The 144,179-nt window shown below is 38.4% G+C and overlaps 2 protein-coding genes across 8 annotated transcripts; one reads left to right on the forward strand and one right to left on the reverse strand.

Moving 5' to 3' along the window:
• The first annotated feature begins 19,326 nt into the window (after nt 1-19,326).
• PFKP (phosphofructokinase, platelet) lies at nt 19,327-67,390 on the forward strand. 7 transcript variants are annotated; one of them, XM_074574198.1, is made up of 23 exons: nt 19,418-19,906; nt 28,681-28,754; nt 35,595-35,672; nt 37,867-38,056; nt 40,579-40,744; nt 41,449-41,493; nt 41,595-41,703; nt 42,141-42,236; nt 43,690-43,782; nt 44,155-44,280; nt 44,877-44,941; nt 45,644-45,713; nt 49,110-49,256; nt 50,113-50,183; nt 50,622-50,709; nt 51,663-51,815; nt 57,519-57,671; nt 61,443-61,607; nt 62,729-62,790; nt 63,812-63,923; nt 65,390-65,489; nt 66,153-66,258; nt 66,849-67,390. In XM_074574198.1, exons 1-23 carry the CDS (start codon nt 19,822-19,824, stop codon nt 67,000-67,002), a joined length of 2,508 nt encoding a protein of 835 aa, XP_074430299.1. In that variant the 5' UTR covers nt 19,418-19,821; the 3' UTR covers nt 67,003-67,390. The 7 variants fall into 7 exon arrangements, with proteins under 7 accessions (XP_074430292.1, XP_074430299.1, XP_074430293.1 ...); XM_074574191.1 differs by lacking the exon at nt 57,519-57,671 and having other exon boundaries at nt 19,327-19,906; XM_074574192.1 differs by lacking the exon at nt 51,663-51,815.
• A 640-nt stretch (nt 67,391-68,030) lies between these two features.
• PITRM1 (pitrilysin metallopeptidase 1) lies at nt 68,031-97,957 on the reverse strand. The gene is made up of 27 exons (XM_074574190.1): nt 97,834-97,957; nt 97,370-97,472; nt 96,429-96,535; nt 95,317-95,468; nt 94,767-94,881; nt 94,551-94,647; nt 93,981-94,141; nt 92,576-92,702; nt 91,757-91,845; nt 91,050-91,178; nt 89,187-89,300; nt 88,651-88,747; nt 83,620-83,754; nt 81,532-81,670; nt 80,281-80,397; nt 79,008-79,140; nt 78,024-78,144; nt 77,132-77,208; nt 76,655-76,820; nt 76,430-76,530; nt 75,363-75,483; nt 74,490-74,561; nt 73,086-73,198; nt 72,276-72,401; nt 70,826-70,971; nt 69,116-69,218; nt 68,031-68,515 (listed from the first exon to the last, which is right to left on the reverse strand). Exons 1-27 carry the CDS (start codon nt 97,878-97,880, stop codon nt 68,422-68,424), a joined length of 3,102 nt encoding a protein of 1,033 aa, XP_074430291.1. The 5' UTR covers nt 97,881-97,957; the 3' UTR covers nt 68,031-68,421.
• Nucleotides 97,958-144,179: the final 46,222 nt, after the last annotated feature.

Consider the following 144,179-nt stretch of genomic DNA (forward strand, 5'->3'; position numbering starts at 1 on the left):
AATGGCACCTAAAACATCTGTATGCAAGTAATGACCGGCATCTTTCAGCACTTTTACTGACTCGTATGATACAGGCAGTTTTAAACTCCCACATGTATATCTGTGAGCTTATTTTGAGATGTGATGCCTAAAAATGTGGCTAAAGCGAGTATTTAACTTGCTTCTCCTTAAAGACTGCACTAGTTCTATGAAGAAGTACTTAACTATTCTCCCTAAATATCAATTTCATGTGCTTTTCTTAAACTACTTATGAGATCTGTCAAGACAAGCTAACGTAAAGAATTAAATGCAAATTGTATGCAAAACACTTCAGGAAAATATTTAGATCTGCATTCAGCCTATTTCAGCTGAGTAAACTACTTAAATATATGCACAAACAGTTCATTCAGTTGGGGTAAGTTTAAGAACTATTCACAGAGGATGAAGCCTCTTTGATATATTCATTTCCTGATCTCTTTGTAGACATAGCAAGCGTGTGCTACACTACCTCTAACATTAACACATTCAGCAGGCTTGCATATGACAGAAGCATTACAATGCTCTCAGTCATGACCAGGCCTGGCAGAGAGTACTGTTTTACTGAGTCATGTTGAACTTCTATTTACTTCTCACTGTTCAAACTAAGTTTCTTTCCCATTAAAATAACAGCTGAAGCCCAGACTTAACATTATCCATGAATCTACAGTGAGAGACTGCTTCAAGAAAATGGATACATTAGTGGCCAGGGTAAGTAGACTGTTGCTTTACTTCCAGCTCGCTTTAATGAACTTTAAAGATACAGAAGAGCTTCTTACACAAGGAGTCCCACTGCTGATCAAAGCTGTACAAATCTGTGAGACTGTGCCACATAACCGAGAACTAAGGATTTTCACTCACACAAAATCTTTTGGCCCACAACCATTTCAAGGGCAATGTCTCATCACAGGCTTTTAAAAAACTTTTAATTTTAATTCAGCACCAAAACCCATAGCAGTCTGTGCCTTTTTAGAAACACTTTACATCACATGGGTCAGGATTAGCCATGCACCTGATGATATCTATTTCATCTGGAAAAGCAATGCTTTTATCTTAACTATTGAATCTTAACTAGACTTCCTAAAATTATTCTTTATTTTTTTCTTAAACTTCTTTTGAATAAATTATTATATGCTTGTTCTCAATTCACATTTTGCTAACACTTCTTAATAAACTTTTCTTCACAGTCCAATGATAGCTGCACTTGGCAAGAGATCCATGCACAATCCAGAGAGATACTACAAAGAATCGAAAACTACTCCTTCAAGAGAAGAGCAACACATTAGCAAAGTCCGTTTCCATCAAATACTTTGAGGATCTACTAACATGACAAGATAAATTATCCTATTTTTCTAAAAATTAAAGGATGTAGTATGCATATAGTTCCTATTTAAAACTATAAATTGCTTAACTTATTTTTGTCAAGATATTTTTTCTAAACTACTATAATAACTGTAGCCTTAATAAAAAGGATGCAAAAGAGCATGTAAATATATTTGTGTTTATTTGTTTTACAAAAAAAAGGGGACATTTTTCATAAAATAAGTATCATAGGTACGGCCCTCCAAATCTTGCGTTCAGGCTAAAAAGTGAGCATATCAATTACGCTACTTGATTTCACAGCACATTCATGAAGTTATGGGAATATGAACTTATGACAGCCTAATGCTTTTCCAATGCACATCTCATAGCACACATTTTCACTGCTGCCCTTTTACCACCGCAGTTAGAACGCCACCTAGCCATTCATGTGTGAAAAGATATGCCTGTTTCCACAATGCCATGCTGCCAGGCTTCCAGAATCATTCATGAAGAATTCTGAAATTTTGGTTTGATCATCCAGATGTAAATTTTATATATATAGATAGATAGATAGATATACAGATATAGATATAGATATAGATATAGATATAGATATGAGAAAAGCAACAACAAACCAACCAAGCAAAATCCTTTGCATTCCATGATATAGACAAGACCCTAAATAGCAAAACACCTTTAAATGCTCACATAGTATCTAATAGGCACTGGCAGAGCTGCATACTGCACATTTTTCCAAACAGCTCACTGATAATTTGAAAGCCTGTAAAAGAAGATAACATCTATGAAACTGACAGTTTTGAAAAAGAGAAAGGAAGGGCTACTGTGAATGAACAGTGTTTCATAACATCTTTTGGCAGTAAGATAAGCTTTATTCCTGTGGTTCCAGATTTCTAGGCACTGGTTTTCAACCTGCCTCTTCAGAGAAACACAGATGTTAAATCAGTAGACTTCGCTAAAGATTCTAATATTCATACTTACTTTAGATTGCACAAGGATGAATACAGTAAAAATATTTGTAATACCATATCTGTCTCATTTCCTTACCATTCTTGAACCTTTTTTGTCTTTTTAAAGCTGGTTCAAGTTTTCACCAGCAGCCTAGCACCTAACTTCAGTATGAGTTTCCCAAATCCCCAAGATCCCATCAGCTCTCCTTTCAAAAATGGCTTGGGAGAAAGACCTTACTTTTTACAAAATCACATAAGAGTAACCAGGTACTCAATACTAACCCTTAACAAACACAGTTTTGATGTTTTGATCGCCTTTCATGGCATATTCATTACACTGCCCGTTCATGCATCACCTGAATTGGAAGCTGTTCACTCAGCTGAAACCTGTGTCACAGATCATTGTGCAAAGAGAATGCGGTGTTCCAGCAGAAAAAATAGCCCCTTGAAGTCACACACTAATCAATACAAGAATCAAATTTCTTCAATGAATAAATTAAACTAAGACAAATAATAAATGAAAATAATGAACAAAATGCCCACATCTTTGAACTGAGGAGGTGCTTTTGCATCTACTGCATTCTAAAGCAGATGCTGATGTATGTCACAGAAGTTTGGATGTGGATCCCACCTTTCCATCATAAAAGGTATATTGCTTACAGCATGTTATGTATACTGATGGCATTAAATATCTAAAAACAAGTACACAAATTCCAAACATTGTCTTACCTTTACCTTTCCAATGTGCTCCCTTGAATATAGTTTAAAAAAAAATAAAAAATATATATAGTTTTATTCTTTAACATGTAGACATTTGTAAACTGAGTTAGGGTAGGATTATTATGCTAATACATCTGTCTGAGTATTTATTTTAACAACAGTCATAACCTATTTTAATCAGATTATAAAGGACACCAATTATTTAAAATATTCAATGCAGAAAATATAAGCACACAAAAACAACTTTGCAAAAATAACAGAGCAAAGAGATGCACTGGGCTTTAAAGTCTCAGCCAATGAATCATTTCATGAAGGCACTATTTTTACAATATCTATCCCTATATCCTACCATAGAGGAAGATACACTAGGATTAGGAAATCTTTAAGCATCTAGCAGTAATACTGTGCATTTCAAGTAGGAGCCAAAGACAGACGCTTTAATTCCTGCTGGAAAAGTTGGCAACTTCTAACCTTCTTACATGTCCACTGAATAAAACAACCTGTGTTCTCTTCATAGGAACATATTTTTCTGTGTATTCACAGATATGTGGGCAAGTTAAAGCAATATATGAAACTAAGAAGCCTCTATCTTCTATCTGGGGGAAAACAATCACACGCCATGGCCACAATACACTGTGTATGCCACATAGAGACAAGAAGTTTGGACTACAACGTATAGGGTCCCCATTAAGGACCATTCTGAGGACATCTCTCTACAGCACAGGGTAGTAAAAAAAATATCTGAGCTAGCTTGAAAACATTTGGCCATAGCATGATAAAAACTCAGGCTAGAGATAACAGCATCAGTTCTTTACTTTGTCAGTGAAGAGCAGATTGACAGCAATCCTGATTTTATACAGTAAAAACACAACATGAATCAAAAAAATGCCAATGCATAACTCACTATCATGAGTGGTTTATTTTATTTTTTTTCCTGAAAAACAGCATTAGAATTGCTAAAGGATTTTATGCTTTGGAAGAAAACAAAAGTTATTCAGCACCTTCTAAAACACTGATTGTGTACTGAGAAAAAAAGGGGGAGGTAGGAGAAGAAAGATTTTTAAAAGGGAAAGAAATAAAAATATGAAAGAATGATCATATTAAACAGTCTATACTTTGTCTCAGAAAGCTGTACATACAGGATTATATATACATTGTCTTATTTAGCATATCTTTACAAAGTATTTCAACATGAAAATATTCCAGAATATAAATAAAACAAGCAGACGGTATACACTATGAAACAGCACTTTTGGAATAGACTAGATTTATTTTTTCCTCCATTTGAAGTCACTAGTATGCACAAGCTTAGAAGTACTGTTTTCTATCACAGCCAGCAAACGTGATTTTATCTGCCAAGAGGAATTCATAATAGCAACATTTAAGAATAGTTTCTTGCACCAGTTGAGTATTCACACTCAAAATTTCACCTTAAAAGCATCTATGTAAAATCTCATTCTTATGAAGTAGCCATGATAAATATAAGAAGCGTGTACATTCTCAGATGTAGTAAACACAATCTTTTAGACAAAGAACGTATTTCAAGGGACAATATTGAGTCACAAGTTATATTAAATAACATTTTTACTGAGACTAAATTTATTAATGAGTCTTCAATTCCAACCTGTAGAAGAGACAAGAGAGCTGTCACTCCAATATGCATGTAGGTCCACAATGACTTTGAAGATTTGTATGCCTGTGTTCTTATTATTGTTCTCCATTCTAAATCAGATAACCAACACAACATTAAAAGCCTAGCGATACCCTCCTTATAGCCTGAACTAATTAATTTAATGAAGCACATTACATCATTGGGTTTGTCACTCAGATTCAGCGTGTATATTTTAGTGGATCCAATATACTAAGAGCTCGTAGCTGTCCTTGACCTAGCTATTACTCAGGAGAAAAGGACCTGGTGGCATACAGGAATAGCAACAATAGCAGGCACAAGTGAAAATGGAGACATTTATGTTATTATTATGACAAACAAAAGATACACTACTTATTTGAAGTTTTCAAACATTCCATTTGCACAGTGGCATTCCAAGAGAGATGTGGAAGAACAGTATGAGACAAAGTCATGAATGGGAGGCTTTTTCCTACTGGTGATTTTACCCAGCTACAGCAACTGAGCTGTTTAGGCAATATTAGGAAAACAGTAGTATATCAGCTTTTTAACATGAACATACATCTGAAAACAAGGAGAAATGAGCACTGTACACCAGTTTCTATAACATAATGAGAATACATGGCTTTCAGTTTAAAGACCTATGTGGTGCTATAAGCATCCTGAGCTAATCACAGCATCAGAAGAAAGAAGCCCTGCACTGCCATTTTATGTGATCTTTACTCTGAGACATACACACAAGAGGAAAAAAACCTGGTATAGCAAGGACTCTCACAAACTAGGGAAGCTATTTGTAGCTAACAAGAAAAAAATAGCTGCTCTGAATTATACTTCAGGGAACCTTCCTTCTCTGCTGATCATAATAGAGAGCTTGCCATTTAGCTTAAGGAGCTTAAGCTTGTATGAGTCAGAATCCCCGTTGTGTATCAAAACTCTATGGTGCTTTGATGAAGGGATAATTTCGTATTGTTTTATTGGACTTCATTAACCATACACGTTTCATGTGACAACCTTATTGCCATAATCGTCCTAAAACAAGGTGTTTAATTTACTTTAGATAATTCTAAAACATATAGAGACAATTCTGAAACATGTTGCTCCTTCCAATTTACTTTTACTACTTCACTCACTGTGATACTACAACAATATTAAATTTCTACTTCTTGAAACACCGCTCAAGTTCAGTACAAGTTAATAGCCCCATTGTCTGTAGCTAGTTTGGAATATCGGTTTCTTTATAATGAAAACTGTTCATAGACAACGCCATTTCTGACAAACTGATTAGCAGTTCTGCAGTAAAGAGGCTGTACTTTATCGTAAAAGCTCTTTCCTGTCTGGTTGTATTTTTATGTTCTCACTCCATCTTTCTTCCTGCTTCACATGTATTTTCCCTGCATATACTACAACTGTATATCAGAAAAACTTAGAAAAGTCTGGCTTAGATACCAAATCCTTTTCCAAGTAAGACTTCTCTTGTAGCACGGAGTCTTGAAAAAAATTCTATCATCTGAGTTCATAAGACAGTTTGACCAGAAATACTGAGTTTACCTGGAACTCCAGCCTTCCCCTCTAGAATGGTGGGGTCTAACACAGAAGACCACTTTAGCTTTTGTCCAGCACAGCAGATTCCAGAAACTTTCTAGACTAAGCCTTGAAACTCTCATGGTAATAGGACACCTGGCTCTCAATGTCTATACTGCTAAAATCACAAAGATATGACTTTCTTTTGTCATAGAGCTGTTAATGTGGCTGGCTAGAATGAAAGCATTACCTCAGATACTCCTCACAATGTTTAACCACTGTCCATGTTTTTGTTTTGTGGGTCGCTGCTGCCTCTTAAGAAACAATATAGATAATCCAGGTAAAATTGCCAGTGAATATTATACATTAAAGATAAATAATGGAAATACTAATTATTTACACTCTTAATATAAGCAACAGCCTGCTCTAAATTTCTAGTAGGTTAACATTCAAATATAGACCTGTAAATGTGAAGAGAAGGAAAAGTTTAATTGTGTTCAATGTCTCCATTATTTGAATAAGCAAACTTAGCTCCAAAATGTGAATTATTCATAAAAACAAAACACTGTACAACTTTTTTTTTTTTTTTACTGCACTGTCATATGATACCTTCTCACATCTGAATTCTTGATTTCTGGTCAAAGAAATTTTCTTCCTAAACTCTCAAGTCCTTGAAAGAGAAAATCAAGTGCAGTTTTTATTTTTAAGTATAGTGTCTACATGGCAAAATTATTTACATTTAATTTGGAAACTATTTCATGCCCATCTGTTAAAGCTGTGGCATACAGAAATTTTAGAACATGTATGTGCATGTCATGGATTATTACCGGAAAGGGCAGTCACAATCAGAACACAGAAGGCAAAGCAAATAAAACTTGTCAATGTGATACTATTATCCTATTTCCATCATGTTTACATTTATATCTTACAAAGGAAGTAGTGTACTTTTTGTCACACTTCATATACAATCAACACTACAAATGAACAAGATGACTTGAAAATGAACCCATCGGAGTGATTACACAGGGTCAAGAACATGGACGGTGGTCCATGTCACTAACACAAAAATTATAGAACAGTGGTGGACAAGTGTACTAAAAATAGTGCTTAAAATGCTTAAGGAGCTTCCAGTGAAAGAGTAATGAAGACTGAAGACAGCTGAATCTTTTAGATGAATATAAATGATTTTATAGCTTTAGATCCAAGAAGAAGTAAGCATCAGTAACACAGAACCTAAACTTACATATTCAAGTCACTGAGAAAAACAGCCTTTCTTTAAAAACAATAATTTTTAAAAAGGCCCAGCTACCAGCTACTTAGCACTGGTTAACAGCACTGTTACTATTCACGCACATCTCAAAGTAACAGTAACTGTGGGGATGCAAGATTACTATCAGTCAGTTTTAACAGTTATGTTTGTTAATGAAATACTAAGTTACTAGAAAGTAAAGTATGGAAAATAATTTTGTAGCATGGTATCAGATAGGTTGCTTAGCCAACTGTTTCTACCTCAAACTTCTATGATCTTATTTAAACTGCACTTCCATTAGGAGTGGCGTAGGGAAAAAGGAAATGAGAAATATTTCGTAACTTCCAAGTAACTGTCTGTTATCTCAGGCAAATGAAGTTAAACTTGAAGACCTAACCCACACCAGAGCGGAGCCTGTGCCACAAACATGACCATGCCAACTCATTACAAGGCTGGAATGGCTGTAAAACTGAATTAGCTCCATTATAAAGGAACAGAGTACAAATTTCCCCACCACCACCACCACCACATGTCCCCTTAGTGTGATCTTTGTGCTGGACAGGTGCTCAGCTGTCACTCCCAACACCCATACTATGTCTTTCCCGTTAAGGGCAGTTCTTACACTTTGCCCAAGTGTTGCCAACTGACAGCTGCTCATGTAAGGCACCGCTGCTCCAGACTTGGCTGCCTACTGTCAGACCGACTCAAAAGTTATCTTCACTTTCATTTTCACTACTGCCCTGACTCCATAGCAACATCGCATAACCTGATCACATCATCTACAGCAGCACAGACTGTGGCCTCTTGCCAGTGTGCACAGCCTTCAGGGAAATTTTGGCCCTAACAATTACAAAGAAAATGCCTGCAATTTCATTTATTTTGGCCTCTCAATGCTTCTAACAATTCTTTACCCTAGACATCTAGGTACCCCACTGGGTTTTACGCTCTTCAAACTATAAAATTCTCCCTCATTAATCACAATCTTACACTGACTCACGCTACTCACCCTGTTGGGTGCACAGTAGGAGTTCCCCCTCAAGATACCAAGTTTCTAAAAATACAGTGGTTCTTTCTTAAAACAAAAATATTTTCAGAGCAGCTGCAACTTGGCTGTCAATCTAATCATGTGTGTAACCTCCTTCAGGTGTTTTTAGCCTGTAATTGACACTCTTCCCTTCATGCAAGACAGTATACCATACCCCAAAGTACTGCCACATCCTACACTGGGACACAGGGGAAGATGTCAGTCACATGGACTTTCCAATTCCCTGGGGGAAAAAAAAAAAAAAAAAAAAAAAAGTTGAAGGTGGATACACCATAACACTTGCGAAAGCAATCTTGTGAGAGTTGTGCCAACCTTCCCTCATCAGAAAAAAATTTAAAAGAAATCAGAGCTTCACTACCCCAAATCTCTGACACTGGTAGGGGAGCAACCTCCTTCTGTGTTGTCCTAGAGGAGGTTTCTCTGTGCTACAGGGTTGTGGCACAGAACCTGATCCATGGCACTGGACATTACTGTTAAGGAAGTACTAGAACCATGTTTTCAACTTTTACAGACAGAAAGCAGTACTTAATCATCCTGCGTATAGGACCAGGGACTTTATTTATTTGCCTCTGACAATAAATTTCCATTTATTTTTTACTGTGAAAGCACTGAGTCCAGTGACAGTTACAGACTGAAGTCCAGTGAAACAATAATAAAACTATTTTCTGAGGGAAAGTACAAATGACAAGAAGCATAAAGAATACAACTATGAGCAGTAGTTTTCTGGTTGTTTCGGAAAAAATTTTCTGCACCACTGTTTTTTACAGCTACTTCTTCATACTAGCACTTAGATATAATGAACTTCGGAAACAAGAAGAAAACAATAGCTTCTTCAGAAGTCTTGAAAAATTCTGAACACTTTTATTAATCAAAGCTTTTATCTTTCTAATTATTTGTAAATGCTCACGAAGATACATGAATACTTGCCTTCTAATCCATACAACTAAAAAGCTATTACACACTTTCATCCTCTTAGTAATTTACAAGTAAAATTTGGGTTTTTATGAGTAAAATTTAGAATTACAGAATCATCAAATAATTTATGTTGAAAAGGACCTCACAAGACCTAAATTCAACCTCCTGCTCAAAGCAGGGTCAATGCTGAATTCTGGGCTTTGTCTAGTCAAGTCTTGAAAAATTCCAAGGTAGAAGTTGTAAGAAAAGTGAATATTCCTCATAGCTGTTCACATTATTTTGTAATTCTTGATAAATTATTTTTATTGGTGGTAATATGAAGGTTAAGAAGGCATTAAAATGTTTTCCCTATCAGACATTATCTCTCCTGTCTTTGTTCCTGTCATACTTACCCTTATGTGATTAATTTTGTCCTCTGTTCTGCTTATTTAACTTTCAGTAATCCACCCTAGTCTGGCCCTACATACTGGAAAGTACCAGGGTTACCTAAGACAGCCACTTGCTTTATTTATATGGTACATCCTCAAGGACTTGTGGATCCCAAGATAAGGACAATGGCATTGCAGCAGAATTGTTTCAGGAATAGGATGGGAATTCCTATCCCTCTCAGCAACCTAGCAAAACGGAAGCGCTTTCCCACAGGCATCTGGTTTGGGCTTGGTAAGCATCACCTTGTGCCACTAAAATGGAATAAAGCTTCACAGGAGCCCATCTTGACCTCATGGAGAAATTTGACTGGCTATGGACAAGTGTATCAGACAGAAAGACTTGAAGATCTAGACCAAGACCATAGCTTCCCAGAAGTAGCTAAAATACTACTAACTCTTTGTGTGGCTCATCCTGCCCTGGAATTCAGTTGATCCCCTTCTAGTCCACCACACATTATTTCCCAAACTCCCACTGACCTCTCCTTCTCCTGTCTACTCCTTTAGAATCCATTACAGCATGCCACAAAACTGAGCGAGCTAGCTGCTACTGCAACCTAACTTGCCTTTTTGGTTTTGATAGTAAAATTTAATTTGATCAAGTTCTGAACTCACAAAAGCAATAATGAAGAGTAAATATCATGACAGATAACCTATCATGTTAATTAATGAGGCAATTTTTCATCTATGTAGAATATTAATTTTTCTTTGCAGTAAGGGTTTTCTTTTTAATGCCTCCAGTGAGCTGTTGTTATTGTGCCTGTTCTTTCAGCACTTGTTTACTTTTTTTTTTTTAAAAAAAGCAATTCTTTAATATACATCATTCACATTTTAAGGACAAGACATTGTGTGAGACATGCAGTCTCAGCAGCAGATAGAGACACTGCTTTCCTGGAAGGGAAGGGAAGGGAAATTACGAGCCTAAGATAACTGATGGTAAACATTAAACATACTCCACCTATATCTGATGACAACAGTCATCATTCAATTTACTCATAATATACTAATTATTTCCACATAATGATCCTAATGGTATTATTCAAACATATCATAAAAGGACTTTGGTCACTTGCATAAACAATCAAAGAAATCAATTTTTTCTTTATTAGAATTCTAAGGAATTCCAAGGAATCGTAAGATAAGTAAAAAAAAAAAAAAAAAAAAAAAAAAGAAGCCATACTCTTAAATGCTACACTCCATGCTCCATGTAAGTTTACAACATTATTAACTTTGTAAATAAAAGGAAAAACAATCTTTGTAAATAAAAGAAAAAACAATCTGGTTTTTTTCTCAGCTCTGTTCCACAGATTAAACATACTACTTAACTTCTCAGCTATGCCTGTCAAAGTATTTCTTAACTGTAGGTTCTGGTATATGCAATGTGGTTTTTGTTTGAGTTTGGTTGGGAGGGAGGGGGTTGTGCTACAGAATGTGAGATGAGACTTTTTCTGGTGTCACTCTGAGTAAAAGATGCATACAAATGCATTTTTAGAAGAAATTAATATAAAATACATCTCTGCTATTTAAATTTCACAGACAAGGAGCAATGAGAAGATGTTATTAATTCCCTTCACAGGAAGAAAACTGACCAGGTTGCATAAGGCATCCAGACTGGCATCCTGCAAATGAAAATGACTCTGCTAGTCATTAAAGGCTATTTTTTTTTATTCCACAAATGGAAACATTACATACTTTTCATCATCACTTATGATCCCAAATCAGTGTCATAAAAAATATTTAGAAGCAAGAATATGAAATTTTCACCAGTTAACTACTATACTAAAACTATCAACAGCAGTGAAAAAACTCCTGATATTCTTCCTATCTTCAGTGTTAAGAAGAAAGGAAGAAAGAGATAGAAAGAAAGTTGCAAGCAGTGAAAGCAAGGAGGAACAAAGGAAAATAGATGGTAGAAAAATAAATGAAAGGAAGAAAAGGAAGGCTGGAGCGGGGAGCAGAAAGAGTGACAGAGGACGCACATGCTAGGAAATAAGAGGTATTGGCTGACCAGGAAACAGCATACGTAAAAATAAATATGTCCTCTTGAAGAAACAATCCTTGCTGTTATATATTATTCACAACACCATAACAGAATAAAACAACAACAAAAAAAACAAAGGTAAAGATTGCTTCTTGAAGTGCAAATTATTCAGACCAAATACCTAACTTTATTGCTTTCTCTAAATACTTGTAATCTCTCTCAGAAACTGCTGGCTGCTAACACACAAACTCTAATGATGGCCCCACTATCTGCTTTACTACTGAAATTGCTTTTCTAGTCTCTTCAGTCCTGCAGAAAGACAACTTTGTGGCACTGTACACCCCCCAGATAGTTTGTGGAGGAGACAATGATGGCCTGTACATGCTGGAATACATTCCATTTTGACCAGTTATGCTCTCCCCCATCTCACAATCCCCAAAATTAATGTTTCCATTAGGTTCAGGCATTTTGAATACTGAACCCACTTTCAATCCAATAGTAACACACGACACAATAACAAGAGCCTTTGAAGGACGAGGGTCATAGCAGCTACAATAAAAGGTGCAGCCATATATCTTTCTATCTGAGCACTCTCTCGCTAATGGCTGCCTGAAGTCTCCACAACCACCTAGATTATTTTAAACCTTGCTGGAGCTTTCACTGTCAGGCAAGCCACAAAACTGCAAAGAAAAAATGCATAACCTCTATTGTAAAGGGTGAAATCTATCTTCAAAGGGAAAAAAATTCCATGAGAAGTATATATCAAATCCATTGTTGATCAGTACTAATAAAATTAATATAAATACCATATATTATGCAAAAAAATACAGTAACTAGGAAGTTGAGTATTTACAATGTAACAGAGAACAAGTTCACTTGTTTATTTTTCATGTATTATAAAACATAAATATGGCAAATCATAAACCACAGTTTCAACCAGTTTAATTTTAGATAAACTAAAATCCTCCAGTATCGTGTGAACTTCTGCATATTTGGGGGAACTGCTGCACATACAAATATTGGGGGGACTGCATTTCATCTTATCAGTAACTGTGTAATTTCATTTATGTTACTTATACAGTCATGTTAATTTTGGATTACAAAATTCAAGTCTTTGTGGAAGGGAACAACCACTATGATGTCTGTAGAACATCGGAGCTTACATTAAGAAATGAAGTTACACTTTACCAAACCAATTGAATTATATTAGAATAGATCATTAGTAACGGTACCATTTCTTGAAGTATAATTAAGGGTACGCAATTTTAAGTAGAAAAACATTTCTGTGTTTTTTTAGTTGTTTTTCTTTTTGACATAGAAATGATCCCCAAGGTCATAAAATAGAGGACGAGGTTACTCTTTCCTTAAGCAACCCTAAGTTACACAAATCTTATGAATTTTTCTTTATCTTTCCTTGTTCTTTCAGATTTTTTCCCTTGCAGTTATTTCCATCAGTTCTGCTGAGGGAAGAAATCAGAGAGAGCTTCAGGCCAAATTGTTCATTTGGCCCAAATCCATAGAAGCACTTAGTTGATGTGTCCTGTATTTGTGCCTTTTTGGAAACAAAAGACTAAGCATTATTCCAACCAGACTGTGCTGAGGAATATGATATAAGAAATCTTCAGAGAACTCCTTAATATCATCCACTCTGTAACAGAAGTGACCTGCACATAAAACTCCCCAGTGCTCACCTTTTATATAACATAGCCTAACAATTACAGCATATAACCAGAAAGTGACGCTCCTGAGATCAGTTTTGCCTCCCTCCCATTGAAGCCTCCCTCCACAACTTGCTCTATCAGTCAGGAGGACATTTTTCTGGATGAGGACACACCAACTCTCCTGCTGAAGCTGTTACAAGGATTCACCAATCCAGAAGCAGTGTACAAAGGATAATACCATCTAATAGCCAAGTAGTTAGGGCACTCAACTACAAGAAAGAAGTTCTGCATTCTAGACAATGTTCTAAGGTTAGTGTTCATGCTTTTATGTTGAGCATTAAACAAACATGTAATTCACATCCCATAAATAGTAAGAATTCTCCTCAAAACCTTGAGATCATTTCCACTACTTAAGAGAAAGCTGCAGAAGTACCACATTCTGAGAATATCATGATTAGTCTATATCCTTTAACAAGCACTATGAACATGTATACTTGGCTCTACCCATTTCCCAAACAGACATAAACCTTTTGTGGATCATAGTAGGGCAAGCTTACAAATTATCCTGTGGCGCCAAATGATGGCTCACTCTGGAAGTTTTCTAGGTGAGAATGAAAGGCTTAAATATTCTTTTCCCTCAAACCAGGAGAAATAACTTAGTCAATTGTATGATTCATTAACCATTTAATTAGCACAGTGTTTCCTTTTAATTAAGTGTCTTAGGCAGTTTTTTTCTGTTTCTGAGCTTTTTAAACCTCTGAGCAATTACGATACACGTATGACTAGAATGGCTCAATTATTCCAAACCTAGTGTATCTGACACAACATATCTTTCACAATAACACAAATCCTCTTTGATCTGCAGTATTTTTGGGTGGTGCTCAGTCATGAACTTTTCTACCCAATAAAACAAGAAAAATATACTTTTAAATTAAGAAGTGGACTCCAGGTCATGTCAAACCACAAAAAGACGCATTTTTAGGGGCTTAGAACTTATTTTTTTTCAAGAATCAAAGTTTGAAAGTTAGACAATTCAGAAATGGATAGCATCTTAATAATATTTGTTTGATGGTGGAACGGAACAGTGAATTTAGCAGCTGACAGCAGGAGGAAGAAAAAACAATGCCACATAATAAACCTGCTGAGCACAAATTAGAAATTTTAGTACACGTCATTTAAGAAAAAATACATGAGTTTACCATGGAATGTGTGGCATTTTGTGACACATTTTCCATATGACTATTTATAGAACATTTTTCATAAAAAAAATGGAGGCTTCAAAGCTAGTAAGAGCTGAACAATACTTCTTGGTTTTGAAGTTACATAACATTCCCCGTCAAAATAATTTTGATAGGAATTAAAGTGCTACTGCTTTATCATGATTTACATTTAGATTCTGAGATAAACAAAAACATCGTGGAGGAGATAACTTCTAGAAAAATACTGCTCAATCATTGTCTTTTTTTTTTAACAAACACCTATAGTTAAGTACACTTAAGAGATTAGATTTCTGCTCTTCTTTTGCAGATGGCCTGATTCAAGTACCATTAAAAAGTCTTGCCATTTGATTTCAGTGGGAATTTCATTGATGCCTTAGACGAGTATCTAAACTCTCAATTGAAGAGTCAGGTACAGCAAATTCAAAGCCACAGACATTTGACATCCAAGAAAAAGTTGTAGCTGACGTTCAGTAAGTGATTTTCTTTCATGATGAACATGGTGCCATTTTACACTATCATCCCTCACAGAATATAATAAAACATCCTTTATAGTTGACATATTTCCCTTTTCCCATGTCTCGCGCTGACTTGGGCAGTTTAAATAGCTTATACTTGCTATAGTACATTACTAAGTATTTTTGTCCCTGTGTAAAATGGGCATATTCATAGACTAGTGATACAACTCCCTCTCTTTTAAATGCCTATATTACAGTGACTCAGGATATTATCTATCTTTACAGTGAAAGTTATTTCGATGCATTTGATACAACTACTGGGAAGCAACAGATTAATATTCTGATTACCTTTTCCATAATGTCTGTATTGGTCAGAGTTTTAAATAAATTCCTGTTGAAGGCTGTGTTAATTGCTGCTCTGTCCTTAACAAAATCAGTACCAACTAGAGATAAGAACAAGAAAAATATATTAGAAAATCTTGTTTGAATATTTATTAAAAGACTTACCCATTCTGGATACAATCATGTTCCCGTCTCAAATCTGTATTAGCTTTCCATTGCCCTCATCTCCCTTCCTTCCTCATCCAACCCTAATAGTAAGTCCCTTCTTCAAATCTCTTGGATATTTTCCTATATCTCTTGTTTCATACTAGTTCTATGTTTCCTCTCATTTACACCCTATATTTCTAGCATAAAGAAAGCCTTGTGTACGTTAGTGTCACGAGGACTGTCACTATGAAAGAGAGAAATGAAAAAAGAAAACACAACCTAGAATCCAGCCCCTGTACTACAGAGTTTATACTGTTAGAATGACAGAATTGAAGGGTAAAAACAAATAGGAAAGAGACTAAGTAGTTCAAGAGTTTATATGCAACATGTAGGGTCAGGGAATATTGTAGTATTAATGGAAGAATGCAGTCAGTTCTCTTAAAGAAATCACTGTCACCATCTGCCCAGAAATGATACCTCGATGACATCCTCTTTCCTTCTTTTTGTGCTAATCTTTGCATTCCATGACCAGCTTGCTTCATTTTAAAATGCTGGAATTTCTGTAAATCCTTCAATCTCATTATCTGTTCTCAGCCTGTTTTTTAATTATATTAAAAATTTCAATATGCAAAAGTTAATTGTCTTTATGATTCATAAGTCTCATGAAAAAAACGACAGCTGGGCAGAAGAGACAGCTCCTATAAGCGCCTCAGACAAACTTGAAATGCGGGCTCATTTACCACTAGATGCCAGAGAATCCATACAGGAAAAAAAGGTCTAGCTGTAGAAAATGATTTCAGTTGGCTGGAAGTCCATTCATTCAGCTCTGTTACTCATGCAGTAGTCTGTTTCTTTTTGGACTTGACTTCTCTTTCCTAATTCAACTTAATTTCAATGGAAGATGTTGCACCAAATGAAGTACTGGATGCACCTATGATATGAACTGTTTTACAAAGGCAGCATGTGTAATGATACTGGCACAGTAAGCTGAGGTGGGTAGCACTCCAATGTATTTTTAAAGGGTCAATTTCTTAGGTATTGGTAAGATTTAAAGATGGGCAGATAGGCTTGATCTAGATGGCACAGGGAACAAAGAGGCAATGGGAAAAGGATGCAGCAGAGCATATGCAATGGTCAGCATCAGGGAAGAATCAAAAGCCACCTGTCCTCTCCCTATCCCATACAAACTGATTCTATTTAGTATTACAGTAAGAGGACAATTAGAGCACCTAATGTTGTGTGCAAATTACCTGCTGAGGTTTTATTCAGACACGCAGTTTCATTATTATCAGTTTGCATATCTCAAAAGAGCCTATTCTCTTAACGTCAGTATGATTTATACATGTGTACCTAGCTGCACTGCAACTATATCCCACAAGGTTAAATAAGACCTAAATAAGGTTGTTTCCCCCAACAATCTTCAATACTTAAGCCAAGAATTCACTCCTTTTAAGATTATAGGCAACTGTAGTGCTGGAAGATATTTAAGTGTATCAAGACAGCCTCAGGAACAAATAGTTCCACATCCTTTCCTCTCCTCCCACCTCAACTTTAATGACTTGACACAGACAAAATGCAATTCTTTCCCGAGAGCTTTGCTGAAGAACAATGAGTAGCTCTAATGATGAAAACAGTGAAATCATAAGCAGCTTCCCAGTTACACAAGGGAGGGAAAAATACATCACTTGTAAGTTCAGTATGTACCATAAGGCAATTGGAGAAAACACACTTTCAGAAAATCATAGCTCCTTAGCATCAAGGCTGTATTTGGAATCAAGAGGGACAAGTCTACTTTCAGAAAAAAACATGAATGCTTTAGCTATAGTGAATAAAACAAAGTAAGCCAGTTCTAAAGAATGTCTGACTATCTGCACCAAACCAAACCGAACTAATGCAAAGCTTCCTCAATGTGTTGTTCGCATGACAAACTATCACTGCTTCATGATCTTCAAGTAGTCATAATAGTTTACATAAGCCAAAGACCTTCCTACTGATTTTACAGGCTTTGGATCAAGCCCTGACTCACTCAAAGACCTCAATTTAACTTTTTGCAGAGCTACTCTCCAAGAAAGTAATGTGATTTCGACTTAAAGCAGAACCCTTTGAACAGAGTGGGACTTTATGGGGGTTTATATATTTCTATAACAGAAGTTCACCTTTATTATAATCAATGACTCAGAGCTCTCTTCAGATTCAGGAAAGAATATAGTAAATTCCCTGTAGAATCACTGTTGTTCATGGTATGCAAACTGTTTGGCAATGTGTCTTTTCCGTTGTCAAATCACATATTCATTTTAGCCTCTGAGTAAATTCGCAAACATGAGCTGCCCACATACTAGGTATAGGAATCTATTTGCAGGTATGGTTTCTTCAAACATTTATCTATGAGTAATTTTGACTGAACTACTCAAATGACTGTACTTCTGCATATGTCTGTGTGAAAGTTGACAGGATGAGCACATGTATTATTACAATGTGAGTTAAGTCTAAGATGTGATGAAGATGTTGAATAAAAACAGTAATTATTACAGCAATTAAAATATAAAACTTGAGTCAGCATTTTGATGCTGTTCCTGACTCTCCCTGACTTGCTTTATTATTTTGGGCAAATAACTTAGCCCCTGATTCTGCAAATACTTTTACTTAGCTATGTACCACAAAGACCTGTATATGGGATAACACAGCTTTATTTGCTTAAATTAACAAAATTGGGGTCTTAAGCTGTTACTGTGACTACACACATTGCTATGATCAACAGAATTGTTCTGTTGTACTCCAATGCGGCGTGTTACAATACAGTGAGTTTAGTACTCTACCAGTACTAAGCACTCAGTGCACAACAGAAGGGAAGGCAGAAAGACTGTGATTCCTACCTACAGTAATTTCTCCCAACTGCTTTACCTTTGTTGCTCCCTTAAACTCAACCTTTGTAACTTCCTTTTCCTACCTGCCCCTGAACATCTGGCATGGTTTTCGGATGCCACAGCAGCAAGATATATCCAGGAAGGGATGAGAGAAGCAAGAAGAGAATGAACTGAGCTCTAGGCCTTTGGGGTTCCCTGTCTGAGAAGGCAGACGTGGACCAGACCCTGTGACACAAACGTGCGAGACGATGGCAGAAGTAACTCTATTCGCTTATTCTGCATTCACAGACGGTGCTGCGTTTCTCACCCACTTCAGCCTTTTGAGCAACAGCTGAGCGTGACAGGGCAGGCCAAGCCGCCTTCCGAGAACCGGGCGGTGAGACACCGGCACCCTGGAGGCAGATTCCCCACTGCAGCCTCTGTCAGAGACGGGTGGGCGCTCCCACCCGCGCATGCCCAGCCCCCCGCCGGGCATGCGGCGGGGCTCACACGCGCCGGCCGGGCCGGGCGCCCCCTACCAGCGCAAGGCACACCCCGACTCACCCCGCAGAGACCAGCCCCGCAACGCGGGACCCTGCCGGTAGCCCCAGCAAGGCTCCGGCGGCCGGAGATCTCCCGCGGAAAGGGCTGACCGGGGCAACCGCAGCTGCACATGCGGTGTTACTCCGCCGCTACGGCGGATGAGTTAACTCTTCCCGGCAGAACTCCCTCCCCCCTCCGCTGCCGCCCAGCCGAGACGCCCGCCATGTTCCCCACATCGCCCCCGCCTCAGGCGCCGCCGGGGGCAGGGCGCCGAGGGGCCGCCCGCCCACTCAGCCTCGCGCCGCCTCGCCCCACCTCCCCCCGCCCCACCTGCCAACCGCCTCCGAACACAACCGCCCTGCCCGCCGCAACGGCCGCCGCTCGGGGCGGCAGCTCGCCTCCTCATTGGCCCTTCGGCCTGCCCGTCAGCCGCCGCTCGTGCAGGGGCGTTGGAGGGCGGCGCCGGGCGGTGCCGCGCAGCCCTGTCAGCGGGAGCGGGGAGAGGAAGCGGCGGCGGGGGGAGCGGCGCGGCGGGCGGTGATGTGAACACTGCATTTCTCCTCCGCTCTCTCCTCACCGTTTAATTTTTTTTTCCCGGGCTTTTTCACGCGGCCGCCCACTCCCCTCATTTTTTCTTTTCTTTCCTATAGAAATATACCCGTCTGTAAATACACGCCTACACCGGTTTGGGGTTTTTTTTCGAGTTCTTTTTTTTTTCCGCAGAGGCCAAATAGTCGATCCGGCGGAGCGCGTACCTCGAGTAGCCGGGCAGAGCCCCGCGGCCAGGGGCTCCCGCAGCCACCTCGCTCCGTCTCGCCCGCCGGTGCCGCCCCCACAACAGCATGGATCACCAACCCAAGTTCTTCGAGAACCTGTCGGGCACCGGGAAGGCCATCGGGGTGCTGACCAGCGGCGGCGATGCCCAAGGTAGCCGCTCACGCCGTTCCCTCCGGGAGCGTGTGGGGAGGAGGAGGAGGGGAAGGAGAGGCAGAAGATGAGGGAGTGTGTGGGGGGGAGGAAACTGCGGGCGCGGTGGGGAATGGGGACAGCGGAGAGGGAGGGTGAGGAGCCCCTCGGGGGATGGTATGAGGGAGGCAGGAGCTCGAAGGGCCTCCCAGGCGGGCAGGGCGCCCATGCTGGGGAAGGAGCCGGTGGGTGTAGCAGCGCCTGCCAGAAGGGAGCAGGAAGCATGGGCCGCCCCGGGGCGGCTGCGGGAAGCCGTGCCGGCACGGGGCACATGGTAGTGGAGAGAGGAGGGGTGTCTGGGAGTGGGGCACAGCACATCGCCGTGGTTCTCGGGATCCTCTTTCCGTGCTGGCCTTCGAGCTGCCTCTCTTACTATGATAATTTAAAAGAGAAATGATTTTTGCGCGGCCTGGGCGCCTGAGCTGCGAACATACCCTCATCCTCCTTCCCTGTCTCATCACACTTCCTCTCAGCCTGCCTTGGCAGGGAAGAGGGTAGAAACGCTCCAATAACTTTTTACCACCAAAATGTCTTCGCTCCTCGGGAGATGGTGGGGAGAGGCGAGTGAGGAGGGAGGGCGGATGGCAGCTGTGAGCGGGGGAGGAGGTCGTGCTGCCTTGCACGGCGGGTGGGAGGCTGGCTGCACTGCTGGGGCTCTGCTAGCCCTCGCCTCGTCTGCTTTTCGCTTCGTTTTGGCACCGGGAACGCTTTTGTGTTCCTACCCATGATTTAGAAAGCTCACATGGTAGTTTACTCCCTAGCTCCGTAGGAGTATGCTGGAAACGTGTTTCACCTCCTTAAGTCTCTTCAGCGTAGAGGGAGTCCTGGCTACCGGACAGAGTGAACAAAAGACCTATAGACATTAAGATTAGGAGGAAATAAAAGAGTTTTGATCGCGGGAGACTTAGTCGTGCAGTCATGTTTTCCTACACTTTTGTTTCCCCTTTTATACCAGAAAATCTCATATATATTAATAGCTGGAAGTTTCAGTTAATTAAGATTTCAAATATGCAATGCTCCATGCTATTTGAGTGGACTTTTGCTCTGCTTTTGCCAGGAGAGTTGTGTAGTGATGATTGATTTTAGCTCCTGCCCTTAAATTACGATTTATTTTTATTTTTTTTTTTTTGCCGTGAGTCTCTCTAAAGTACTATCACTTAAAGAAGAAACGGCACTCATTCGCTTTTGTGACGAGAATGCGGGGGGAAGCCCCTCTTCCGTGGTTGTACGGGCTCGGTAGTTTCATGACCATTTTCACCAGCTTTTTACGTGGGCCCCCACGGGTGGGGCGTTCCGCCCGGGGTGCGAGGGGGTGCCTGCGGCCGCCTCTCCCTCCTCCCCTGACTCTCCGTGGGGTGGCGGCGTGCGTGGACCGGTGTCTCCGCGCTCCCTCCCGCCGCCGCTGTGTACGTGATCCGCTGCGAGTCGCTGCAGATTCCGCCTCTTTGCGTCATCCGGGCCGGGAGAAGCATCCTCCCTCCGCCCGCTGGAATAACGGGGAGCCCCGGGGTTTACCTGGGATTATCTGAAACTCTTTCTAGTCAGGGGCGGGAGGGATTTGATACCAATCGGAGAGGAAAACGTTGCAGTTTCGGAGAAAATGCAAGTTGATGCCCGTAAATGGCTTATCTTTTTGCTTTTGGGTAGGGTTACACTTGTTCAAGTTTTATCTACAGTTTGCCCTCAGTGTCACCAGTTCCACTCTTAAGTGATCCTGGGAGGGACCGTGAATCAAGGCATCTCTGTTTTAATGGTCTCGGCGCCAAATAGCCATTTTAATTTTAAAGTGTGACAGGGCACTGCCTCAAGCGTGTTCAGCAAGAGGCTGAGCCCTGCTGCCCGCTTCCGCGTGGCTGGACATTATATAATGCCGCAGCAGATGTATCTCTTTTCATAAAGTATTAATCTGCTCTTGCCACTATGTGAATGAAAGCATTTAAAGGACTTGCAGTATCCACGGGCAACATCTAGACTTCATTATCTGTCAGACTGCAACTGCAGCATGTTTGCATGGAGGGATAAAAAGTAACAGCCTGTGAAGGTTGCTGTCTGAGGAGTGAGGTTGTCACAAAGACCAAACAAAGTAAACTGGATGCCTTCCAAGTCGTTTTGTAGGCAGCATTGTCCTAACTCAGAAGAACAAGGAAAAAAAAAGAAAAACACATTTTAGAACTTGATCGTTTCACCTGCATTACACAACACATTTGAGGTTCATAACCCTTACTATCTCGGTAACAGTATAGATGTGTAAAACATGCAACCTCAGGTCTGTTTGCATGTTAGCTTAGGAGTTAAACAAGGGACAGAATGAGTCATGCTCTGTCAAGGTCATTTGCCCTCTGTAGGGCAAATATGCGAGAGAAGTGAAGTTGTGAAGTATAAGCAGAAGGAAATATGCTATTACTGCAGAGCTGTTTGAAAATGTTCAAGCAAACTGTAAGTGAGGCAAAACTACTAACTCTGAAGTAGGCAAAAAAAAAAGTTATAGTCTCCTGTTTTGGTTTGGGGTTTTGTTTGTTTGGTATTGGGTTTGGTTGTTGTTTTTTTTCTATTTGATTAGTTAGATACTAAAAAACTTCAGAATATCTGTAATGCAAACTAAACTTAAAGGAAATTGAGTGGAAAGAACACCCATTAGTGCTCCAGTAAACATGGAATCTTTGTATCAATAGGTGCCTTGATTTAGATTGAGCTGTAAATCTTAGCCTACAACAAAGTATGCTTGAAATTACTTTAAAACAGTGCTTTTGCTCTTATTGTACTTTTTAATAATTTAGAAGTAGCATTATGTAAATTCTACAAGCCTTTCTATTTGTAGGACATACTAAGTTTTAAATTGCTTCCTCACAATTGTGGTATTTCCTTGCAAGGTTGGTTGGTTGTTTTTGTTATGTTTGTAGTTTTTCTTTTTTTTTTCCTTTTTACTACCTGTGCAATATTAAAGACTATAGAATGTGTGTATGTCAATACTGGAACTATTATGGTTTTAGTCACCATATTTTTAAGCACAGGTATATTCTTTTGTTTAGTGGAGTTAAAGAATTTATCAGTGATTTATTTCACAGGAGAAAATATTTATATTTTGTGCACTTAATGTATGTAGGTATTAAACTTGGCAGTCCATCCCTTTAGCTAGCCAGCTCTTAAATCGTTAAGTAAAACAAGCACTTTCCACCATAATCACAAGTACCTTGAGAAGCAAAAGAAGTTTTGACAATTGATTCTCAAGACTTACGGGTTAGCTCAGTTTCTGGACTATTTGTAAATTGTAGTGGTTGCAGCTCAGAAAGGTGGACTAAACAAATGGGTTTTAAGTCATGCTTCTGTCTGCACTTTGTGGGACTCTCTGGCCATGGTCTGCTTCAGGTAGTGAAATATGCTGATTATATTTTACGCTGGTTGCCAGTGGCTGCCACAGACAATTTTGGTTGCCGTAGGTCACTTATCTTCATACAGCCTCCAATCAGACTGCTTATTCTAGGACCATGATAGGTATGGCTCAACAGCAGGAACAATGTCATCTGAAAGCTTCTGACAGAAGACGATTGTGTACTGTTAGGGAACGATGTGTTTGTGGCTACTTCGAGCTGTTGCCCAATTTACTGGCTGAAGATTATTGTCTTTGAATGTGACAACATTATTTTTGAGATAAACTCAAAGATTTAGTGTTGTGGAAGACAGCATAAGTAAGGGACTTAGGAATTACATGGTAATAGTCTGGAATATCATAGTCCATGACTGATGAAGTAAAGATCTACATATCTCTACGTTTGAAACATTGCAGGCTTCCCAGCATTTCAAGGCATGTACTGCTCTTGTCCTGGTATCTTACACTGGAAGAAGAAATTTTGCTAACTGAACAAAAAAACCCCAACTTCGACAACTTGCAAATCAAGCAAATATTGATCTTGGAAATAGCTAAAAAGAACCGTATAGCCTTTTGGATTCAATAGTTTTGGAATACTACAGACCATGACTCTGTAAGCAAAGATCTACACACTTGTGATCTTCCTTGGAAGCATTACAGGCTTCTGAGGAACATCACAAGACGTATGTAATATGGTAGCACAGATGTACTGATCTTTTCCTGGTAGGGTATTATGAAAAAATAAATTTTGCCACTGAACGAACAAAATAAAATAAATAAATACCCCCCAAAAGACAGCCACCCACCCACCCCTCCAAAAAAAACCAACTAGCCCAAACCAAAACAACCCACACTCCTTTTATGTCATCCAAATTACAGTTTGTTAACTTTTATGTCATTTGCAGATCATCACAAGGAATTTTTGAGTTCTAGCCCTCCAAAAAGGCACCTTTTCTAGCCAATAATAGTGTTTATGTGTATAATCATGTATATAAAATACATATATAGGTGTCCATATATATATTATAATATAATTTGTATGTAAAATTAAGGAATGTAATTATTAATGAATGAGTGTAACTGTTTCAATGTATTTAATATTTTGGAGGAACTGCTTCTATAATTAGTGTATTCTATGATTGAAACTAGTCCCTTAAGATATTTTTTTAAATTTTGAAGGAGATATATACTTAGTCTAGATAGTGTAATATATTGTATACATTTGTGCAGTAGAATGTTCTGATCTAATAGTGTTACTGTTTAGAAAAATTGTATAGTATTTTCTTCAGTTATCTAGAATCATTATTGTGATTATATGCAATAAAATCTGTTATGTAACTAAAACTAAATGGAACAAACCCAAAATGTTTTCTTAATGATTTGGTCAGTTCTTGTATTTGACTGCTTCTCATCTTTCCTTTTGAAGATTGTATGCTCTTACATCATTACTGATATATCCATTTACATACTTGAATAAAGTCTTTCTGTTTGGTAATATTTAGACATTTTCCTTAGTTTGTGTGTCTTGTTATATAGTCTTTTAAGTCTGAATCTTTGTTCAGGGTAGCGCGTAAACATATCTGCTAAGTCATTAAGCATGCATTAAAGCCAATGTTTATCTTTAAAATTGGTGGTACTTAAGTATTTCTTGATGCTTGTCCAACATGCATAGTTTTGATTTTTTCTTTTATATGGTTAGCATTACAGTTATTTATTTAAAGGCCTGTCTAGCTGACTAATATGAGTAAAACTTGGCTTAAACACAAAGTAGAGTTTTAATTTTATTCAAACTCATCTGTTGTAGTGGTGCATAGTGGAACAGGATGTAGGCATGGGAGAGGAATACTATTTTGGGGAAGGGAGTGCCTTTAAAATAATTTAAAGATTTCTGCAGTACTGTTTGTAACCCTGATATGAAAATTATTGCTTTCAAAGACAATTGAATAGACAATATGAAGAAGGACAGTAAATTACCAACTCTTAAATTAATTTCAGACATTATGTAAAGCCATGTAAATAATTGCAAATTACTTAATCTTTGCTCAGTCCAAAAGCACAAAATATATCTTTTCCTCTGTCAAAGGCAAAAGGAAGTGGTAACTCAGAAAGATTTTAAATAATTCTTACATTATTAAAAAATACTGGTTTTACTCGTGGCTTTCTTTTGAAGCTGCTATTCTAATCCTATACGTTTATCAGGCTATATTTATTATTCAGGACTAAATCCACAGTTAACCTGGTAAATCTCTTTTTCAGTAATAAGCATATAATTACATTTCATAGTTATTATGGTAATTCACAAATACCATTGTAAGACTCCACAAAAAATCAAATACAACATTTTGTTAGACAAGTTCCACAGAGACTTCATGAAATTCTCTGTATTTACATACTTTAATCACTGCAAGCAGTGTAATGAGATTTAGATAGCCAACATGTATAAATCTAAAGCTTTAGTGTTTTAACTGTATTTTGTAGATATCAAATTATAACACCTTTCAGTCTTCAGCCCTTCTGAAAAGTAAGCCACTTCTTTGGGAGTTTGCCAATAAACACCCAAGTCCCTTTTCTATATTAAGAGATAAAATATACATCACTAAATAATAACAAAATGTATGTTGCATAAACTTATAAAGTTACAATAGTGGTATGGAGAAGGTGCTTTCTGTCTGTAATTTGTGGGGGTTTTCCTGGGCTTTTGCTCTTTCTTACAGGTAACTTATAAACTTTACCAATTTTTCATGTAAGACACATGGAAACTGGAAAGTATTCACTAAGAAAGTATGTGGCTGTAATATGAATATATTCACATGTAAAGAATTAATGGATTTGTCATTTTGATAAATAAATGCTGATATTTTACACTGGTTTAGAAGAAGTATGAACATTAAGCCAAATCAGCATTTGTAGGCTAATATATACATAACAAAGGTATGGCAGATCTGGAGAATTTGTAATGAGAGCAGAGTAACTACCCTCCTTTAAAATACATGGATGCATGACCAATAAAGCAGAAATCTGAGCAAGAAGCAGATAAGACAAGTATGTGTCTTTGGTGGACATACGGATGTTTATTTGTAATGTTTTCCTATTTTATTATATATTTATTTTTGCTAACAAAGTATTCTGCTTTAGCCTGTTTGGATCACAGATACTTCTTCTTTATTCTAATTAGATATTTGGAATACAGAGACCTAGTGCTGAATGAGACACCGGAGTCTTTATAACCGAACATATATTAGATCCCTGAAACAGTCTTTAGTGTTTTTTTCCTCAGGTGCCAAATGGGAGAGGTGACAAAGCTGAACTTCAAAAACAGAAGGTTCTTAAAAGGACAGTTCTGAGTAGTCCTCACCTGGTGAGGATGAACTTTTTCCCTTCAGAAAATGAACTTTTTAGCTGTTCTTCTAGAAATCCACAGCCAAATGGATAATATAAAAAATTGTTTTTATCTCTTTATTTTAGAGATAAAAACACAAACAAACTCTACAAACAATGACAACATCCCCCCCCAAAAACAAACCAAAACCCAAATTACCAAAAAACCTCTCTACCCTCCAACCAACAACGAAAAACCAACCCCCCCCCCACGTGTTGAGCATTAATAGAAGCAAGCTGTGGACTTTGATGAAAGGAGTAGCTTGTGCTTGTGTCTTCCCCGTTTAAGGACAATGGCAGTGCCGTGAAGAGCTGTCAGTTTTATAAAGTCAAAGGTCTTTGTCTCAGCTTTCCAGGGGATGATGTGTGGGAGGCTGGTGGGCGGGGGTGTTCTTTTTGTTATGAAAATCACTGTTTCGCTGAGGAGATAACTGTGTAGTAGATGTGTTTTAATCTGAGATTTAGCATGTTAACTTTCTTTTCAGTACAGCCTGTCAGATGAGAGCAGAGAAATCTCTCTTTGGCATCACCCCGTTCCAAAGCTGTGCTTTTAGCTGTCTTGGCATTTGAGAACTTTTTCCAGCTCTGCCACAAGGCAAGGCTGACTCTGGCTGAGAGAATTCTTGCTTTTATTTCCTAATACAGAACTGATGTGAAAACACTGTTACTCATAATTTAAACCTTAAGGCTAAGGGACATCTATACAAAAAACAAAGCAACTTTTGATTTTGTCAGACTTTAATTTTTTGTTTCGTGTTGGGCAATTTCAGGGACTTTCTGGTATGTTCCTAGTTAATAAATCTTTGAGAAGATTTGTTTAGTCTCATTCTTTATTCAGACAGGTAAGCTGTTATAGCTTAGTATTTTTTCCAGTAGTGGTGGATAGTGTAGAAATAGATCCTTATGGCTCACTGTGTTGTGGGTCTACTCACAAGTTACTGACTTTTTACATCTCAGGACAGGTAAACACTTAACTAGAATTATGTCAAACAGCAGAGCTGACACAGTACTTTGCTAGTTTGATATTAAGTGCAACAGATTTAAAGATTTGGTGCCCAATATTTTGTATCGTCATATTTCTGGCATCCTTTTTCAACTGATGTGCCGAGGCTATTTCTTTCAGCGTAGCCTAATAACTTTTTCTGTCCTCATGCTTTGCATAATCTCTTGTGACTGTTTAAGTGGTATGGAAGCAATTAGTTTATTACTTTTGGGAACTCCCCGAGTAATGAGTAAGGTAACACAGTATCTGAAGGAATGGGTTATAACAGAAATTCATTTGATCCATATAGAGGTGCCATTTGCTCAGGAGGTTAAGTGGTTGACCATTGGACTTAATTGTTAGATTTTACACTAGTATGAACTGTCAGATGTCTGTGAGCAGAGAATTCCAATGCGAGATTGCAATTCTGGGAAGCAAAGTGGCATTTAGGCACTCTTCTGTCAAATGAGTCCATGCAGCATTTCTTGTGTTAATTTACTGCTACTTCTATCTTTTTACGTGGGCATCCGTCCATGTCAGGAGCTTTGGCTGTGATCCCCACAAAATACTGTGTATACGTTACTGTGGAAAGCTCTAGAAAAAGAACTGTTACAGTATAATTTCTCCTTTGGAGAAGCTAAATTTTAACTGGCTGAATGTTTTACATTTCAAATAGAAAACTAAACATTGTTGTGAAATGAATTTACTTTCTGTTTTAGTGGCTGTTACTTTTACAATGCTGTTTTACAATCAGCAGCAATTTAATCTCTGCTTAACACACATACTGGCATCCACATAATTATTGTAGCAAAGCAAATAGTCTACACCCTTCATATTCATGGGCTGATTGCACTGTCATTAAGCAAATTTCTGTTTTAATAGATGCTAATCATTGTCTTTGTTTAGGAATGAATTCATGTTTCCTTTTTATTAAAGACACTGAAAATTTATAGTATACAAAAAATATTGGATAACCTATGACAACGTGACTTTGCTTTTTCTTCCCAGGTATGAATGCTGCTGTGCGCGCAGTAGTACGCATGGGGATCTATGTAAAAGCCAAAGTGTATTTTGTTTATGAGGTTAGTTTTTGTTTTATTCATTCTGTATTTGTCTTCTGACGATACTTGAGTTTTTGTGGAAACCTCATGTAGATTGAATAGTATAAATTAAAAAATGTTGTAGATGTCATTACCTTTCATCATATCAACGTTTTATTTCATATTTTTTGTTTTTGTGAAAAGTACTTTTTACCAGGTATGTGCTAAAACTATTTAATTTAAAAGTAATTGTTTTAATATATGGAATCCTTCATGTGAAGCTTGAAAGAAGCTTAAAAATACTGAGAAAACAAAACCAAAGGTGGTTGTCACCCTGCAGTGAGCTATGCATTTGTGTAGATGTTAGATTTTTGACCCAAAATATTGTACTTTATAAATACCTTCCTAAACCTAGTTAAATTACTAATTCTTAACCCTTTGACTTTCTCCCAGTTCATTTTCCTAGGGTATGATAAGGATGTGCCATTGTCCTCATATCACAGATCATCCAACTTGTTTTTGATAAGAGTACTGTCAGGCTGGTGCCAGCTTTCCTGGCTTATAGGTAGAAGGTTGTAAGCGAAAATACTCCAGTCAACAAACTTGTAAAAAAAGACCCCACCAAAAAAACTTTGTCATCAGTGGTGTGTCCAATGATCAGAATTTTGTGGTTGAAGCTTATGACTGCATGTGCATGAGGATTCTTAACTTCTGTAACAACTATTTGATATGAAAAAATGATGAGACAAGTTTAATGTAAATGCCAAAATAATACTATCTGTGTATGTCTTACTGGAAGATGAAGTTATATTTAGACTTCTGCCTGAAGGACAGTTTCCGTTTTTATAAGATTTGTGAATTAAACAATACAGTAAATATATTTATCAAGAAGTCATTCTGTTCACGCTGGAATTCCTGTACAACTCCTTAGAAGTTTCAGGTGATTACAAATCATAATAAGCATTTGATATGGGGCAAAGCTTGGTAGGCAATATTCCTAGCAAAATGTATTTTTAATATTTAATATAAAAATATGGAGTAGTAGAATTCATAGAAGTGCTAGGAAAGTACTTTGTTTTTAGTTTTGTGCATGCAAAATATACAGTTTAGCTTTGAAAGGTAGCTATTTATCTATTTTCTTTCTGTGTCTGCTTATTCCTATAGTTCATTTAGTAGAGAGATGCGAAGTACATTGAAATGCAAATAAGCAGAGCACTGTGCTCCAAAATTCTTTTGTACTACAGTGCTACAGCAAGTAGCTCTGAATACTTACTGTGTGCCAATTACATGGCCAATCTCTAGAATTCCTTCAGTGTTCAGCTGTTTTGCAGGCTTGCTGAAATGGGTCAGATACTTTTCTGGAAATAAGGAGGGGTTTTGGTCTGTCTTTAAAGGCCAGAACTTGGATTACTTTATTTTACTTTATTTTACTTTAATTTACTTTATTTTACTAATTATGTATAACTTAAGAATTACCATCTTTGTAGTTCATCTTACAGTATGTTTACTTTTGTCATATTTTAGAAGCTGTTTTATATCATAAAGTGTATTCAATGATAAATTTTCAGAGGAATTTGGATATTTCTGTTTTTCTGAACTAAGCAAAAATGCACTATTTAAGTTGTCATGTTCCTCTGTTAATTGCTAGTGTTCCTCTCTTAATTGCTAGTTTGCCATTGTGAAGTCACAGATATTTCTGAATGAAAATTGATTGTAAATATCAAGTCAGTGTTGGAGTTTTGAGTTTCCATTATGTATTGTCTTTCTATCTTCATTGTAACAGCGTAGTTTGAGAGAAAAATACTCATTTCACTGAAAGAATGGGTAATAGCTTTGAAAGAGATCTTTGCTTCTAGATTAGTCGGTACAGTTTTATGTTTCAGGAAGAACTGAATGCTAAACTTTTTTCCTCTCTGACTGTGTTAATTAAAATATGAAGTCACTTTTCTTTCACAATGCATGTAAGTACTTCAGAAAAACACTGTTGCAAGCCTTGAAATGAAGCTACTATTTAATTTCAGAACTTTGAAATAGGAAACAGATACAGGGACGAATGTCATGGAAGGTAAAAATCTTAGGATAAAGCTTGTCACTAATGATCCCTATTATGAGCCTCTGCATGATGTGTGCATAGGAGATGTATTTTTGTATATACTTGGAAGTTATTTTATTTAATACTTTTAATAAGGTCCTTCTAAATTAGAGATTATTAAATGCAGACTTCAGTGTGTTAAGCAATGAGAACAGTATATTTTTAGCCTTCATTTTGAGTAGGCATTTTAACTAGACACACGTATGTCAAGGTAAAGTGATACTTGTATTGAAGCGGCTCAGAAAAAGTGAAGAAAAAACCTGAAATGGCAATGTCTGAAAGGTGAAAAGCGTTTTCTTATTTGGAGCCAAAAATGGAGTTACAGGTCTCAGCCTTTTCAAGCCTACTTTGCTCTAATTGTCATATGCTCTTTTTCTCCTGTAACTTTCTCTGTCATAAGAACTTCTTTTGCACTGTAAAACCATCTGTCTTCTGCAGTTGTGGCCAAAAGTAGCTCCATATTCTAAGTAAAACAATAACTCTTATTTACCTTTTGTTTACTATCTCCATTATGCTTCATTTTGTGATGAGAGAGAGATTACCAAGATAAATAAATAAAGATCGACAACGAACTGTATATAAGTAATTTTCTAGACTTTTTTAAGTTAGGTTTGCCAAAGACCAAAGAATGAAACAGTTAGATATTGGAATTCATGGGCTATTTGGACATACTCTGTTTCCCAAAAGGGGGGGAGGGGGAAACAAATCCATCTGAAAACTAAATCTATGAAATAGTTTATATAAAACCTATAATTTATTATAGTTATATATTAATATAGACTTCATATATAAAACTAAATTCTATAGCTATAAAATTTAAAGAAAAACTTGTATCTTAATGCATTGAAATTAGCACATTTTAAAATTTTGCTATTAATCTTACTCTGTACAGTTGCCCATTTTCATATTTCATTCAGGTTAACATCTTTTGGTATTTAATTTTAGTATATAAACAGTCTGTAGTCACCCTCACTGACTAGCATCGCATTATTCCTCAGATCTACCCCAATCTGAATTAAAATTTGCATACTGGTGAATTTATTTCACTCATGCTGTGGAAATCTAGGAGATGGAAGTAAATGTAAAAGTACGAGGCTGCTCTATTTAGGAGGCTAGTTTAAATTTTTTCACTTATCAGAAGTGATTTAAGAGTTATTCTTCGTTTCAGGTTTTGGTTGTTTGTTTTTTGGGGTTTTTTTTTTTGTTTTTTTTTTTTAAATTGAGAATGAGAAGAAAAAGTGATGCCTGTCATTTATGGCAATTCATTTTAGAAACTGAGGACTTAAATAAAATATAATACAAATAACCTGCCCTTTTTCCAGGATTGAAGCACATAGTTCCCAGTGGATGCGTGCTCTTACTACTAAGCTATGGGACTTTTAGATTCTTCATCTTGATTAAGAATCTTTTTCTCAAGAGGCCAGCATTGGAAATGCAATGGTACGGCAGTCACGGATTTCTGTGAGGAAAACTTCATGTCTTTTATGTGGTGGTTTGTGCACTCAGTGATGCTAGTATTTTACACGGTTGAGCAATAGCTAAAAAACCTCAGTAAGTAAACTTAAATAACTGTTAAAGCCCCCAATGTCTCACATGTAACATACCAGAAGATGGCTTGTTCTTTTTTGAGAGCTTTTGTTTGTAGATTTAAGACTGGAAGCAACGTTTGCTGTCTCTGCCACTCCCTCCAGGAGTTACAGTGTATACGTATGTACCCTGTGAACATACGACCCGCAGAGATTTCCTCTTGTTCATCTTTGAAAATTCAGATTTTGGGTAGAGGAAGGAATAAGCACAAAATGGGGTTGATCTTCAAGTATAGTGCTTGCTGTATTTTTGACAATTTTCTTTTTTTCATTCTTCCCCTGTAGTTTTAGTAGCTTAGTACCCAAGCTGCTATTTTTAGAGTCTAAGTGAGATTTTCTTTTAAAATGTAAATTGACAGGTCCTCTTTTTTTAAGGAATGTATTCACATCTGCCAGTAATTTTCAGTAACCAAACGATTGTAACAGTGTTGAACTATTTGATAAAATATTTCAAGTTAACTTCCACCTTTAAAATGGATTGCTCAGTCTCCAAGTTAGAAGCAGTGTTTAAATAACTAAAATGATAAATGGAAATAATAATAATTATTAATACTTCAATTATAATCAGTCATCTTTTTTTCCCTATAGATGTCTAGAAAGCTATTTTAATTCTATGGCTTTTGTTTCTCTTAATGTTGTGGAAGACCAGCATGTAAATTTCAGCTACGTTTTTCGGAGCTAGCTTACATACATTACTTGGCAAGCAGAACTGAGTTAGGAAAAGCTAATGTAACAGCCAAAATGGATCAGGCCTGTTCCAAAAGCTCCTTGTCCTTACCTTGTAGTGGGAGGAGTCGTTAATATTCTCGCTTGTCTACACAGAGAAAGTAGAACCAATGTGGAGTCCTGACCTGAATGCATGAGTTCTTTCTGCTGTAAAGATGCAGGGTGCAGCGGTCTGTCATAGCTCATCCTTAGCCTAGCTGTAAGGTGTTTCAAATCTTACAATTTCAAATAGTAGTTCATCCATTTGCTATTCCCTGTGTTTTAGATTTGTTAATAAAATACAAATGGGGAATTTTCATCCATGAGTCTCACAATGCATATATAATTATGTATATATTTACTTTATATAATACTTTCTTGGATCCACTTTGTCTAGTTTTCTTCTCAAGTGAAAATGGAAGGTGAATGGTTGGAGCAAATATGTGAACTATGTATATTTTTGTCAGCTTGTGGTACAGCTTACTATAGGCAGTGTTACGAACTGAGTTAGGATGCAACATCACACTATTCTTTCAGGATTTGTTGCCTATCAATCTTGTGTTGTAGTTGCCAATAGGAACACCGATAGGAGAAGCTTTCAGTCTATTACTGAATGATACAAGGAACATCATCTTCTTTGCTTTAAAAACAAAAAAACAAGCAAAGTTGTGATAAGTGAAATTACTAATTTATTAGCTTTCATCAAGCTCAGTTGGATCCTCTGTAATGTTTCTGTCTAGAGGTTTGCACTTTATCTGAGAAATAATTTTTTTTTTTTTTTTTTATTTTAAGTTGATATGTAGATTAAGCATTATTTCTTTTCTAACTTGGTCTAATTTTGAATGCATTGTGCAAATAATGTCTTAGCTTCAAGTCATTATGTGTATACATTAGTATACAAGACAGTATATGCATACATTAGATAAATATCAAAGTCATCTAGAGAGTGTACATAATATTGAAAAGATCTGCTGAATGATAGAAATCAGAGACATAGGTTGTTTTCCACTTAGCTGTTTCTTTACTGTTACTTGATGATCTTATATGTAAATTCATTCACTGTGCAGAAACTGTTAAACTTTCCTCTTGGAATCTGTACTAGAATCCTAGAAAACTTAATCTGAGTAATTTGTATTCTTGCTGAGTCCAAGTATGATATAGCATTCATTTTAAGCCAGCGTAGGCCTAGTACATTTCCAAGTTATTGCTTACTGGATAAAATCTACATATAGTCTAGATTGTGCCAAAGTAGTGTCTCCAGCTTATAATGTCAGTTTAGCTGTCTTCTAAACTCTCTAATATTTCTAGTTCCACCTCATTTATGACTGAGAACTGTGAAACTAAATATGTGCAGTCTTGCAAGAACTGCATACAGAAGAAAGATGAACTAATTGTTCCTCACTATGATTATCCACATGTACACATAGTCTAAAAATGGAGACTTAACCATAGTCATGTTTATTTTTGTTCAGTGGTTTTTGATTTTTTTTTGGCTGGGTTTTGATTGTGGTGTTTTGTTTTGTTTTGTTTTTTCGTTAAACTAGCATGTTTTTTTCCCTTTGGATTTAAATAAATGTCAAAAAGTTGAATGGTAACTCCAGTTTTATTCTAGTGTCTGTATCAGTTAGGTTTTTGCAGGTGAGACATTTGCTGTATTTTCTTATTTTTTAAAAAATCGGTGTTCACCATATTACCTAATGGAAAAGAATCTGTAATTGTCACTACCTTTCTGCTAATGTTTATGCATAGAGTTAATGAAGCCGGGCATAACAAACCTGTTCAGCTGCTCATTGGGTAGTTTTCCTTCTTTCAACCAAGTGTAGTTCTTTATATACTACTGCATGCATAGCTTTCTGAAGACCATTTGAGTTAAGATTTTAAGCATTTCTTAAATGTATCACTAAAAGTTGTATTTTTCTACTAAATTTCTTTCATCTTTTATTGTGTAACTGCCTGCAAAAAAGAACAGAGATCATGTGACCTGATTTCTTCCTCCTTTATGAAAAATTTTTCATTGTTGCTCTTTGTTTTGTTTTGCTTATACCTACCTTGAGGGAAAAAGTGTACAAAGTGTTACAAAGTTAGATATTTTTCAAAGATCATGACCTCAGGCTGAGGTTATGTTTTTAGGAAGCACATTTTATAATGCTTTTCAAAGTTCTCCTGTCTTTGTAGTTTTTAAAAAATAACTGTATATTTATTCCAAGAAAGGAGGAATATGTTGCCATTGTAGTTTATAAGCTCTGTAATCCGTGTAAAGTATTACTTTATCTTGAAGTTGTCTTTGGAACTGATCTTTTAGGAAGAGGATTTGTTTGGCTTTTTTTTCCCCTGTTGTTATACCTGCCAGAATATTGTTTTATTTAAATCGAGTATTTTTGTTATTCGGTGTTTTTAATTACTTAAAGTTGCATTAAAATGTACATGGTGAGTATTACTGCAGTGGAAAAGTTACACAGCTTTTCAAATCAGACCTCTGAAATACTTTTTCTCTTTCAGGGTTACCAGGGAATGGTTGATGGAGGTGATAATATTGTAGAAGTTTCATGGGAAAGTGTTTCAAGTATCCTGCAAGTGGTAAGTGTTAGGGGGTGGGAGTGGGACCCAAACCCTCTCTCTTTAAACAGGGAAACAAAATTCTAGATTCAGGCAATTACTGTAATTATGCATTCAAATTCTGTGATGACTGAGTGACTGGCACAACCACTTTTAGCAGAGCTTGATTTCCACAGTATGGATGTTTGACACTTCCCAAAGATCTTTGTGTGGTCTTGTATTTGGTGAACAGAAATAATCTTGAAAACCTTTGTCCTCCATATTGACACGCCTATATTTAATAAAAAAGACATTATAGAGCCAAAATATGAAACAACCGTGTTTTGTAAGGCAAGTGTTTTCTTACGAAACCCTGTTGCTTCCTCTGTAAGTGGATTTAGAATTATAGTAATGGGTGTAATTACAGTATAGTTCTCCAGAGCTCAGATAATAGCAGTGACTTTGACTGTACGTTTATATTAGTGTGTTCTGCAAGGTGGCCATTTGGATCTCCTTATACTTTTCGTCAGCATGGTAATGTTGCCTCTTCCAGAGCAGATGCTATGTTTGGCGAAGAGGCCGTAGTGCTTGCCAAGCTTTCTGAAAACTACCTCCAGGTGAAGCGTGTGTTTCTTTGGAGCTTTCTGTGAAGCTAATATAATAGACATAAAGTAGTTAGCAGAGAGAAAAATAGATTATTTTTTTTTTTTAAACAAACAAATGCCCTGGAATACTGTGACGTAGTTTGTCCACATATGTTTTGATTTTTAGTTGTAATTTTCAATCCCCTGTCTTGTAGAATCTGTGATCTTATAATTAAGAGAAAATTGAGACATCATGGCCAAGCCACACAGGAGCATAGGCAGGAGCAGGAAGTAGGCATCCTATGTATGTATATGGCATACATTCTGTAAGAATAACACCATTCTCAGCCTGATTGATAGGAATTCAACAGACCAACAGTGAAGCTGAGGATGTGTCTTGAAGAATGTGTTTAGTTGTTTTGATAAAAGATTTTTCAGCCCGACCTATATTTCTGTTTAATCAGAACAAGTTGTAGTACATTGTCTCAAATACATAGTCCCTTTTCCACTTACAACTGTGTTTTTTTTTAAGTATGAAAATACATAGTTTAGATATGTTTTTTTAGTCACGATTGTTGTTTTTAGAACATCTCCATGTGTACACTTGTACTTTTTTGTCTGTGGAGAAAGCTGAACTGCTTCTGTTCCACTTCTTGTTTTTCTTCCACTGGCAGCTTTTGTGTAGTGTGACATAGACAGTAAAACAGTGCCTAGGACTGGCTTGAGAGCTGAAACACCTACTCATATGGCATATCATACCAGTACAGCCTCTACAGATTTGAGCTTAAAATTAGATTGGCATGACTGATATAAGTTGAAGTGAAGGAAATGTTTGTGCAAAAGTGAAGTAATCATCTCCAGATTTGTTTGCAGGAAAATAAAGTTTTTGCAGTCCTAATTAATTTAATTTTTTACTGTGACAATAAATAGGGCAAAATCTAGACTTTTCTGAACAACATAAACATAGAAGATTTATAAATAACTTTTTTTCAGCAAGTTGCCCAGCAACTTTCAGTGACACGGTGCTTCAGTCTTTTTTGAAAAGAATAACTTCCATTTTTGGAGGAAGGTCTTTAAATCATATTAATGAATACAGGAGAAAAAATAATAAAACAGAAAATTTAACATTAATCTGATCCATATGGCACTAAATGTGGATGCAGTTCTTTCCGCAATTTTGTGGAATAACAATAAATACTAATTTTAGGGTTTAGGGATACATTTTTCCGTTATTGTTTATATATTTCACGATATTAGGGGAAAAACATCATGCCTTGAAGCAAATTAATCTAAATTCTTAACTACTTAGTATCATATCACCTTTACTATTGTCATAACGTATAAATAATAATTAGATAATTAATTGGAATGCAACTGAAATTAATCCCAAATCATTAACATTTTCTTTCAAGAGTAGCCTCTATCAATCATTTTTGAGTGGTTTTTTTTCCCTTTTCCCTGGTGTGTGTATCCGCATCATTTTCTACAGGTTTGATAATTCTTTGTTTTTCATTACTTTTTACTCAGCGTAAAACTGAATATGGAGGTTATGCTGCGAAATAACCATTCATCATTAATCCATCTTAAAAAAAAAAAAAAAACACAGTAAAATACGGATTGTAAATTAAAACCGTTACACTTTCTTTTTCTAGGGAGGCACAGTTATTGGTAGTGCACGCTGCAAATCCTTTCGTACCCGGGAAGGCCGCCTGCAAGCAGCCTACAACTTGGTTCAGAGAGGAATCACTAATCTTTGTGTGATTGGCGGAGATGGTAGTTTAACTGGTGCCAATCTGTTCCGTGAGGAGTGGAGTGGACTTCTAGAAGAACTGGCACAGAAAGGTAAGTTTGCATTTAGACTCTCTAAACTTCTAGTCCAGTCTCCAGGGAAGTCATGTACCCTAACTATACATACACAAATTATATCTAGAGGATATTTCTTAAGTTCAAAAATCAAATGCATACATTCTAGGAAATTACATGGTTCTTCATAAAGTAATAGGTTTTGATTTCTGTTCGTCCTCTCTTTATATATCATAAAGGTTCAAAAAGGCCAAATAAGTTACTGGGTAACTGTCTGTGTGGCTTTTTTCCCCCCATTATGACTAATTTTCAGGGCCTGAACTTTGAACGTTCTGCTTGAAAAGCCCTTTGCCGTCAAATGCAAACTGAGATGGTAATTCCTTTCCTACAAGAAGCTACACACTTGGTTGTTAGTAAATCATGATGCTTTCCTGCCTATATATCACTGTTTAAGATCAGAACATTAAGTGGCTGTTGCTAAAAGTGCATCCAGCTCAGTAGTTATCTTTGATAGCATCCAAGAGAATGTATAGGGAAGAATAGAAGAACAGAACAAGCCTAAATAATGCTGTGTGGATGCTATATGTTATTCATAATATATAAATACTCTGATAGGTTCCATCCATTTCTGTCTTCAGGGCTTCCTGAACCAGATGCTGTTAGCAGTCCTTAATGAATTTCTCTTCCATGAATGTATACAGTCTCCTTGAAAGCATAAAGATTTTTGCTGAAAACATTGTGTAGCAAGGAGTTATACACCTTCACTGAATGATGAAGATCGTGAAGAATCTTGTTCTGTTTATTTTGATCCTGATGGCTTCTAGTTTCATTTGATGTCCTATAATTTTTGTGTTAGAATAGTGAATGGTCAATCCTGCTTCCTCTCTGCATGCCACTTGAGATTTTACAGCTGTCTTATTTTCCCTTCATCATCTCTTTTTTTCTAGATGGAAGAGTCCTAGTTTGCTTAGGTGTTCCTTGTATAAGTTCTGTACCTTTGATCATCTTTGTTGCCCTTCTCTGAACCTTTTCCAGTTCTACCATGTCCTTTTTGAGGTGGGGAGGACCACAACTGCGCCCAGTATTCAAGATGAGGGCAAACCATGGATCTACACAGTAGTATAATGAACTTTGTTTTGTTCTCTATTCTTTTCCTAATATTTTCTAATGTTTTGATTTTTTTTTTGACTGCTATCGAGCATTGAAGCTGATTGATTAATGAAAACAGCATTATTGTACTATTATGCTGAAAATAGCACTATTTTGTTTGTGATGTTAGGGTACATTTTTCATGTGTGTTGGTTTACGTTTATCTACAGTGAATTCCATCTGATACTTTACTGCTCACTGTGTCTTGCTAGTTGTCTTCATTTCTTCTCAGACACTCCACACCTTTAGAACGAAATAATTCAGTTTGATCAGTAAGCTCTGGCACCTTACTGCTCATTCCCTTTTCTAGGTTATTGCTGAGTATGTTGAACAGCGCAGATTCCTGTAGAACTCTATTGGTTACCTTCCTCAGATACAAGAACTTGCATTTACTACTGCCCTCTGTTTCGTATTTTTTATCCTCTGTTTCACATTATTTATTCTATGCAAAAGCCTTCTCTGTTATACTATGGCTACTTAGTTTCCTCAAAATCCTTTGAGGACAGACCTTGTCAATGGCTTTTTGGAAATCTAAGTAGAATATGCCAACCAGATATCCCTTATTCATGTGATTATTAAGTCACCTTTGGAACTCTAGAAAAGGTTTGTAATGCATGGTATACGTTCATAGAAAACATTTTCATTCTTCTTCAGAATGCTGTATTTATCTTTATGGACATTAGTTACGTTTTTCATTATGGTTTCTACTATTTTCTCTAGTATAGACATTAAACACACTGATACATAGTTCTTGAATCCCATATTAAAAATTTGGCATTATGTTTATTACCATCACATCCACAGATACTAAGGTAGTTTTAAGCACTTAAGTGCTAAGGTATTTCATCCTTGAGATCCTTTAGACCTCTTGGATGATTCAGTATTTTCACTGATGTCTTGGGAGACACAGACTAAGTCTTTGAATAGGAGCTTTTTCATTCTGTCTGCTTATTAATAATGAAATCAGAGCCTTTCAGTGTTGCAGAAAAGAAGTCTTCAAAAGTTTAATGCTGGTTGTTTGGTTGTTTACATGTGCCCATAAACACATCCAGTTTGCATCCTTTTACTTCTTCATTTCACGTCATACACTGGGACTACAGTTTGAATGCTATTACTTAAGTCCAAACCATCAATTTTAAGGTTGGTTATAAAACCTGATAATCTTTTGACACTGAAATGGACTGAAAAGCTCTTGTTTCCTTCCTTACTGTAAGGAGTTCTATGCAGGATTCTTCTGTTTGGTTGTTTGATTGGCTTTTGTTTGTAGTTTTGACTAACCTTGTTACCTAAAATATCTAAGCATAATTTAATTTTTGGATATGTTTAATTTACAAAAGTAGAGCACCGAAACAATATGTCTAAAATGTTTTTTAAAAAAAGAAAATCTTACTACTCTGGGTACTTCTTTACAGGAAAGATTGATGAAGATGCTGTTAAGAAATATGCTTACCTTAACATTGTGGGAATGGTTGGATCCATAGACAATGACTTCTGTGGCACTGATATGACCATAGGTACTGACTCAGCCTTGCACAGGATCATTGAAGTTGTGGATGCCATCATGACCACTGCTCAAAGGTAAATTGTGCATATTATAGAAAACTATAACAAATACATAGTTTTTAATGCTTCAAATCTTAAGTTTCCTATTGCCATACAATAGTGGAGGATATAAGTTAATTTTAAATAGAAGTTAGGTGGTAGTATTTCTAGAGTGAGAATAAAAGCTCTTTTTGGCTGCATCTTTCACATGTCTCGGTTTCTTTTTTTCTTTCATTCCTGTCATGGCTGCACTTCAAGCATCTGATTGTAGAGGCTGCATCAGCTTTACGGGCAGGCTTTGGCTTTTTAATATGTTTTTAGTCTTTCCCAGACATATTCACCTAAAGAAGATCCAGACACACTTTGAATAGTACAAAGTACCTTCTGTTTGTATATAAACTTTCCCTAGGTAAAATTTAAGTGATTAAATGATTTTTTAAATTATTTTTTTAATATAGCTGTATCATTACAATTCTTATCTCTGAGTCTGCATCATTTACATTTCTAGTAAATGTTCACCTCTTGTTTCCTAACTGCCCTTACATGTTTTAGAAGAATTATGGGTTGGAAGATACATAATTTTAAATATGTTGTTTAATATGGCCTTCTATTTTGCTAATGAAATCTGTGTTTGGTAAGCATGGAGAGCACAGGCTATTTCCTGATGCCACGTTCTTGTTTGAAGAATTTGGACTGGACTTTTGAGTTCCAGTGTTGAAGTTAATTTGTTTCTTTTACAGTCATCAGAGGACATTCGTTCTGGAGGTTATGGGGAGACACTGTGGGTATGTATGACACTTCAGCAGTTTATGTCTCAAACAGATATAATTACGAAAGATCAAAAAATCTGAACCATAAATGTCTAATCATTTGTTATGTTTATTAGGTATCTGGCTCTTGTTAGTGCCTTAGCCTGTGGTGCAGATTGGGTATTTATTCCTGAATACCCACCAGAAGAAGGATGGGAAGATTCAATGTGTGTTAAGCTTTCAGAGGTAATCTGTTACTATGTTTGGGATTTCTTGACATCTTTGCAGATGTTTGTTTGAAAACAGTGATTTAAACGTGTGATCAGGACTTTCAGCAAGTCTTTGCTTCTGGTGTCATAGATAAGACTATTTGATTTTAAACAATTATTTTCCTGCATTCTCTGATTGCTTTGAAGAAATGACTTACTCTAGGGATTAAATAAAACTATTCCTATATAAGCAGTGTGTGTACCTTTCCCCATTATTTTGATATAAAACATTTGACTTGATCAATAAAAAGACCTCTATGAAGATAAAATGCGTGAGAATTCTGAAGTGATCAAGTGTAATAAATATTTCCTCAAATCCTAGCAGGTTAATGTATGGTAATTGATTATAAAATCGTGCTGTAAATGTCTTTCATTTTTTCTTATTATTTGGATGTGCTTTTATTTTTATTATAGAATCGTGCACGAAAGAAAAGGCTGAATATTATTATTGTAGCTGAAGGAGCTATTGATTGCCATAACAAGCCTATAACGTCAGAGAAGGTTAAGGATGTAAGTGTCAATATCCTTATGATGCATTTTATGTTTTGTTCTTAAGATAGGGCTTTTTACTATCAATAACGTTTTTGTAAAGTAAATCTGTTCCTCTAAAGTAGCTTATCACACAGCTTGCCAGTTGTATTACATATTTGTGCTTTATTATCTGAATCCCTAGTCCACTTAAGGGGGAATGATTTCAGTGGCTGCTAATTAGAACCTTTTCTCCTTTTAAAATAACAGTTCAAAACACCTATTTCATGGGTAGAGAGTCTGAAATCAGCTCAAATCAGTAATTACAATCCTATTTTACTTTGTATTTCATGTAAAATTTTAATAATAGTCTGTCCCACAGTGAAATAATACTGTCTACTTTGGACAAAGTTTTGTCACTTTTTTCTTAATGGTTGCTTTGCCAAAAATTTCATTGGTGTCTAAGAAAAACTTTTGAGCTGAAATTATTCTGCTTTTCTTGGAAAGGGTTCCTTAAGAAGTTGAAAAATAGTCATTGGCAGGAAGGAACTATGACACTTTGACTTTATACCAGGGGTTTATCTGTGACTGTGAAGTTTTGTTTTCCATAGCTGTCAGTTTGAGAGTAATCTTTGACTCTTAATTCAGAATTGCACTTTTACTTTGCAAAATTTAGTGCCGAGTGGTGTTAAGCATACATACAGCAGATAGCTATTATGCATTTATGGAAGAAACATTATTTGCTTGCTACAAATTTCAGACAGTTAAAACATTCAAAAACTATAAATACCAGGGACAGAAGATTTTGTAAATACTAAAATTTTGTATAAACTAAGATTTTGTATATTTTTTTTTTTCCCCGCGTTACGGTATTCATTGCTTATTCCTAACCTTACGTGCTCACTGAAGCATGTAATTAATAAAATATGTCTTTCTGTGGCTTAATATTTGATACATAACGGAGGATACGGAAAGAAAGTCTGACTGAATTAAATACTTTTATTATTTTATTTTTTACTGCAAGTTTTAAAAGCCTCATCTATTAAAGCTAAAAGTCATCTTCACTAAAGTTTTGCTCAGAATCTTTTGGGATGCGTAATCCTGCACGTTGATGAAACACAGAGTGAATAAAACACTGTAATTGAATGTCTTTCAAGTATTCTAATTATAATGTTTAGACCTGTTTTTATAAGGCTGAGGACTGTGCATAATGAAGCCAGTATAACTGCAGTTAAAAGCATTGCAATCTGAGCCACTGTTTTGCCATTAATAACTAAAATGTTCCTTTGAATTAGGAACGTGGAGTTTAGTTCTAGTTCGGAATAAGCTGAAGACTGGCTTAACTTTTTGTAGTGTTTTCATTGCTATTGACATACTGATGTATAGTATGTGTAGAATTTTATTATTCCAATAGCATGTAAAGAAGAGTAATGCTAACACGTATATATAAAATAATGATGATGGTAAACCCACTGTATTTTGAAATTCTTTGCAGCTTGTGGTTCAGCGTCTCGGTTTTGACACCCGAGTAACTATCTTGGGTCATGTGCAAAGAGGAGGAACGCCTTCAGCTTTTGACAGAATTTTGGTGAGTGAACCTAAAGTAATCATTCGTGGCACACCATGGTACAAGTACATTTTGATTCTTTATTTGGGGGTGGAGTAGTTCTTTACCTGATTAACTTGACAAATCTAATTACTATCTCACATTAACTGCCTGAATAGCTGAAATTCAGAATAGTGAAGGACTTTGTGTAAAAGAATCTGTATTTGGAATAAAAAACAAAGCTGCAAGAACAATCGTCCATACTTAAGAGTATTAAACAGCCTGCGACATTTCCACCTACCAAGGAATAATTGGTTTTACCTTGATTTACAGAGAAATCACGGCCATTTCTGTAATGTGCAGCCTTGTGCTTTTAAGTGCTTGATGGAACATTCAAACAATGTCTATTTTCAGGCAAGTCGTATGGGTGTGGAAGCTGTGCTTGCCCTTTTAGAAGCTACTCCAGCTACCCCTGCCTGTGTCGTGTCCCTGTCTGGAAACCAGGCTGTCCGTCTGCCTTTGATGGAGTGTGTGCAGATGGTGAGTTTCTGGCAAAATGCCAATTTATAGTTATTCATTAACTACAACAGACCACTGTGTACAGTAATTGTCTGTTGTCATTAAAATACTAGTGGGAATGTGTGCAGAAATTTCCCACATTTGGGAATAATGAACTTCATGTGTGTTCTCTGGGTTTTATTACTTATTTGCTAACTACCAACAAAGAGGAAATACGTATATATTTTAATTTGTTTTAAAATTCATCTCAGATCTTCTCTTTTTATTGCTACAACAAATTCTTCAGATGCTTGCATACATTTACATGTTATTCACAACAGTCGGTTTTCTGCTGGAACACTGTTCAGCTTAAACTGAAAAAAGAAAGCACAAAATAGATACTTTGTTTGTTTGTTTGTTTTCCCAGGAAGGCTTTACATATCAGCTTCTACTTTGTTCTTCTCCTGTCCACTGTAATTTATGCTGTGATAAGAGGTAGCTCATAAATTAATGAAGTGTCAGTATTTCTTTTTTCACTTTGGAAAGCTATTTCAGAATGATGTATTTACTGGAATATATTCAATAATCAACTTCATGTGTTTTTTAAACATATTGAGTAATCGACTTGTTTTTTCAAGACTCAAGAAGTCCAGAAAGCCATGGATGAGGGAAGATTTGTTGAAGCTGTGAGGCTTCGTGGAAGGTATGGCCAATGACTTGTATCAGCTCTAGAAAAGCTGAATTGCTTTGCTGTTCTGCTGGCAATTGACGCTTTATTTTAAATAGTTTAATATCCATATAGGTTTATGTATTTGAGACTAATAGAGGAGACAGAAGAAGAGTTGCTTAAATAGAATAATTGAAATTCTTATCTGCATAAAAACATGCAAAGCAAAGAAAACTGTAGTTCAGTACTGTGTCAGGCTAGTGACTGATACTAGGATAACTAGTCATAAAGTTAAGAGCTGCTGTGTTGTATGAGCTGACTGGTAGCAACCATATGTTTGTTTATTAAAAATTTTAAGGCCAATCCTGTGAGCTTGTTTGTAAGTAGCTGGTAGTCTTCCAACAGTCACATTGGAGGGAGACATTCCGCACTCTTATGTGTCAACAGAGTATTTTCTGTTTTAAGTCATTTGATAATAAAATGCTTTATCACCAATCTGTGAAACTCACTTGGCAGTTATATAGTTATTTTATACTCTTTCACTATTATCTTACAGGATTGAGTATTTTCCAGTTCTCTTATTTCCAGTTTTTGTTATGTTTTGCATTTGTGATAATTTGGTTCCAAATATTACGTACCTGTTTCTGAAAAAGTCAAGTATTTCCTTAAAATAACTATGAGTTGAAAAACTTACATTTTTAATTTATCTTATTTATTTTATCTTACTTATTTATTTAGGAGCTTTGAAAACAACCTTAACACCTACAAATTACTGTCGCACAAAAAACCAGATGCCGAGCTTCCAAAGGTAGGGCGTTTTTTTGAGTGTGCAATGCATGTTTGCTTTTGGGGTATCTCAATAAGTAGTGGTTTTATTCTTCTCTCCCCCTCATGTCGCCTTAATGCTCTTTTTAAACCTATGCCATAGGATATTTTATAAAATTAGCTAAATATAATGGCAGAAAGATGCTTGCAACACACAACTTTAATAATACTTTTTTTTTTTTAAAGTGAAACACCATTCTAAGTAGAAAGTTTTGTGCTAGACAGTTTCTTTCTGTCTTGGATATATGTCTGGTCCCAATTGCTATAGTGTTTGTTCCTAATAGTTACTGTTATGCTCTCTGTTCCTTAACACGGAGAGAAGGAAAGGTGATGTAATCATGATTAAGAGTCTAAAAATCTTGGGATAAAGAAGGAAGATTCAATATAAAAGACTTCTGGCCCTTCCTTTTGAAGGCCAAAACTGCTCAAGAACATGGGTATCTAAGAATTCATGGGGTGGAATAGTGAAGACAGATAAATTACGTTTACCTGATCTAATAAGTCACTGTGCGTAAGACAGTGGTGGGCACTTAGTTCTTTTCTTTGTAGTTTGTAAGTTGTGTATAAGGAAATTTGGATTTATTAGGAAATAGACACTAAATGTTGTGTGCAAACAAATTTCAGACAGGATTTTTTTGTTCTCGTTAATGGTTTACTGAATGATTCTGGGTTTGACCATAGTTGGTGAGTATGTCATCGCACTGGTTAATTCCTTCCTCTTAATTGTGGTTTGTGATGATTTGTTACCTTATTTGCATGATTATGTTACTTTTATGGTTTGGGGAATTTTTTATTCCAATTAAATATTTGAATAACGATTAATAGTATCTTCTCAATATTATTAAGGAGTAAAATTGCATTGAAAATAGGAAGAGTTAATTTGAATAGATGACATCTGTTCAGAAATTCTGCGGATATAAAGTAACATAATCATAGCTTTCCATTTTAGTTGACAAAAATTACTGTGTAATGTGTCATGGAAATCTTCACAGAGTGAAGGAAACTTGGTTACAAATGAAAAGTCACAGTAGAAGCTTTCAACTAGACTATGATAAAATAACTCTAGTTTAAATTATGCTTTTACTTTAGCCTAAACATAAGTAAAAGTAAGTATATAGACCAAAGCTATTTCAAATATATCTGCCAAAAAGGTAAGTTTCTTCAAAAACAAAAAAAAAAAGGGGGGGACCTAAGTTTGACCTTCAAGAGATTAAAGAATTCAACATTTGCTTTGCCAGATCAGGGGTGTGTGTGTTTGTTTTTGTTTTTTTTTTTATATATATACCAATGCAAATTTAGCATTGTTGGCATTGGACTTCTGTATTTTGTTTTAAAAGAGCTTTGCCATAGCTTTTTGTGATGGATGACATTAGAAGGAAATGCAGGTCTCTTGTATTTATTAACTACTTGGATTTGACCACGCTAGCTAAATCTGTGTGCTTGAATAAAAGGGGTTGGATGGGAATTAAAAAGTAGATGAAATGTGCATGTCACAGGAATTTAGGAAAAGGCTAAGCTGATCAGATCAGTGGAGCCTTCCGAATGCTCTGCTTCAGCATTGTTGCTGCACACAGATATTTTGCTGCTTGTTTTGTGTTTTTGCATTTCTACAATCCTTTGATTGTACAAGAGCTAAAAACAACCCCACGTGTTCTGGTTTGGGTCTTTTTTTTTCTTTCTTTTTTTTTTTTAATTGAAAGGTTCTATGATCATTACCTAATTGTTACAATTAATTCTGTCGTGTCAATAGTTATAAACAATTTAAGGTCATCCAGCTGACCTAAAGCATGATGAATTTTAGTGTATAAGCTTAGGCTGTCAAGTTTTCTTGCATTTTGCTTACATAGTTTGCTATCGTTTAAATTCTATTTGCTAAATTCATACAGAGTGGTTAAACTTTCCCAAAGGTCAGGCATGTAAAGTTTTAATTATTTATATTTTGCTCTCACTATTAATTTCAAAGCTATAAAAATAAAACAAAATTAATAAATTGCAATGCCTTTGTCATTTTTTGGTAATGGATTATATTTTTATCTGTTGTAAATCAGCACTTATTGATGACAATGAAACTAGTGATTTATACTAGCTAACCGTTTCTTAATCAAAAACAGTGGCCTGTGATTTATCTGGAAACCAGCCTTCCATTTCAAGGAATATTTCATGTACAGAAGATCTGCATTTCATGCTTTGCAGTTAAAATTTAATCCAAAGGTGCTTACTAGCATTTTACACACAGTAGCATTCTTGCTTTGTTTACCCCTACAGTGCACATTTATGAGTAATTTTTCTGTTATATTTTTCTTTTTAATGCAAGTATTGAAGTTTTTTTCCTCTGTGGAAGAATCCATGATCTAAATGATTATCGGTATAAAGTAGTAATTCCATTGAAGAAAGCGTTCTTAGTTTGAACACTGTTGTGATTTTAGAGTTGGGTCTGTTGTAACAAGACAGATGTTTTTAATAGTATTTTGTAGCTAGATTGTGTGATTTTGGCCACTTGTGTTGTTCAGTCTGTAATTCTTACATCCATTTAGACGTAGTTGTTTTTTCTAGAGTACAATTGGTAACAAAGCAATATAAATGCTAAATGACTAAATGCATAGGTATGGAATACACATTATGTATTAATTTTTTTATTTTTTTTTTAAACAGAACATTCTCTTTTACATTGCCTGTGGTTTAAATTACAAATGTATATTTGATACCTCAGACTTTTCCATTTAAGTAGATTAGCCATTTACGTGGGATATGCATTACGCTTGGAGCAACACTGTATATAAGCACAGTTACTTTGAGTCATTAGGAGATGTTTTAAAAACTGCCATAATCTGAAAATGTATGGTATTGTGAAAGATGCTAAGTGCTCCTGTTTACTGCTATATTGCCAGCTGCTCTAAAAACCTGGCCGATACTTTTACTTAGAAGTTGTCATCTGTTCCACTTTGTGTGGTACTGATGATATACACCTAACTGCTATGGTGCTAGAATCAGTTCCTACTCTTTTCTTGGCTATTCTGGGTGGTTTTGCAAGCAACTACTGCTTTGATAACATGAAACTGGTTGAATAATGCAGGGTGTTTTACGTTTCTTGAATGTAGCTGAGCTAGAATATAAAACCCTGAATAACTTAACCTGCAAACCAAATGAAAATGTCATAAAGTCTTATTTAAAAACATGCTTTTTTAAAACTGTTTGTTTCCATGTGATATTCTGCAAATGGTGAAACATGTATGTATCTTTTAGTTAACTTTAAATTTTGGATGGATTTAGGGGCTTTGAAATTTCCTACATTCCAATATTTAGCAACTGTGTACAATGGACAAATTAACCATGGTGTAGAAATTAAAAGTGCTTATTAAATATTATTTTTCTCTTGCAGACTAATTTTAATGTGGCAGTTTTAAATGTTGGTGCTCCTGCAGCTGGAATGAATGCTGCAGTGAGGGCTGCAGTGAGAGTTGGCATAACTGAAGGCCATAAGATGTTTGCTGTCATTGATGGATTTGAAGGTTTTGCTAGAGGGAAGGTCAGTATTACACAGTAGTATGTACCCCATCCCACCACCCTTGTTTATGTTCTTAGAAGGTGTGTTCTGTCATAACTGTTGTGACAACCGATTCTATAAGTTCTTTTCTTTCTTAAAGATATATAAAACCCAAATTGTAACTGTATTTTTCAACTATTCAAGTCTATAGAATAATTTATCATAAGTATTGCTAATCACAAGCTCCAGAACTACAAAAGTAGGTCAGATGAATCCTACCTTCAAATTTTGGTCAATGTTTAACATATGGTAGGTTTTCCACAGAATGACAGAAGAATCACTGTTCCTGTGCAATGAGTTGTTGCATCTGTGCTCCTTTGCTAAAAGAAACTTTGCAGTGGTGCTTGTTGAGGGAGGTAGCTTTTTCCCCCCCCCTCCAGGTGAGTTAGATTCTTCTGTTACCCTGTTTTAAATGTTAAGCATCAGTTGGTATACTGAAGAGAAACTGGATACAAGACTTAATGATTTCTACGCCTAGCTGGAGCCATAGGTCCCAAAACTAATTTCAGAGATCTAGTTTTAGATTGTTGTGTTTCACGATTGAGTAGGAGAGGAAGTGAAAATAGGATCACGATGTGAAACAAGGAGGGGAGGGTTCGTCATGGTCTGGAGGAAGAAAAAACAAATAGATAGAATTGGATTGGTAAGAATTCAAGAGAAATTAAGTTAACTTCTTGATGCTGTTTTCTTTCCTTGCCAAATTCATTTTTCGTGCTGTCTGTGACAAACAACTTGTTCCAACAGCTTTACATTAAGTAATACCTGGTGTTTGCTGCATGTAAAGAGAAGTAATTGGGTAATTACTTAACAGAATCTCCTTTTTTACTTTTATTCAAAGATAAAGGAAATTAGCTGGGGATATGTTGGAGGCTGGACTGGTCAAGGAGGATCAATTCTTGGTACAAAACGGTAAAGTCAATATTTTGCCAATTGATATGATGAATTCTAGTGTTTTATATAACCAGTGTACTATTCCATGCTCTTTTCCTTCCATAGAATGTTTTAAGTCTTCAATTATTATTTTTTTAAAGAAATTGTTACGTTCCAACTTGAGTATTTTTATAGTACTGTACCAACTGTGAAGAGAGAATGAAAATGGTAGTCGGGACCTCAACTTAAAAATTTCCTGGGGTTCTTACACTTCTAAAAGGATTGCAAACCTGTAGTTTCTTTACAGTTAGACGTGATTCCTTACTGGTTGTCAGGAAGAACTGTTTGTATGGATAAATATGTAAATTAGAATATTGCATTGCCTCCTCAGTTTACTGTTTCAGCTTAGTAATTAGTTCTTATTGCTGCAGAGTCTGTAAATTGTTTTTATTTTTCTTTTGGTTTAATAATTTTTAGTACTCTTCCTGCAAAATATTTGGAGAAGATTGCTGACCAGATGCGCACTAACAACATTAACGCCCTTATGGTTATCGGTGGATTTGAGGTACACTGAAATGTCTAATTATGTCTACGTAGAGTAGAATTCCTAACAAAAGGAATAGACCGTTTTAATTTTTACCCAATCTTCATGTAAAGTGCCTTTGGTTGTAACCATATTTGATAGGATAACAACAAATAGTGTTTAGGAGCAGAAGTATTGTCAAGCACGGATTCTGTGGAAAGCTGACATTCAAGACAGTGACTAGTAACTGTGAAACAGGGATGTGCTAGATAGATAAATAAGGTGAGATAGTATGATAGTATTTTTGTGTTAAAAATATTAAAAAAATTATTTCATTGGTACAAGTTACAGTCTATACTGTATCAATACTTAGAACATGTGAGAAGCTCTTGACGTTTAATAATAATTGTACTGTGGTCCTTTATTTAAGTCACTCTTTCTCACACAGTGCATTTCAAAATCAGTAATTGATCTAGAAATATATTTTTCTTTTTTTTTTTTCTGTATTTGACATTCATTTCATTTTACTAAAATAATACATTTTTGAAATCTTGATTCAGGAAAGTATTTTGCCAGCTCTTCCCAGAGAAGAACATGCTTTCTGCTTCTTGATAAAGAATGAATCATCCATTATTTCCAACCTGTTAGGCATGGACATAGTTCAGGAATATTAAGATTTTAAATGAGGAGTAACACTACCTGAAGATTGGGGAACTAGTTTGCAGTATGTTTGTGTTGTACAAAGCACTTTGTTATGTCTAAATTATATGTTCCCTTGAAAAATGTTCTATTTATTGTTTGTTTTCAAACGTATTCCTGGTTTTAATCCTTTCTTTTTTTGTGTGTATTAGATTTTAGTGGTTCCTTAATGCTTTGACTTGCTGAAGTGTGCTGTGGTAGAAATGGCTCCCCCTGTGGCCCTTTCCATTTTATCGTTCCAATTTTGCCCTTATTTTATTCATCCTAACTTTTCACCCAATGCCTGTGCCCAACAGGCGTACCTCGGACTTCTGGAATTGTCAGCTGCCCGAGAGAAATATGACGAATTCTGTGTTCCAATGGTTATGGTTCCTGCAACTGTATCCAACAATGTACCGGGTTCAGATTTCAGCATTGGTGCAGATACTGCTCTGAACACTATAACTGATGTAAGTCTATTCTGGTGTGTGCGCTTACTAACAAAGCAGTTCTGGTTAAAACTGACTAAATTGGCTAGAACTGGATATTTTTATAGACCAGAACTTTGGAAATGTAATCTGGAAAATGATGAAGTTACTTGATATAGCCACATTCATGATACCTATTTAAAAAAGAGAAGGTTTAGGATCCCAAATGCTTCCATTAGGTTTCCTCTGAAAATACAATGACCTGTACATTTGTAAACTACAAAATAAGATGGCATATATCTATTGTATATGGAAGAAAGAAACCTGATGACCATTAGGTGCACTGTAGAGGAAAAAAAATCCCTGTTATATGTAGAGTATCAGTATACCTAGCTGTAACAAATGCTGAGAGAATGTCGTTCTGTTCAGAAAGAGATCCTTGTTTATGTAACATCTTTATTCCTGTAATAGAGATCTATATTTCTCTAATAGGGATTAAATGTAATCTACGAGTAACAGATTTAAGTAAAACAGTTGAGATGTATTCTGAAGTATTTTAAAAAAACCAAAATCCAGTAGTATGATATAAATTAAAAATGGATTAACACTAAACTCAGAGAGAAGGCATTGTCAAACACCGTACAAACTGAATTGTCAGGCATGTGCATTTACAGTTCATCTGAATCACTTAAGCAGCATTAATCCATCACACCTCTGCTAAGAAGATCAATTATGTTTCTATATATTCTGACATAATTTTGTCTTTGAAACAATATTAGTAATATTACACTTCCTTCAATTTTCTGTTTTTCTTTTCAGCATAATCTGTGGACACATACGTATTGCAAATACAGTTGCAGAGTGTCCATAGTTTTTTTGAAACACAGCAAAGACCTAATAAGGCATTTGTCTTCAAAATTGAATGCCACTTTCTGATTTTTGTCTCCAGCTATGTTGGAGCCCGAATGTAGAATTTTTCACTGATTGTATGTATTGAACTGCATTTTTAAAAGTAAAAAATAACAAGTATAGCACTTATGTAAAATAAGAAAAGTTGCTTTTGAAAATTAAATGTCAGTTCTTCTGTTGCTTAGATGTTTTTGAAGATTTTAATCATGATATTATTTCCAGAAATTTGAAGGATTCCTCAAATGCTGTTAACTTCAAAAGCACTATCATAATTTTCACCTGTTTTGCTTCTCTTTTGTTTTGGTTTTTTACCATGCCAACTTAAATATTTTTATCTTCAGTGAAATAAACTCTTCAGTTAGGAAGCTTCAGTTTCCTGAACTATTGCCTTGAATAAGACTGCAAGCTAACTAAAATTTATCTTTAACGTAGTCTTTGTAGACAACTTAGGTTATAAGGGTTGATGTTGTTTCCAGTTCTGGTAAATAAAAATATCTCTCCAAAATGATTGATCACAAATTAAGGTGAGTAAAATGATTGTGCATAACACCTACTTTTCTTCTTTTCTTTTCTTCATAAGCTTTGTTTAACTAACTGACTTCTTTTTATAGGTTGTTTCATGTAAGGGGATATATTGTAGTCAGTCAGTCTCTTTCTCTTTGTTGCGTTTTGCATTATTTTTAGGTTTCTAGATGTCATCTGCCTTCATTAGATGATAAAATGTCAGTATTGTCCATATTTTCAATGCAGTAGTTGAAAACTTTTCAAAATGTTGTGGGTTTTTTTTTGTTTGTTTTTTTTTTTACGAATAGCTTTTGTCGTGTTTTTGCATTTTATTTTCCCAAGATTTTTCTCTGAAATGAATATGAAATGCAACGGCTTTACAAGATTTAGATTCAGTCCAATGGAAAATTAAATTTTGTCTTTTTTTTTTTGTGAAGGAGCAGACTTTGGTGTCGGGGAAACATTTCTGCTTGATATCTTGTCAGTGTTCTGCTCTGATTGTTTGAACATGGTTCACCAAAACTGATAATGAAAAATGGATCGTTTCATTCCTGTGTTGTATGTTCAGATCAGGTTCAATAGTGATGATGCCCTCTATTAAATGTGACTGATAGGCTCAATCCAAGTCATACAACTGACTGTGGTAAACGAGAGTAGCATATGGACATAAATGTCCATTCGATCTAGTTTATAGCATCTTTATTCCTGTTGCCACTATTAGGTCAATAAATGCATCATAGTTTTCAGTGCTCTGAGAAAAGCACCTCTTATGAACACCAAAATGTCATCACACAGTTTTTCTGTGGTACTGCTCTTACTTCTATGTTCTTGACAACTTTTAGTAAGGTAAGTACATTTCTGATGGGTAATGAGGCCTTGTTAGTGTTTGGCACTACTAGACACTTGTCAGTTGTTTGAAACTTGTCAAGGCATGTAAATGGTACCTTGAGACGTTTGAGATAAAATGTGTTAAGATGCTGCATTTAAAAAGAAAAACAATAAAAACCTGGCCAACAAATACATAACATCTGAATGCGAGATTAGGCAAGAGTGTGAATTTCCCTAAGTCATAGATAGTGGATGGTACATTTCTCAATAATTAGAATTTAATTCTATAACAGAATCTATGGCCATTTTAAAATGCTCCATTTTTTCCATTTTTTATTTTAAAGTACAGGCTTGTAATCAGCGGAATAGTAGAATTTGGTTTGTCTTTTGAAGAGTGTTTCAAATTTATCTTATGCTGTATTTTTCACAGTTTTCAGAATATTAGCGAGAACAATTGTCAATGAAAACAATATAAAATGCCTGGGGAAAGCTGGAGGTTTCTGTTCCTGAAAATGGGATGCTTAAGGCCTCTGTATCTACGTAAACAAAATAAATGGTTTAGGATTGCAGGATAAGAACATGAACTTTGACTTTTCTCTGAAAAGAAGCATCAGTAAAATAACTACCATAATAAAAATATCTATATTCTCAATTTCACGTTGCTAATCCAGTGAAATTAATAGAATAATATTTCAGATAGCAGACCTCTGGAATATGACAACAAAGAAATGTTTGTTTTTTTCCTCCATAATCATGAAAGATAGAAACTTCTTCTTAAATGAAAGTTGGATTACTTAATACTGATCAAAAAGAAGCATTAGCAATACATTTTGCAGGTGGAACTAAAAAGCAGAAACCTATTCTGTAATTAAGCTGAATGAATAAAAAGTTAGACTCTTTAAGGTACAGAACATGGAAAGGAGACAACTTAATTTGAAAAGAAAGCCTACTGATGGGCTAGCAGAAACTGATGGAAAGATGAATAAACCAGAAGGTATGGAAGAATATTCATTTGATTTAGGAGATGTAGAAGTAAATGGGGAAATGAAAAGAAAAGGTATCAACTTGTTATCGAGAAAAATAGAACGTGAACAAGGAAGATGCTGAAACTCTCTACTATGTTTCTTTGAGAATCCACCTTTTCCTTTCATCAAAGGGAAAGGGGATACAGGGTGATCAATTGGTTTTGTGAGAAAAAGAATAGTAAACAGCAACAAGAAAACACTTTCTCACTGAGGAGTGAATAAAGCTACAGTTAGATTGCCTTAATGCAGTCTCCATGCAGTTTCCTTGAAAAACACAGGCTCCTGTACCCAAACAGTGCTGGTACTAGCATATGGCTCCACATTAGCCTGTTAGGAAGCTGAAAATTAGGCTGGCCAAGCTAGGTAACCAGTTCAGTTATCATCCAGTTCAGTCCTAGCAACAGCTGGATGTGAAGGTAGGGCAGTAAATGCATCCCTTTGCAACAAACCACAGTCTGTCTTAACTGCATGTATTTTAATTGAGCATCCTTGGTTATGGCAATACCCTTTTTAATTAAACAAATGTAATAAAAGGGTGTGAAATGATTAAATCATTTTTTTGACATAGTACAGTATCCTTATATGATCTGACTGTGGTGCTTAATTTCAAAAAATAATCGTGAAGCAATTATTAAATCCACCGATCACTTGTTTACCCTTTTATAATTATTAAGTGACCCTTTATTGAAAGCATTTTCATATTTTGCTGCAGTGATGCGAAGATGTTGCATATAATTATCTAATGCTCATGCTTGGTGAAGGTACGGTCTTTGGATATGTTTGCTGAGATCACTTGCATCAAATAAAATGGCAATATTTAATGCAAGTAAAACATATCTTACCTGAATCTTAACATATCATAAATGCAGACTAACCAGTTGTGTTAGTTATTGCTCTAAATCTCCCTTCAACTTGGTTTCCCAAAATTCTCAGTATAAAACTTTTTTAGAGAAACTCATGCTTTGCAGATCTCCGGGAAGTCATGTAGTTTTACCAAACCACTGTGACTCCGTGTACATCTTTATTTTCCAGTACGAAGAAAAATTCAAAGCAGCCTGACTGAGCTGAGTTGGGCTAGGTAATTACTGACATTTTATCAGTGAAGTCTCATCCACTCAAAAAAAAATAATAAAAAAAAAATATCCATTTGTTGCTCTTTTGGCTATACTGCTTCTCAGAGCTACGGGACTGAAAGCACAATCTTTTAGATTGGGTTTTAGACTTAAACTGGAAATGCATCCTAGAACTGAGCTAAATTGAAAGTTGCACTTACAAAATACATGAGAGATAGACTTTGGCGAGTCAGTTTGCACTTATGCACCTATCACCGTGTATCCTGTCCTCCCATTGAACAGGATCTGCTTTATCTAGGAAAAAAAAAAATCTGTGGAGCAGAACTCTCACAGGTGAATTTTTTTCCCATCGTTTTCTCCTAAGTTATTGCTTAAATCAGTCACTGTATAGATATTTGTGGAGAGAGCTATCTAATTTTGATCTGCAATAGTTTGCTTCTCTGAACTGATTTAAGAAATCGAAAATATGAGACTTCTGTGAACATTAGTCCTTACTGGGAGAAAGAGATTAAGAAAAAAGTAACGTACTATGTAATCAGGCTTTCTTCTGGAGAGTCGTTACATAGGTAGTTTGAAAAATTGCCAAATATCATGAGAGATGCTGATTAGTTTAGTTTAGGAAGAATTGGAACAACGTAACTAAAAATATGTTTACTGACTTAAAACAGATGCAAAATCTTAACCTTTGGCATATGTTAGGAACATCTAATCCTTTTCATATGATGATTTATTTTGTAGTGTTTGGAATCTTCCCAAGGACCTACAGCTGCTTTTCAAAGGATCCTTGAACTGTACTTGCAGACTTTATTAACTCATCCATGTGCACATGTTCCTGGATTTTTCTGGGCCTATGTCCATACTGCGTGCATAGAGGCAGATTGTGATACTGGTAGAATCTTGGAAGATGTAGGCAAAGCTTTTTTTCCTTTTTCTTGGTGGAAGTAGATGCGTGTCTTGACTTTATAGGATAACATAGTTTTTAAAAAAGCATCTTTCTTTAAGCATTTCCTTCAAGGGGTAGGTGTTTTACTAGTTAACTTTCTAAACTCCTTAACATGTATCAAACTTTGTTCTTTAAGTGGTTTCTTGTGGAATGATTTCCAGTTACCTTTATGCTGTCTTTTTCTGCCCAACTGCTTCAGACCTCTATGCTCTGCACACTTCACGTTCACTCTGTATTAACTCGCACTAATCTTCTGCGTTTCTTCAAAGAGCATTGTGCCAATGCAACCCCAGTGCACTGTTGTGGTATGTACAGGATATCCCCCCCCTCCCCCCAAATAATCTCACCAATTGTATTTAGATGGGCCAATGGACAGCCAAATTTACCATCACATGCAAGGAGTCATTAGCAGAGCAACCCAAAGACAAGGAATGTATCACTCATACTTGTACCACTGCTTCAGGCCTATGAAAGTTGTCTGCAGCTACACGAGGCACGTTCCCGCTTTGAGGAGTTTTGCGTACCTATCTGTGTGTTGCCTGCTACTATTAGCAACAATGTGCCAGGCACAGACTTTAGCATTGGTGCTGACACTGCCCTGAATGCTATTGTGGAGGTAAGACTGCATATCTTTTAAAAGTTAAGATGATAAAGTGCATAAGATGAGCATACCTAAAGACGTTCAAATGTCTGGTTTTATAAAATAATTCAGTTACTGTTGGTTTTTTTATGTTTTATACTTAAAAAATTTTCCGAGACTGATTAAAAATTAACCTAATAAAAAATTAATTATGTTGGATTTTTAACTCTTGGGGACACTGTTTTGTTATACAAGACTGCTGCATTAGTGCTTAGGACATTTGCTTTTACTGAAAATAAAATATTTTGCTCGCTTGGATTTTGTTTTTTATCTTACATAGCTCCTCAGCATTACTTAGATGAAAGAAGAAAGCACGTGTTTTAAAAATAAATGCCACCTTTACTGCATGGGCTAATGACTGAGCTCAGTGCAGTAGAGCATTTTAAGTACATGGTTAACACTAAATACATGAATAATCCCATTGACTGCATTAGGCTTAACATATATTAAGTGCATATAAATACATGCATAGTATAAGCAGTTAAGTCTGTCACTGATGCTAACGAAGCAGTTAGAGGCCAGAACTTGCTATGAATGAGTTTGCCATCTCAGGCAGAACAATCAGTTTTTCTAGTTTTGGTCTGCCGTAGCTTTCTCCCTTGGGCATAAATGCAGTGTGAACTCTTTAGGTTCTTTACTATCCTATTGAGTCTGCTGGAGCCGCAGCAAAGGGAACCGAGTTGAAGCCTAACGCAAACAGATCAGTAAACCTCTGAACAGCTCTGGGTCTTATCAAACGTGACGTTATCAATCCATATAACTAATTACGAAGTAATTGGCCAAGAAAATCAGAATACAGATCCAGGGGTTTGAGAAATGCAGGTTTGTTTTCCTGCTCTGATACAGCGATATTTATGTAGAAAGAGTGAAAAAACTCTGGTAGATGATTAAAAGAGCTGTGTCAGAATATATTTTGGCCTGGTCTTTGACAGATGCAGTACAGCATCTCTGAGATGGAGTGTGGGTGAATTGTAGCTGTATGTTCGTAGGCAGACACAGGTACTTTTACCACTCCATTAGCTGCTTACCCCTTACCTACTTCTATAAATGTCAGGCTAAGTCTGTTGATTATGACTGATATCACTTCTAACAGCGATGCACATGTAAAAGTGAAAATGTGAAAACAAAATGAGGAAAAAAGTGATTGCATGTATTGCTGCTTCCTCTTATTTCAATATTTTTATTATTAATTTTAATTGGAATTTGTACAGCTTTCAGTAATGCTCTCAGTAAAAAAATAATAGTGATTGTATCTATTGAATTTCATTATGGTTAGAATGTTTAGTTTATGCTAAAAATAGAACACTGTTGATTTGGTGAAGTTTTGAATATCAGATTTTTCATGAAGTTGTTCAGTTCATATGAAAGCTCAACTAGCAATGGAATTCCAGAGAGTCCTCTGCAGAGAGCCATCATGCCTCCATGTTCAACTTCTGAAACCTGCATCGGGTGTTGAGATTTGGCCTTTCCAGCCTATGGAGTAGTATATGAATTAATGAATCTGTGACATTTCTGAGTTCAGGTATTTCTGTCACAGTCATTCTGGGAGAGCAAGAATAGTGGAAAGTTTCTACTATGTCTCTTCTATAGTTGGGAATAGGAATCATTTTAAATAAATCTAGACTAATCCCAAAAGCAACTAACGATTTACATCCTTGCTTAGAAATTCTCAAAAAGGCAGAAAACTTCATTCTACGACCAGCAGCTGGAGAAGTTTTTAGAAAGTTTGGCATTTACGGATCTTTCAAGTCTCTCAAAAAGAAGTAAATCTTCTCATGTGTATTTATTTCTTCAGTGTCTAAAGCCAAGATTTTTTTTTTTTTATATCATAAGCTTAAACACATAGTATCCAACCAGTTCCAAGAAGCTTTTTTAAAATGAGTTAAAATCAGTTCAGTACTGCATCTGCCACTGTTAAAAGTAATGGGGATTTTTATAAGTATGTTACTGTTTACCATGTGCCAGATGCCAGTATTGTGCAGAGATTTTTATGAAACCACATCTGGAAGGGGGAAGTAAAGTGCTTGAGGACACTGTAAAATCCAAGACAGGTAAAAGAAAGTGTCATTTTGAAAAAAAAGAAGTTCAGCGTAGGCGTTTGTGATGTAGTTTGTTATGGGGATACTTCCTGCTTACGGTAACAGAATGTCAGTCCATATTCTAAATAAATTCATGTAAATTCTGTGCTTGTGTGTGTATATATGCGTGTTCTGTGTATACATACACACACAAATGCACATATGCAAATATATAAATAAAAGTATCTATAAAGTAAATTACATGTATCTTTTGGTAGCTGGACCTAAATAAATGCATAAACTGTTTGTAGTCCTTCAGTGCATTAAACTTTATGATATTAGAAGTTCTAGACTTCTATTATTTTAACTTTTCTCACATATCAATTCATCATTTGTTCTGCGGTCTGTTAGGTATATTTTTAAAGACCGTACTGCTCACAAGCTTTATTTCAGCTTGAAGTATTGTTTTCAGTTAGCTGAATGAAGGTTCTGGTTGGAAATACCTGTGAAACAGAAATACCTCAAATATTACAGCATCTGCAGTTACTCATTCAGAAAATCAGTAAGGCATGGGGATTTTTTAACGTTATCGTAATTCAGGTTTCACGATGATGAACTTCACAGGTTCATTTTTACTAAACAGAACTAGTGTAGGGACAGTACATCAGTTTCACAGAATTATTCTTGTCACCAAGTCTAGTATAACCTATTTATTTATTTTTAAGACAAAGAAGGAAATAGTATCTTTTTCTTTCTATTACTTGCTTTCTGAAAGGAAGATGTATTATGTGATGACTTTAAAATGACCTTGAAGGGTAGAACTCATTTGAGGAAGTGAGAGTTTGTCAGATAGCTTTTTGAGTATTATTAAAACCTGGAGATACATAATAACCTAGTTCCTAGTTCTATGTTTTCCTAAGTTTCTACGTTTTCCTAAGTTCCGTAGGTCCTACCACACCGGAGATTTTCTGTTATTTCCTAAGTCTCTTAGGCAGCTCTAATAAATATTGGTGTTAATTGGTGGCATGTAAACAACAGATCTCTTTGTAGAGAACATTTCTTATGCTGGTCAGAGTAAGATGCAAGTGGAGATGGCAGTCGTCTTATAGTAAGTATGGACCTATTAATAAAAAAACAAAAACATTTTTAAAAAAAAGCTCTGGTAGTGCTTCGAAGAATTATATTTGTGTGGATATCATTATTGGAAAGCAAACAATAGGGCAACACATGCTCAGGACTTACATTTCAGAAACTGTAACTGTTAGGTATGGTTGGGAACGCAGTGAATTTTAAAATCAATACAAAGAAGAAATAAACTCTTCAGTAATGAATAGAGTTAAAGCAAGGAAGAGGAACTTACACCAGAGCTGATTAAAAAGCTCCTTTATACCTATTTGTACCTCTGTTTGAAGACTATCACAACTTTTAATTCCATACACAAACCAAAATTAATTCTTGTTTCAGTATTTGCAGGAAGCAAATAAGACTTGATAGTAGCAAAACGTTTTATTTTGATTGTGGTGTTCAGTGTATGATAGGTAAGAGTTACTTTATCTGGTAATTACTGTAGTTAAACGGGTTATGCTATGTTGGAATTTTTAAAGTTATTTTTTGTAAGTAAGTCCTTTAAACTCTCTTACCAATAAGTGACATAAAATTGCATGATGTATAAAAATGTAGAAATTAAGACTTTTAAAATTTAAACTTTAAATATCTTGTCTTTGATTAGACGTGTGATCGCATCAAACAGTCGGCCAGTGGTACCAAGCGTCGTGTATTCATCATTGAGACCATGGGCGGTTATTGTGGTTATCTGGCCAATATGGGGGCCCTTGCGGCAGGAGCTGATGCTGCTTATATCTTTGAAGAACAGTTTGATATTCGAGAGCTCCAGGTATACAGCATTAGAAAAGTTTTCCTGATTTTTAAGTAGATCCTAAAATTGTACATATATAGCATAAAGTGTATATTTGAATTAGATGGCTCATGTTACCAAAAAACCCAAATGTTTAGATTGTATGTAAAAGCTACATTTGTGGGTATCGCTTTCATATAATGCCAGTTCTTATGCCATGTTACATGCAGGAGCTTATACCAGTTATTCTTGGCATTCAGTTATTGGCATATTCAGTTAACTGAAAAAATTGTTGTATTAGTAATTAAACACTCCTAGGTGAATTGTTTAATTTTTATTCTTCTGACTGAATTTCAAATTACATGTAAATGAACAGACCTGAGCAGTTCTAAAAGAAAAAACAAACATGGGGGGAAAAAAAGAAATACCTTTTCTATTGTATTACACAGCTATTCACATCAGGAGTTGAATAGTGTGTAAGGTGTATTAGATGCTGACTTTGATACCACAACTACTCGGGACGTGTTTGGAGGTGTTACTGAAATAAAGATCTCAGGCTTTAAGGATTACAGATTAGGGTGTAAACTGATACGGAACTTGTCTACTGTGACGCTTTGACACTTGTGAGGTAACTGCTGCTAACTGCAGTCATGGGCAAATACAAAGCTAGGCAGATAGAAATTTCCTGAAAGGGAGAGAGGTGTGAAATGAATTGTAATTCCTCCCCACTCGTTTCTCAGTGGCCTGTGCTCCTCATGTCATGTACCATAGTACCCGCACAGCAGTACATCCCTGTATTCATAAAAGGACTTCTGCAAGGACAGGGAGTAAGGGCAAGATACCGTCTTTTGTGGCAATTCCTGTATTTTTATGTATATTGACGTGATCCAACTTGGTGCTATACCAGTGTAGCGTACAAACAACTTTGTGTTGCTATTGAAGTCAGTCATCTGTGACATGGAGGAAGAGGTTATTTTTAACCCACGATGAATAACCATACACAATGTATTATCCTGGATCTCCAAAAACCTGCTGATTATTTGAATTTGCGCATAGTATTTGATGTGGAATACTTTACAGAAGTTCTCAGGATATGTAGGCTCAGTAAAGTTGGTTTAGAGTTCTGTACAGCTTGTTAAAAATACTTTTGTTGTTTCTAGGCCAATGTGGAACACTTGACTGAAAAAATGAAAACCAGTATCCAGCGTGGTCTGGTGCTGAGGTAAGCAGAAGTAGTTTTAATAGACGTCATCAGTGATGCTCAGCACTTCCAGCCAAGTAGGCTGTTTGGCCGCTTGCAAAGACACTCTAAGTCTGTATTCTTTGATTATTCCTTTAGCATGAGATCCTTACTAAAGTTGTAGCTCCAGGAGGCGAGTCTCGGAGCTGTCTGGATGCTCAGGTCCAAAGCTTCCTTCTTTCTATGTAAATATATTTGCTTTATAATCTAATATTTTATCCTCTTTCCAGCTTATTTTCTCATCGGCTTTGCCTTTTATTGTAGATTCTTTCTTACTATATATAGTGTCAAAACTAGCATACATTTGTACACATACAGTATTTTTATTATAAAAATTCTACTTGGATTTTAAGAGCTAACACAATAAAATATCTTTCAAAAATCAAAACATTTAAAATATGTTGACTAGCATGTTTAAAATTATACCTTCTTAGGCAGCATGAATCAGGCTGTATAGCTTCTCTCTTGAGCATTTATTTTCAGTATGCCAAGTAACAAAGAAAGAGCTGAAAAACTAATCCCACAGTAAATTGCATGAGGATACCATTATATTTATTCGAGTTCTACTGGTTATATGACTAGGGTGAGAAAATATCCTACATTTACCATATTGGTAGTGACCAACCTAAGGTACTATTCATTATCCTGGCTTTTTATAAAGGGAAAAATGATGGCATTGGATGTTTTTCGATTGGATTTTTGTTTTAATGCAGTTTTTCCTCTGCATAATGAACTTGTCAGACCTAAAATGATATTTTTCACTACCTTTATTCAACAATGGGTTCCAAGTGACCTGCCAGTGGTGTCAGTGTAGTAAAAGTAATGCAGACTTCAGAATCATGAGTGTGTTATGTGAAAGTGAACGTATGCAGTGAGATGAAAATATCCAAGCCATGATTACTGGTATCAAGAAAACAGGAAAACATTTGTCATTCAGTAGCTGTAAAGACATCCACTACTTAACAGTAAATTTGCTAACTGTATTTGGCCTTAATTGTTACAGAAATGAGAACTGCAATGAGAACTACACAACTGACTTCATTTATCAGCTGTATTCTGAAGAAGGAAAAGGAGTGTTTGACTGTCGAAAAAATGTATTGGGCCACATGCAGCAGGTAAAAATGACCTTAAAATTACAGTCAGGCTTAACTTTGTATGAACAAAGCTTATGCTATTCAAGCATTTCAAGGAACTCTGACTTGGGATTAAAGCTAAAAAAAAAAAAAGTGTGTGGATTTTTGTTTGTAGGTAACTCAGAAGTTCTTGCTAGGATTATATTTTATTGCAATTCCTTCTTAAAAATCTAGGGAAAAAAGCACATTCGATTCTTAATGACTTTCATTTTTATTCCTCTATATTAAGAAACAATTAAACTTTAAAAATAGATAACACAGCTATTTTACCACTATTGTAATACATCCCTAGAACACGCTTATCTGCCCATCCATACTGTGTCTGGCCTCTGGACCCCGGAAGAGATGAGATTTTGTTAAGGAAGTATGTGTAGATAGATTGTTCTTGTAGAAGAGACAGTAGTGAGCTGCTCCGTGCGGTCTTTGTACCGCGCATCTCTTTGTCTCACTGTACGGCTCCTTAATGGACAAATGGCGCGTTTCTACCACCAAGACTGAGGTAGAGTGAAAAACAGAGGCAGGGCCAAATTTCTCAAGTGCTACTAATGAAACAACTGTCTTTACTTTTAAGTCATTTCAAGTTGTATGTATATTCCCCTTACTCATATACGTTTTTAAATTATTCAACATTTGGCACTTTCTGCATGAAATTTCACAAAGTGTATTTTGAAGGTCAAGTCCAGCATTAGTCAAACAATCTGGAACTAATTGGAACTACTTCAGGAATGATTTCAGTCCCATCTGCTGCATTGAAAAATGGACAAAAAAGTCTGACTTTATATAACACAGACAGAGGGTTTAAAAAAAAACAAACCAAACAACACTCTTATTCCCAGAACTATATAAAGGCCTTGGAATGAAAGCAGCCAAAAAAAAACCAAACCCAAAAACAAACAAACAAAAAAAAAAAGGAAAAGAAATAACGTGATTTCTAGTCTAGGAAGTCCCAATGCCAGTTGTTTTACCCTAGGATTACACGTGCAGCATTATGGCCTTCCTCATTCTAGCTGCAGCGGGGAGCTGGGCTTCCCAGACTCCTCAGGCTAGAGAGAGTCAGCACTTGGCATTTCTGTGGCTCCCTCCGACACCCCTCCCTCAGCCGCTTCCTGCTCCGTATGAGGCTGGATCCAGGTTTCCCTGTGTCAGTGGGGGAGCTGGGCAGAGCAGAACGATCAGCTCCCAGGGGAAGCGGAAGAAAGGGAAAACAGTGCCCTCCAGTTATCGAAGTGAAAATACTATCGATTCACTGAGAATTCTACAGGTGCTTAACACAAACGTTAGATGTTTTACCTTGATTGGCGTGGAGGGGTTTTTGGTTTGTTTGTTTTTCGAAGCGGGGGGAATGGAAAGAAGAGGTAAAGCAGGCCATTGTCAGAGATGACTGATAAATAAATAGACACAAATACTGGTCCGATAACTAGACTAACACACAGTTGCATTTCACACAGGGTGGTGCACCTTCACCATTTGATAGGAACTTCGGGACAAAAATTTCTGCAAAAGCTATGCAGTGGATCTCCAAAAAACTGAAAGAAACCTACCGAAAAGGTGCAGAAATGTTTGGTGCTCTCTCTTGTTATGGTAACCTTTGGTTAGCTCTCAGTCCGTAAGACTGCTCTACTACACAGACATATGAACGTATATTACTTTGTTTGTTAGTCAGCATACTTCTTTCCCTCTTGATTATGTTTTTATTATTCAGTAGCGCCTTGCTGTGCTTCCTACTGTAAGATTTCCCCTCAAGTGAGGTCAATAATTCAGATATAGCTGTTTTCTTACCTGTCTTTAAAAAATGCTAGTGTGATTGCAGTTTTTCATGCATGAAGGAGTTGATGGTTATATAGTTACATCTGTTCTTCCTTTTTGTTTCATGGTGGCTACATGGGAGACAGAAGAAGGTAATATGTCTTCTTTGGGCATTTTTGCGAAGCATTATTTACTAAAATCTAATTTAAAACTTGATGTTAAAAATTCAGTCCTATTGTTGCTTAATTACACTGTATTTTCATTGCTAATCACCAAAGCTAAATTAAAAAAGAGAAGATCTCCTAACCCTATTAAAGTACTAATTGATGTTTTATCATTACATTAAATATTCAGTAATTGGAATTAAGCTACTGTAAGCTTCCTATGCAATTTAATTACAGAAAAAAGGTATTTGCCCTTAAAAGTGTGAGTAAGAAGGATCCTGAATTATTTCATTCTTTTTAGGAAAAGTATTTGCCAATACCGATGACTCGGTCTGTTTGCTGGGAATGCGTAGACGCAACCTTGTTTTCCAACCTGTGGCTGAGCTCAAGAATGAAACAGACTTTGTGTACGTATACGCTGCTGACGTTTTAAACGTCTCAACACTGGCTTCCTTTCACCACATCAGACAGCATCTTCTCCGCAGTGCTGACACCCAGCGCTTGCCGACCGTTTCATTCCACTCCTGTCTTTGGCCTACATTCAGCCAGTGACTCACTTTGATTGTTCACTTTTCTAACCGCTCCCTTCACGCTTTCTCTTCAGCCTTATACTTGCAGAATTAACTCCTGTTAAGAATTCTGGGACTCCTCTGTCCTTTTAAATAACGTTCTCATAATTGGCTTTGCTCTAATGCCTAGAGTTACTTTACTTCTGGTCCAGTTTAGTGGGGCAGCATTTTTGCACCCAGTTTGGTATTATACTTACCTATAAAGAACATCTTTCTAATAAGATCTATTAGTTTCTCCAGTATTCTGTCCTTATTTCTCCCAATGTTGGGTCAGCGTTTCCATCCCACCGCAAATGTCAGTATCTGATCCTATTTATAAGGAAGGCCATTGCCCTTAGTGTTGTCAAATGACCTACACACTGTGTTTGTCATAGTAAATAACGCAAGTAAATAACTATCTTTTCTTCCCCACCACACCTCTCCCACAGACACAGGATTCCCAAGGAGCAATGGTGGCTGAAGCTGCGACCACTGATGAAAATCCTGGCCAAGTACAAGACCAGTTACGATGTTTCCGATTCAGGACAGCTGGAGCATGTTGCTATGCACAGCCCAAAGGAAGCAGAAACCGGAGCCATCTAAAGACATCACGTTTAGATTCTTGTAATAGATGCACATTGTGAGTAACAATGCTTTAGAATCGTTACAGCTTTGTTTTGTAACATTTAAATTATTGTACCAGCACTTTATGTGAAACAAGACATTCAGATGTCACAGATTTTGTCCTGTACTTGTGTTATGTTTGAAACAAACCCTAGCATCTAATAGGTGAGCACCATTTACTGATCCTGCCCTTTAACAGAAAGTGCAACACCCGTCGTTCTATGCACTCGGTAAGTTACTCATCTGCTGCACTTTGTTCCGGAGTACTTACACCCAAAAATAAGTGTAGATGGCTAGCTTTGTGTTGAGTTACAGGATGTGCTTAATGTATCTGAAGTGAAATAAAGTACTGTTGCAAACATCGCAATTGACTTGTCACAAGTTGTATTCACCTGCTTTTAAATCACTGGGGGAACAACCCTTCATGAAGGATTCTCTATACACTCCAGTGAAGGAAACAAAGCCACTGCCCTTTTCTTTCCCAAACCGTGCAGGAAATATTCAGAGCAGGGGAGGCTGGTTTGTGTTGCTTCTTCAGGATTGGGCTAGAACTCTGAGTCCGTTCTCCTTGTACAGGGATGATAAAACTATTTTTCGGGGGGGGGGAAAGAGGTTTAACAACTTGAGATTCAGAAGGGTAGAGCCTGCTCCTTGTTTCATGTTTCCTTTCTCTCAGCTTCTTCAAGACTATTAAAAAAACCACCCCATAACGATGAAAAATGGTAAAATTGATATTAGGCTGACAAACACCATAATGATGTTTCCTCATGCCAGCTTATCTGTTAACTGGACCTTGACAAAAAGTTAAAACTGGGACTGTCAGATCAAAATAGGACTGAATGTTGCCCAAATGGGCAAGATAAGTTGAACTTCAAATACCCCGTACACTGACTGCAGTTACCTGCAAACTTGGCTTGATGGGAGGAGGAAGGGCCTGTCACAAAGCTCTGCCTGGAGGTGGCTTACGCAAAGGAAGCTGGAATTATCACACCAGAGAATGAAATCTGTCAGTAGGAGAGGCAGTTTTTATATATCCAACAGCAGACACCATTTCAAACAAACGCCATTTAGAAATCTAGAGGTTTACATATAAAAAAATATTTAATTTATATAGTATTCATAGGTGATTGGAGGAGTGAGTCTTCAGTAAAATATTAAGGTCTGTCTTTGCCATAACAGAGCAAATCATTCTTGCTCTTAAATATGGTATGGTTAGAAATTTTTTCACATAGTTATTTGAAGAAGGAAGGCTTTTAACTGGTTTGTTGGACACTGTTATAAGCAGCAATGAATGTTTAAGTTGGACCATAGCACAGTTAAAATTTACTACAAAAAAACCTCATGATATAGTCACACAGATGGGCTTGGTTTGTGTTAGCTTGGATGTTCAGCAGCAATTCATCGTTTGACCCAGGAGGGATCTTTGGTGATATCTGCGTTTTCTGGGCCAAGTACAGCTTGACCACGAGTGCTCTTCCCAACTGCAAGATACCTGCAAGAAAAAAAAACAGAAACAAATGAGAAGCCGCTGCATTCCGTTATCCATAACTCTGCGATACAAGTTAAAACTATTCCCATCTCAGGAACAAGAGCTGTTTGATGCGTACCCATTGTCTGCTTTTACAGCATCTGTTGGATTTAGTGTTTTTTCCCAGTCATCAGAAATACAACAGAGCAGAGCCCTAACTAGCCTATCTCCTCCTGTTCTTCAGTAATGGAATTCTTAAGTGGAATTCAGAAGCCTGAAGAAACACAAAATGTTACACGTCTAGAAGAACCAGCTGATAGAGTAGGCTCAGAGATCCAGCTCCTGGCTCTTTCTCCAGACAGTTTGTGGACCCTTCAAAAGTAAAACAATCTTCCCACAAACTCGGAATGTAGGAGGGAGTTAATCTGCTAAAATGCAAGCGGCAGGATATAATTAACATCTCTGTCTCTACGTTACAAAAGCACATAGTGAAAGCAGTACAAAAGGCCAGGGAAGAAATCCAAGGACTTTATTATGACAACTTTCACAAACTGTTTTCTTCTTCAAATTAGGTTTGATTTTATTTTTCAATTAAACATTTTCCTAAGTTGAGCACAGACTTACTTGTTTGATACATCAACCAGGTTATCACTGTTGACAGCAAAAAGTTGTTCTCTGTGTGACTGCTTCATTTCATCTGAAATGCCATATAAGAAATGATCCATTCCTAGGAGAAAAAGCAAACAAAACCGTGTACCGCATTGGTGTACTGGAATCTCAGTTACAACCCAGTGCATGAACGAGCGCAAGTAACTGTACATCAAATATCAAAGGTTAGAACTGGACAAATTCATTTTCTGAGGTAGTAAGAGTTCCCTATTTCAGAAAAAAACCCAAAACAAATGATTCATATTCTATCCTGGCAACTGAGTAAGTTTGTCAAAAATCTAAACATAATGGTGGTCCAGAAAACCTAAAATACCCTAAACATCCTTCATGCTAAAGAGTCTCAGTACTTTCTAACATTGTAGCTGAACTGCATTTCATGAAGCTTGTATTTTTATTGTGGTTTATAACAACAAACTCCTAAAATTTGCAATGAGTTGTAGTATACGTACAAGACAAAGGTTTGATCACCTTTTTATTGGAATATTTGCCGACAGTATTTCAATGATAATATTAATTTTAATATTATAGGTCCATGTACAACCAGAGAACTCCAAAATAACTATAGAAAAATAAAAAATACATTTAATAAAAGTGACTTGGGAGGACATCTGTCAACTAGTCCAAGCTCCTGCCCGAGGCAGGGCTGACTTCAGAGTTAGGTCAAGCACTCAAGTCCTTATGTGGGGCCAACGATCAAAACGCCAGTAGCGAAGGGACGGGGATTCACTCTGCTACAGCTTCCAAGCCTGGTGAACAGTCGTCTTCTATTCTGCATTTCACTAGATTTGCCACAGCTCCATTAAGATGCGTGTTCAAATATCAAAGAATGTAAATCATTACTCTCACAAATACCAACATTCAATATGCAAACATTTCACTCATATGCACCTAAAATAGATCACTTCTTTTTTTTAATTGCCCAGACCAAAACCAAGCTGAAAGTCAGCTGCATTTTAAGTTTTCTTGTTTAATAAGCTAGTGTTAAGACAAGTACATATTAAAATAATGTTAATTTTAACACAATTCCTTTATGTGTAGGAAAGGAATGTATTCTAACTTAGCAAATTTTGCATTGAAATTAAGCTGAGAATGGGGGAGGGAGGGAAAAGCCAGGAAAGCAAAGCCATGGTTGAGCAAACTGAAAAGCTGTGAAGGTACTACCAGGCATCATTAAATATGCAGATATGTAAAGAAGATAACACCCTCCACCGCAGCAGACAGGCTTTCATGCTTTAACTTCTTCAAAAAAGAGTAATGCACAAAAAGTTAGTGACATGCATAGTCACTATGCATACTTGTGTCAGAAAAATAATCCTTCAATTCTTTTTCAATCAGAAGACCAATATTTCTTCTTATTTCCTTGCATTAAATGCCCTTTCCAAGTCTAAAATTGTTTCTTTAATCTACCTCCATCTCCCAGCTGTGTTCACCTGCTGCCATGGAGCAGTACGAGTACAAACACTTCAGCTGAGAGACTGAATGTGTGGGGCATTTATGAATGGGAGCAACAGGACTTGACCGCTTCGTTGTAACTGCCATTGTCTTACATCTGCCAAGTACAAATCTTATCATCTGATACAGTTTAGCAAACTATTTTCTTCCCTTTAAACTGAAATAAAAAAATAAATAAATACTGGCAGCGCTGGGAGGCCGGTGAGGATATACCTTTATCTGAAGGAGCTATCGGTGCATCTACAGCAGCAAATACCGCCAGCTTAGCTTCATCGATATCTTCTTGTGTGAATTCTCCAGACTTGGCCCATTCGACCGCTTTTTCAAATGTTTTCAAGGTGTCTAGTGAATTGGGGTCTCTTAGAAAGAAAAAAAAGAAAAAAAAGTAAAATTAATTACTTTAGTCTTACAAAATGAAATACTGCAATTGCTTTGTTCTCATTTCATTCATCGTTTACTATGCATCACACAAACATACACACATGGGGATTAAACCAAATGATAAACTTCCTTTTTTGATTACAAAAAGAGGTTTGGGTTTTTTTGTTTTTTTTTTTGTTTTTTTTTTTTTTTTCCTCCAGAAGAAAGAAGTGTTACAAACCCCGGCATATTTTGAATTTTAGATACAAAAATGCAGCAAGTTCAGTTGCCTAAAAGCATTCCCAAGGCAGTGCGTAGAGAACTGGTATTTAAAAAGATGGTAAACCAGCACTGTTTACAATGCACTATCAATTCGCTGCAACAGCTTAGTAAGCATAACTGCCATTAATATCAACAGCAGTAATACGTACGATACGCCGTATCTTCTCTCAGTTCTGGTTCCTGCTACACCTGTTCCTGCTCTCTGTTAAACAGGTGCAACAGGTTCACAACTAGTGAAATATGAACCAGGACAAGTCCCACCATGTTGAAGCTTCACAGAGAGGCAAGGCTGCTCAAATTTTAGCTAGGAATCCCGACCGAGTGGTGTGCTGCGCTGCCTTCAGCCCAGCGAAACGACTTCAGCCAGGACTCCACCCGCGGAACATTTCTAGTGGGGATTAAAACTAGTCTTTAATACCTCCAGTTCAAATTTCATCTGAAAGTGCTTTGGTAACACCAATGGAAGGTAACTGTTCTGGACCGGCAAAAAAGGGGAAAAGAAAAGAAAGAGAAAGCAGCTGTAGCTCTTCACCAGCAATGCTTTCTGCCAAACCTCTGATGATTGCAGCCACAGTCACCGAAGGACGCTGCGCATTTTCAAACCTTAGGGAACAATGCCATTCTACTCCTGGTTTCAAATTCAGAATAGTCGTGAATTCCCTTTTTTAGAGCCTCCTCAACCCAGCAGGAAACAAGACAGTGCCAGTTTTACAAAAATGTGGTACCGAGAGAGTAAACACCTAAGTACAGAGAGGCAACAACGGTTGCTACCAGCAGCAATAAGTTAGGCTTTCCCAAGGACAGAAACCAGAGACAGCAAGGACGTGTTAATCAACAAAACTCTGATGCCTTAAGCAACTAATCTGAACATCATCAGCACTGAATCACTCCTTGTGATTCAACATTCCTTTTATTTCACTTGATCGTGAAAGAGAGCTACAACTAAGTCAAAAAAAGATACATGTAAGTGCAGTCAGCAGCCCCTCAAGACATGAACAGGAAAGAATGACCCCACTGTTACCTGTAGGAGTAGAAAGTGAATATGCCGTTGTGGCTAAGTTTAGCACCTCCGCCATAAGCCCCTCCTTTCTCTCTGATTTCTCTATGGAGGAATTTAGCTGTCATCAACCGTGCAAGAATTCGAAGGCTGTAATGAGAGAAATATCAACAGCAAAGACGTTAAATGAATTGGACAATCGTAATATTCTCAGCTTCCTCTAAAGTTCCCAAAGATCCCCATTTGCAATGCATTGCTTCTTGTAAGCTACAACAGTAACAATAACAATACTCAGTATTTAATAACAGCTGAATAACGCGACATCATTGTAAGAGTGACACTGCTTTGGAACGTTCCTTGGCTATTTCCATTTATTTCACTTTAACGAAATACGAGAGCAGCCTCCTAAGCTTTGTTACCTGAAATAGGATTGTCAACTCAGACCCATCCAAGCAGGCAGGGCTGTTTATTTGGAAGTTAGAGGACGGCAGCCCCTCATTACTTCATCTCAGCATTTACTAACACAGGGCGTTTCTGGACCTAGCCATGCAAAGCTTGCTCCGTAAAGAATTTGTGACAAATGCACTGCAAAGCATTTTCTATCGATACTCTATTTTCTGCGGTCAGCCTAACACTTTCCATTTGTTCCACTTTTCCAGGCTGGATGCGGCTTTGAGCAGCCTGGTCTAGCGGGAGGTGTCCCCGCCGAGGGCAGGGGGGTTGATACATGATGACCTTTAAGGTCCCTTCCAACCCAAACCACTCTAGGATTCTATGATTTTGTTTTGTGCTACACAGCATACAGAGAAGCTCCCTGCTGATGCTGTTTCCCACCTTGCGTAGTCTGCAGTGGCGTAGGGGACTGTTCGAATGCATTCCCCAATATAGTTCACTGGGAAGGGAAGTACAAAATGGGTCTTCATCTGGCATGGTTTGAAAGTAGGATCCTAAGAGAAAAACGTATTATTGTCACAGTTAGCACAGATGAAACAATTTATCCATTTGAGAACTCAGGGGTTTTTGAGAACTATGAAATTCTGCCAAACACACAAATGCTAAAGCTGCCGCTTGTCCTACACTGCAATCACTGACATTTCGCTTGTGCCCATATTAGCAATCCAGTCCACAGGATTGCCCTGGGAAACTGAAGTACACGGACTATCTGCATCAGCTACCCACCCTCGCACACCGGCTTCTCGACTGTGCAGGCCTGGCGTTATTACCAGAGCTGACTGGCATGCCTCCGCTACCGTGGCTTTACTCTGGCTGAACCAAGTGTTCGTAACTCTCCACTTCTACGCCTGTCCACATAAGCGCACGGTCAACACACCATACATACAGTCCACCTACACAATTTTAGATATTGAAACCAGATACAGAAACTGAAACCCATAAAAAAATGCAAACTATTATCAACAGCAGCAGCTATATGAATTTCTGCTCAAACACCTCCTGCAATAAACTTGATTCTTCCTTACATCCCTGCTTGAAAACTTCCAGTCCTCTTCATGTCTCCAGGCCTCCGTGGCACTCACTTCTTGGCCTCTTTCGCACATAGACCTGCTTGTGTGCTTACTCAAGCAAGAGCAGAGCCTTACACACCTCCAATAGCTTTTATGACCCCATTTCAATACGCCCAAGCTGCTCTCAACTTCAGAGACACGATCCCCAGCCCCTCACACATCTCTGGCTGGTCGGCCCAAGCCCAGCAGCACATACATCCCTGGTGAGCAAGCGAAAGCGTGGGCTAAGATCTCTCTGCCACCTTCTCAAAGGAGAGCTCACGGAATGCTAAACTCTTTTTCTCTCCTGTAGCCAAATACAGACTTTCATTTTTACTTAATTGTCACTGATGCTCTTGCGTCGGGTGCAATTCACATTCAGAATCCTTTAGGAAGGGAGAGGAAGAAAAGGAAGGGACTAACCAGGAATGACACTGCACAAGCCTGGTTCTGAAAGAAACCAGGTTAAAAATAAAGTGAGCATCACTTACAAGAGACAGCACCGGCAGATATTTGCCTGCATGCACAACGTGGAGTTAGCTAAATGATCACACCAGAGCCAAAGGGATGATGACAAAGAGGATGACACAGAGGGATTAAGGCAGTCAGAGGGTGGAACTGAAGGGCACACTGTTTGGTGTGTTGGAGCTTCTAAACAGCGAGAGAATCTGTAACAGCTTAAGAGAGACCATTGCAGCCCTGTAATACCAGTATCCCCAACCAATGATGTACTTACATTTACTAGTTTCCTTGTGATCTGCAAACCAGTAAGCATTTCACTTCCCATGGGTTTGACTTCCGAAGATTTCTACAAGAGACCCAGCCCTCATATTAAAAAATGATTCAACAATTTAGACTAATAATACTACAGATGCAACGCCCTACCCGTCAAACCTCTTTGAAACCACCATCAGACCTTGTGTTCACAAACATAAGCAAGTTACTCGATTACTTCTTTATATCCGAATCTCTAAGCAAATGCCAAATACATTTCCTTTCAAGAGTAATTTGGCACGGAAAGACACCAAGACAGAGATTACATGAGGCCCAGAAAATTTCAAACTCATTTCCCTCATGGGCAGGGAACTGGGAGCTTATTCCAGTCTCATGAGAAATTAAGAGAGATCTGCATATTGACAGCAGATTCTTTGTCAACTCCATTGAGCCAAGCACATTTTGTGCCAAATGTCCTGAACACCAGATAACCGCTCAAATGCCTACGCAGCTGAGGAACTGCACATCGTGCCCTATTTTCTTTTGGCCAACATTTCAAGTAAAGCTTAGCTAAAAAATTACAGTTTTATGTGACAGAGAAAGTAAGAATTTCTTTTTCCACATCCCACGCAAAAGCAGTAACCTCAGGGCGAGGCTTAACAGCTGATCTACAGGATTACTATGGCCTATTTTACCGAGGTGAAGACAGCCTCTGTGGCAAAACACACAGACAGCAGCTTAGCACAGAGCTGACTGGAGCAAATTTCTCCAGACATCTTTGTATGGATACAGTATCCAAGTTCAAACGACCTGCTCCCGATTACGCAGTGCTCTTTATACAAGATCAAATCCCACTGCATTTGATGCCCCAGTCACAAATGAAGGAATTTCTTACCTCAATCACATGGGGACGAATAGGTTTTCTCTCTTTTTTACTTCTAGCTATGCCCTTCAAAAATTTCTCTACTTCTTTAGATGCTTCTGGTATCTGTTGAGGTGCTGCATTCACTGAACATCTGTTAAAAATACATATCAAGTTTTTAAGTACATTTTTGTGTTTTCGGACAGCCCTTTATGATTTGCACCACTTTGTCTTCCTAAACATTTTCTATAAAATCACGAGAATATTAGATCTGCAGTCACTGATAATCATTATCACAGCAAAAAGCAAAATACTCATAAATCCATCATTTGATATGCCAAAAAAAAAAGTCACAGTCCAATTGCTTTTCTTTTGCTTGTTCAAAAACACCCTCAGACCCAGACTTTAGCAGTAGCTGTCGCAGGACACTTCTGCGCACAGGACAGGACTACATCAGTTTTGCAAAATATAAGTGTCTCATAAATAAACTAATTTCCTCTATATTCTCTCTTTACAGGCAGACCTACCACAGTTTTGAGCAGTATAGATACTTCTACAATTTTATGTATCGGTTCATGCTTTGCAAAATAAAACTTTGCAACTTCTGTCACTTCATATGGACTTATTTTTGGAAGTAACATGCCTGACACTAAACATCTTAAAGTGCTCTCTTACTTTTTCCATTATATGCATAAAGTAGACTTCAGAATGTCACTCTTTTCCTTTTAGGATAAAAAAAATCCCGCACAAATTGCGCTCTACTGTTACAATACAATGTAACAGTATTTGTCTCCTGGGCACCTTTAAGGAAAAATAAAAAAGCAGAATTTTGAGTATTTCTCTAAAATCCTATAGGCCATTTACACACTTTTCGTACAATAGTTACACATCAAATTTGCCCTAAGTTTCTCAGATCTGTTAAAAAATGAACAAAATAAGCCAGAGCTACCACTTTGTAAGCAAGCAGAATTTAAACTAACAACATTTTTGTAGTTTTTCCACAGACCCCAGCACTCGACCAAGCACCCTGAGAAACACACGCTCACAGGCCGTGGCCTCTCTTTATCAAAACACCCCTTTTGTTTTTATCTGGAACTCACCTGATGTTGTCACTATTTAATAAATACTTCTTAATGCGTGGTAGTTTCCGTAGTATTGGTTTAATATCGGACATTTCTGCAATTCTCTTCATCAACTTCACCTGCGCAGGAAAGGAAGGCAGAAAGACAACACATTAATCCAATAGAAAGAACTGGCAAAAAGGAGCGCTGTAATTCCAAAGTGGAGGATTTGGGCCTCGCTGAAGGATGCCATTAGTGTTTCACCTGATCCATCCCGCTGAACATTTCTTGCAGTTCTCCCAAAGGCGTAAGGTTTTTGCTGGCTCTAATAGAGGCATATAAATGCCCGCAATCTGGAATCCCGTTTGACAGCTCCTGGGCAGTCTTCTTAACCAGCACTCTGAAATGTTCTTCCTCCTCAAACCGGGGGCTGAAAAAGCGTAGAAGCGGGTCTCTAGGTCTCATATAAAAGCACACCGATGGAATTTATCATACTGAATCATTCATCATCCCAAGTTCAACAAAGAGCTTTTAGACTGTTGGTTCTCCATTTAATCCACTATCTATTTATGCAAATGATGGAATGCTTAGGTTAGAAACTGGGAGCCATTCAAATATACAGTTATAAAAAGAAATCCCAAAGTAGGATCTCCAAGAAGAGAATGTTTGGAGGAAGAGGGAAAAGAGAGAACCTCGAGACACATGCAAAAACACAAACACATGAAACACAATGTACTGTACTTGTTAAATATTTCACTCCATAAATGCATCATGTCTGGCAGATTTCTATCCAAGCATAGAGATGAAAAGAGCACACCCTGAAGGAAAAAACAAAACACAAAAAAAACCCCTTCACACAAGACAACCAAAACAATGGCCTGAGAAATGCACAGTAACTTTTTATGAAAGTGATGCAATGATGCCAACCTAATGCTACACATCACAAAACCACTTTAATGCAGTCTGTGCTACTAAAATCAGAGCAGACATGAAATGTGGTTGTTCTTTACACAAAGCAAGCCTGTCAATCCCTCCTTCTCAACAGTAAGCAGCAGTTCAGAAACTGAATTTCTGATTTTTCACATGATGTACAAATAAAACTGTTCTGACGCAGCACCTTTTCTGCTAAGTAGTCTCCCTAATTCAACTCCAGGATCCACAGAAAGCAAACCACAGCAGCAGATACCAGCAAGTCTGAAAAAAATCTTAAGAGGATATTGCTAGGACTGCTGCGACCAATAAAAAGATCTAATGATCCTGCAAACCTTCCATGGTTCTGAACCACGTTAACAGTGACGCACGCAGGTCAACAGCCATCTCAGTGTATAACACTGTACCATTCTGTCCTCTACCCTCTGCTTCCAAAGTCTTTTTGCAGCACTCAAAAACATGGCGACAGATGCTAGTGAAGGATTGCCTTAAAATGGATAACCACATGAAGCACTCCCCTTAAAACAAAACACTAAGTTACTGTAACTGTCAAATGTATATCTTACGCAAAAAGGCACAAGTCCTTTTATACGCTAAATTTTCAATGCCTGTGAGCTGACCCTCTACCTGGAAGCCCTGACTGACCCGTAACTACAGAGCTGTTATTACAAATGTAACGTCTTGAAGTTTATGATGAATTTACCTGCTCATACACATCCAAGTGTGAATCATCTGGAATGATATGTGGGCTGACAGACATACCACCTGTTTTTAGCTCTATTTTCTGGGCTTGTTCCCTGTAATCAAGGGCTCCACATCCCATTCTGCGAAAAACAATAGAGATTTATTTCCATCTGCAATCTACGCCAAAACCAGGATCCATTGCAAGGGAGACTGTTTAGGCCAATACTACTCTCACAACCAAACAATTTGGGGCGTTATGAAGCAAACATAATACTTCACACCTTATGAAGGAAAAAATTAATATGCCAAGCTTTTCAATTGAAGCAACCTGTTAATTCAAAATGGTGTATTACAAAGCGTGCTTTCTGTACAGGCTTGCTACCATATGAAACTACAGTAATAACATCACATAAACTGTTATCACCAATAAAAAGAATAGATTCCTCCCATCCCAGTGACTTGTTCTGCCCTGTGCCACTCTCTCCCCTGTGATGGGGTCAGTGTTCCTGTGACCCCATGGTGAAATCAGACCAAAAATCTATCCAAGTGAAAATTTTAATTTCTGCTAGGCTTTTTTTCATTTATACCAATTTCCCAATCTGTTCAGGGAACGCTTATGTTGATGGAACAAGCTGCCCAGAGAGGTGATGGAGGCGCCATCTCTGGAGACATTCAAGGCCAGGCTTGGTGAGGCTCTGAGCAACCTGGTCTAGTTGAAGATGTCCCTGCTCACTGCAGGGGGGTTGGACTAGATGGCCTTTAAAGGTCCCTTCCAACCCAACACATTCTGTGATTCTATGACACTGGGGAACAAGGCAATGCAGAGGCTGCTGGAGAAGGGGAAAGCTGCAGGGAAGAGGGAAGACCATCATTTCTGCAGGACACTAACTTATCAGCATTTCCCTTCTATAAGAACAGTTGCTGAAGTTATTAAAACCAGTATTATTTCAGTGAGCTGCATTACATCTTATTGCTTTAGCTTCTAAGAAAGTAAACCTCTCACTTTGTAATGACATTGCAGAAAAGCGGCACGTATGGTTTGAGCTCCTCGGGAAGCGTGTTCAAGCTGGAAACAGCTCTGAAATAAACCACCCCGTTGGTTGGCTGAGCACAGTACTGGACAGGAACTTCATCAGCTAGGGATAAAAAAAATATATAAAAAAAAAAGGGAAAGAACAACCAACAGCTTCCTACTATAAACACACAAAACGAAAACAATTTCTTACAAGAACTTAATATTAAGAGTTATTTTCTTTTGGCACTTCAGGGCCACTTCTTGTTTAAACTTTGCACATTGAACCGAACACTGGACTGAAGGGGTTTTATTGTTTCTCTCTACAGTAGGTAGGATACCTGGGCAATTTGATGAGAGAATTCTGTTGACAGGGGCCACATTTTAGAGGTAACATTCAAATAAAGGAATGGTAATTTGTTTCTGAACAACTTAAGAAGTTCTTCTTCCTTATTTTTTGCCTTCACCACCTCAAAAGTTGAGGAAAGTAGGTTCCTGCACTATACCTTCTCTTCTACACCAGGGCATCAGAATATAAACATTAGACTTTTCACAAAACCAGGTCATTTTATTATCAAAATTATACAGTACTTGACACTTGCTGGCAATTTTTGCAGGAAAGCATCTGTTAGAAATACACAGCAGAGCAGTAATACCTGCAAGATTTTGACAGAACTGTATCAAAATTGAGAACTACAATTTCTTCTTTCCTGTCAATCCATGGGAGAGAAATTTGCACTGAAGTTATGAAGGATGACCTTTTTTTTTTCTATGGCTCCTGTACATCGCATTCCATAAAAACCAGGTAGGAAGGGAGGGCAGCAAGGAAGGCTCTCTGCACAAGCTGCCCAGAGTGCTGCACCCTGGATAAGCCTTTGCAAAGCGGGGAGATTGCTCAAGAGCAGTGGAGCTCGGCACCCAGAGACTCCTCTGACGGCAGGGCAGCGCAGGCGGTGAGTGAGCTGGCAGCAGGGAGCCGGCACCAGGAGCGCTGCTCCAGAGCTCCGGGAAGGGCGGGTGGCTGGTTCCACCTCACAACAGCCCCACATCGCCCCTCTGAGGTGGTGGCAAGAAGCATCTGCAGATCCACTGCAAACTGTCTACAACAGAGGTGGTAGATGGTGGACTAGAGGCAAAGAACCAAAACTATTGACAACAGAGTACATACACTTTGTAAAGAACAAAAAAGAGCAACAGCTGGGCAAGCAGCTAGACAATAATCCAAGTGTTACTCTTTTGAGGACGAAATAGTGGTTACACCAACCTGCGAGTGTTGTCTCCAACACAGTGAACGGGATTTTGGGCTCAATGTCAGACACTTTTAGAGCTGGGAGACAAGAGGTATCCTGAGGTTTGCTTTGAAGAGCAATTAATTCCAAACCTAGTAAGGAGAGCAGAATACCAGTTTGTCATTTCCAGCTTTTAGTGAAAGTACTGTTTAAACCTGTTGAGGTGACACAGATCAGAAAAACACAAGCATTTAAGTTTAGCATTTTCTATCAACTGTTCTTTCAAATATTTTACTGAAACAAATTCTGCAGATTATCACGTGGCAACGACAAACAGAACACTGTGTCTTTGTAAATTCTCTTTCCAATCCCCCCTTCACATCCTGTTTACAGTAACATGCAATTTAAACCCTGACAAAGTGGCATCTGCCAGCCTGTCCCGTCACCCAGCTCCGCGAACACCAACTCAGGCAACCCAGACCTTGCAGGTAAGACACTTCTTTCAAATCCATTCCCCGCCCCGAGTTCTTACTCAAGTGCTCTGTCAGTACTCTGATGCAGCTAAGTTGTTGTGTTTAATTTTACGTTTCAGCCTCTTTGAGATTCTCGCTGGTCGCCTCTAAGTACTCTCCAGTTTATCTCTGCAAGTAGAAAGCCTCATCTGATTTTCTGCTCCCCTATCCCCTGCCTAGTACTAAAGCTTCAGAAGATTAACTCCACTCTTTTGGAGGATTTCTGTGACTAGATCACTGTTTTCACAAATTTCGACGACTGCACAGGGCTTCCAAGCTTAAACTATTGCCCAGAATAAATTGAACACAAGATTATTTTTATAGTTGGCTGTTTAAGTAGAAAAGATAAGAAATAAAATTACAAAATAAGTTTTATAGGAGCATGGACCAGACCTCATATGCTCAAAAATAAACAGCTTCAAGGTAAATAGTGGAATTTATCTTATACTTAGTACAAGTTAACATGGGAAGGAATAAGAAGAACAATATTTTAAGACAATTTCCTTTATTCTGCCCTACTGGAGACATTGATCATTCTGTTTTTGAGTGTTAAAACTAATAGAATGTACCAATCATACACTGCAGTGTAAACACTACACTGCATGGCCCCATTACACATATACACGAGCTTCCAATAAAAAAAAAAAAAAGTCATCCCTTTCAGAGCAAATACTGGAGAGTGCCTGAGAATTTAAGATATTCTTCAGAACACCAGTTAAAAAAACTGTGGTTTTAAGCAGTTACCGAAATAAGAATACGAAAAGGCAAGTTAACCTTTTTCAAAGATTTGGGATTTTTCTTCTTCAGAAAGAGCATTGACCTTTTTTTCCAGCTTTTCTGCTTCCCTTTTTGCTTGTTTATTATGGTAGTCTTCCTCTGGACTCATTGACAGAGTCAATCTATGCGGATTATCCTGCAGAAATATATCCCAAAACAAAGCATTATTAATTTTGAGGGCAACTTTGTCCTGTTTTGCCTCAGATTATTCCTTCATCAGCAGTAGACAGAAGCAGTTTGCGCACCATTTGCCCAGCATATTATCGAAAGTATCACAAACAGGCAATTTAAATTCTTTATTTCATACAAAACAGTCTGCTACAAGGGTGGGGAAGAGAGGCAGCTCACCACAAGCACCAGCACGAACAACCTTCTGTGAAATTTTAGTATAGAGTCAGAATCCCTCAACAGCACACAGTACTCGTTAGTTTAATTAAATCAAGGTTAAAGAACTGTACATAACACTATATAGCAGCATGCCACAAGTTTTATCTGGATAATGTTCTAAGATAGGGAAGCTGGTTAAATGCAAGAGGGTTTCATTAAACACCTCTTTCAACCTGTCCAAGCTTGAGTGCACAGAGATCCCATATGATGTAAAATATGCATGCCTTATCCTGCTCGGAAATGCTTTACATCAGCCTTGCTGCCAGAGAACTCCATGCATTATGCAAGTGTCACAACTGCTGTTGAATTTCTCTATGTTTATACTGGACTGTGGAATTTTAATAACAAAATTACTCAAGCAGCTTCCATTTTATATAATACTGGGAGGCTATTCAAAAGATAGCGACCTCAAAAATTGCCCATTTCAAAGTAGAAGTCAAAAAGCAACATCTGTCACTGACAGATACTGCCAATAATTTGGAACAATGTAATCGGATTCTGTTTTATGAGTTTATCTCTATTGTGCTTATGTGGAAATAATACAGAAACCTAATTGACTACAGAGTTGAAGAAGGAACTGCAAAATTAACTAGGCATAGTAAAATGGACAGGATGAACAGCATTCTCTCCTTTGCTCCTGGCCTTCCCTCTTTATTAATCTCTAGGCACAATGTACAACGTAATAATCTTGATACAAAAAACATCCAACTATTCTCATTACTTCCTACTGAGTCATGTTTTTCCCTGAGCACCCTCAGCAGAACTGCGTACTAAAGGACTTTCTCAAAAATACTGCATCTGTATTTCTTCCCTACAAAAGCCAAAACCTTAACAGCCCCCTACTACTTCCAGATGCTAATAATGCCTTTAGGAAAACAGATTTCAATTGATGCTACTGTATTTTGTTGCCTTAAGTATATGATAACTAACATTTACTCACTATTAAATCAGCTTGGCAGTTACTTACAATAGATCTGCCCTTCAAAACGACTTCAACAATTTGGGGGGAAAAAACCTCAAACAAAACCAAAAACCCACCAACAAAACAAAAACACCAAAAAATAACCCCAAACTCAAACCCACTTTTGCACTGCTATCACTGGATTTTTTTTTCTTTCTGGCATTAGCTAATTCAGGGCTTCAGAACTATTCAATGCCTTTATTGTTTTTATTTCTTCAAGAACTCCAGTAGAACATACAGAGAGGAAACCAAGAAAAAGGGCAGAAAGCAATTAGCGCTGACAGCAAAATTCAGACAGCAGTTCAGCGAACATGAGGGGCACCAGAACAATCTTACTTATAACCAACGTCTTTTCAAGGAAGAAGAGATACATCTTGCTATGCCAACACTAAGGAACACAGAACTAGGTCTGTAGTTGTCTACGTTTGAGCTTCTCATTAGGAAATACCTATGTGCTCTTTTATAGCTTCAGGCATCACAGTTCATAAAGCATTAGCATTTTATCAATGTTCTAATATGCATGTTTCCAAATGTCTAACCAGCTGATTTTTCCAGTTCTGAAAAGTTTTCACTTCAACCACTTAAAATTAACACGCTTCATTCAAAAACGCTGCTGTTCACCTACACCTAAAAATAGACAGTACGGTTATGAAAAAATAGCATTCAGTTTAATTTTTAATACAAAAATCATAATTTAAAAATTAGTACTGCAGATATTTTTCTGTAAGTTTTCCTACCTTAAAATATGTTTTAACTTTTTCCTGAAGAAATGTGGGATTTTCTTTAAGGCACTGCCTGAACCGAGAGACTTTATCTGCAACCTTCAGAAGCTCCACGGGATCCCCATCTTGATTCCAGCAGGAGGCAATATACTGAATGGGAAAGAATAATTAGGTAAGCAGGACAACCCATCTGAATTTTTATAACTGACAGCATCTAAGTTCCATAACCATCTTATCATTTATATTTGAATAGCAGACATAATGAGTAGTTCTAATATATTTGGAGCAGAAAAAAAAAGCTGAAATATTTGTTCAGATTAAAAGAGTATTCTTGTCATCATCTGTCCCCTGTTCTCTCCCTTCTCTCATTTTATCAGACCAAATCACTTTTTTTTTTTTCTTTCTTTTGCAGAAGTGCATGTATCTATATTCTAGAAATCTATTGTAATATTCTTTCCCTTCTCCCATTTAAAATAAATTCATTTTTCAGACCAAGAAAGAAGAAAAAGAGGCACAGGCAGTAGAGACAAAGTAGTACATAAATATTATAGTCTATCCATTTATTGTATATGTCAGATGAAATTATTTGTAATGAAGTAACTCAAACGTATAACATAGACATGACTTTGGGGAAAAGAAAATACTAAATAACCAGAAATATCCCCAGGATATTTCTTTTGGAAGGATTTTTATCCTAAGTTTATTCTCTTGTTTGAGACTATTAAGTTTGCTTGATTCGCTGTTGAAAGTTCTTCAAATACACCACAAGGCAAAATATCAAAACCTTCTCATTTTTACTCTGTGTAAATGGGGGAAAAATGAAACAAAGCAAAACAAAAAAAAATCCCAAGACATTTGAAATAAAAAGCCTTAAAAGCACATAGAAAACAAATGCATCGGAACTGTCAAAACCACCTTCTCTTTCCTTACCTCTTTAATTACAAGCAGTATTACAAGCCTTCCAGACTTTTTCAGTCATATCTATTATCATCTATTCTGTGGAAATTCCCTGATGTGTTTTCAAGAATACTATTCTTTTATAATATGCTCCAGTTAACTCTCCTGAAATAAGTCACTCCTTATTTGAGGCTTCCATGGGGTCATTACAACCCAGTGCTGGTTCTCAGTAAGCAATCTAAAAGTTTAACCACATATCTAAGACCGTTGTCCAAACGCTTCTTGAACTGACAGGCTTGGGGCCATGACCACTTCCTTGGTGTCATGGTCTAATCCCAGCCAGCTGCTCGCTGGGATTGCCCTCACAGTGGGATGGAGGGAAAAATCAGAAGGGTAAAAGTAAAAACTCATGGGTTAAGATAAAGACAGTTTAATAGGTAAGGCAAAAGCTGTGAATGCTAGCAAAGCAAAACAAGGAATTCATTCACTGCTTCCCATCAGCAGGCAGGTGTTCAGCCATCTCCAGGAAAGCAGGGCTCCATCCCACGTAATGATTACTTGCGAAGACAAACACCCTAACTCCAAACATCTCCCCTTCCTTCTTCTTCAACCAGCTTTTATTGCTGAGCACGGCATCATATGGTATGGGACATCCCTTTGGTCAGTTGGGGTCAGCTGTCCCAGCTGTGTCCCCTCCAAACTTCTTGTGCTCCCCCAGCCACCTCGTTGGAGGAGTGAGAAGCAGAGGTCTTGGCCCTGTGTACACACTGCTCAGCAACAGCTAACACATTCCTGTGTAATCAGCACGAATCCAAAACAGAGCCCCATACAAGCTACTATGAACAGATTTTCCTCTATCCCAGCCAAAACCAGAACACCTGTGGAGCTTGTTCCAGTGCTTGGCCACTCTCTCCATGAAGCACTTTTTCCTAATACCCAACCTGGACTTCCCTGACGCAGCTTGAAGCCATTTCCTCATGTCCTATTACCGGACACCAGAGAGAAGAGACCAGCACCCCCTGCTCCGCTCCCCATCACGAGGAAGTTCTAGATAGCAATGAAGTCACCCCTCAGCCTCCTCTTTTCTAAGCTGAACAAACCTAATACCCTCAGCAGCTCCTCATAAATCATGCCCTCTAGTCCTTTCAGTATCTTTGCTGCCCTCCTTTGGACATGTTCTAATATTTTTATGTCCTTCTTATATCATGGAGCTCAAAACTGCACACAATACTCAAGGTGAGGCCACACCAATGCTGAGCGTAGTGGGACAATAGCCTCCTTTGACCAGTCAGCTATACTGTCCTTCATGCAAGTTGCCTTTTTTTGACTTTATGTGACTCGTGTTGAGCTTACACTCCCAGACCCCTTTCTTGCAGGGCTGCACTCCAGCCTCATCCCTCAGTCTTTATGTACATCCAGGATTATACTGTCCCAGGTCAGAATCCACATTTGTCCTTGTTAAATTTCACACAGTCTGTGATTGCCCAATGCTCCAATCTATCAAGATCTCTCTGTAAGTCTTCTTTACCCTTCAAGGCAATTGACAGCTCCTCCTGATTTAGTATCATCAGCAAATGTACTTTGCGCGTACTCAACTCCTGCGTCCAGGTCATTGATAAAAACATTGAAAAGAACTGGCCCTAAAATTGAGCCCTGGGGAACACCACTAGTGCCTGGCCACCAGCCAGACGTTACATCATTTGCTAGAACTCTTTGAGCCCCAGCCTTCAGCCAATGGTTCACCTGTCATACATCACACAGAGGAAAGTCCTTCTAATTGGTAAAGCTAGCACAGCACTGGAATACAGCATGGAAGTTAGAGAATTCTTACCACACAGTGTTTAAAATTACATGGTGTCATCTGTGATAGCCAACACGGCTTCACAAAAGGCAAATCGTCCCTGACTAATCTGGTGGCATTCTACAATGGAGTGATTGCACTGGTGGATAAGGGAAGAGAAACTGATGTCCTGTATCTTGACTTCTGTAAGATCTTTGACACAATCCCACACAACACCCTTCTTGCTAAATTGGAGACATATGTGTTTGACAGATGGACTATTTGACGGATAAGGAACTGGCGGGATGGCCGCGTCCAAACAGTTGCGGTCAATGGCTCAACATCCAAATGGAAAACAGTAACAAGTAGTGTCTGTCCCTCAGGGGTCTGTATTGGGACTGATACTGTTCAATACCTTTGTTAATGACACAGACAGTGGGACAGAATGCACTCTCAGCAAGTTTGCAGATGACACCAGGCTGAGCGGTGCAGTTGATAACAGTTGAGGGATGGGATGCCATCCAGAGGAACTACGACAGGCTTGAGGAACAAGCCCATGTGAACCTCCTGAAGTTCAACAAAGCCAAGTGCAAAGTCCTGTACCTATGCTTGGGCAACGACGAAGTAATCAGTACAAGCTGGATGATGAATGGTTTGAAAGCAGCCCTGCAGAAAAAGGCTTAGGGATATTGGTAGATGAAAAATTGGGTATGAAGCTGCATTGTACGCTTGCAGCCCAGAAAGCCAATTGTATCTAGACCGCATCAAAAGAAGCGTGCCAGCACACTGAGGGAAGCGATTCCCCCGTTACTCCATTCTCATGAGACCCCACCTGAAGTCTGAGTGAGGTGGGGTTGTTCAGCCTGGAGAAGAGGTTTTGGGGAGACCTTGTGTCCTTTCAGTATATGAAGGGGACTTGTAAGAGAGTCTTTCTACCAAGGCCTGTACTGACAGAACAACGAACAACGGTTTTAAAACAAAAGAGGGTAGATTTAGATTGGACATAAAAAAGAAATTCTTTACTCTGAGGGTGATGAGACACTGGAACAAAGTTGTGGATGCCCCATCATTGGAAGTGTTCAAGGCCAGGTTGGATAGGGCTTGGAGCAACCTGGTCTAGTGAAGATGGCTCTGCTCATGGCAGGGAGGTTAGAACTAGATGACATTTAAAGGTCCCTTCCAATCCAAACCATTCTATGATTACTTTAGTTATATCTAGATCCTTTTCAGCCCTTTTCAAGGTCAACTTCTAAAACATGACCTCAGGGAAACGAACTGAAATATAACCCTCCTCTAGGGGAGCATTAACAACGAACACTGGATGACTGGTCTGCAAAAGCAAGAATTAAGAGCATTCTGTTCTAGAATTGAGTCCTAACAGCTTAATCAACTTCAAGACTTAAAACTATTCAAAAATAAAGTATATGCATAAATATTTCACCAGAGAGAATTACGCACACAATCTGAAAACATGCTAGAAAGCATTGGCTACCAAAATCAGGCACATTTTTCCAGATTCTACTACAACACATGACAGGAAATTAAATATCCACAATTTGTCCGTTTCACTCTACGGCAATCTGATTTGAAACAGCTCTTGGTTGTGCTCTCCCATTTACAAGTCTCATGTTAATCCAGGGCTCCGCTTCTTTACCTAACTTTGTAAGCCAACGGAATGAACTGTTCATGCTGAAGAATATAGAACACTTGAAAGACACAAAGCAGAAGAACTGCTAAGTAACTGAATTTGCTGCAGAACAGAAAGAAACAGAGGACACCGGAGAATGAGTGGCAGCAGGAGGCCCTGATCTCCGAAGTGACTGCAAATACTGCAGCTAACTTGTTCCCAAATTTATGACTTGCGGATTTTTTAGACACCACATTCTGCTGTGGAAAACATCTTCCGTAACAGCTTTGGTATCAAAATTTTAAGCCAAGAATTGAATTAGTGTAAATTCTCACTTGTGAATCTTGAAATTAAGTTACAGCAGTACAACCCTACATAGTTCTTCTGCTTGACTTCTAAAGTTACATAGGCATCTGGACAAAACATACAGCTCCAAGAGGCAGTACGGCATGCCTATCTTACAGAATTAATCAGTGCTACTGCAATCAAAGCTAGTATTCAAGTGAAGACAACAGGCTCACTGCCTGATTCTTTCATACAGTGTGGAGTCCAGTAATAGTTTCAAGGTGGCTGAAAAGAAGGAAGAAAGATGTACATGAGACGACAAAAGAAAAGCCTTTCAGTGAAAAGTTTTGCATACCAAGAGTCTACAAAATGACCTCATATTTCATAAAGATGTAGAAAGTAGGTTGCTCATCCATACCTAAAAAAGCACCACACACGTGCACGCATACAGACTTACAGATGTCAGGGCAAGTCCAAAACTCGTGGACTGGTGCTTCAGCTGGATTTCAATTTTGTGAAGAAGAGCTTCAATCCTATCTTCCTCAAATCCTTTCCTTTGGGAAGGGGTGATGAGAGAAGGAAATCATATCCATTAACACTAATCACTTTAAGTGAAGTTATGAAAATGAATTATAACATCGATAAAGGAAGCATTACAACATAATGTCTTCCACACCGAATTAAAATTGATATGAAATAATGTTATCATAGTGTGTCATTTAGTGAAACTGCACTAATATAATTAGACTCCTGAAGGTTATGCTGATGGATATGCAACAACAGAGGAAGTAGCAGATACAAGTTTTAAGAGTATTGAACAATATTACTGCTTCTTTGGTGCATTTATTTTAACATAACTCAATTTTTAAGGCATGTTATTATATATATGCCCGTTATTATTACATGCATATTTATTACCATATTATTAATATCTAATTGTAAAAGACTGTATGAAAGAACTAACAGTATTCTCAAAAATTCAGCATTACTCACTCAATAACTTCATCAACTGTTCTAGCGATTATCTGTTTCACAGTATCAATGTCTCTTTCAGCAATACCCTGTAGACCCACACTGAAATAAGCTTCTCTTGTTGAGCCATTAAACCTAGAATAAAACACATTCAAGTCAGTGACAAGTACTAAAACTTGAGCATTAAACGTGCCAGAAAAGGCAGAAGGAGGGGAAAAAACACCTGTCATTTCCACATATACACGCAGGATTTTAAAAGCTAGATAGAAAGAAAAATAATTATCAAAGAGGCAAGAGAACTTAAAAGCATTTTTTTGTTCTATTGCAGTAGTAGTGCACTGTTAAGAAAACATACAGCATATGATATTAGAGAAAGAAAAACAGTTACAGAAGAAAAGTTGGTCTTTTCTTTTTATCTTCCCATTAATCTGTAAGTTCTTTCCAGTAAAGAAGTCTTTTTTTTTTTTAAGGTGAAAATTTTAGCTGCCTGTAATGCCAAACACGTATATTCTACTTAAGCAGGTGAGTGGAATGGTACTTCTAAATGTGTACTTTTAAAGTAGCATTTGTTAAGTAAGTGGTGAAGGTGAAGTGTGCCATATTTGTTGCCATTATTTTCAATGGTACTTAAAAAAAGTAAAGATAGTTTTGTCCAAGCTGTCAGGCAGCATTAGCCGTAAGAACTCATCTTCAGAGAGACAAATTGACACTAGCAGTTCAAACCAAAGCCAACAAACAAGAAGCAATAGGTGCTCATCAACTCTATAAATATCCACTATTCCATGTCTAAAAACCACCGAAGGAACTCAATGGCAGACTCAGGTGCTGAATACCAATCTCTGGACTCAAACTTATTCTTCTAGACTGCTTTATCAGCACAGTCACTAAGGCAAATTAAAGCCAACTCACTTCATGGTTCAACACCATATTAATATAGTCAACCTAGAAAAGGCTCAGCAGACAAAACACAAAACACTACTTCGGTGTCTAAACGTGGATTTTCTGCCACGATACTGCCATGCCCTGTGAGATTAAGATGTCTCCATGGCACCGGCATGCATAACACAGGACTCGTAGGAAGCCCGTCACTTCATGCAGAGACAGTTCAAGCCAGCAGAGTACCCTAAAGCATTAAAAATCATAGATGAGTATATTAAGGTTTCCCACTCAAGCATCCGAGACAGCCACTGGAGACGAAGGCATGACTTTTGTAATCCTCAAGTCTAAAAATCAGTCAGATGAACCATGCCGTGAAAGCACTTCTTTCTTTCTGCTGACAATAAAAGCAAACTATGATGAGCAGCTGAGTGAAGACACTTCAACCACCCTCAGTCTGCAGCGCTGAGCGAGCTCAGAAGACTGGCTGCAAGAGCTACGGTTTGAGTAAGTGTTGGCAGAAATATCCTTTTGTACTGAGATGACAGCAAGTTAATGGTACCTAACTGCACAAAAGCACATTTGTGCCAAACCTACCTACTACTAAATCACAGAATTAACGCAAAAAAGCAAAGGTAACATAGTACAGAGAAGAGATAGCAAGTTATTCTGAGTAATAATAAATGGTCAAGATGAAAATCCCTAGTAAATCAGGGCACGGAAGGTATACTATGTTTTTATCTACACATTTTTCTTGTTCATAAACTCTAAATAGTACAACTTTGTTTAAACTAACGTAGCTTCTATAGAATTATGTTCGGAAGCCAAAAATTACAGTTGAGAATGCTTTATAGTTCATCAGTACAAACCCTTAAGATGTTTTAACATTAAAGTAAAATTATTCTGGCATAAATTGCCTGTGTAAGAGATGACTTCTCCCAACTTAATAGTGGTTTGTAACTTTTCTAATATTGCTTATAGCGATGAAATATAAATTGCAACACTTACCCAACATCAGGAGAAAAATCTGTACCAACACCAGACTCAATTAAGGCTTTGTAAAAAGGAGAATTCGGCCCATCAACCAACAGTGAAGACAACAGGCTTAGTGTAAATGTTTCAAAAGTGTCTGTAATACTGAAGAAAAATTAATAGCTCTTAAAGAAACATCAACCTATGGATATGGGACACACAGTTTCATCACTATGTTAATTTCAGAAGAATTACTTCTATAAAACAATGTAGAGGGAGCAAGGGAGAAATAATTGTCAGTTATGAAAACTGCACCAAACCATAAGGAACTAAGGGAGTTCCATGTCTTTCACTTCCTATAACTAGCAGTAAAGCAAGTTAAATTAGGCTGCAAAGGTAGTTAAAGTTAGTAGTAGGGTCATGCAGAAAAGCTTGCACATGGCAAGAAGTTGAAAGAGAGGAAGCCAGCATTCCCAAAAATCTAATCCACTGAAGAGTTCTGTAAGATAATGGCTGATTTTCTTTATGTCCATTTGCTAAAGAAAAAGACAGGACAAATTCTGCTTAGTAATTAAACTTTCATTTACTATATACAAACTTTCATTTGTCTATCTTTCCCATGGCATTCTTTAACTGAAAGGTGACATTTATGAAGAGGGATTGAGGGAAATGAAATATGCCTGCATCTTGCTTAAAGTTCTAAGATAAGCTTTTGATTCAGAATTTCATTTGGATACACTTACTCTGTCAACAAGTAGCTGACGCTGACAGTTGTCTGCTTGGAAGGATCGGAAGCAAATGAGTCTAAGCCACATGTTACACTGTCTTCTCTCTGTAAAGTATAATAAATACCTTAGATGCAGACTAAACTCAGAGCAGAAGTTACAAATTAAAAATGACTGCTTGCACTTTCATAGCATCTTCCTTCCAAAGATTCAAAATTCAGTTAAGTTCAATATTCACGAGTAAATACACAAACACAGGATATCTTGAAAAATATGAGTGGTATCTCAATTTTTTTTACAAGCGGAGAATAGAGGAGAGGATCTAGAAAACCTGGCCATAATTAACACTCTGAGCTTACGCTTCTGGACAAGCCAGAGAGGAAAAGGGGGAGGGGGAGGGAGAGAATAGAATATGTGGGTTTTGACACCAATGTTTGGAAGTTTAGGTACCATTAGCAGGGATATTTCCTGACACTAAGTATCAATATTTCTAACAGTAGCACTAAAAGCTTTCCAATAATAAATGGTTCACTGCTCCAAATGCTGAGGGACTTGAAAACTGGAAATAAGAAAAACAACTGCATGCAATCATAACATTACTGAAGCTCAAAAGTAAATGTATTTTTTCCCTGATGTAAACAAACATAAAAATACTTCAGCTCATTTAAAAACACACTTTGAAACAAAACAAAAAAAAACCCAACAAACAACAAAAAAACTCCAGCAGGCTGGGCTAAAATGTTAACCTATTATATTCAGTTTCTGCAATTCCAAGATTGGATGTGCACTGTTTCTTTTCGTTTAAGGTTTTTGTTTTGTTTTGTTCTATTTACTTACAGGCTTTTCCCAGAGTTTCTGTTTCGGGATATCAGTTCTTGATTCAATTCTTCCAAATTTTATCAATGCTTCCTCATGTATTTGTTTCAAATGTTGCTCCAGTGGAAAATTACCATACGTGAAAAATCTGCATTTCACATATGAAAGACTGGGATTAAGCATCACATTTTACTTAAAGTTTACAGTAACAGCTTTTATTATATTATGAATTTCATGTATTTTCCAGTCATTCAGTCACATCTGGAATGGAATATGCTTTGTAAGGTCCCTAGGTTAAAGACCCACCTAGGTTAAAGACACCATATACATAAAATTCACATATTGCCCGGTAAAATCCCACATTTTTCAGCTTCTGTTTTATGCTTCAGAGGCCACAAAAAATTAGACTTCATTTAGTTGCAGCAATATACAACGTTCCAAGAAAAAATATTAGTAACTGAAGCCAGAATCCTAGTGCTCTGAAGTTTCAGAATACAAAATTCTTATGGTCTTCGCACATAATGTATAAAACATGATGATCCACATCTCAACTGATGTATAAAACACAGCTGGGTCAGTCTACCGATACAGAAACACTGATGACTTCCGCTGGATTAAATATAAGGACGAGGTATGTAGGCATGTCTCAGATAAATGTTATTCCCCCATTAAAATCTAAGCACAAGTACAGTAGAACACTTGGGACGATGAGAAAAACAAAGGATGGTAAATTCACTATCATGACACAAGCTTATGTCCTATAAATGAATTAATCAGACTAACACATTGACCACAAATTTCGTACAGAAGAAACAGAGGTACTATAGATTTCCCTCCATATCACTTTCAAATTTACTTTTAGCCTAAATACCTTATTAGTACCAACAGAATTAGTATCCGACTCAAAAGAATACCCACTATTTAGAACTTGATACAGTAACATGTGATTCAGGAGCAGATGAGCATCCATTCATTTGTAACTTCTTTTCATAACTTTTAATCTGGGTTCACTTCAAGGAGGATAGGAACCCCTAGACTCATCTGCACTACTTGTATTTTAACTCCCTAAAATTATCACCAAATACTTACTGGTATGTTCCATTTCCCCACAAATCCATTTGAGTTCAAGGTGAAACATCTGTAAACAAAAATCCCCAAACCAAATCCTCCAGGCAGATGTACTAAAAGAAAAATAAAAATCAGCCATCTCTCTTTCAGTAACCCCTGCTTCCAATTCACCCTTCACTTCTCTCCCTGGAGCAAATTCCTTGCTTCAGTGCTGTCCTAGCTGCTGGAGGCCACAGGTTATCTGAGCTGCTGGCCATGTGAATGGAAACGCTGTATTGCTGGTTTTCCCTCACAAAAAATACGAACGCAGTGCTAACAAACTGTATAACCTAGTAAGTTAGTCACAAATTTCAGATACCTGGAATTGCTTGGATGATAATGCGTGGCGTGGAACTGTTTAAGCTGCTCCCATGTAAGATCAGGAATACATAATGGATCTCCACCAGATACTACACCGTAAGTGTGATCAGGAAGGATTTTATTCTGCAAGTGCTGTGCAAATATCCTCTCATTATCTGTCTTAAGAGGAAAACACCACATTTCAGTAAAAGTCATCAAACCACATTTTAAAAATTAAAGGTGATCAATAAGATGACCTCAGAACTCTTAACTTACACAAGAGCGCCTTCTCGCATAAGTATTTTGTTCTGTAGTCCCACGTACTTGGATAAAACTAGCTATGTTATCATGTCAATTTAAAAGAAAATTTGACACTAAAATCAATTAGCATGGTGCTCTTTTATATGCAAATAAACTTTCAACATGCTAACTTTAAGAATAGCCATGTAACAGACTGCTGACTTTACTGAGGACTTAAATTTCACAAAGGAGGAATGGAAATCTCTGGTGCAATAATGCCATTGATAACCCACCGCTGAACCCACTTCACCACATATAAGATCTTAAAACAAAAATTCACAAAACTTACAAACGCCCCTTTCATTTCATTAAAAACAACTCCTTTGAAAACTAGAGGTGTCTCAGGATCAGTTGGGTTCTCATGTTCTAACCTCCAACCTTCTTGCCTGAAAAAATTAATAACAGGAAGTAGTGTGAGTTTGAGGGGTTTTTTTTGGTTTTTTTTTGGTTTGTTTGTTTTTTTTAATTTAAGGTTTACATACATCTCAAGCTGTCCACATCTTACCAGAAATCTAGTTGCCGCAAACACGGAAAGAAAGCTGCATCCAGGTACACTGACAGAAGATTTTGAAAATCCTTGGGATTTTGTGTTGAAAACGGATAGAGTGTGTAATCGCTAGCTGCGTATAAACAAACATAAAAAGATCAGAATTTTAGGAAGTCTGAGATGCATTTTTCCCTCATTTCTTTTTAATGTCCCCTCTACATAAATAACTGGAAGAGAAAAAAATTACTAAATGACACATATTTTTCCTGAAGAATACAAAGAAGTTTAACACTGCAATTATTTTACCATGAAAACTTGGCTTTTGCCATATATAAAAATAATTAAATGCATGGCTGTATACTATAAAGATCCACCTCTATTGGGACTTTGTAACTGCCAAATGAACAAGATCTATTTTGTTGTCTTGCCTTGTTAGCTTTTTAATTTCTCACAACTTTCACACTTAATAATAATGGCTCTCTAAAGGGAAATTAAGGAGAGCCAACAGACAGCTCTACTGCAGTAAAACCTCAGGCATTTCAAGTGGCATTATTTTCTTTGGGCTCACCTGTGAATGCGTTCATGAAAGTGGACAGTGACCTATTTAACATTTTAAAGAACGGATCTCTGCAAGGATACTTCTGAGAACCACATAACACAGTGTGCTCGAGGATATGCGGGACCCCAGTGCTGTCCATTGGAGTGGTTCGGAATTGTATACTGCAAGAGAGAGCACAGAGAGGCGTGCAGTTATTTGTGATGAGAAGTCCACCCATCTCCTACCTGCAATTGAGACTTATGGGAACATTAACACTGCCTAGTAACTAACACGGCATACAGCAGGATGCAGAGTTACTGAGTTCTTAAGAAAGACTCTTGAGTCTCAGCCACCTCTTCTAGAAGGTGTATAACCTCTGCACTTCTACTTCTGGAGGTGGTACAGAAGCTTTCAGCACATAACCACACACTCTTCTTTTTTAGCCAAAACCCCAGAAAAAAATTCATGGAAGGTTATGGTAAAAAGAACTGGTTTACATCTTGCAACTATAAGGCAATTTATTGGAAGGTCCAGTTTTCATCTCACCAATAAAGAGATGATAACAAACTTGAAGTAGTTTAGTGGAAAGCCACAAAAACGGTCAGAGGCTGGAGCACATGACCTGTGAAAAGAGGCTGAGGAAACCGGCAGAAGGAAGGGCCTCAAGGGTACTCAACAGCTGCCTTCCAACACCTACAAGGAGGTTACAATGATGACAGGTTCTTTGCATAGATATGCATGACAGAAGGACAAGAGACAATGTTCATAAACTGAAGCAAGGAAGGTTCCAACTTGATATTAAAGAAAAAAGAATAAAAACCCCCAAAACACCATACAGACAGTAAAACATTGCGAACAGGTTGCCCAAAGAGATTGTAGAATCTCTGGTTTTGGAAATTTTCACCCGGATAAATGCCTAAGGAACTACACCTGAATTAAGCGCTGACCCTGTTTCGACCAGCAGACTGAACAACAGGCCTCACGACGTCTGTTCTGACCTGAAAAACTCTAAGGAAATCCCACAATGGAAGTACTATCCTCTTTGTTATCACAGAAAAATCCAGTTATGAAACTGGATTACAATTTAGAAACAACAAGGTGATGCTGAGATGGAATGTGCTATACATATATTAATATTTTACCTGAACAGATTATTGGAGTCCTCTCGAGCCACATGTAGATACCTGGCTCCTGTACTGTCATGACTAAGCTTCACTGCAGTGAGGAACAGCTCAGGAACAGCTGTCACCTGCATTGGAAGAAAACATCTGTATTACAGTGTGACTGCAACTAGGTCAAGTATATCATGGATGATATAGCAATGATCAGTTTGTTGATCCTGTATATAATTGTGCAATATACAGTATTAAATAAATTCTTTGTTCCTATGGTTTGTGGGAGGAAAAAAAAAAGTATGCAAGCAGAAAATAAAGTTTTAAAAAACCCTAAAATACACTACAACTAAAGAACTATACTCTTCTGGTATAGATATTAAGACCAGAACAATTCAACCAGAAATACAAAGAAAAGGTATATATTCAAATGTCAATGGTTAGAGCAGCAAAAGAAAAATCAAGGAATACAGTTCTACCACTCTGTCACTAGCAATCACGTTTTGCAAATTACCTTTACTCTCTGCTTCTGCTTTTTGCTTTAAAAAAGTGAAAAGAAATTCGACATATTATTTCTGTTGCAGGTTCTCAACAAAGGTATTAAAAGTGGCTTAGGAGACAAAATATTACTTGAATGTATTTCAGAAAACAGCACATGGTAAAGTTCAGTTATCTGTCAGGACTTTTAGAAGACCACACTGAATGCTCAACATCTGTAGCAGACACACAAACCCCCAGGGTACATTATTTACTCTAGAAGAGTCAGGTCCCTACAAGAACATGTGTTAATGCCCCTAAAGGATTTGGTTGTAGAGATGTAACTGAAAGTAATTACTGTATCATTTTTAACTGATCGCCCAAAGCATCTACGCCAATATTTAGTGTGCAGCCTCCTGGCCCCACTTAGGCGCTTTCCAACCAAGGGAAAACGTCTCTATACAAACACAGGGGACCTGCAGGGCGACGCTTACCTGCTCCACAGTGAACCCATGGATTCGCTCCCCGACCCTGTACTGCAGCGCCCTTTCGTTAGCAGAAACGCCCTTCCACCTCCACGACTTCTGATTCAAGCACCTGAAACAACACTTCCCTTGAAGCCAAACACGCTCCCACCAGGGACACGGTGCCTCATCCCCACCCTGGGGGCCCAGGAGCCCGCAACCGCCCGGCCCCGGGTCCCGCCGGCTCCTCGGGAGGGGGGACAGCCCCAGCCCGCACCGGGGTCGCCCGGGCCCGGCCGCAGCACCTCGCTCCCCGTCCTTCGGAAGCGCCTGAAGGAGGCGGCTGCGGCGCGGAGCCCGCCCAGGCCAGCGGCGGGGCCCGGGGCAGCTGAGGACGGGCCGCCTCCCCCGCGGAGCGCCGGCAGAGAGACCGGCCGGGGAAGGCACCAGCGGGGCCCCCCGCTCGCTGCCCCCAGCTCCCTCCCCGTCCTCACCGGCCACGGCTCAGCAGCCTCCCGGCCGCCCGGTAACGGCTCCACATGGCTAAGCGCCTCGGCAGCGGGTCAGTCCGGGCCGCAGAGCCGGACCGGCGCAGGCGCCGCGGCTCCCGCCCGCATTGGCGGCGGCGGGAGGCTCCGCCCGCCCCGCCGCGTCCCGCCCTGCGCTGCGGCGGCCGGCCCGGGGAGCGTGGCGGCGGAGGGGCTGCTCTGTACCGCCCCAGGCCGGGCCGGGCGGCGGCGGCGGAACCCGCTGCAGGGCCCTGGGGGGCGGCTGGGCGGTGGCGGAGGGTGCTGGGCCCTCGGCAGGGAGAGGCCTTAGCGGCGGCGGGGCCCTCAGCGGGACGGCGGGGCCTTGAGGGGGACACACAACCCCAAAATATTCGCCTTTTTGGGGAGGGTTGACCTTGGCGGGGGGGAGGAATCTCTTGGAAGTGTCTGTGCCTGTTCAGGAAGTTCTGAGGAAAATGAAAAGCCATGTTGGTTCTGAAGGGAGCGACCTTTGAGCAGCGCCTGTTGTTTGTTTTTCAAATTGAAAAAAAGAAAGCACAAACCACGCAACACCAAGATAAATGTGTCTTGGGGGCTGTGTTTCTCCTTGCCCACATCTTGCCGACATATCTGAGTATTTTTATGCGAAGGTTGCGTGAGGAAAATGAGCAAAGTGAGCAGGCTCAAGTGGGAAATCACACCGGGCTGTAGCCGCGCAGTGGTGTCCGTGTGCGGAGCCTCCGTCTGCTGCGCGAGGCCTGTCACGGCGGGCCGGAGAAACCCACAGGGAGGGAGACGTGCTTCTCCCGGCCAGGGTCGCAACCGGGACCTCGGGCGGGGATTTGAAGGACGTCGTCATACCCACCAGGAGAGTGCTAGTACATGCCTTGGCTTTTATTCCTTCCATTTTGCAAACTAATCTAATCTTTAGATACTAACTTGATTTCACATCACACGTTCATGAGGTTTCCCAGAAGGCCAGCACCTCTGTGGAGTACAGCCACCAAATTACCAGTCCCTCCTTCCTGAACACGAGAGACCAATTATCTATTTAGACATAAAAGGCCTGATGCCAAAAGAGGCAACTACGTGGGATTTTAAACAACACCAGAGTGAACAACAGGTGCTCGGCACATCCGACGCCACTTGTCTTCAGTTCTTTGGCTACGATGTTAACTGAAAAAAATTGAATTTAAAGTATCCTGGGAATTTTTGTCTCTACTGTCTCTGACCTCTTGGTCCTCTTCGCTGCCCAGCGTGCAGCTGTCTGCCTTCTGCTGCTGCCCATGAACGGTCACCAGAGGGGTTTTGTCATCCCTGGGGGACTTGCCTGCCCTCCTGCCCTCCTGCCCCTGCTGCCGGTGCCCTAAAGCATGCCCTCGACCTCCCCGCTGGCTGCATGGCTCCTCAGCGCTCCCGCGCCTTCCCTTTCCTCTGCTTTTCTCATTTGTGTTTTCCATGCAATTCTCCCATTTCATTAATTTTTAAATTAAATAAAAAAGCCAATAACTTGCTGCAGTTAAAGTCGGGATGTTGTGCATTAACCTATATAACCTGTCGTCTATCTTAATTACGTATCTTTCTCATTCCTTTTTAAGGCTAGTGAAAAGGTCCGGTAACTTTCAAGTAAAGCTTAGATGCTGTGTATTCGCAAATGCAATTTGTTTGCTTCCTGTTTTCATTATACCTGATTTCCTCCCTGCCTTCTACCATTTCACCTCCTGTGGTTTTTGTCCTTTTTTTTCCTGTGTTTTCAGATTAGAATCAAGTCACACCACTTTTATAGGAGCTGCTTCCAGTATATGCTTCTTTTCAGTGTATGTTCCAGTGTATGTTTCTGTAAAATATGTTTCTAACGCCATGAAGAACCAGTCCTGATGGGAACTTTATGTTTTTTTCAAGCTAAAACCAAACAATGACATAAACATAAAATGTACAATGTTCTCAAAAGAATAAGCATGTTAAAAGAAGTACTTCTGAGACTCACATAGAACCATGAGTTTACAACTGCATGGTTCAATTTTCAAATATTTCTAAATGGTTTATTATTAGTCCCAACAAGATTAACTTGCAGCAATTTTTATTTTAAGAGACTATACTGTTTTTTCTGTTGACTGTTCAGTTCCTTAGTTTTACTAACAGTTTCCTGATTTGACCATAGGCTACCATCTCTTTTTACAGGTTTCTTGTCATCAATATTTAGTTTGCTTCATGGTTTACAACATTCATCTTAATGGAACATCAGGCTGGCATTCTGCTGCAGACATTTATTTATTTTTAGTTGATGTTTATATCGGAAGCATGATTTACTGGCTGTCTGTTTTCATAGTGCTGACATAGCGTTTGACAGGCAACCTTTCACAAACTTAACCAATCTGAGTGGGCAAAATTTCAAAATACATCAAACATCATTCCCAAACTTAAATTTAATCACAAAATGGAGGTCTTTTGTACTACCCCTTAGACAACTTTAAAATATTTTTTTCTTTATCCTGCTATTGTCTTTGATGTATTTTGTACATCAGAGCTTTTCTTCTGGGAAACGGAACAGAAACTGATCTGTTACAGTATTTTTTCATCATTTTCTTGCTGTGTAAGTTTACTGCTGCTCTGGTATTGTAAGACTGGTGCATTATATTATTTGAGAATGTACAGGCACACACAGGTGTGTATATATATAATTTCGTAAACATGACTTTTGGATCTTAAGCATAATTCAGAAAAACCTCACTACCATGTAAATAGCATGACAGGTATAAAATGATCTTGGTCAGCTTGTCTGCATAAGTGACATAAACCTGTTTGGACTATCATGACCAAATTTTTCTTACAGTTATTTAGTGACAATTTCTATGTAACTGCAGTCACTTCAAAGAGCATTTCCATTAATGAAAGTGAGATGACAGTTGAATCCTCAGTGTCTGACTAGAGAAATACCTTTACTTAGTGTTATTTTCCTTCAAAAGATTTTGTTTTCAATCAGTTACCAGTTTATCTAAATTAAATATTTGGGCTAAAGAGTCCCATGCCAGCACAAACTGTTTATTTCAAAAAATTCAACTAAAACTGTTCGGGATGAAAATGCTATTTTGTGTTTAACTAAGAAGTTTCATTCCTTATCCTCTGGAGCAGAAGGTGGTCCCCTCCGGCTTCTCAAGTGCGTCTTTTCTTATCTTCATGGACAATAAGGCCCTGATTTTGCCAAGTTAAAATCTCTGAAAAAATACTTGGTAGATTCTTGTTACAGCTGGAAAACTATATTTTCCTTGGTGTCCCCTCCCAAGCATGCCTGGAGCTCAACATTTCTCCCTGCACAGACCATAGACTGTCCCTGCACCTGCAGCTTTCTTCTAGGGTTTTCTCAGGGATAAAGTTAATAACGATTGTTTCCTCTGTGACTGCCTCACCCTCCCAGGGGAGAGACCGGTGATTTTCTGCACAGCCCTGTACTACGTGTTGTCGGAAGGAAAATAAAATTCCTTATGAAAGTCAGCAGAAGTTAAAGAAAAAAAGGCTATGCTCAAGGTCTACTGAAAGATAGGTATTTAAAGGGGATACTGTTGTTAGGTCAGAAATTGTGCTTTGTCAGTGGACAGGATAACGAGGAGACTATCTGCCTGTCAACCCTTTTCTGAAGGCCATGAGTAAAGTGTCTGTGAAGGGAGTTGATGACACTGGTGTGGCCGTCAGTGGGTTGAGAAGAATGAGCTTTTGTGTCCCAGATCCCTCCTCTTCCTCCGTTCCCTGCCATCACCACCCATTGACCCCCCTGGGAGAGGGTCTGGTGAGAACAGGTCTTTGAGGGGACATGAACACGACCCCAGCTTCAGCTGGATCTTGAACATCACTGAACCTTACTAGTTCTAATTGACACTACACACTAATTGATACTTGTGTATCAATTTTGTTTCCAAAATTACTTATGTGCATTTCTGGTTTTGAGTGTATTCTCTTCAATAACAAAACATAGGCGAGCTGAGGGTTTTGCCCCATGGGTGCCAGCAGGGCGCCAAAATCAGTATTTTACAAAGCCATGTGGAGAGAAAAGCTTCTCAGGCCTCAGCACACCCCCTCATTTACTCTGCCCATGTTTTCTTCCAGACAAGATGGCAAATAAGAGGCAGAGCCAGACGCTGATGGTTGTACTGCTGCTGTTTGTCTGCTTCCTTCCTACCTTCACAAACGTCTCTTTAGCCTGAAGAGGCGACTTGGGGGTATCCCAGACACTGTCTGCCCGTTAGCAGGACTCCTGTCTGTGGCAGGCGGATGATTATTAAACGAGGACGTGGTAGTGTGAAAGAGAGGGGAATGTTTCCCACAAAGATTTTACAGTAGAAAAAGGAATGAAAACCAAGCGCAATGTTCAGTGTGGTGAATTTTGGACAACTTATCTCAAAGAGATCCCACAAGGTGGAAATAGGCTCTCCACCGGGCTCTGTGACCCCACGCAGGACTGAGGCTGGCACGTGCAGACCCTGCTTTGTACCGTACTGTCAGAGAACAGGATACCTCCCATTGCAACAGTGCTAGGAGCGGGTTTGTTCCCAACCAATGCTTTGAGAGAAGGAAAAAAGGAAAGTCACGTGTTTTGCCGAAAGCCTGGAGTGATGTAGTGTGTCAGAAGTGCTTGTGTGTCTTAGGTTCATCTCAAATAGATCAGAGTACATGGTTACAGCCAAGATGAAAACCTTGCTTAATTTCAAATAATTTTACTACCCTCCTTCACATCTTTTCCTGCATCTTTATTAAAAGATTTAAATATTTTGATTGCTTCCCCTTCTAACAGATACTGTGACAGTGAGGAATTCAGGGACAGGACAAGAGAGGAAGGTAAAGGGGAGATAGGAGTTGGGTCAAGGTTGACAAAAATCACGTGGTTCTATAATATTATGCATACATATAAGTGAGGAAAGCTAAAGTCATGTTAATATTATTTGTAGAAAACAGGATATTACACAGGATTATCACTAACTGAAAAGTGTTGCTACAGAATATTGGAAATGTAGGAGTGGAAAGTTGCTCAACACCTCAGTTTCTCAGGGGTTAAGCGGAACTTCATGCACAACTTCTTGTGCCCTGCCTCCAAATTGCAATTTAATGCTATATTCAAACTCTGTGCGAGTCACTTGTTAATGATGACAGCCAAAGGAGTACGAATCTCAGGGATAACAAATACCGTGAATTAACAAAGTGGCAGCATTTTATTCCATAGAGCATGGCTGAAAAAATTGCGACTTATTTTCTAAGGCAGTTCTGTTTGGAAGGATCTTCCTTTGCTGGTTGCTTGCAGCACCCAGAAATATTCACTTGTGTGGCTTACATATTCTTACCAGTCTTTTCATTCATCCTTTTACAAACACTTTGGGAACATATCCACTTTAAGCGTTACTAATGTTACGTGCTATAGGAAGATAGCCGTAACATAGGTAATCATGAGTTACATCAGAGTCTACTTTTGCCAACAGAAGAAAAACAAAAGCCTCACTGCTGAGAAATCCCACTGTTGTTTCAGACCCATTCATAAACTGTAGTCCGCAACACCAAGAAGAGGATAAACAAATTCTTGATACTGCAGAGTGATCCAGGTTTTATGAATTTTCTTTTAGCTTTTCTTTTCTTTTAGCCTTAGTTGGGTTGTATTTCATGTCTTAACTTCTTTGTTGCACCAGAGTGAGCCAAGCCAGACTAGAGATGGATGCTGTGCAGATGTGCTCTCTCACGTAGCTCTAACAAGGTACCGCAGTCTTGCTCCTGTCACCCTGTTGACAGAGAGGCTTTATTAAGTCCTTAACAGTGCAGATACACGTATAGCACAGATAGAGGCCAAAGCCTGCTCTTTGTGTGTGGGAAGAACGACGTCTGCATAAAGGAGTTGTGGAATTTATGTAGAGTTAAAGATTTCATTTAAGTGAGCTCACTGCCCATATCTGCAAAACCACATGCTAGATCCTGTGGAGCTGCAGTAATGGAAAAAGCCATGAAATTTATGCCTCAGTTTAGTGCAAGTGAAATGTATTTTGAAAAGAGGTGGGATCTAGTCCATGTCTGATGCTATCTGGAATAGTTAGACAATCGCTCTGCATCTGTTTATGTTTCAGCTGCCACACACTGGAAAGAATAGTTTCTTGTTATCTCTTACCTTTTGTGTCGGGGGGGAGGAGGGAAGGAAAAGAAAAAATCTTTAACCCTCAGATTTCTTGCATTTTTTTTCATACTTAAGTGTCAGGGTTGCAGGGCATCCCCATGATAAAAAGCATCTTCTAACTGCAAAGCCAGAGAAAAGGTTCCTAAAAATTAAGGTACATACTTGGCGCTTCATCTCCTTCGGTCCCTGTGTGGCCCTAAGACATAGCTGAGGGGAGGGGAACTTCAGTTTAAATTACCTGAAGTAGCGAGAGAGCTGTAATACAGCTTACTGGGGCAGTGATTTTATGATATGAAACTGTGCAGCATCCCCCCATGTGCGGGAAAAGAAATCTGAGGGTGCAAAGCCCCAGGTTGTGTAAGGCGATGGGAGCCTAACCAGGTAAAGTCTTGATCCAGTTGCCTTTTAGAAGTGCTCTTTGAGCAAACTGTCTCCATAATCATACCAGGTTTTGTTTCAGGACTAAAGAGAGACTGTTTCACTCCAAAAGAAAGCTGGATAGTGAATTAATGTTTATGTGATCTGAACCAACAGGGAATGGTGTTGCCAGGGTCTGTACTCCATACTCCAATCGCCAGAGGAGCAATTCTTTACTAATCTTCAACCTCCCTCATTTGAATGCTTGTTTGAACACTCAGTGTACTCAGCGGGATGTATTCTGACATGATGAAGTAGCAGTGGCAGTAAAAATGGCATATTTGCATCTGTGACTACTTTTGGTATCAGAAGTTTGTTATGTGAAGATGTAGGTGTTTAGACAAGTTCTTCCGTGACCAGCAGGTAAAACCAAATGTTGTTTCTTGTTGGCTATGTCTGTTACATTGAAGTAAAGCGATTCCCCATTATCTGTCCCTGAATTGCAATGCCCCCAGGAGCCTCTTGTCCCTACTATGATTTTACATTGCCTGTGCCAGCAGGGCTGAGGCTGTGCTGGGGCTGATTTGGAGTGATGCACGGACAGATTGCTCAGCAAACTGAACATATAATGGATGGGCTCTTCCTGCTTTTCCCTCATCTGAGCACTTAAGTTTTCCTGCTGCTCATCTGTCTCTTTTAACAAAACATGGAATTTAATATCCCTGGAACTTCTGTTCTCATCAGGTTCCATTGCAATTAGTCAGTTGGTGGAGGAAAGGGGAACTCAGTGACAGACAGGAAAAGCGTGAGCTGCAAGTCTAATTTTCGTAGAAAACCAAGATGTACAAATGATATCAAGTTAAAGTAATCAAAACATTCTCCAGTTCACTGACTGTTTTTGAGAAAAGCAAAGCAGCGTTTTATTTTAAGTCGTACTTGGTTTCAGATTTTGTACTGGCTCTTACACAGCTGTTTAAAATGCAGCTCAAAATGCAACTTGACTTACACTTTATTATTACAAACAAATGCTAAGCAGAAACCGTCTGTGTCTTCCACTGTTAATGTCTGCGTGGCGCTGCAGTTGGCCAACTCTTATAATCACATTCTAGACATGAGACACCATTGTAAGCCTTGTTAAATATCTGTATTTTGTGCCATCATTTTGTACCGTTGAAGTTAAACTTTAAAATGTGGGTCATTGTTCTGAAGATTCAGAGTCAAAACACTTCAGGAATGTTCAAGAGGCTGCATAATTTTTAAATTTGCTCAACAGCCTTGTTTCCAGTCAGTCTTTCAGTCTCGTGGGTCAGACAATGCCTGCTAACTTCCATATGGTGTACTCAGTCACGCTGAAGTAAGTAGCATTTCACGAAGTAAACACCAGTGAAGTGTTGCCCCATGGCTTTCGGTCTTTAGGGCGCTTTCTGCTTCTCTGTAGCTGTAGTGCTGGCCATCTGGAACGGGGGGTGCACCAGTGCCGTTACCACCACTCTGCCCCCGTGGAAGGGCAGAAAAGGAGGTGGGCTGACGGGCAGCTGCAGCTTGTGTGACCCTGGCATTTCGGCCAGGGTACACGCAGCTCTCATTCCCACGGCCGTGGCTTTCTGCTGTGTGTCACTGGGACATTTACCTCAGTAAGTTTGCAGAACTGAGCATATTTTAATTTTACTTACAGTTTTCAGGACATGTAAGTCTCTTTCCTTTGAATAATCCATAGTCTTCAAACAGGCAATGTGACCTAATCTACGGAATGATCTCATGCTTTGTCAGACGTAAAATATTATCCGAAGTGAATGAAATGAGATGGTTTGAAGTTTTGAAAAGATGTCTTTGGAATGTATGAACATATTTGTTTCATCTTCCACATGTAACCCAAATAAAGAGCCCATTATGATGTACTCCACATAGTATACAGTTCATTATGTTCAGCAACATGTCTCTCCCTTCTTGTATTAAAGCAAAGTATTCTCTTTCATCTCTGTTCCTGATAAAGACCTGTCACCTTTTACTGCTTAATAATTGAAGGCAACCTACTACAGAAGCTTAGTGTTGGCTGGCTGCCTGCACCAATAATATGAAAAAGAATCGAGTTGTTATTTTTGATGGCTTTAGTAGTTATTAAAACTGAAGACTGTATGTCATGACTCCAGGAATCTTTTAACTCTGCCACTGACTTACAAAAAGAAACCCTGGCTTTGCTAAAGGTGAATAGTGGCTGCTGCATCACTATAATCTCTACTTCAGTCATTGAGCCTCCGAGTTTCACAGTTTCTCAAGGAAATCATGAGTTAATATTTCTATTATCATCTATTTTACAGATAAGCTAATCAAATTTCATTAATTAATTGATTTGACTCTGGAAGAAGATTTGTTTCTTTGTCGGAATCACATAGCACCTATGTGTTGACATATATGGGTGAAACTTCCTCTGGAGTTCCTGTAGAATTGGCACGCTTTTTACAGATATGCAAATTTACTTGTATATATTTGAAATTCAAATATGTGTTTATCTTAATCCTTCATTATGAATTTCAAAACAAGGTAATTTTCAGAAATATTTATTTTGCATAAATGGATTTTCTGAACAAATGGATCTAGTTTGAACAAAGACTTCTCAGTCACCTCTGTGGTGGTTTTACACATTTTGATAATTTTTCTTTTAAAGTTACTTTTCTTGGGAACATGATAACTAATTCAGATGTGAATCTTTCACAGGACTAGCAAATTCTCTAAAGCTTGCTTTTGCTCATTTTGACCAAAATCATAGCAAAACCAGGGTAAAAAGAACACTGTAGCATGGTAGCTTCAGTTTTCTACCTTGTTTAAAAACAAACAGACAAATAAATATATGTGGAATTTGTGTTGGTCAGCTTTTTATCTGTTTGGAAGGTCATTTCACATGTCTTTCACAATCAAACTGAGAATGAAGAGGGTGTGAAAATTGCTGATCAAATCAAGGACCACTCTGCAAATAGGATCGGCCCAGCAAGGTTTCATATGCTGGCTTTTCCTTTCATTTCACCAGGAGAAATGATACCCAGAACTGGACTGCGCTATGACTGTGGGGTATGTAATCACAAATAGAAAAATTCCAGCATGTAGTTGTGAGGCTACGACAAAAGGGAATTAAAAAGATATTGGAAGAGTCTAATTGAAAATGTGTAGCTATGAATAGTGAGTGAATCCTTGAAGCCTCCCACACCTATTGTTTTTCATTTTACCCATACTATATATTTCACATTTCTGTATTTAGCAAGTCTGAAAGAGGCACTCTGTTTCTGGAGCATCAAATATTATTTTCCAATTCACCCTATAAAATGAATACCTAATAAAAAAACTAAAGCCAGGCAGCATGTAAGTGTCAGAAGTCTGTATCCCTAGAGCAACAGCTGAGCATAAAAGTGAGCATGATAATAACTTTGACTTATTCAACTGTTAAACATAACTTAGGGTGCAATTGCATTCGAATGAGACAATGTCTAACCTTGGCATACGGAAGCGCTGCTGTGGGCCAGAGCTTTTGCCCTCTTGCAGTTTGTGTGCCATTATTATGATAAGCTTTTCCACTGGGATAACTCAAGCATATGCAGTTTGCCATTCAAAACAGAACCAACAAAGCTTTCAATAAAAGGAATAATGTATCCACTGAATGTCAGATACAACATCAGTCATTAGAAAAATTACCATACATGCAAAAATCACATGCCCCAGGCCTGCTTACAGATATCTTTATTTCAGCAGTTTATCTATTGATAATAGAGCTCACCAAACACACATTTTGGCTTCAGATAACAGTGTTTGGCTAAGATAAAATATTTACTTTTGTGCTACATAGTGTATCAAGTACCCATGTATATATCATAGAAGTGCAAACAGTTTAAATATAATACCAAACATGCAAAGAACGCATCCAGTTCTAGATTATAGATTCCTAATGTCCTAATGTTGGCCCCAAACCTTCTTCTGATACTTCCGCAGTTTTCAGATGGAGGTTTGATGTAATTAAATCACAAGAAGGGCTGCATTTATTTGCCAGACTTGACAGTTACATTTTCTGACCCTGCTTAACACATTGTTCAAAAGAGAAGATACTAACTCCAGCTACGAAATCAAATATATTTTTATTTTCAAAAATAACAATTTTACACAAATCGGCTTTGGAATAATATCTCATGGGTAAACTTCTTTTGAGAGAAGATTAATTGGAGAATTACATAATGTTGTTAATAAGCAATTAAAATTCAACTGAGCCTTAAAATTTAGGCCTCAGGGAGCCCTGGTCGAATTTACACATATTTCAAAAATAAAAGTACACACTGCTTCCAAAGTGCCATTACATGCCATGCATATGTAAGAGTTTTCTCTTAAATGATCAGTTTAGTCTTGCCTAAAGGATCTTGGGAACACTCTTTTAGGTTACTGACTTTGGAACTATCAAAAAATGCATTGTCCTCCACGACCAGCCTTAGCTTTTATTATATCCAGCACATTCCTTGGATGGCAAATTTTGCTTTCTTCACACCTATTGATGGCTTGGTTTTTAGGGAACTGGTATTGGTAGTGGAGAATTTTAGGTCACAGTGATGATAGGTGTTGGATTAGTGAAAAGTTACAAAACTCCCCCATCTTCAGGCCTTTTGAGACTGTCGAGAAGGTAGAAGGAAGACTATAGAGCACAACAGAAAGTAGGTGGAGACTTGTGCCACCTGTGGAGAACTTAAAGCTGGCCAGGGAAGGGACAAGAGAAGAAGAGGCAAGCTGAGGCTATGCCATGGGAAAGGGTGACAACGCCAGTTTTAAACGAGATTGAGGAGCACAGTAGAGTTGTTGCTCAAGAAGTGGTATTGGAAAGTGCTCTGATTTGTTCCAGGAAAGTCACAATCTGCAAGTTTATAGTTCCAGAAATGTCTGAATCGTCTTCCAGATAGCTTTAGTGTTTAGACCAACAGTAGTTTTTCCTATGACAGCATCTGGGAAAGCGCGCCGTGTTCAGCCGCCTCCTCTCCGGTTTCTCCAGAGCCCGTGAAGCTCAGCAGGGCTGAGGCCAGGGAGGAAGAAGGGCTGCAGGGGGAATTTCAGGAACTTGAACCGTTTCGCACCATTCACAAGCTGCAATAAGGGATCTGTGAGTTTGAAAGAGCAAGAGCTGGCTGTTGGTCACTAATCCTCTAGAGGGCGAGTGCTCCCTGTTGTATCTTAAAGCCTCCTTGAAGCAGGATTTTGTCCTGTTACTGTATTGCTTCTACCCTTGTCTCATTTAAAACTGATGTTATCACCCTTTCTTATGGCAAAGCCTCAGCTTAACCCTTGCTTTCTGGCCGGTCACACTGCTGGTTTTAGCGTCCTTCCTTTTTCCACTCCGATCGCCTTATTGATTGTGCCGCCGGCCAAAAGGAGCTTGCTGTTGACACAGTTGGCAGTGAGACAAGCCGTGCACTTAGAGCTCATTAGGTAGGGGGGATTATATTCTAAAGCCAAAGTCTGACACTTGCTGCAAAATGATAGAAGTCCTCCAATGCCATTCACCCTCTTCTCTGAAAACTGAGTGCAGTTATTGCATGTGCAATTTATAATTTGCTTTTTAAAGGGTTTGGGCTGAGGCATGGATTTCCACTGAAATCATGCAAAATTCGTAACGTGGTCTAGGCTGGGTTTTTGTTGTTTACCTGTCCACAAAACTGGCCATGACAGGGCTTTGACATGAGATTATTTTAGCTTGAAACTGAAAGCAAAATCTGGCAGGATTGCAAATGGAGCCAAAAGGAACTCTGCGCTGAAGTGCCATAAAAATGCTGAGTGCTCTGAAACATCAGGCTGAAGATATTTCAAGATAGGAGCAAAAATGGATAATCTTTTTCCTAAAACGGGAAGAAAAATACCTACTTGCTCACAGTATAGTGAAGATAAGTCCGTGTTTGTGTGATACAAGACAACACTGTGTTCCAGCTTCCTCTGCTGGCTTCAAGTAGTTTGGTATGGCTGAACAGCAAAGTGCCTTCCCATGCGGAGACACTAGGACAAGATGCCATGTGACACTGATGCATTTACAGTGCTTCTAGTTTTGTGAGTAGCTTGTCCAGCACTCCACTGCTTGGTGCGGACAGACCATGCGGACATACCATGCGGACATGCGGTTAATGCGTATTTGTGAAAAACTGCGCTATGAGTGTGAAGAATAGCATGCAAAGGCCCAGGAAGAGATGAAGAATCCGATGTACCCTTACGGCTTTAAACGGCACACAGCAAATAAAATCACAATGCTGAGCGGCCTGAGGATTTCTAGGAATAACAGTTTACTGTGTACTATCCATTCTTGGCACTAAACAACACTGTAGAGAAAGTAATATGTGATCAAAGACAGTATTCATTAATTAATAATTAGCTAACAATCTTCAGTCTCATATTTTCTGTGTGCCTGGTTTTGTATACAATCTCTTAAATTAGTTTTGTGAAATATAATGCGAAGATGGGTATCTAGTGAGTATTTCTGTAAAGGAGCCAGGACCTATGAGAAATGCCCTACTCGGCAGTCTGGGAGGGGGGTAATTCAGAAGGAAAATGACCAAGTTATGGCGAAACAACCTGAAGAGTCAAAGCCAAAACTGCGGAGGCATTGTAAAGCTGCCTGTTTTGGCTGTTACAAGTCCAAAGGGAATGACAAACCAGAAGAGATCAGAGGGCACTCAGCTTCAGATGTAAGAAGACGAAGTTTGATCATTGATCGGTGAATACTGCCCAGTGCAAAAAATCGCTTTAATTAAAACTCTTCCTGTCTGCCAAGGGAGAGGGCACCATGTGGTTGAGCTGGCAGCTAACTTTAACAAATAGATGTAGGATTCTCTATGTGCAATATTTTCTTGAAGAACTGGAACATTGTGGTTGAAAGGAATCAATGTTTCTGCCCTTTGTACCCTTCAACAGAGGGAAACACTAATTGTCCTACGAGGCAACAGCCAGCTGGGTTTTCCCATGTGCATTCAAGCTCTTGCACATCTGCATAGAATCAAAAGTTACAATTTACAGTTAAAATATATATATATGTATGTAAACTATGTATTTATTAATCGTAGTTGTGTTTAAAGGCCGTGATTAAAGATCAAAATCTTCTTGCCTGAAGGACTTCACATGAAAATGAAAGGACAGTCTTTGTCCTCAGACTGGCTGAGTGAAATCCAATTAAAATATTTCCCCATCATGAACTATAAGTATGATTAAGCAATGCCTTGAAATAAACATAATGAAAACATTATCCATCATTTTCAATTGTGGTTTTCCAATTAAATCAGGGCATAACCTATTTGACAATTAGCATGCGATGATGTCTGTCCCTAGTGGTAAATAAATATCAGTTTGACTTTGGTATGATGAAAGCTTTTTATTTTTTCACTGTTGAGGCATGCGCGTGTTTGGAACCAGGCTGACACCAAATACTTCTTGCTGGAATATATATCCCACTCACTGAATGGAAATGTAGTGTGGGGTGTTTTCTGTGGGCGAAATTCGATACAGAGGAAAGGGAAACGGGGCCAATATTGTAAGGGATTTTGAGTTGCACAGAAAATACTCCATGTGTTAGCAGCTGCAATCGCAAGGCAGTGCTGAAGGACACAGGGGGGCAGCACAGATCAGCAATACTGGCTTCTCCCCATTGAAAGGATAATAAACCCCCTGTGTCCTCCTTGCAGAAATTTGTGATTTTTATTGTGGCTATTTTCTTCATGCCTTATTGTCACCACGCGATCGTTCTCCTTAAAGGTCGTTCACCTGAAATTGGATTGAAGTCAAGCTAATCTGCTATGGCTGGGTCTAGCTCTAAATGAAATCATTAGTGGGTGAAGAAGCAGGCTCCCAGAGAATGCTTGCTCTGGAGTGGGTAAAGTTAGACATCCCAGGAGAAATCCTGATGTTGAAATCAAATGTTTGTTATTGACTTTAATGGGACCAGGATTTCAATGCCAGGCTAGGATTTTCAGTAGATCAAAGGAAAGGACAGTAAGATTCAGGCATTTAAATCATTTTGTAACTTAGATTTGAAGGCGGTATTACAAAGGAGTGGTCTAACTTGTTTGAAAATCCTAATCCCAAATCCACATTCAGTCACTTGCCCAACTGACCTGGTTGGTAGGGGTTTTGCATGTGTGCACTCCCTGTTGATTTAATGCAAATAGCTTGAGGAAGTGTGTAATGTTACCTTTAGGCAAAATTATTACTGGAATTTCTATACTTTAAAGGGTTTAAGTTTGTAAATTTAATAGATTGTTTTCCCCTCCTTGTATTGTTGTTGTGTAATGATATCCACAAGGTAAAATTAAGCTGTCATTTCCAGCAGAAGTAAATTTTATATTTATTTTTCCATAGCTAAATTCAGGTTAATTTCTCTGTTCATATCAGCTGCCTTGTGTGTCTGGGTTTCCATTCCACAAAGGCTCGTGTGGCTTCTTAACTTTAAGCATGCCACTTTTTCCATTACAGTCACATGAAATTCCATGTTGAAAGTGCATGTTAGCAGGATCAAGGACCTTAGGTAATACACTGTGAGATAGTTCGTGTTCTCTAAATTCTGTGGCATATAGTGGGGTGTGATAAATGCACAATGACCTTGCATTAATGACCTTGCATTTTCTTGTCCCAATATCAGCATTGCTTTAATTTAATCCACTGTATTTATTTTCTCAGGAACAAAAATCTCATTTAACAGTAATCTTGAAAAAGAAAAAAAATGGGGTTTTCTTTCGTTCACTTACTCATTTGTTCTTCTTTTATGTGCATTCAGCTCTTGTCCATCCTGAAAGACTCTATGGTAACTGGAGATACAATGAAATTATGATATCTCAAGAGAAAAGAAGCTGAAATCTGAACAAATGAGAGAAGAAAGGATTTTTAGCCACTGTTCACAACTCTTTTCACTCGTTTTGACTGACATCTCCTGAGCGGCAGTGTCTACTAAACATTATATGAGAAAATAGGCTTTATTTTCTTGATATAGCTAGCAGTGAAAATAGGTGCTTTTTTACACATTTTATTTCTTGTCTTTTGAATTAAAAAACAAAACACTTCGCCCGTCCTTTAAATGCTGCAGTGAAGATAAAGGTCAAATGCTTTATCTTCATATAAAGATGATTACAATAATCTCCTTACACATTCCATTCAAAAAGCTGACTTTTCTGTGCCCTCCATATCTTTCTTGCAGTCCTTCTTTGCTTCTGGACATCCTTGTTTCATTCCCATTTACTGGGAATGCGTATAAGCACACTGCTTTGGTCCAAATGACTGCACATTGCACCCGCTATCATTCGATGCAGTGAAGATAAATGAAAAAGAAGTTAGCTGTAAGCAGGAAGAATTCTGCGCCGAGTTGAGACAATCTGTGTCAATGTCAAGAGGAGGAAGGACATTTGCAGAGCATACATTATGCAGCTCTAAACACTTTCTTGGATATACATTCTGAGCACATAGTCCCTATGATAGAGGTTGTAAGGGGATTTTTAACTTTTATTCCTCAGGGCTCCATCCTGCAATGTGGTGTTGAAAGGCTGCAATTCCTTCTGAAATCATGAAAGTGGGGGCAAAATATTAGCCGATTTAAATTACCATAGATCCACTGAAGGCTCTCTGTTTATTTCAGTAACAGTTTACTCCAGCAAAAATCCCAGTCCTTAGAAGGAAGAACTTAACACTTCCAGAAACTGTTCAACCAGATCAGACCAGCAGACGTCAACAGCACTATGAAACGTATTCCCAAGGGACAGCTGGGATTGCATACATCTTGGCTATCTGTAGGAATTCTGGTGCTAAGAAGGCAAACTGCATAATTCAAAGTGGGAGAGAAACCTCAGCAGTAACTACTTTGCTAGTAATAATAAGGTGGCAATAATATTTGAAGGTCTGATCCTGTCATATTCTGATGTTCTCAGGTTAGACAGTAAATGAATTTTTAAAATAGCCGAGATGGCTGGGGATATTTACAACCAAATTGTCCTCAGCATTTTTTCTTTAAAGAATGGTTGGTCATTAAAAATTTGCCCAAAATAGGTCCAGCTATATTATCTCACCTCCAAGTAAAAGTACCCAAGATGATTCCCACAGCACATCTGAGCACTGAGAATTTTTATGGAGATGTGAGGTATAATGGATAATCTGACAAGTGTAACTATTATGGCTTGAGCACACCACCAAAATAGATCCCTGCCTTCTGGAAAGTAACAGTACGTTTTAGAATAGCCCAGACTCAATTCATATTGATCCACATAAAGAATAATGACCAACCACACTGTTTCAGTAGAATTAATCCAATCTCTTTCCCTACTTCCCTTGTTGAACCCTCAAGAGAGAATTATAGATTTCTTGTACTGTTATGCTCATTCACTTACTATGTGGCAATGACCTACTTTCTGTTTAACACAGTGAACACGGGACTCTGAACATACAGCATTAGGCTTATGCATATAGTGTTGTGATTGTCAGAGATAAAATCTGACATCCAATAAATCTTTGATCTTGAAAGGAAATGGTCCTTATTTGCATCTAAGTACTTGCAAGCAATTGCAGGTAATCCAAATGGAGAATCAAAGCCGGAGAAGCTTTTTGTAGGTAATTCACATTTAAAAATTCTAGGCAAAAAGCAGTTTGGGTTTGGTTTGCTCAGAGAAGCGTGGGCACTGAATTTGCACAAGTTTACAAAAACGGCTTCTTTCCAACTGCCTGTGACCTTGCCTTGGGTCATTGCAAAAGAAATGCTAATTAATGGAGCATAAAGTGGTATTTATTTGTTCCTTGTAAGTCGCTTACTTGAGAAGGATGCAACCTGGAGGGGATGTTGATATTGGTTATTATAAACAGCAAATAACACGTCTCCTCAAATGCTACAACTTTGCACATGTACTGGAAAGGACGGAAAGCCAGGTAATGAATAACAGAAAGGGTTTTGGCTCAAAGGCTTGTGAGCTGCAACGTAAACATCATACCTCAGTATTACAGGCACATAAGCGATATGGTTGACACATGGTGTGCTGGGCTGTATGTCATGACTGCTTTGGTACAGGGCAAAGATGGGGTAATCTTGCATGTTTTTCTGCCAAAAAGAAAACTGATTTGCTTGAAGTGTGGAAAATTAGATGATCCCACTGTCACTGAGTGAAGTCTGTCCTGTGAAGGCAGGAAGCATCAAAACATCAAAAACGGATTTTTGAGATTTGAAAATTTGGCTTGAATAGAAGATACCCAGCTGCAAAAATTCTCTGCAAATGGAATTTTCAGCGGAAAATTTTAAAATCTTTTTTTTTTTTTTTTAAGTGATGGTCTGGCTTTTTATAGGAAGGTAATTTTAAAATAAAATTCCGCATTTTGCTCACAAGCAATACTTTGTGATACGGATAGGACTTTCTTTCAGTTTTCTTCTAATATGGATTCCTCAAAATTAATACAGACTCTGGTACATACACATTTTGATTGAATTCATATTGCAAGGCAGATTTTCATATTTTTCTTTTGAGTCAGTGTTCCTCCAGTGTCTTCATAACCTTTCTGGTGTAGCTGGGTGTCGCTCACTATAGATAAAGTTATCAGGCTGGCTCTAGGTGAGTAATTAGGACTTATCTACATGAGAACATTTAGCCAAAGATAGAGTTTAGCTACTTGCCCTAGTGTGCATGTCCTAGTTTTCTACTATTGTAAGCTTGTGAATCATGGCTGCTCAATAGTGGATGTATATAAAAAATGTGTAAGTCAGACGTTCCTTTATTTTCTGCTGTAATTGTTTGAGAAATGTAACTTATTTTCACCTACACAAAAAAAAGGGAACTATGAAAATAAAAAAAAAATATCACTTTTTTTTATATAGTCTTATGATAAACTGTCAACAAAAACTTGCATTTCTACAATTTCTGGAACCTTTTAAAAAGAAATTTTATTTTATTTAAGTTGCTTCCTTTCTCATGTTTAACAAAAACGAAGTTTTCTCTTGAAAATGAAAAAGCTCCATAATAAATGACAAGCAATACTACGAAAAGGCATTTTCGGTGTCAGATCCTTAGATTTACTTTTAATGTGCATATATGACAACACATTTTTAAAATTTCAGAGCTATGCTTCCATAGCTGCTACTTGCCCTGTATTATTTGACAACCAATTCTTTTACAGTGCATCAAAGACCGTGATCGCTAGTCATTACTGACATGCCAAGTTTCAAATACAAGTTTATCTGGTTTTTGAATGATCTCTCTGGGACGAAAGATGCTCAGATCACTATTTTTCACAGGTCAGAAGTAGTATGTTTTTTCACCTTCTCATAATTCAGAATACCTGACCAACTTTACTCATGCTGTAAAAGTTAATTAGCAGCTATTATAACATTCCTTTTACTTTCTGACAAGGCGTATGTATATAATTATAGTTTTACATCCTTTCATTCAGTGCATTGCATCATCTGAACCTGCATGGTAAATGAGAATTATTGTCTCTGTGTTTTCTAGCGATATTAATGTTCAAAGTCACAGTGAAATGTCCTTCATATAAAGAAGTTTAATCCTAGAGTAATTAGGTTCTTCTTTCATCTTCACTCACAAGACGGAAAAGGGAAAAAAAAAATCCAAACCACTAAAAACATACAGTCATTGAATAAGTCTTTCCATGATGACTGCAAGCAAACAGATAGACCGCAAACTTTTTGAAACAGTCAAAAGAAATCCTTTCATGTGGTCTGGATCTCAGAAACCATGTTTGAAAATATGTCATGTATGAAATGAATAAAGTTGGAAGTGAGACTGCTTCACTCCAGCAGCTTTGTTCGCCGTGCTTTCTAGGTTGATTGAAAACAATCAGCTGGAAAGACCTGCGTACACAGGGAAATGACACAAGTGGCCCTTACTAAGATGTGTAATTTCCCTCTTATTATGGTAATTAAAGAAAATTGCCTTCAATAATACAAAGTGATATATCTATATTGGTTCAATTTAACTAATGTTCCATAGCTGCATAGGCAATCCCTGAAAGCAAATAAAAAGATATTCAGCTAGAATTTATGGAGAGTGTTCAAGCAACTCTCCAAAAGGAGGGCTGAGGTTTGCAGTTTCCCCACTACACGTCCCACTTCACACTGTTCAAGAGATTTTCTACTTTATTTTTGTAATTTTATGACAATTACTGACTCTCCTGATAAATCTGATTCGTTGGAGAGAATATGGCAAAGTGACAAATGCTATCTTTCTCCTTTGATAAGAGAAAGACCATATTTTTTGTAAGAATTAGGTAATTTCACTTCCAAAGAACAAGTAAAAATAAAAATAAAATCTCTTTTAGGTTTGTTGCAAGCCACTCAAGATTCAATGGGTATCTTTTAAGTTAACATTAATAGAATTTCAATGTAAGCTGCCTTAACCCTGATTTAAAGTGAGTAAAATAAGCTACGCTGCAGCTACATTATGCAATGTGGAAAATATAATGGCTGTGGTCAGAACCATGGTTTTATGTTTCCTGATTCATTTCCAAACTCTTATTATATCTGTGATATATTTTCATGTAATTTCCATTTGTTTTAGGAGGCTAGAAAACAGAAAGAAATGTATGGTTATTGAAGTGTTCCCATTTATTTTGAGCATAGAATCATTCTTTAAATCAAATGTAACTTCATTGATTGCAACGATCACAGTTTATGTTCCAGCGGTAACGATGAGAAATCAACGTTTTCCAAGTGCTACTGCAGAATACTACCCTTTTTTTTTCTAAATGTGTGGGATTGTGAACTTATATAAAAAATGGTGCAGTAGCAAGCTTGTTGGTGCTATATGGTGACCTGGTAACTGTTGCAGTGTAATTTGGCTATCTATGGGTGTGTTAAGTATAGGTGTGTTAAGTTTGGCAACCATAAAGCCTATACCATTTGAGGGAGGATCCATTTCTTTACTACATGTGTTTTCGTAGCACTATGTGCAGGAGCCTTAAAACACACCTATCGCCAGCTAATGAACTACAGCGATAAAGTAATGACACTACTGTTGTTAATAGTCCCAGAGCGGCTGCTGAGAAAAGTTAAACTTTAACTTGTGAACTGTGGGAAGTGGAAGGACTCCCAGCGATTCCAGCCTGGGAGCTGAGCCTGTCGTCTACAGCAGCAGGTGGACCTTCTGCACTTTTCGACATTTGGAAAAGATTCAGTTTCCAATCCTCTTAAATCTTAACTTGTTCTGCTTACATTGCCAACAGGTCTGCCAGTAAATGCCAGTGACAAAGTGATTTCCTGTTCAAGGAATGAGGTGTGAGGTGTCAATGAATTTCATAACCAGCCCTTGAGAGGTCACACTTTGATTAGGTTTTAAATGGTAATCAAAGTTGAAAGATTCTGCCCACCTCTGAGCTAAACTCATCATCAGCAACTTGTATTTTAAGTTAAACAAATATTTGGAAATTTAATTTAAAGCAAAGTGGCACCAGGATGAATGAATTAATTTATTTTGTAGTGTTGGCAGAAAAAAGGAAACTGGACAGAGTGAAACATTTCAGCTTTGCTAGCAAGAGATTCGTAAAGGAAGACTGTGTTTTCAAGTAGTCTGGCTTTTAAATAATGCATGTAAACTGTACATTGGGTTCCAGTCAGTTCATCTGATTTTTCAAGTGACAAGGTTTTTTGCAAAATCTCCTACTTCTCAGAAGTAGCTGGAATTCACACTTTGTCTTCTGACTGTACTCTCATTAAAGCTTTATCTGTCTACATTTCTGTACCAGCATTTATGGGGGTTTTGTGACCATAGCATTGAAACACCTCACGAGATTTAATTTTACACTTAGAGCACTCCTATTAGGATATTTTTTTTTTCAGAATTTTGCAAATATATTATCTTAATACAGAATAAAAATTCTCCAAGGTCACCCATGTTGTGAAAACATAAATTTCAAGAAGATTATATCACCTGCCACTCCCTGCCTATGTCATTCCAACATCAAATCATTTATGGATTGTGATTCTTCTTTTTTTCTTTTTCCTGTGCAACATTAAAAACTTTTTAGAAATGGGTAATGGAACAACAGCTTCCTTTTCCTGCTCTGTTTACTTATAAGCAGAAGAGAGAAGACAGCAGAAGAGCCAAATATCAGAACAAAGAAGATTGCTGGCAAATCCCAAGAGTGGGTCCAAACTGCTATTATGAATATATGCTGTGTCCAGTCAACTCTACATACTGGTGATAGATGCTGTTCTCTTTTGGGAACAAATCACTACGTTATTCTGGCTGCTCATGGCTTGGATGGCTGTACGCTTTGCTGGGTAAAAAGCTGGCTGGAGGGCTGGGCCCAAAGAATTGTGGTGAATGAAGTTAAATCCAGTTGGCGGCCAGTCACAAGTGGTGTTCCCCAGGGCTCGGTATTGGGGCCTGCTCTTCTTAATATCTTTATCAACGATCTGGATGAGGGGATTCAGTGCACCCTCAGTAAGTTTGCAGATGAGACCAAGTTGAGCAGGAGTGTTGAGAGGGATCTGGACAGGCTGGATTGATGGGCCGATACCAGTGGTATGAGATTCAACAAGGCCAAGTGCTAGGTCCTGCTCTTGGGTCACAACAACCCCACACAGTGCTACAGGCTTGGGGAAGAGTGGCTGGAAAGATGTCCATCAGAAAAGGACCTGGGGGACTTGGTCGACTGCTGGCTGAATGTCAGCCAGCAGTGTGCCCAGGTAGCCGAGAAGACCAACAACATCCTGGCTTGTATCAGAAATAGTGTGGCCAGCAGGACTAGGGAAGTGATTGTCCCCCTGTACTTGGCATTGGTGAGGTCTCACCTTGTGTACTGTGTCCAGTTTTGGGCCCCTCACTACAAGAAAGACATTGAGGTGCTGTAACATGTTCAGAGAAGAACAACGAAGCTGGTGAGGGGTCTGGAGCAAGAGTCTTATGAGGAGCGGCTGAGGGAGCTGGGGTTGTTGAGCCTGGAGAAAAGGAAGCTGAGGGGAGACCTTATCGCTCTCTACAGCTACCTGAAAGGAGGTTGTAGTGAGGTGGGGGTCAGTCTCTTTTGCCAAGTAAGAAGTGATAGGATGAGGAAACGGCCTCAAGTTGCACCTGGAGAGGTTTTGATTGGATATTAGGAAAAATTTATTCACAGAAAGGGTTATCAAGCATTGGAACAGGCTGCCCTGGGAAGTGGTTGAGTCACCATCCCTGGAGGTATTTAAAAGATGCGTAGATGTAGTGTTGAGGGACATGGTTTAGTGGTTAACTTGACAGTGTTAGGTTAATGGTTGTACTTGATGATCTTAAAGGTATCTTCCAACCAACGTGATTCTATGGTTCTGTGATTCTCCAATTTCTCGAGCTTGCTCAGCCCCATCTCTGCCTGATCCATTCAGACTGCCTGAGGGAAATATTTTGCACCGCGTGTATCCATGCTTTCCCCTTTTGCAGCACACTATGCATCCAATTAAGCTCGTGCATTGATATGTAGTGAACAGGTGAATCGGGGTCTGCTGTTGGGTTGAGGCCATGCTCATCTGACCATATTGATGGGTAAGGAGGGAGAGAAGGGAGGAGGCATAAACTGTAGCCACTGAACTGCTGTGTAGTTCTTTGGGAGAAAAAGCTAAGCCCTGGGAGCAGGTGGAACAAGCACAGTTCTGCAAAGCCTCAAAAGGGGGTGCGCTTATATGTATTTGTCTGGGACAAACCTTGGTCTTTGCACATGGTCACGCCTGTAAGGCACAAACAGACCTAAGGATCTGCACAAGGCCGTGAGTGTACAGACTGAAGGGAATCTGTGAGAAAAAAATCAGTCACGAGATACAGCATAGTAATACCATTTATCCGTAGTCTGTGGAGTTGATTCTACTTCTCGTATTGTAAATTCTGCCAAAAATAATCCGCTCCAATGAGAGAAAAAAAGGAAAAGGATACAGAAATTAAAAGCAAGGCATCGAAGATTTTGAAGAGGTCATTTTATGCTGAGAGAAGTAAATGATCTTATAGTGCCTTTTAGGTCAAATTGTGCAAGCTTACCAATGTTTCCCTCAGAAGAGAACCACCCATTCTCTTACAAAGTCTATTTTTCAGATTTCTCTGGGTTGTCTTTCTTTAACTTCATTTGGTGTAAAAACTAGTTCTGATAGATACCATGAAGACAAAGAGATATCAAGAGAGAAAAACCTGTGCTCTTCAGCAAGACGATAGAAATTCATTATTCACAGCTGCATACACACATGATTTTGAGTTCGAACAGCCAGCAATTAGTTTAAACAGTAATACCACCAAGGGAAGCATAACTTAGTTAAAATTTACATTTAAATGAGATCATTTGGAGAAATCAAATGCAGAACAATCTGTTATTTTTATATAACATTTCATAGTAGATTTTCTTAGTAAGGTATTCCTCACAATATAGTTTTATTACTTGCTGGTCTGAAATTACCATGATACATTTGTATGAGTAGGGAAAAAAAATTCTCACTTACCATTTGTTCATTAACAACCTGATGCAGAAAATTATCTCTGTTCAGGAAAGCATATTAACCAAATTTAACTTAAAACTCGTGCTTGGCCCTGCTGAAAGCTAAGCACGTACTTAAGTGTTTTTCTGAACATGAATTGAAATTCTAAATGCATTTACTTGCTGTCTTCAATCATGTTGTCAACCTACAGTGATAGAAACTGTTTCTGTTATGAAGCTCTTTGAATTTGTCAGCTATTTTTAATTCTTGTAAGCAGTTAAAAAGCAATGATACGTGATCCTGTAGTAAGAGATTGCGGAGACTGTTATGCCAGATAGAAACCTCTTGAGATTTAATTATGAACTTTGAAATTAGAACAAAATGAAAATTAGATCATCCTCCTTCTGGGAAACTCCTGCATTTCATCCTTTTTTTTAAATCTGATTTTTTGGCCATTATTATGGTTAAATTTTTCCACAGAATAAAAAGGTTCTAAATAGAAATTCTTCACATTCCAGAGTGAAAATAAGTTCATTCAGTTTTGTTTTGATGTTAAGCATTAAACTGCATCTGCCTATGAAGGGGAAGTATTTTATAGGGTTTCTGGAATCTCTTTTTTCCCACTTGCCTCCATAGCTGGGCTTCCTGTCTGGATTTTGTAACATAGAATATGTAATTTTTAAGGACTCTGGAGAGTAACTGGCTCTCCTCTGTGACGAAACAAAATTTCCAGCTGTTAGCTTAAATAGGATCCAGGCAAGAAGCAGCGGAAAGCTTTCGGCGCATAGCACTGTGGAAAAATACCTTCCACAAAGACTGGCAGAATAGGAGCCTTAACTCCTGGGGAGCTAGTGGGGAGCACTGCTGCCCGCCTGGGGAGAGCAGCAGGTCTCTGCCCTGGGGACTGGTCGTGGGAGAGCCTGGGGGATGCTGCAGGCAGCGTGTGCGGGCACCGACAGCAAGGTGGCTTGAGCAGTTCATTGTCGAAAATACGGGCAGCCAGGACTGCGTCTCCTACTGGAAGAATGTCACATCTACGTTCGCGAGCCACTTTTCTGCTAAATAAACTGAGTAACTCTATGACAGAGTGGACCAGAAGCCCATAATGGATGACTTCATTATCCATTCAGTGCCTAGAATGAGACTGTGTTTTCGTACAGGACACAGAGTACGACAGGTCCGTGACAGAAAGCGTTTATGTAAAGGCATGACGGTAACAGCTAATAATGAAAAGCAGTTGCATACGCAGAATAAGAAGATACAGAACACAAAGGGATCTGAACTGAATTTATATTAATAGTGAAGAGCTCTGTGATCTATTAATTATGGAAGAACCTCCTCTTTCATTTCTTGTTTTTATCACTATTATTTCTTATTTCCCTCCCTTTTTGTTCCATTGACTTACTGCAGTGGTTTTTAATACATCAGCGGCAAGGCATTCTCTGACTAAAGACTAAACGGGGCTCTTTGAGCTTTCCTCTCACCACTAGACAATGCTAATAAAACCTCCCTTGAAGAGCATGAGGTAAACCTATTTTGAGATGGGTAGTTGGATGGGGATCAATCAGGACTGTGCCAGCAAAAAAGTTAAAAAACATAACAGTGAATGGTCAAGGCCAAAAATGATGTAAATTAATGAAAACTTGGCCATCCTCAAACCCGAAACCCAGACTCATCACTCATTCCAGATCACTGCTGCAAGCTCCAGTGTAATAAAACAGAGTTTTAAACAGTCTTATTTTGACATGTTTATGCATTTGTGATGCACTCTTGTCTCTATCTGAAAATGACCCTCTGGCAATGTCAGCAGACAGAGAGACCAGGAATGGGATAGGCATGGAGGCTCTCATCCCTAATGGTCATCTGTCTGCCCTGGTCAAGAGGGAGCAGAGCATCAGAGGGAGCTGGCCGTGATACCGCCTGTGCTGGCCTCCTGCTTCGGTCTCCTCCATATGCAGCCGTGCCACTTACAGAAAGCACTAAAACTCATGGTTAAAAATGTCCCTCTGAGGAATTTTAACAGCTGGCAACAAAGCTCAAAGTGATATCATTTGTTGAATTGAGAAATTTCTTTTAATTACCAAGTCAGTCTTTGTTGCAACCTCTTAAATAGTTTCAGTGTTTGTTTTCTTTCTTTTGGACAGGTCCTTGTGTAGAACCACAGCTTTTCTCTCTCCGTTTTAGGCAGAGTGGCATCTTGTCGGGTTTTATTATAACAGTTGCCAACAGTTTTAGCTCAGAGTTAGTGGAAACCTGAATTTGAATAACTTCTCAGGCTTTAGCATTTTCTTTATGCAGCACAGACATATTATGGAACCAGGCGATCAGGCTGGGTGGAGTTACAGCAAGATAAATATTTGGCTACTTGTTCTTGATCAGTTGATACCAACTGAGCAAACTCATAAGTGTGAAAATGCTGCAGGATGGATGGATTCATTCTGTTTTGGGGCCTGACAGCCTCCTGGCTTTAGCGGGGTTTGGATCAGGCTCTGATCTTCCAGCAGACCTTCAGATAGCCCTTCTGCTGAGCATCTGTGGCAGGGAGTGGGTGAGTTAAATTAGAATTAACTCCTTGCAATGAGGGAATTTTACTGCAGATTGTTCATGTGAAGAAAGTCATCTGAAATGGCTACATGAATATTGGCTTTTTGGAGTAGAGCTTTCTTTGTTATGTCATATATGCAAAAAAAAGGCTTTCTGCTGCGCTGTTGCTGTCCCTCACCAGTGGATCCAAACAGAACTTGAATTTTCAGTCCCCAAATCTGCAAGGAAGGGTACATCTGACTGTCCTCAACGTCTTCTGTACTGAAGTATGTTGACACAACCTGTCTTTGAGAGAAAACTGATCTTTGCAGGATGTGCATGCACTGTTTCCTTGCATACACCACCTGCCTTCCTTGCACAAGCAGAACTATTTGGCCTTATAAGAACAGTAGGTGAGGTAAATATAGTCTAGACTGCTAGTTTCAAGAATTCATACCCATCAAAGTTGACACGATGCAAACATATATTTGAAACATTGCACTTGATTTCGATAATATGACCATTGTTGCCTGTAAGGGATGAATCAGTCTTCCCATCTCCAGAACTGGACTTGAATTTTTCAGCATTTTTAAAAAAACTAAAACTGAAACTGCATAAGGAATCACTTTTAGGATATTTCCCATTCTGAATAACTTTCAAAAATAGAAGTATGCTACAGTAATATTTTTAAAACAGAATGAAACAAACTGTCTTCAGTTGTTTAAGTGGAGAATGAAATTTGTGCAGCTGTTTGATTCTTAAAAGTTGCCAAAATTTTGACGTTTTATTCTGTAATGGAAAGGAAATCTTCAGAATTCATATAGCGTTGACTTGTTTTTTTTCTTTCAGCACTCTCGCTTCTTAGATCTACAATCACGGAGCAAAATTCAGTACGCACTACATCAGACTTTGGAAAATGAGCTATATATGTTGGGGAAATGCCATTGCAATGCAGAAAGGTATCAGTTTTCCACTATTATTCACTAGCAGTTTTAAGAAACTGGCCCTATCTCCACTGTCATTGGGCATGAAAAGTTGTTGTTTGTCTTTTCCCAGTCAAAGCTATTTTACTGCATTACTGCCCGGACAGACACTGGGTAGATACTGCTAACTAATCCAACTGTGCTGACTGTAGTGCAGGTGAACAGAGGAGGAAGGAAAAGATTTTTCCTTCTCTGGGAAATGATGCCCTGACTTCAGCAGATTACAAGAGTATTCATGCGCAGATCAAGGTGGGGATGCCCAAATGGCTCAGAAGTGAGCACAGATTGGTGGAAGCCATTGATCTGTCTTTTGGTTTAGACAAGATGGTGAATAAATGCAAATACAGTCTTCACTTGTCTTTTTTAAGGGAGCTTTGTTCTACCTGAACTCTCAGAGGGTTGTGTGGAAGCACCAGGATCGATGCCAGGCTGTGTGCTCACTGCGGCTCCTGAGCTCATTTCTGCTTCAGCAAATAAGAACTTGGTGCAACGCAGTGGATGATCTGACATGGAGTGTGTTGCTGAATGGTAATTGAAACAGATTAACTCGTGTGAGATTGTGTTTCTCACTCCCCGTTTTGCGTCTATCTATTTGAAGTGTAAAATAAACCAGATGATAGATATGTTCATAAAAAGTTTCAGCAAACGCTTGTTATATCGTGGCTCTCGATTTTTGTGTGTGTTGATCAAATATAGACAGATGGAAGCTACTGGTGATTTAAGACATTAATGCGGCCAAGGATTGTGCTATCACTGTAAACCATATTATAATCCATGTTTCATATGGAAGCTGAGATTCTAGACTGAATTACAGTTTTTCTGTTCAAATACAGTGCATTCACTGTCATTTATAATGTAAAAGGACAACTGCAGAGTAAGAAAATAAATAAATATATGGCATTACTTGTAGGAAACTAGAATATTTATCTATTTCAGCTCGAAAAAGGTGTCTCAGGCTGTGATTTAAGAGGGAAATGATTGCAATAAATCAAATGAAGCAGGGGCCTAGATTAAAGATGAGAAAGCTAGCATAGCCAAGACAAATGCATTTGAGTAAAGTTACTTATTTGTGATATTTGCAAGACTGGGTTCACCAGCTGGTGTAAGACCCATCCTTAATTTCCCTGGTAACGGAACAGACTTATAGGCACCATCTTGCTTGCTCTGTAGTATCACGAACGTTTTATTTTAACTAGAATTCTGTCATATTAATGTTTATTCTATTAAAGCAATATGGAAAATCAGTGTCACTGCCTGCAGCATGCTGAGGTGTAGCATGAACCTGCAAATCTTTGTAGCCACAATTCAAACTCAACTGTTTCATTGACCTATGGCCATAGGACACATAATGCTGACAGGTAAGTCAAATGTATTGTAAGTGCACATTTATATATTTAGATCTGTATATGTTTAGATCTGTGTGTAAGTGGTATTGTATATTTATCTGTATTTATATATGTAGAATAAGAATAATATGATTTTAACCTATTCATTTTCTTTACTCAGGCCTTCGTCTCAAAGAACATATTGTGTTACTAATATTTTCTGTCCTTAGTCTCACTGAGGAGATTTAAAAAAAAAACACACAAGTTTATCATTTTATTTTTTTGTAAGCTTCAGCCATTTTATCTGATTTAAGTACTCTAAAATTATTTCATTTTTCATCTTTAGGTATACAATGAATAGAGCAGTGGAGAAACTCATAACAAAAATTGAAAACACTTGGATAAAAAAGACAAGTAAGGGAATGTGATAAAAATATGCAAAATAATAAACAGTATAGAAGAGGTAAATCAGGAGCATCTGTTCTCCCTGTCTCATAACACAAGAATATGGGGACTTTCATGAAATTAAAAGGTGGTAAATTCAAAATAGATAAAAAGAAATATATTGTTGTACAGAGCAGGTAAATATTAAAATTTCTGCCAAAGAATGCTGTTAAGGCTGAAGACTTGGTAAAATTAAAAGGTAGCTGGACGTTTATATAGTTCCCAAGAATATCCCCATTTACAATAGTGAATGATAATATAAATACTGAAAGATTTAATAAGCTTCATGCCAAGGGTTTATAACAATCTCTATCTGTCACGACTCTAGACTCTGTCTGGCAGGGATTATGATGTTTCTCATATGTTCACCTGCTTTTGGTGATTCCCCGGGAAAGGGCTGCAAATGAGGCTCATGTTCCTGTGAGAAGAAATGCTCTTTCCTTGCAGTACTGATATTCAAAGTTATTCCTCATATTCCTCGGAGGAGCTTAGTATATAAATGTAAGGTTTTATAGAACTCATGGGCTGTGACTACAGGTGGGTTGAGAGTCCAAGAGGAGTCCTTATCTCTACACCTAATGGTCATTCCTTGCCATTGAGGACCTGGGTGGGTAGTGAACTAGAAAGGGCTGAGCCTTCACTCGTCCCTGCTCCCAGGGAGGTGATTGTATGTGATATAACCTGACTCATGATGATGAGTCTTGTGGTGCATCTGAGATCATGGGGACTTGTGGTACAGCAGAAGGACAGATTTACTTCAGCACCTTTGAAAGAGAAAGAGTGAAATGTGGAGTATAAACTGTGATAAGTCACAGAAATATTCTGAAATACACAGATCATGAATCATGTATTTTCAAGGATATGACCAAATAAAAAAATCTAGCCTCTGTGGATTAAAAAAAAATAATCAAAGAAGATGGTTTATAGATTTCTAAAATCATAATAATTTAACAGTGGGAGGAAATGGAGGTTTGGATTTGCAAAAAAGTGCACAGGGATTAGTCAGATCCTATTCATTTTAATTAGCAGATGAATTATTTCCCTCTCTTATCAGCACTAAGACTTACATGACATTTTAAATGGACAGTCTATACTATTCCAGCCCTGGCAGCGTTCTCCTTGCCTCTGGGCACTTGACTGACGGCTGTGCTTGGGCCTCACACACTTGGCTTACATGGATTAAGCACCTTGGATGGGATTCATCTAATTAGATGTAAGCATCTACCTTGGACATAAACAGTATGGATATTGACAAGCAGAGGACATAAAGCCTTGCTTGTCAGTCTGAGTCTGCTCCTGTACTAATGGGACTTTTTGACACACATATTTGGGAAGTGCTCATTGTCTGCTATTTCTTCACTAGAAACAAGCATCATTCCCAAACCAGTCGTTCATAACTTTTGCCTAGAGCAATAAAACACTTCTAAGCATTTTCTTGCCTTGTTGCCCAGAATTTTCTTTAAGCTGTGGAACAATAGATGGAGAGACCTTCAGGAGCTCATGAATCACTTCTAAATATGCGTGTTCTCCACACCATGCTCACTTCCTCTTTGTCCCTCCCTCTTTACTGAACTACCAACTTCCCTTCCGCAATGTTTCTTTTTTCCTTCCCTTCCCTTCCTTTCCCTTCCCTCTCCTCTCCTCTCCTCTCCTCTCCTCTCCTCTCCTCTCCTCTCCTCTCCTCTCCTCTCCTCTCCTCTCCTCTCCTCTCCTCTCCTCTCCTCTCCTCTCCTCTCCTCTCCTCTCCCCTCCCCTCCCCTCCCCTCCCCTCCCTGCCCAAGCATACCTTAAAATACCTTACCACTCACTTTGTCACAGTGATTTCCTAAGCAGTAGATATCACCACTTGTTAATCTAAGCCAAGTCTTCAGACTTGAAATATTGGCTCGTCCTGGTCTGTAGGCATTGCTTTGTCCCATAGTGTTTATTATAAACAGATGATAATTAAGATTCAGATGATAATTAAGGTTTAATGACCATTCATTATTATCCATGTGCCAGATGCAAATTTACTTCCAGTGGAGTGAAGTCAATATAGAGTGAAAGGCAGCAGGGATGGTAAACAAGCGTCACATTTATCATGACATAGTGAAAAATCCCCAGTATCAAATTGTACAGAGTGAGGTTCTTCAAACGCACACAGTTGGTCATGAGTCACATTATAGGTATGGATTAGTTGTCATTTATTACTCCCTTATTTGACTAACATGTAAGCAAACAAGTGCACGTCTGACATTATACATAGACTAATGATTATTTGAAACCTTTCATCAGTTCTCTGTGTTCACGATTTTTCTCAACTTTTCTTGGTTTTGAAAAGCCATTGTTATCTACCAAATAGACCCAATTCAACAATTCAACTTGAGAACCAAGCAAAAACCTTCTTGACTTCTAAAGGGATGGTCTATGTAAAGGAGATATTTCTTACGAATATCAAAATTAGTCTTCAAACCTTTCATTCCTCCCACACTAATGTATTCTTAAACACATGCAGAATCCTGGCTAAGCCTTTCAGTTCAGTGCCTGAGATTTAACCAGGGAGCTTCCCTTAATTATTCAAATAAATTAACTCCTTGTTTAACCAAAATTCTTGGAGATCAAGTCTCCAGATAGAGTTTACATGTGGAGCTGTGGTGCTTCAGCCGATTATATCCTTTAAGACTGGGTGAAATTCTGTCCCAGAGACGATAAAATAAGTTCAGCATATATTTTGTGAAATCTAAATCCAAGAATGATACCCCAAAGGCTAAAAGCATTTGTCCTACAAATCAAACAAAACTGTTGACTACAAAAAAAAACCCGAATTCAGCCTGAGAGAAAATGGGAAAAATCAAATGGGACTGAATAACCTAGCACCAAGGAACATAAAAGAGACGGAAATATTTGTAAAAAAAAATAGCATCGGCCTTTGTAGGAGGATAAATATTTATATGGGTGCTGGGTGCTTGCTTAAATCACTGCAAGAATTCCTTTCCCACAGCATCTAGAATCAACAACCTGAATGAAAAGGGAGAATTAAAAGGGGCATTTGGTTTCAGAAAACATGTCTGTCCTGGGAAAACATACCGTGTCTACAAATGTGGCAACACATTTCAAGTAAAATGGTAATAAGCATAAGGATAATCCTGTGTTAGTGAACAACCTTTGCATTTTTAACCCTACATATACTCCTGGATTTAACAGCAGTCTGCTACATTACAGCTATAGATGCTAGAAGCTCAGATGTACTTCGCAGGAAATTAGTTAAAAGATGTTTATGATTTTTCTAATGTGAAACAATTTCCTATCATAACAAGGTCAAGGGGCTTTGGAGTGGAAGAACTTGACGTTTTTCTCTGAATGAGGAGCTAAGAACATAACTATGACTTTAATAGAATATAAATCTTCAACAAGGGAATGTTTTTTATATAACCATCATGCGCCTTCTGGTTTATTCCAGTCTGTCTTACAAGTTTTCATTGAAATGAATCAGTTCCAAATTACTGTAGTTTTCCTCAGGTGTTTTACAGCAACGAGGCTATTTCTTGTTCATTAGCATGCAATGGCCATGTTATAAATTATAATAAAAGTGATAAAATAATTATTCCATTTTACAAGCTTAGGTTCACCTTAATGAATATTTTAAAATAGTCAGAGAATGAGATAACATTTGGTTACCATCCAGACAATCTCTCTTGCCCTTCAGAATAAGGCCAAATGTTATTATACTGGTCATGAGTCAGAACCAAAAGGTATTTTTATAGCTTTTAAATGCACGTGAAAGGCCATAATCTTTCCATAGTCTTTCTCTTTTTAACATCAATCTTTACCTGGTTTTGGTTTGATTTTAAAGAAGGCAAACATGTATGTTTGAGTAATGATTGTAATACATTCAGAAAGACATTGCCTTTCCTCTTTGTAAGTGGAAGGTGGATGAGGGTTTAGTCAGCGCCTCAGATGAGCTGACCTAGGAAACAGGGACTTACTGGTCTGTGCAATTATACTTAGTGGACACGTTCCAAGTTTGAGGAAATCTGGCAGTAGGAGGCAGACAGACTTTTATGCTGATGATCAAACATGGCAAAGGTTCTGGTACTCGTAAATTCCAGTCACATTATCTCTCCCTGAAAAACGATGACTTGTTTTGACAGCGTGTCACTAAATACATGCCTCCTAAATTAGGAGCCTGAGCTCTGGAGGAGGGAATACGGGACGGGGTTTTGAGGAATGTTAAAGTCTAAAGCCTCCTCTGCTACTGACCTGTTCTGTGGCCAGAGGCAAGGTCCTCAGCTTTCAGCCTCAGTTTCCCCCATTCCAAATGTTCCGTAATGGTCTCAATTAAACATTACAGATAACAAAACTTCTCCCACAATAGCAGGGCATTGTGAGAATGGTTTCAGAGCTCTTTCACTGTGCAAAAAGAAACACTTGGTACCAAATAGTCATTTACTCCTGCCTTCTTTGAAGTCAGCGAGTCTCAATTTCTGTTTATTTGTGTATTTACATCAGAATAAAAAAATCAATTTTTTTGGTATTTGCATACCAAATCTTTGACAGCAGTTAAATAGTTAAACAGCCTGTTGAATGTATAAAGTGCCCAAATATGATTTGTGATACATCAGTCATTCCTGTTGTATCAAGTTCTAGCTTCCTCTGTATTTTTCAGAGGTTTTATGAGATTTCTGGGTCAGATGCTCAGCTGGTTTCAACTGTCATGGCTCCAATGAAGTCAGTGACAATGTCTTTTAAATTAGACCTGCAGGGCCTGAGGATGACTGCAGCCAACTGCATCAAACTGTCACACTTCCCATCACTCTGTATCAAAGCCAAATGCAAATGCTGCTCTTACACATGATACAGTGCACGGAAGTCAATCAAACCCAGCCAATTTACATCAGCAGATTAGCTTGCCTGCTTCGTATAACCAAACACCCACCGCTCGCGAAAACCTCCAAGAAAGGAAAGAAATAAAATAAACGGGTGGGACAGGGAGAGCACAGAGCAGGGGCAGAGGCTGGACCTGCATTCGGCGGCCGTGTTTTGAGCAGTGGGGCAAGAGGGATTGCTGGGGTTTAGCTCTGTCGCTGTCACTGATTTATTGAGTGACCTTGGGAATGTCTTTGTGCCTTAGTGACCATCTGTAGCACCACTTAAATACCTTGCAAGCTTAATTGCTGCTTCTAAAGCATTGTAAGACCCTTTGGTAACAGACATCGTGTCTGTTTAATGTCACATTGTTTTATTTGAAACCCGGAAACATTCAGAATATGAAATGCTGAATATAAAGCTGTTCAAAACCATATGTCTTATGTCAATAATTCACTGTAAGTTCCTAGGGGAAATACTATGCAATAAAATCCCATGTTACCCTTCCTCAGATACTGTAGTTGTAAGTTATCCCAGACGTCTGTAGATTTCAATCTGAGGGCTTGTCTCAAATTCCAGCTGCTTTCGTAATTTTTAAATTAAGGATCTCATCCAACTCCCACTGAAATCAAAGGAAGGACTTCCACTGGCTTTACAGGATGCTGGAACTGGTCTAAAAAGGATATTTGGGAACCACAGACATTAAGAGGCATTCATGCAGCGCCGTCGTGTTTCACAACAGAGCAGGGATGCCCAATCTCTCCTGAGTCAGTGATACTCAGTTTTTAATGGCAATTAAAAGGTGTTCTGTGTAGAAGGGCTAAAGGTAGAGTGAAATAAAATAAAATTATATGCACTATGTTGTGAAAAGAGATGCACAGTTAATTTTCATGTGGAACGATACAGCATATGATGGCGTAATTCAGCTGGTTGCAATAGGAAACCTTCAGGTCCCAATGGCTAATTTGTTACAGTGAGTCAGTATGAGTGTGGATCCGATTCATTTTTTCGTTTAAGTACAAAGAAACCTAATCAGCCTCTCACAAAGTGCCCCTGTCAAATGTCAGAGTGAAATCCTGCTTTTTACAGTGTGTTTTATTTATACTTGGGGGCATGTTCCTAATTACAGTTGAGGGAGTAATTTGTGGAGGGTATGTGATTTGAAAAATAGAGCTTTTTGTGCTGTTGACAGAAATATTTGCAAGTGGATGACGATGTCCTCCAGTGTCTGCCCTGAAGTTTGTTTGGTGAATCTCTCTTCCAGGCACTTCCAGGCTCCATCTGGGGGTTCTCTGAATGGAAACGTACCTAGTTAGCAGTGTACAAATGATAACTCTCTGTTTCTGTCCAGCAACAAAACGCTCAGGGACACATACTCTCTCCATTAACCTAGTACAACCCCGGCCCCCAGATGATCATGATACAAGGAGATGGTGGAAACCCACCATTAACTCCTCCTGTCTTTCGAATTCAGTGATCTGGTACGTAAGATGCAGAAGCTACTTTGGACTCCAGGATAAAAGGTATCATTACCTACTGATCCCTTGTTAGGGTCTTGCTGCATCCTGAAAGAATAAGAGGAAAACCTTGGCTGTGGCACACACCAAGGCGAAACTTATGCAACACGGCATAATTTGAAGATTTGCGAATTTATGGCACTTGACCCTTTGTATCCCTTAATTTTGTTTAGCCTCATTCTTCCAGGAAAAAAAATATGTTCAGCTTCTCCATGCTATGGCTGAGCTGTTGCTAAGAGCCTAGTGCTGTCACATTTGCCTAAACAATTGCAATAAACAGCATTATTAATCACTGCTTTATAAAGCATTTATAAAACACGAAAAACAGTCTATACAATTCTGCTCTGTTGTATTTGCAATATATTGCCCTTTCTCAGTGCCTGAATTTCTGACGTGCTGTGGAGGAATTGCACCTAGCAGACTCCAGAAGATACAGAGCGACCCAGTGCTCCGCTGTTCAGGTTGTGTCCAAAGGACCTCAGCGTAGACTGACAAAGGGCAAAGAACAAGTCATAACAAAGCTTCTTTTTGCCACCCATAAAGTATAAAAGGGCTTTAAAGAAGTCAGAAGTGGTCCCAGAGGATACTTTATGAGAGGTTGGGCACAAACAGTCCTACAGCCTGGCTGAGCACTTAAGGAGATTTTAGGGTGTTCAGGGAACGCTGAACATTGCGACTCATCTGTGCTCTTTGGGGATCAAAGAAAGCAAACCTGTCTTTGACTAGGAGCTGGGCGGACTCTTGAACAGCCCCTGCATTTGGGCAGCCAAAATAAAGGCTCAGCCTGTCTTTCCTGCCCCCTCCCCTTCCACAAGTAGCAGAGATCCAACTCAAGAAATGTGCAACAAAGGAACCAAGTATGTCCATTGCCAGCTCTGTAACTAGACAAGTATTGGAAAGTCTGGTCCAAAGTACAGTATGTCCTAATCTTGCTGATGATTATTCTTGTTGCTGATTTATTAAATCAGAGGTTATTTTAGGCAAATCCATCTTGTAATCCCAGATCTGTCAGAAGGCTCCTGTCTGGAAGAAGCAGAGGCTAGAAGTAAGTGCTACTTAAGACTACTGGTAGGAGTAATTTCCCTTTTAATATCATATTATAAATCAGGTGCCTGCTATGCTTCAATAATATAAAAGCTGGAGTAATCAAATTTAAAATAGGATGAAAGGAAAACATGTTACTTTGCTCTGTCACATGCTCTTTCTATACTATATACAACGGAAGCAGGCAGCGAAACTAGGAGTACACTACATTAAATTTTATTTAACATTTGCCTGCAGTGGATTTTCATTTAGAGATCTAGAGATAGTCTCCTATCCATTCATGCATATAGCTCTTATTTACAGTGCTGTGCGTGACACAAGTCCCTGCATAAGAGAACCTATTTTCCAAACAGATCTATAGGAGCGATGCTTGCGGTTGCCTAGAGATAACAACAGCAACGGATACTCCCGGAGTTTTCCTACTGGCTTTCTTCAGCTTTTTTTTTTTTTTTTTTTTTTTTTTTTTTTTGATTTAGAAAAGCCAGCACAAGCATAGCAGCAGGGACTAAGGCAGCCGGGCGTCGGGCCGGCTGCAGCAGCGTTCCGCTAGGTGCCAGTGTGGGCTTCGGAATCCGCGCCGCCGCCGGTGACATGATGGGAGGCATTGAACCTTGTTAGGACTGTAATCAGCGTTTGAAGAAAAATGTCCCCCAGAATAATAACTAGGAAAACTGCATACAAATTACGTTTTCTTTTCAGGAAAAAAAAATAGAAAATATCCCCTATGAGTTTAAAATGTGCTAAAAATAGAACTTGGATACATATAAGGAACGTGCTGGTTATTATGTCCTCACCTCAGGAGATCCATGCAGTTAACTGAGGCTAGGAACTGAATTCAGATTAGAGAAGAGTATTAAAAGAAAACTAGATTTCTCTAGTTTTTTTTTTTAAGTGTAAATTGCTTGAAATTAAGGGGGAGGGGTGGGGAGAAAATCCTTCCACCCTTGCTGGTGAAAGAAGCAGAAAATCAAACAAAATGTAAATCCATCTGTCTTGGGGAGTATCAGAAGATGGCTATAGGGAGAGATGCACCCCTCTGCTGTCCCCCAAAACGGGTCAGACAGACTGGGGTGTAGCAAAGGGTATTGGGGAGTTGCAGGTTCTGAGAGATTTCCCTTCCGTTGTTGTGAAATTAGTTGTCAAAATTAGTTGTGAAATTAGCCTGTCATTCAGCACAATTCTCCAGCCTTCTTCTGCAAATCAGAAGGAAGCCAAGATTTAAAACGAGCAAGCTGAGCACGCAAACCCCCGTAGAAGGAAGCAGTGTCATGTGCTTGAGCATCAAGGTATAGGAAAATAAAACAATGTGACTCCGAATCCGGCAGGCATTTTCACACTGAAGTGTTGATGGAGCTGAGTTGTGCTTTTGCTTTCAGCAAGACCACATGGTGTCTTTCCACTGCATGCACCGAAATACCTGACTGAATTAGAGCGAGTGACAGAAGTAAGGTAACAGGGTAGAGAGCAGCCTGACATCCTGCAGCCTCCTGGAGCTTGCAGATCTCTGGAAGCTATTCATCACAGTCAGTGTCATAAAAATAGCCTTTCTTTACAGTAGTCTGCAGGATAATTTCTTCTAAGGTGACTTCATAACATTACTAACATTTCAAATCATCCTGTGGCTTCATCAACATCAGCATTTTCTCATCAGTAAATTTAGTCATAGCTTTTTATGCCGATTTTTGTTTTCCCGTCCCCTTTTTTGGCTGCTGATATGAGTATTCTGGGTATGGATGCAATATTCGGGAAGTTGTGCATGTGCAGTGTGAGTGCTGATATCAAGTGTGCTTCCCAAAAGCACCAGATGCGGTTTTAAATCAAGCTGAGCCTCCAAGCTTTGGGAAGTGGCTGATATCACAGAGCCTCAGGAAGACTGTAAAGAAGGATGTTGCCAAATGGCACGCATCCAATTAGCTTCCTCAGTGGCATATTTAGGACAATTAGGGGAGACTTGTGGGTATGGGAGACTTGTGGATGTGGATTCTTTTCTTTTTTTTTTCTTTTTGTTTTTCTTTTTTTGCATCCAAGAAAGTGTACAACAATGTACATGTTCTCGTAAAGTTATATGTTCCGATAGCCATTGCGCCTCAAATTTCATACTGTTGACTCTATGTAAGAGTGGTGCTACATTCTTAAAAATCAAAGGCACAATATAATTAGCAGAGGTATTATTTTGTGTTTAGCAGAGCACTAAATTAATGATATATGGGCATGATTCCGCTGGTGCACATCCCTGTTACTATGGCAACAATATTATGTCATGTGAGTCTGTCCTTGGTGTTACTTAGAGCAGCAAGGTCTCAGCAAGCTCCTCATTTATTTCAGAGACCAAAATAGACGCTTTCTCTGTGTGTGGAATGAAATCAGTTTTATTATAGCTACAAATGTTATATATTCCATTAATTGCTTCTCTTATGTTATCATGTTAATTTACTTTACTTACATGGAGCATTAGCATTAACATAAAACAGATAATTAGTGAACTGCAAATGACTAATGCACCCATATTGTGCAAATTCCTCTTTTCATATTCAAAGCACTACCATGTGCTCCAACTTCTTCAACCCCAACCATTAACCTCAAGGGTTTGCGGACCAAAAAAGGAGATGGAGTCGGTCCAAGAGGAAACATTCCCATCTCCAGAAGCGCTATCTGCTGATTCACAAAGAAAGAATTTCAGAAATCCGGCCTTCCTCCTTCCCCCATCATTTCTCCTCCCAGCTTCTAAATAAAAAGAAGAAACAGTTTTTAGGATTCCTGCTTGGGGCACGTGGTGTCAGGTTCAGTCCTCTGTTTTCCTGCAAGTAAACCAAAGTTCTTTGATCAGGATGACCGAGACTACCATAAGTCTGACAAGGAATTGCGGTGTGGATAGGGACATCTCCTGAAGACTGTATCCAGATTAGATTTTTGATCATTTTGATTTATTGTTCTGTTTTTCCAAGCATACTTTGATTTGCAGTGGTAACCTCTGAAATGCCTGAATCAATGTCACCGTACTGCACGCTTCTCGCAGGTTAATGCAATTGCCGGAGCTAATGAGATCATTGCGGGGCGCAGCAGCCAGCAGATGGCGGACTGCCTGGGACTGCCTCACATAATGCGTTTTTTGTAAAATATGGGAAAGTAAACCAAAGGTACATCTACTGTGAGTGTGCCGGGGGGGGGAAGAGGAGAGGAAATGTTTTGTAAGTCAGAATCTACAATTCAAGGAAAATGCTTTTTTTTGCCTTTTTTTTTTTTTTTGCATAACCTAGATGTAGTAATTAGATTTGTTCTGTGATCAGTCCTTTTTTTACTAAGTAATGCTGAATCCTGGTTAAAACAAAATGATTTTCCCTTCCCCCTCCCCCACTTCAAGCTTTGGATACTTTAGAGAAATACTGTATCTCCAAAGTACCAGCTGGCCAATCAATTTATCTTGACATTTACAGCTGGGAAATTCATCTATTAATAAGAGATGCACCATGTACCAAAAGACGATTAATGATAACCATATATCAATATACAGACTGTACGTAAAGCCATACTCCTCCTTCTAAGAAAATAGAATAGAACTACAATACAAGAACTGTAATACAAAATTTTGAATCATCCACTGTTTGTTAATTCCTGGAAATACGGGGCAAGATCCTCAGCCTGTGTAAATCATGGTATGTCTGATGAAGGCAGCTGGAACGACAGTGATTTAGTTCAACAGAAAATGTGACTCAAAGGCTTATCTGCAGTTTTTCTTACTGTTACATCTCTCTCCCTGGAGTCCTTTGCTTTCCAAAAATTTCAGTATCACCCGCTGTGAAAATGGATCCTGAAAGGCAAAATAAGGTAAAGAAAAGGTTTCTTTATACACAATAAAGAGTGACATTTATAATTTCTGAGAATACCCATTGCCTTGCTTAGTCATTTCCCCATTTTGGGTCACATACCGCGGAGCTGTCTTTCATTGCAGGAAACTGGAGATCACTGAGGTCAGAAGATTTGATCACTGTGACTAAATGCTTGTTTTACCTTTGTCCTTTCACCGTGCCTACCTCAGGTACTATAATGATAGTCAAAAAAACCACACACAGAAATCAACATTATTCTGAGAAAGAGGCCCGCTTACCCCTCCCGCATCCCTTCTCATCCTTCAATCATCCTTCAGCCTGATCTGATGCTAAGGTAAATTGCAAAACACTGTTGATTTATGGCTGAAAATCAGGACCTAAAAGAATGTTCTGTCCCAGCTCCTTTTCCTCCTTCCTCCTTAGTTCTTCCCTACTACCATATCCTCTGGTATTCCATGATAGTAGCCACCGAGACTATCTCCACGTTACTGTTGATTGAGTATCCCTTATTCTTCAACCATTAATTTATACCAAGGAAGGAGATTACTTACATGAAGAACGTACAGCTGTGTACAGTGTCTGTGCCACATAACGTAAGCTTAATTCATACAAATGGTCCCATTGATTTTATTTTGGTTGCTCAAGCTTTTGTGGTCCAGGCTTTCCAGTGCTAATGTAATAAAGGCTGTATGGCCAATAAACCATTACATTGCTCGTCTCTAGTTGAACCTCCTTTCTTCTGTCAGATCTCTCCTTAAAACTTTTCTTAGCCTGATGTCCGTTGAATGCCCCCTGACAGAAACTAATGTTGTCACATTGGTTCCATCTTTCCATTCCCATTTGTCTGATAGAAAGTGAAATATCTGTTCTGGCTGCGAACATAGCGTGAAAGGACCATGCTCTTCGTAAACAAACAGAAAAATAAGGAGGTCTGTATTCCTATCCCCCCTTTATTTGTTCCCTCCTCCAAATAAAATAGCTTGTTATGCGATTTGGTAAAAGTGTTAAAGGGCAAATTACCAATCCCATAGGTAATACTAAGAATAAAGAATAAATAACAATAAAAAACAATCATGTTCCCTTGAGCAAGCTTTTTAAAATTAAATCTTTAGCATGTCTGCTTTACTGCTTTCCTCTTCTCACTAAGGAAAGTTAAACATTATATTATTTAGTTAAATCATTTTAGTTAGGTCATTACTGCAGGCTACATAGGTTAGATGGTTATTAGTTTCCTTTTGTAGATTTGCCGTTCCTTTTTAGTTACTACTGACAGTTTCACCATTACCACAGGGCACATTCTCATTGGAAGGTTGGTTGTGCAGCAGATTTTATTAATGGTCTTAATCTGCTGTTGTGTCAGTTAATGCATTCACCAAGTGGTGTGACAAGGGTTGACTGAATCTTACAGTGAATATGAGAGTGAGAAATATATGTGCGAAGTAACCATCCCCCCATAAAGACTGTTTTCTGGAGAGAAATATTAGGAAAACCCCACGAAGAATGGCAAGCAGTGGGAGCCTATATGAATTCCCCTGAACTCTTTAAACCTGTGAACTTTGAGAGCCTCTTTCGGTTGATATTGTTGTTAATAAGCTGTTTCCCGTAAATTTTATTATCCTTGTTTTAAAAGTAACCTAAGACGGAAAAGGCCTAATCCAGCAGAGCAGGTACTTTTTTGATGAAAAGTTAATAGGAGAGACACTTTAAAATTTAATGAGATACCTAACTTGGCATTAGTTGACTAATACCTCTTAAAATACTCACCCTATATAAAACTTCCCATAGAGTTTCTATAAAATAGCAAGATTTCGACTTTGACTTCCTAAGGGCCAAAGCAGTTCTTTAGCTTTGAGACCATTCTATGCTGATTTTTCTATTTAAATAAAACATAAATCCTGATTGTTAAGAGGGAAAATGCTGGTCAGATTACATTACTGTGCCTCAGAAACACTGTATGCAACCTGGTCTTCTCACATATGTAATTCTATTGACTTCAAAGTTTCAAAGGCCAAAAAGAAATGCCTGTTTGAAAAAGGTAGGACACAGGACAGGTAATTCTAGGGCAGGTCCATGTGATTTTTTGGAAGCCAATATGAAGAATATTTGAGACTATAAAGCAAATTCTTAACTGGAAGCTGTCTACCTCTGCAGAGCTGTGCTTGGCTAGGAAGCTGTTAGGAAGCTGTTAACATGCGTCCTCATAAACCTTTGCTACAAAAGATTGGTTGCCCTTGATTTCCTCAAAGGAATCATATGTTCTCCAAAATATTTTGTCAACTTCTTTGTTAAAAAAAAGTACTCCTTATGTAACTCCAAACAAAGCAATGGGTCACAAATGAATTGCAGCATTTTAGACTGAAGTTGGGAGCTGTTTATGTGTATTTCAGCTGAGATTTACGGTTGAAGGGGCTAGACGTCAGCAAAAAAAAAAAAAAAAATTAGAATTGGAGTAGAGAATGATATCAACCCTCCTACTGTGAAAACAGAGCAAAAGTAATTAAAAGCAAGATTATGAATTCTTAAAGTCCAGAAAATTCCTGATTTGTGGGATGGGGACCTTTGTCCTCTAAGTGAAAGCACAGGTATTTTATGCTCAGTCAGATGTTGACATCTACTGAAACATCAAAAAAGAGGATGCAATATGACTGTGAACATAGCTGTTTCAGCAGGAACACCTCTCTTGTACGAACCGGTGCCAGGACACCAAATTCATCGCTGGATGGCCACCCTGACAGTAACAAAATACTTTCTTTGTCAGCAAGCACTAACTCTCACTGCTGGATGCAGCAGAATCTCCAAGATATTTTTTAAGCAATCTGGTCACTTAGTGTTTTATTGTTCTTCATAATCATTTAAATTCCATTGGTTTTGAGTCCTTATTATTCCTTTGCCAGAGAGTCTCCCTTGCTGCTCTGCCAAAGGCTCAAGAGGTTTCTGGACTGTTGTACAGCAGGCATGACAGAAGGTTAATAATAAAAATAACCCACCTTGGCAAAGCGTCAAATTAGATGAAAGGAACCGCCTAAATCCATGCATTTGCCAAGTAACCTGGCGCAGAACCAGGATGAATGGTTACAACTTGTATTGGTGTTTCTTGAAGAGAATAGCTCAGCCGAAGCTTCAGAGCTGCTTTGAGCCCTGGGAAGACATATTTAGGATTTACAATCCATTTCAAAAGGCAAATGAAGGAGATTTCACTGATGAGGAACAGGATTAAAACAGCAAATCTGGGGCAATCTTGAGTTTACCAAGTCCTGCTTCCTTGCACCAAAGACACCGCAAGTTGTTGTGACTGCTCAAGTAGATGTTCCTCCACCATTCTTTTCAATGCCTAAGAAAAGGGCAAACTTTCTTTGTCTCCTGTTGGCACTGGTGTTAGCAGTCACGGTGTGATACTCGCATCAGAGAAGTCTGAACCGGAGTCTGAGACTCCAGTACCTCTCATACTTGACGCTATTCACACTTTATGTTGGACCTTGGTTTTCATTTGAAGCCAGAGAATGATCACTCACAATCTGAAAGGTTTCCAGGTTCAAGCCACCCAGTATTTACTGTAGTGATTCTGAGTAGAAATAGTCTTGGCCATATCTTAGGCAACCTCGATATTTGTGTAAATTATAGTAGCCTCTGAAGGCTATCAGTGGATTATTATAGAATCATAGAATCATTTAGGTTGGAAAAGACCCTTGGGATCATCGAGTCCAACCATCAACTCCACTCTACAAAGTTCTCCCTTACACCATATCTCTTAACACCACATCTAAATGACTCTTAAACACATCCAGGGATGGTGACTCCACCACCTCCCTGGTCAGCCTATTCCAGTGTCTGACCACGCTTTCTGTGAAGAATTTTTTGCCAATGTCCAGCCTAAACCTACCCTGTTGCAGCTTGAACCCATTCCCTCTCGTTCTGTCAATAATTACCTGTGAGAAGAGACCAGCACCAACCTCTCTACAATGTCCTTTCAAGTAGTTGCAGAGAGTGATGAGGTCTCCCCTCAGCCTCCTCTTCCTCAAAATAAACAGTCCCAGCTCCTTCAATTGCTCCTCATAGGATTTATTCTGCAGGCCCTTCACCAGCTTCGTTGCCCTCCTCTGCACTCGCTCCAGCACCTCGATATCTCTCTCGTATTGAGGTGCCCAGAACTGGACACAATACTCAAGGTGTGGCCTCACCAGTGCTGAGTACAGGGGGACAATCACCTCCCTCCTTCTGCTGGTCACACTATTTCTAATACAAGCCAGGATGGCATTGGCCCTCTTGGCCACCTGGGCACACTGCTAGCTCATTATGCTGCCCATCATCTAAATAGTCGTTCCTACATGGCCCTACACCAGGTTTTGTAAAAGCAGCATTTTCTGGTAGCCTTGGGTTTTTCCCTAAATACCTTTTTGGAGAAGGAGTGGATTAGATACTGGGTGTTTGGGCTCGCTCTGTGAAGAATTTCTTCAATGTGGTGTGAAAAGCTGAGCGGTAGTTTAAGTTTTACTTAGCTCTATCCTATACATACCTCTAAAATTAAGTCCGTGGGTGGGAGTTTCTTCATATTTTTTCACTGAAAATCAACGAATTTTTAATCAGAGATTAGATCAGTTAAGGAGAAAATTATTTGGTGCAAGGCAGCAGCACTGACATCAGTCGGCAAAGGGTACACGCCTTGGCTAAGAGCGTGGGAATACACAACCAGCTTCATCGTATAACCCGCTCTGCCTAAGCAGAATGGAGTAGGATGCTGACAGCGCTCTCACAACTTGCAGAGAAGCTTCTAAAAACCAGAGCTGCGGTCAGTAACACAGGCCTGGGGTGGGATTGCTCTTTCTAGGGAAGTACCACTTCTCCTTTCTGCCTCGTAGAATGTATTACATGGTCTGAGAGAAGATCAAATGTATTGAGTTCATCACCATCATGATATTAAAACCACATTTATTTCACTTTGCTGTTATTCATTAAAAACTGCCTATTTTTTGCTGATTGTTTACCAACACAGGGCAGTGCAAATGTGTTCTATGGCACATGGCTATTTTGAACTAACAAAAATATCTAGTAACTTTCTTCTAAATCTGATATGGTCCATTTAAGTGTGAGGCAACATGCTCTATTTTTGTATCAGTGACACTATTCAATAAGCATTAAATTTGTTTCACCACTTAACACATGGTCTGTATTTATGAATCTAACCTCCTTTTAAGGATAACTTGCTTTTTGGCCGAGCTACTCTCCTTCTATTGTTATTACTGGCTTTACAGTTTCACCTACATGTTTTACTGTTAGGAACACTGTACAAAAACACAGTAAGAAATTAAAAATCAAGTTGTGAAAAGCTATATTCACCCCTACTTAGCATTGACTTGGGGTTATCCTTATTTAGCTGAGCTAAATAAGTCAAGGTTCCTCACAAAGTTCCTCACTGTTGTTGCCATAGCATAGTCCACCTGGTGCTGCTCACATGCGAAATGAGGAGTTTTTGTAATTTCTACCACCTTTTTGGGAGAGGAGGTAAGGCAGAGTCTGTACAAGAAAATTATTGTTATCTTCCGTGCAGCACATAACACCAGTTAACATCTTCATCAGTGACCTTGACAATGGGAGAAAAAAGCCCCAGCAAGTTTTCAGTTGGCAGCAAAGCAGGGAGACGAGTTGATAGTACAGAAAAGGGATCTCAACCAGCAGGAGAAGCAGGTAAACAAAAAATTCATAAAGTCCAACAAAGAACAGTGCAAAGCCCTGAACCTGGGATGCAACAACCCCGTGCAGCAGTCCAGGCTGGGAACTGACAGTCCAGGTGGCGGCTCTGCAAAAAAGGGCCCGGGAGTCCCCATAAATAACCACCTGGAGATGAATTAGCAGCGTGCCCTTGCAGCCGTGAAGTCTAACAGCATGCTGGGCTGTATTAGCAAAAGAGTAGACAGCAGGTTGAAGAAAGAGGTTTCCT

This window comes from Larus michahellis, chromosome 2 (assembly GCF_964199755.1).
Source record: "Larus michahellis chromosome 2, bLarMic1.1, whole genome shotgun sequence".
Taxonomy (NCBI): domain Eukaryota; kingdom Metazoa; phylum Chordata; class Aves; order Charadriiformes; family Laridae; genus Larus; species Larus michahellis.

Bases quoted from the DNA above. Each gene is read 5' to 3' on its own strand.
- PITRM1 (XM_074574190.1), bottom strand. From the start codon at position 97,880: ATGTGGAGCCGTTACCGGGCGGCCGGGAGGCTGCTGAGCCGTGGCCG. The intron at 88,748-89,186 runs GTGAGTAATGCT...CCCTTCCCAAAG, and splicing joins ACAGTTGATGAAGTTATTGA to GAAAGGATTTGAGGAAGATA. The intron at 73,199-74,489 runs GTAAGTACATCA...TTTTTCTCTTAG, and splicing joins TCACAAGGAAACTAGTAAAT to GATCCTACTTTCAAACCATG.
- PFKP (XM_074574198.1), top strand. From the start codon at position 19,822: ATGGATCACCAACCCAAGTTCTTCGAGAACCTGTCGGGCACCGGGAAG. The intron at 40,745-41,448 runs GTAAATTGTGCA...TTTCTTTTACAG, and splicing joins ATCATGACCACTGCTCAAAG to TCATCAGAGGACATTCGTTC. The intron at 44,942-45,643 runs GTATGGCCAATG...TTATTTATTTAG, and splicing joins GCTGTGAGGCTTCGTGGAAG to GAGCTTTGAAAACAACCTTA.